Source organism: Pan troglodytes, chromosome 5 (genome assembly GCF_028858775.2).
Source record: "Pan troglodytes isolate AG18354 chromosome 5, NHGRI_mPanTro3-v2.0_pri, whole genome shotgun sequence".
Lineage (NCBI taxonomy): Eukaryota > Metazoa > Chordata > Mammalia > Primates > Hominidae > Pan > Pan troglodytes.
Window position 1 is genome coordinate 50,110,937 of NC_072403.2, and position 125,666 is coordinate 50,236,602.

Sequence of the window (125,666 nt, forward strand, 5' to 3'; positions counted from 1 at the left end):
ACTCCTGACCTCAAATGATCCACTCACCTTAGCCTCCCAAAATGCTGGGATTACAGGTATGAGCCACCATGTCTGGCTAGTGGTGAGAACTGAGCGAGATCCTGAACTCAGAAGCTTGGCATATGTGTGTACCCAATGCACCTGTCACCCACAACCCTACGATAGCACAAGGTCATCATACCTTCTCCGGAAGCAACTGGAAGGAGAGGAAGACTCTGCCTGTGAGTCTATACTCTCTAGCTCCTCTCTTCTGCTTCCTTTAGGTAGAAGTGGGACAGGCCTTTTTGACCTGGTAAGTTTTCTTTCTTTAGGGTCTTACATGCTGATGGAGATGATGATGCTAGTGGCGGCTGGTGGGGATGATGACAAATGCTCATATTCCCAAGGCCTTGAGGTTTACAAAACACTTCATGGACAGTATCTCATCTGATCCAGCAAGGCAGGAATTATACTTATTTTATGAAGTAGAAGAATGAAGTATTTATAAAACCAAATAGGTTGAGTGCAGTGGCTCACGCCTGTAATCCCAACACTTTGGGAGGCAAAGGTGGGAGGATCTTTTGAGCCCAGGAGTTAGAGACCAGCCTGGGCAACACAGTGAGACCCCTGTCTCTACAAAATAAATTTTAAAAAGTAACCGGGTGTGGTGGCGCCTGCCTGTGGTCCCAGCAACTCGGGAGACTAAGGTGGATCACTTGATCCTGTGAGGTTGAGGCTGCAGTGAGACATGATCTTGCCATGGCACTCCAGCCTGAGTGACAGAGTGAGACCTTGCCTCAAAAAAATAATATAAATAAAATAAATAAAAATAAAAAGCAGGCTGGGTGTGGTGGCTCACGCCTGTAATCCCAACACTTTGGGAGCCCAAGACGGGTGGAGCACCTGAGGTCAGGAGTTCGAGACCAGCCTGGCCAACATGGTGAAACCCCACCTCTACTAAAAATACAAAAATTAGCCGGGCATCGTGGCGGGTGCCTGTAATCCCAGCTATTCAGGAGGCTGAGGCAGGAGAATCGCTTGAACCTGGGAGGCAGAGGTTGCAGTGAGCCAAGATCATGCCACTGCACTCCAGCCTGGGTGACAGAGTGAGACTCCGTCTCAAATAATAATAGTAATAAATAAAAATTAAAAACAACATAAAACCCAGGCTATAAACCCAAAGAGATATACCCAGCTATCTCATAGAATTTCATTTAATCTGAGGGAGGAAAGCAGGTGTAGGAGAGGGTCTTGAAGTAAGCATCCAAGGGGGAATGCCACCCAGCTGTGTCCAGCTGTGCCCAGCTAGGAGATAGACTGTGCCTCTACTTTTCTTCCCCCAGGAGAGGGCCCACAGGGGCCTGCTTGGGTCCTAGTCTCCCTGTCTCAGCCACTGAGCATGCCTGGTGCTCAGGTGTGTGTGCAGTCTGCAGACTCACTGCTTCTGAGGTTTAGGCAAGTGGGTCTCATATATTGTCCTGTTCCAGTTACTCCTTCCAGTTACTCCCACTTACTGAGGCTATAGCGGAGAGGACTGGAGCCCAGAAGAGTCAATGTTCTTAAGGAAACACAATTAGAAAGTGCAGTCTGGGCTGGGCACGGTGGCTCAGGCCTATAATCTCAGCACTTTGAGAGGTCGAGGCGGGTGGATCACTTGAGCTCAGGAGTTTGAGACCAGCCTGACCAACATGGTGAAACCCTGTCTCTACTACAAATACAAAAAAATTAGCCTGGCATGATGGCACACTCCTATAATCCCAGCTACTTGGGAGGCTGAGGTAGGAGAATCGCTTGAACCCAGGAGGCAGAGGTTGCAATGAGCCGAGATCCTGCCATTGCACTCTAGCCTGGGCAAAAAGAGCAAAACTCTGTCTCAAAAAAAAAAAAAAAAAGAAGAAGAGAAAGAAAAGAGAAAGTGCAGTCTGGGTTCCAACTCGAGGGAAATCCTGCATATGTTCCCTTCCCTCTCCTCCCCCTAGACTGGGAAGTGGGGGCCAGCCCAGCTGCCCGCTCCCCTCAATATACCAGGTGCCAGAACACAGCTGTTTCTTCATTGTTCCCCAACCCAGGCGGACTGTAATTGGTGGGGCAGAGCAGGGCGGGGCTACCCCTGTGTTGAATCCAGTGGGGCTATCTCCACTCCAGGCAAATCCAGCCAGAGACTGATTCTGAGCAGCAGTTCTGCCCGGTGAGAGCTGCCGCGGATTGGTGGGGGTAGGGGACTGAGAGGTCAGGGAGTGTTAGGTCAGGGTGGATCAGGAGCCCCAAAAGAAAAATTAGAATTGCCTGGAGAAGAACTCCTGCTAGACTGAGGGAGAAGGGTTAGGGAACTCCAGGGGCATGGAGGCTGTGCAAGAGGAGGGGGTGACTAGAGGAAGGGAGGGGCCAGGGAGCAGTAGGAATGCCTGGAGCTGGGAATGGCAAGCTGTAGGTCTTGGTTTACTCTTGCCTTGGTTCAGTCTCCCCATCTATGCTATGGTGAGAACCTTCCTGCCTCAGCTGCCTTGCCAAGAGAAAGGGCTTCATGAAAGCAAAAATGACCTACAAACTGAGGTCAGGAGCAGGAAGGTGTAAACTGAAGGGAGGGGGAACTCCTGCCCACCCCATGTCCTTGCCAGGTGAGGCGGAACCAGGACATGCAAGCCTAAAGTCTGTGTTGTCTTCCCAGGCACTGACTCACTGGCCCTGCCATGCCCACGCCACTGCTCCCGCTGCTGCTTCGATTGCTGCTGTCCCGCCTGCTGCTGCCTGCTGCCCGCCTGGCCCGCCAATACCTCCTGCCCCTGCTGCGCCGATTGGCCCGCCGCCTGGGCTCCCAGGACATGCGAGAGGCTTTGCTGGGCTGTCTGCTGTTCATTCTCAGCCAGCGACACTCGCCAGACGCTGGGGAGGCCTCAAGAATGGACCGCCTGGAGAGGAGGGAGAGGTTAGGCCCCCAAAAGTGAGGCCACAAGTCCTGGCAGCAGCTGTATCCACAAAATGCTTTCTTTTGGAGTAGGATAATCCTGGCACCAGCACTGACCAAAGCCTGCCCAGCGGACAGAAGATATAGTGAGGGTTGTGCATGAGAGGGATCTGCCACAGACATGCCTCTCCACTCCTAACAGAAATGTCTTTCTGGAAGAATGCCTTGCATCTAGCACAAAACTGATTATTGCCCCTCTGTCCTCCAGCAGTTCCTCCCAAAGACCACTCCTAATCACCTCTGGCCTCAGGCGGGAGGGGAACTAACACCCACCCACCCCTGCCCTCCCTGCAAATGGGAACATCAAGGTTCCCAGTGCTTAACTGAGGGACAAGTGACAATTTAGCAGAGAGGCAAGATTTGAATCCAGACCGTCTTCCAGACTCAGGACCTACCTTAAAATAATATCTGCGTTGCCTATGGAGGCAGACCTGCCTGCAAAGCCCAGCACTCAGCAAGTGCTCAATAAATATTTGATTTGAATTCTTTCCATGGCTTTGAAAGTCTAATCACCCAGACTGCTGCTCTGCAAAACAGTTTAACCTGGCCTGGCAGTTGGTGGGGGTGGGGGAGAGGAGAGATGGACAATTGTACAAGGGTTTATTTTGCTACCTATTCCATTGTGGTTTCAGTCCTCACAGCCTGGAAGTTGTTTCCCCCTGCTAAGTTTCGGTCAGTATGTCACACTGTGACCCAGAAATGGCTTGAGTCCATCTAGGAGGAAGTTTGCCTGGCTAGCTCACAGTAGGGAGGAAAATATCCTCCAGCGAGTTTGAGGACTTCTCAGCTAGTGGTGGTGGGAAGAGGGGTGATACGTTTGCTAAGAGACTGGGTGGGAGGCCACCCAGGGAGGCAGTGCAGAAATGCATCCCCTTGAGGGTCATCCCACCCTAGAAGAGACTAGGGTTGGGTGAGTTGCCTTAAGAACTGACTTCATCATTTCCTCCTCCCTAGTGGGAGGCCCCTCAGGGGTCAAATAAGAGCCTCAGAAGAGTCAACATGCTTAAGGAAACACAGTTAGAAAGTGCAGTCTGGGCAGGGCGCGGTGGCTCACGCCTGTAATCTCAGCACTTTGGGAGGCCGAGGCAGGAGGATCACCTGAGGTCGGGAGACCAGCCTGACCAACATGGAGAAACCCCGTCTCTACTAAAAATACAAAATTAGCCGGGCGTGGTGGCGTATGCCTGTAATCCCAGCTCCTACGGAGGCTGAGGCAGGAGAATCGCTTGAATCCGGGAGGCGGAGGTTGCAGTGAGCCGAGATCGCGCCATTGCTCTCCAGCCTGGACAACAAGAGCGAAACTCCGTCTTAAAAAAAAAAAAAAAAAAAGGGTTAGACACATTTGCATCCCAGCCTCCGGATAATTTGCTTATTGTTCCCAGGCAATAATCCTCTCTCTCTGGGTGACTGTTGGGCTCTATCTAGGTTCAGACGAGGACAGTGAGGAGTACAGGATCCAATTGGGATTCCAGTCCCCTCCCCACACCCGTCAGAGGGCTTGGTTGGGAAAGAAGTGAGCCCGAGCTATGCGCCCCACCCCCAGCCCTGCGGGGCTTTCTGCCTGCCACACGCCGTCCCTGCTCACTACCCCATCGGTTTCCTTCGGCAGTCTTCAAAGCCAGTGCACGTGCTCCCAGGTCTCAGGGAGGCGACCTAGGGGGAGGGGCAGAGAGAAGGGGGTCCGAGCCCTTGGGCCCCTAACCCCGTCCCTTTCCGGAGCCTCGGGTGCCCAAAGGCGCCGGCCGCTAGTCCCAGGCCCGAAGGGCCCCTCCCACTGAGTCGGCTCTGGTCTCCCCGCCCCTGAGCCGCGAGGACTGGACGCAGCCGGCTGCGGAGCTCTGGGCGGGCGCTGGGGTCGCCTGTTGCAGCCTCTCTTCCGCCCGGCGGCCCACACCGGTCAGGCCCGGCGCGGGCTGCGCTCTCCAGCTGTGGCTATGGCCCCAGCCCCGAGATGAGGCGGGAGAGAACTAGGGGCCCGCAGGCCTGGGAATTTCCGTCCCCCACCAAGTCCGGATGCTCACTCCAAAGTCTCAGCAGGTGCGCGGGGCGGGGCCGGAGGACCTGGCGGGGCGGGGTGGGGTGGGGGCGAGATCTGCGCCGTTCTCACGCTGCCGGGCGGGACAGGGGGCCAGTAGGGGGACCTGCTGGGCTACAGTGTCTCAGGGGAGTCAGAATCTTTGGTTTCTGGATGCGGGGCCACTTTTCTGGGCCCTCGAAGGCCATTATTAGATGACTGCCTCCCCAAACTCCCCAGCCACTTACAGATGTCCCAGGAACATAGGGTAGGGGGAAGAGGTCTGGAAAATTAGCCTAGAAGACCAGCCCAGACCTAACTGAACAAAGAATTTAGTCTTCTCGAACCCCGAGCCAGTACCCACCCTGTGAACACACCTGTCTTTACTTTAAAAATCTTGATGTTTTATTCATCATGTAGTCTTTAAAAAAAAAACAAAAACCGAGTCTCGCTCTGTTGTTCAGGTTGGAGGGCAGTGGTGCGATCACAGCCTACTGCAGCCTCGACCTCATGGACTCAAGCCATCCTCCCACCTCAGCCTCCCAAAATGCCAGGACCACAGGCATGCGTCAACATGCTCAGCTAATTTTTTTTTTTTTTTTTTTTTTTTAAGAGACAGAGTCTCCCTGTGTTGCCCAGGCTGGTCTTGAACTCCTAAGCTCAAGTGATTCTTCTACCTTGGCCTCCCAAAGTGCTGGGATGACAGATGTGAACCACTGCACTTGGCATCATGGAGTCTTGATTTGTAGACATTGCATTAAAACTTATTTTGGTAAGGGCTGGGCGCGGTGGCTCACGCCTGTCATCCCAGTGCTTTGGGAGGCCAAGGCGGGCGGATCACAAGGTCAGGAGTTCGAGACCAGCCTGACCAACGTGGTGAAACCCCGTCTCTACTAAAAAAAAAAAAAAAATACAAAAATTAGCTGGGCGTGGTGGCACGTGCCCGTAATCCCAGCTACTCAGGAGGCTAAGGCAGGAGACTCGCTTGAACTCAGGAGGTGGAGGTTGCAGTGAGCCAAGATCACGCCACTGCACTCCAGCCTGGGTGACAGAGTGAGACTCCATCTTAAAGAAAAGAAAAAAAAAAACAAACTTATTTTGATTACGTTAAAATGTATCTTTGTTTGTTTGTTTTTTCAGACAAGGTCTTGCTCTGTTGCCCAGGCTGGAGTGCAATGGCAGGATGATGGCTCACTGCAGCCTCGCCCTCCCGGGCTCTAGTGAACCTCCGGCCTCAGCCTCTGGAGTAGCTGGAACCACAGGCTCGAGCCACCATGCCTGGCTAATTTATTTTAAATTTTTTTGTAGAGATGGGGTCTCACTGTGTTGCCCAGGCTAGTCTTGAATTCCTGGGCTCAAGTGATCCTCCCACCTCGGCCTCCAAAAGTGCTGAGATTTCAGGCATGAGCCACCACTCCTGGCCTAAAATTTATCTTGATTCATGAGTTTTTTGGTTCCCCCTTACATTTTACACCCCTGGCAAGTGCCTCACTGGCCTCTCCCTAGTCCCAGCCCTGTCACAAGGCCATGGAGATATAGTCACAAACACAACTGAGAACACAGACAGTCATGAGACATGTGCTGGTTACCAACCCCCAGGCCAAGCAAACACAGTTCCAGCAAACACACATGACTTGTTGGTGACAGCTGAGAGGACACATGCCTGGGGAGAGAGAGGACTGTGTGTGAGGTGGTGAGGCATGCATGGGGCCTGCCAAGTTGGGGAGGGAGTCTGGGCCAAGCCACGGTCCCATATAGGGTGGTGAATAAGGTGTAGAGTAGAGGTGCAGCAGGACCAACCCTTCCCACCCCACCCCTTCGACAGGGACCTGAGGGAGCTCAGGGAGGGAGAGAAGCCAGAAGACCAGGCAGAGACTGAAGAGAGCTGGCAAGGCCTGGCTAGAAAAACTCCAGGCAAGGCCTGTGTAAGTTGGGGCTCCCAGGCTGTCCAGCAGGGGGCCCTGGCACCCAGCAACCTCTGCTTGGGAGGTGGCTACAGAGGGGTGTGGGTGTTGGCTAGGGGCCCAGCAGGATGGATGCCAGATGGACTTCTCTCCAACAATAACAGCCCTGGCTGTTGCCATCCACCAAGCTGGCAGGGCCCCAGTTTGGGTGGGGAGAGGAACCAGCCTTTCCCAGTCTGGCCTGAGACCCTCACCACTTCCCTCCAGTTTTCTTCCACCTCCAGCCCCCTCTGTACACAACTGCAGCCACTGGCCACCAGCCTTGCCATGCCTGGCAGATCTTCTGACCACTAGCCCTGCCACCCCCACAGACCCAGAGACCAGGAAAGGAGGGTGGGGAGCAAGGAAGGGGGCCAAGGCAGAGGGGAGAGGAGGGCTAGGAGAGGAAGAGAGAGAGACTGGAAAAACATGAGGGCAGGAATTAGGGGGTTGTGGACAGACATGAAGCCACTCTCAAGTCATGGGGCTGTGCCTAGAAAAATACCACCTAAACCCATCTTCCTGCCCTCTGGTTAGGGCTGGCGGGGATGTGGGGGATGGGGGTGGGGTGGGGGAGGGTTGGGAAGGAATATGTGTGTCATCTCTGTGGGGCATGGAAACAGAAGGCTGGGGACACCCATTCTGGAGTAGCTTGGGGAGAGCCACTGACAATAATTAGAAAAGCCACCTCTCTCCTTAGGGCCCTGTCTGTTTCTCTGGGGACAGGGTAGGACTACCTTATCCCTATGATGTGAGGTACTGCCAATTGTTAATCAGTGTCTGTGGCTTCTCTAGGGGACAAGCCCTTCGGGTCAGTGGGCATGGGGTGGGCAGCGTGGGTTGGATTTTCTCCTCAGGACCTTTCCAGCCTTAGGATCATCCTCTAGCACTGAGTACTGCTGGAAGGGCAGGGAGTGCCCCCCACCCCACCCCATTTATTGCCCGAACAAAGAGAGGGCCTCCCTCCCCCTCCCTTGGAGGGCCTTGCTGGACCACCCCTCAGCACGCCCACACCTTCCTCCTTAGCTAGTGGAAGACGTACTCAGCAAGGCTTCCGCCTCTCAGGATGGCTGGGACAATAGGATTCACTGAGGATATAAGGCTGTTCCTGGCTTTTTCTCTTCCCATTCCCACCTGTGCCTCAGTTTTCCAAAGTGCTGGATTTAGAAAGGGTGAATTATGAGGGAGCTGGAGGGCTTTGCCCCGTCCCCCTCCGCGCGCACACACAAGCACAGGCAGAGGCTCATACCCCCTCCAAGTCAAAGTTGTGGGTGGGGTGGTGTTTGCGCGTCTGTGGCTGGGACTGGATGTGTCAGGGATGGGAAAACTCATCATGCTGGTCACAGAAAATGGGCGGTGGGGACAGAAGCAGTTTTGAAGGAAAAGAAGAGGAGGGGGACTGAAAGAAAGAAGGGGGCGTTGAAAGGGAGGGCGCTGGGAGGAAAAAGGTGCAGTGTGGAGGAAGCGCGGCGTGGGCAGGGCTTGGGAAGGGATAACGGAATATCTGAGGTGGAGTGGGCCGTGGGGCGTCGGGGCCGGTCTGAGCAGCCCCGGGTTTAGGTGGTATTTTTCTAGGCACAGCCCCATGACTTGAGAGGGGCTTCATGTCTGTCCACAACCCCCTAATTCCTGCCCTCATGTTTGTCCAGTCTCTCTCTCTTCCTCTCCTAGCCCTCCTCTCCCCTCTGCCTTGGCCCCCTTCCTCGCTCCCCACCCTCCTTTCCTGGTCTCTGGGTCTGTGGGGGTGTGTAAATGGAACAGTCCCGAGATGAATTTTATGGGAGTCTGCGCAGGTCCTTAATGTGTGGCTGTACCCTCCAGCCCCATGTACCCCACACGATGGACAGACAGCCTTGGTGTGGCAGGGCCCAAAGAGGTCCTATCTACCGAAATAACACGACCAGGCGGCCCTGGGGGCGCAGGGGCTCGGGGTGGGAGCGGCGGAGCGCGCGGAGTCGCCGCGGGGTGGCAGGGGTGGGCCGGGGGCGGGGCCGCGGGCGTCGGGGAGGTGGCAGTGGGCGCAGGGCGGGGCGGGCTCAGCGGAGGGCGGGTTTGAATGTGCCCCGGCGGGAGAGGGAAGCTGCAGCGAGAGCGCGCGGATCTCAGCGCGGGAGCAGTGCTTCTGCGGCAGGTGCTGCCCGGGGCCGGGGACTGGGGACTGGGGACTGCCGAGGCGGAAGACGCCGCTGCCCGCCTGCCACGGAGGGCAGGGAGGCCCGGCCTGACGGCTCCGCAGCCCGGAGAAGGGACGCCGGGTGGGGCCCCAGTGCGGAGCGTGCGGAGCCGCGCAGCACGTGGCGCGCACGGGCCAGGGAGCCTGAGGACCCTGCGGGGACCGGGACCCAAGCTGGGCTGGGCGGCCTGGCTCCCGGGCCTAAAACAGGCTGCGGTCACGTTGACCTCCGCAAGGGGCAGGCGAGTGGACGGGTGATCCCCATCGATCTGGTCGGTATCAGGGAGGGGCCGTGCCGCTGACTGCGCTGGCGGAGGGGTATGGGGATGGGGATGGAGGCTCGCGAGCGGAGGTGCGGGGCTGTCTCTTTAACCCCGGTCTTTTACTGGCTAAACTCGTATCCCTGGCGTCTCCTTCCTGCGCACGTCCTCATTTACTGATTTACTGTGAGGGTATATGAGAGGGTGAAGACACACAGTCCTCGGCTTCGCTTACCAGGAGAGAGCAGTCGTAGGGCAAGGCTGGCTCCAACCCTGCCCTCACACCTCTAGGGGTCTCTCTGCAGCCCTGTGGTAGTCCCTTTGCCTACTCCTCTCGGTGGCCTCCAGACCCTCCAACTTTCCTCCTGCTTGTGTAAGCTCCCCATGCCAGGATGTGTGTGATGGGGCGGGGCTGAGCTGCCTGACACTCAAGTCAGGCTGGGAATGATCTTGGTCTCCACCTCATTTTTCCCTTTAGTTGAATCAGAGTTCCCCCCACCTCCCAGTCTACAGGGCTGAGAAGCAGCTTTTATACCTCTCTCCATTCCAAAAGGAGCTTGAACATTTAATATGGATTCTAGCTCCTCCACTCACCAGCTCTGTGACTTCAGGCAAGTGACTCAACCCCTCTGAACCTCAGCTGGCCCCATCTATTCAGTGCTAGTACTAGCTTAGGGGTGGTTGTGAAGAAAAGACAAGAGATCTGCAGGTAGTGGCTAGCCCCATATGAAATCCTGGGAGTGGAGAATTGCAGGAGAGGTGTTGGGAGTCTGGAGGCAGGGAGGTACTCAATTTGGTGGCTGCTTTCAGGGGCCCACCTCAGCAGGCCAAGGCATAGTTGGAGGGACACCAGATGCTCTGAGCTGGTATCAGATCCCTGTTTGCCGCTGGGCAAAGGCAGACAAAAGCAAAACACGAAGGCTGGCCAGCTGAATGTTAGGATATGGGCAGGAGGAGAGGGCTGGAGTTGAATTGTGCCCAAGACTGGTATGGGAACTCCTGAGAACAGAGAGAGCAGGGGTGTAGCAGGGGGCCAGGGAAGAAATAAATACTTCTTCTCTAAGCCTAAGCCAGTTTTACCCAGGAGAACAGGAGCTATTCTCCCCACCCTAGGCCCCCATCTGCTTTGAAGCTACACCTGCTCTTAACTGCCAGGAATCTTGCCTGTGGGGTGGAGTACAGGGTATGCGGGTATGAAGTAAGAACCTAGAGGAAGAGTCCCTACTACCTAATAGAAAACCTGAGACCTAGGCAGGGCTCAGTGGCTCATGCCTGTAATCCCAGCACTTTGGGAAGCCAAGGTGGGTGGGTCACCTGAGGTCGGGAGTTCGAAACCAGCCTGGTCAACATGGTGAAACCCCGTCTCTACTAAAAATACAGAAATCAGCCGGGGGTGGTGGCAGGAGCCTGTATTCCCAGCTACTTGGGAGGCTGAGGCAGGAGAATCACTTGAACCTGGGAGGCAGAATTTGCAGTGAGCCGAGATCATGCCATTGCACTCCAGCCTGGGCAACAGGAGCAAAAACTCCGTCTCAAAAAAAAAAAAAAGAAAAACCTGAGACCTGAGGCTTTCCCCCACCCCCACTCCAGTGATGCCCTCTTGCCTTCATCTCTCTAGAAAATGTAAATATGATTATTCACCCCTCGTGCCTAGGACAGTGCCTGGCTAGCATGCACAGGTCCTCAGTAAATATTTGTCGAAGGCCTGATTGGAGGAATCCTTCTGCCTCCATCTGGAGGTGTGGGGCTGAGGGGCTGAGGAGGACCTCTGAGAGCTTGGAGTTTCCCTGGGGAGGGTTGAGAGGAACTACAGGGAGGTGGGAGAGCCCGTGGAAGGTCTCATGGTGCCCAGCTGCTTCTGTTTGTCTGAGTGGGGCCAGAAGCAATGCTGCACCTGCGAGAGCTCCCCTGCTGAGACTCCCTGTTCTCTTATCTCCCGAGCGACAGGGGTGGCTTTTTATCTCCTGGGTGTGCTTCTGCTTCTTTGCTTGCAAGGCTTCTCAGAATGGGGCCCCATGAAGCCTGAGGGACTCTCTCCTGATATGCCCTGTGCCACCTTTTTCATTCTGGATCCGCACCCAGGAGCCCGTGGACAAGGCCCGCTGCCTGAGCCTGAACTAGGAGCCCCTCCTAGGGACTGCCCAGGCTTGCTCTGCTCTGACCCTTCTGCTGGCCAGTCTGGGCACCTGGTGAGTGCCCAGAAAGGGAGGGAAGGGAAGCTGTCCTTTCATCCCAAACAGCAAGGCCTGGGCCCAGCTAGGCCTGAGTGTGGGGAATGTGTCAGTGCACATCTGCCTGGCTTCCCATGCCACCCAATGGGAAAGCTGTTTAATCTGCTGGTGCCAGGGGGTCTCCCCCTACACAAATGGGGAGCAGGAGAGGGACACTGAGGCAGAAGGATAGGTGCTTTGGGATCCACCCCTCCAATCTTCTTTTCAAGGTCACTCTTAGAAAGGGGAAGCGGACAGGAGCCTGTGACAGAGAGGAACTAAGGGAGGACTAGGTGACCCTGGGGTCGGGAGGGGGGAGGGGGAAGGGCTGTGCCCCCACATCCATTATGAAATATTTTCTTGGAAAACCGGCCAGCAACTAGGAAGCCCCTGGGCAGTGGCTGGAAAGAAAGGTTAAGGTGCCAACAGCAGAGAGACTGGAATCTGGGTTGCCTTCAGGAGAGGACAGCCCCACTCTAGCCATGAATCCAGGGGCTCCCCAGGGAGGGTGGAGAGACCAGACTTGCGGAGAGGGGCCTGGGGAGCCTCTGGTTTGACCTCAGTCATCATCGATGTTGTCGCAGCTGCTGCAGATCTGCCTGTTCTGTGTCCTTCCTCCTCCTCCCCCGACCTCTTTGCTGTGTCTCCTCCATTTGTCTCCCTCCTTCCCTTGTCATCACTGTCCCTGACCCCTCTCGTCCTCTTGCCTGCCTTCTTTGACTGTCTTTCCCTCCCTCCCATCATCTTTCCTCCTCCTTCCCTCCTGCTCTCCACCCTCCTGTTTCCCAGCTTATAAACTGCTTCGGCTGCTGGATAAAAATAGCGGTGGCAGCGGCCAGGCCGGGAGCCAGGTAGAGTCTGAGGAGGCAGGGGGCCGCGCAGGACTGGCCTGCTGGGCCAGGGGGCTGGGTGGGGGTCAAGTTGAGTCGTCCTGAGGGGCAGGGTGCAGAGGGGGTCTTACTGGACTCCTCCACTGGCCTGTTCTGTCAGCCCTGCCCCCTCTCCCCCTAAGAGCCTGAGGAGGCCTGTGGCAGGGCCAAGACAGGGCCTTACACTGTTCCTGCCCCTAGCAGGCCCCTGAGGGAGGGAGCTGTCAGCCAGGGAAAACCGAGAACACCATCACCATGACAACCAGTCACCAGCCTCAGGACAGGTAAGGGGTAAGGGGCTGGGCTGTGGATCCAGGGAATGGGTTTTCAGGGAGCTGGGTGTGGTGTCCTTTGGAATTGGGGGTTGCCATTGCTGGCTGGCCTTCCAGCCAGGTAGCTATGAGTCAGGTCTGCATCAGGGGCGGGGACCCCCTGTGCCTTGGCTGGGTGCTGGCTGGGGTGTCTGCGGGAAGGGCAGGGTGCGTGGGCAGCAGTCCTTCCCTGGCCTGTCTGTGTTTCCACTGTTGCTCTCCAGCCAGTTAGCGGCTTCCGGCTCCTCCCGCCACCACTGTGGGGAGATACTTGGCTGCACCCCTCCTTCCAATGCACATCTGGCAGAACTGCCCTGGGGCCTCTGCCTTAGATGACCTGGCCCACCCTGGTTCTTGATCTGATCTTCCTCTCAATTCCCTGCCTCTGGAGCCTGTGAACTCCCAATCAAGTTAGACTTGCAGTTATGACTGTGAATATGTATTTTGGAAGAAGAGGCTGTAGCTTAATTCAATTTCTCAAAGGGATCTGGGACCCAAGAAGGCTGAGGAAGTGATCCCTGAGATCCAAAGCTCCTTCAAAGCGTCAGGCTCTGTCCTGCCCTCCAACTCAGGCCCCAGAAACCCATCACGTCTGCCCTACCCACCCCATCTCCCTCCTGTGCCAAAGGCTATGAAACTAGGCCACTTTTGCCTGTGGGGGCTTTGAGCATGTAGCTTAATCTCTCTGGGACTGTTTTTCCACCTGTAAAATAAGCTAAAAGTATCTACTTCCCAGGAAGTGGATCTAGAAGTAAGGGAATTTAAGGAGGCATGGCAATAAGTCTAGGCCCCAGGTTGCTTCCCTGCCTCCTGTGCTCCATTCCCAGGCTGCCTGCCCATTCTGTCCCCACCTCCGCTCTCCTGTGGGCAGTTCCCTGAAGGCCTCGCCGGCTCCATTTGCCTTATTGCACAGCTCAGTCATTTCCCAGCGTACTCCCCCCCACCCCGATCCTCTGTCCTATGTGACTTTGGGAGTTTTTCCTTCTGCTCTGGGCCTCCGAACCAAGCCTTTAGCTTCTCCAAGGGAAGCATGTATGTGAGGGGGTTGGGGGGGCTGCAGTTGCATTAACTCAGACCTGCTCACGTGGTGTGCTCACCACGCCATCCCTGTATGAGGCCTGCCAGCGGTCCAGGCTCCTGCACTCTGGCCAGGCCTGTCTTCTCACTGCCTTGGGCTTTATCCCTGCCATCTCTGAAGAGAGCTGGTGTTGGCTCTGGGGAGGGTGTGCAAACCCAACTGGAGATCTACATGGGCCGGGCTGGGGTTACTCAGCTTTCAGGCAAGGCCTATCTGGGAGAAGCTGGCGTGACCCGGAAGGGCCTTGAGGTATAGGGCTTGGGGCATTGCCCTGGCCAAAGGTGGACAGTCCTTATTTACACCCTGAGGCCCAGATGACCTCCAGTGGCCCCATACCTCCTGGCCTGCCCTGGGTGGTATGAACTACAAAGTTCTCTTTGGCCAGGAAGAAAACAGCTCTAAGGCCCTCTCTTCACAGAGGCCCTGAGGCACCCTGCCCACCTGCCCTGTAGGTCCAGAATAGTATGGGAGTTTCTTAACTTCAGAATCCTCTCTGGGGAGTAACACAGTCCCTGACCAGACAGCATAATTACTTCCAGCCTGCCTGGTGGGAGTGGAAGACACTTGCTGCTTGCTTTCTCACTCATCCACCCACCCCCTGCCCTTCGGCAGGATTTCCAAAACCATCTCCGGATGTGTGGGTCACACTGGTTCCCAGCCTGCAGAGTCCCCCGAGCCTTCCAGGGCTGGTAACCATGGTCCTGTCAGCCATGCCATTCAGTCCTATGACCCTGACCCCATCCCCACCCCAAATTCCAACGAGCAATGTACCCTTTTCTCCCCCCACACCCATAAGAGGACACATGCAAATGGACACAAACACAGACGCCCTGTGCCCTGGGACCTAGAGAGACTGACGATGGACAGGGGCTTTCCTGGGGCTCATTGTGGAGTGGGGCAGGATGGTGCGTCATTTGGCCCATCTTTCCTCCTCCATTGCAGATACAAAGCTGTCTGGCTTATCTTCTTCATGCTGGGTCTGGGAACGCTGCTCCCGTGGAATTTTTTCATGACGGCCACTCAGGTGAGGCTGGAGGGACTAGGCTCCATGGGGCAGTGCCCACTGTGCTTGCAGGATCTGACTCTGTGCTGGTAGGCACAGGGAAAGAGATTTCAACACTCCTCTCTGCAACCCCTGCAGTATTTCACAAACCGCCTGGACATGTCCCAGAATGTGTCCTTGGTCACTGCTGAACTGAGCAAGGACGCCCAGGCGTCAGCCGCCCCTGCAGCACCCTTGCCTGAGCGGAACTCTCTCAGTGCCATCTTCAACAATGTCATGACCCTATGTGCCATGCTGCCCCTGCTGTTATTCACCTACCTCAACTCCTTCCTGCATCAGAGGTGAGTGCCCACCCCCTCCCCAGCCCCCAGCCTGACCCTCACTGTGTCGTGCACCCCCTTGGCTGAGCCCCAGCTTTGCCCACTTGTCTCTGCCACCCTTGGCCTCTCCCGGCAGGATCCCCCAGTCCGTACGGATCCTGGGCAGCCTGGTGGCCATCCTGCTGGTGTTTCTGATCACTGCCATCCTGGTGAAGGTGCAGCTGGATGCTCTGCCCTTCTTTGTCATCACCATGATCAAGATCGTGCTCATTAATTGTAAGCTGGGCCAGGAGGGGGCCTATGGGAGGAGGCATGCCCAACTACCCCCACTCTTTTTTCAGACCCAGCGTTAGCCAGAGAGAAGCCCAGCCTCTGCCTGGAGAGAGTGGATGCTGTGAGCAGCTGGGATTCAGAGGCCTGAGTGGGCCTGGACCAGGGCTGGGAGGGGGCAGAGAGAAGGGCAGCTCAGCCTCAAGGCTCACCAAGAGTAAAGTAGGAATGACAGGGATCTGTCTTCTTGGGCACCCCCAACCACCAGCCCTAGCTCCCCTGCTCATGCCCACCCTGTTTCCCCAGCATTTGGTGCCATCCTTCAGGGCAGCCTGTTTGGTCTGGCTGGCCTTCTGCCTGCCAGCTACACGGCCCCCATCATGAGTGGCCAGGGCCTAGCAGGCTTCTTTGCCTCCGTGGCCATGATCTGCGCTATTGCCAGTAAGTCCGGCTATCTACCTGCCCAGTGCCCTGGTGTGGTGGGGAGAGGGGATGGGGCCTGTCTCTGATCACTGACACCACCCCAGGTGGCTCGGAGCTATCAGAAAGTGCCTTCGGCTACTTTATCACAGCCTGTGCTGTTATCATTTTGACCATCATCTGTTACCTGGGCCTGCCCCGGCTGGTGAGTAAATGGAGGGAGCTGGGGTTTGGGGTATAGGGGTCTGGGGTTCCAGACCACGGGTGTTCTGAGGACAAAACCTGAAGGAGGCCGGGATTCTGGAGATTCTGCCTCTAAATCCACCTCCCCCGTCTCCCTTACTTGATAGGAATTCTACCGCTACTACCAGCAGCTCAAGCTTGAAGGACCCGGGGAGCAGGAGACCAAGTTGGACCTCATTAGCAAAGGTCCGAAGAGCCTGAGGAAGCTGGGGTGGAGGATGGTATACCAGGCGGGGGATAGCATGAGCAAAGAGAACAAAGATGAGTGCACTGTGTTAGCTAGCAGCCCTGAGCCAGAGGAGGACTGAAGGACTACAGCAGGGAGAGGGGGACAATAGGAAATAAGGGCCAGCAATGATAAAAAGGGGGCAGATCCTGGATGACCTTGAATGCCTGAGGTGTTTGGACTAAAGGCAGTGGGAAGCAATTTCAGATTCTTGAGTGAGGAGTAACATGACCTGAGGCTCCTGGGAGAGGCCAGGCCCCCGGGTCTTGAGCTGTAGGGATTTGGAGGCGAGGTCTGGGTTAGGGTTAGAGTACGGCTGGGACTGGTTAAGGAGGCGTCTACTTTCAAGTAATCCCAGCCGTTTTGGGGAATGTTTATGTTGTCTTCTGTTGCTCTGTCTTCCCCACAACTTGGAGATTTCTTCCATCCCGCAGGAGAGGAGCCAAGAGCAGGCAAAGAGGAGTCTGGAGTTTCAGTCTCCAACTCTCAGCCCACCAGTGAAAGCCACTCTATCAAAGCCATCCTGAAAAATGTACGTAGGGGAGGTTATCCTATCTTCTACCCCTTGTCCTCTTTCTCTCCTCCTTTTGCTCCCTCCCCCTGCCACCCATCTCCTCCCTTTCTGACCTGAGAGTGGTCACTCCTGGATTCTTTTGTGTGTGCGTGCGTGCCCATGCGTGCATGCCGGGGGTGGGGATTCGTGGTTCCTTTTTTTTGAGACAGAGTTTCACACTTGTTGCCCAGGCTGGAGTGCAATGGTGCAATCTCCACTCGCTGCAACCTCCATCTCCTGGGTTCAAGTGATTCTCCTGCCTCAGCCTCCCAAGTAGCTGAGATTACAGGCATATGCCACCATGCCCGGCTAATTTTTTGTATTTAGTAGAGATGGGGTTTCACCAGGTCAAGCTGGTCTCAAACTCCTGACCTCAGGTGATCCACCCACCTCGGCCTCCCAAAGTGCTGAGATTACAGGCGTGAGCCACCACGCCTGGCCTGGATTTGTGGTTCTTTAATACACAGCCACCATGAAGACACAGGCATTTGGGTGACTCTACCCCTTCTATCTAGATCTCAGTCCTGGCTTTCTCTGTCTGCTTCATCTTCACTATCACCATTGGGATGTTTCCAGCCGTAACTGTTGAGGTCAAGTCCAGCATCGCAGGCAGCAGCACCTGGGGTGAGGATGCCACAGGTTTCCAGGATGGGAACAGACAGGATCTTGAGTTGGGCTGGAAGTGGGGAAGGGAGGGAGCCTGGGTCACCTTCTCCCCGTTTCCTGGGTCCATTTGCCCTTCCCTGGGCTGGAAGCATCTTCTCCATTTTACTGTTGGGGAAGCTGAGGCCCAGTGAAGGTTAGGCTTGCTATACCTGCCTCTGTGAGCCTGATAACCACCCGTTCATCTCCTCTTCCAGAACGTTACTTCATTCCTGTGTCCTGTTTCTTGACTTTCAATATCTTTGACTGGTTGGGCCGGAGCCTCACAGCTGTATTCATGTGGGTAAGTGGAGGAAGAGGGCCCCAGGCCCCTGTGGGAAGTAAGAGTCCAGCCTGGACCCAGAGAGGGAACCCAAGAAAGTATGGTAGTAAGGGGACCATTTGTTTTAAAGTCGAGGCATAATTTATGTATAGTTAAGTACAAGTCTTAAGTGTACAACTTAATGAATATATGTATATACACATACCTGCCCAGATCGAGATGTAGAATATTTCCAGCACTCCAGAAGGCTCCACCATGCCCCTTTCAAGAGTAACCCCCTAAGGAGAACCAGGCTTTGAGGTTTCAGTTCAGGTCCTGAGGGGCCCCAGATGGATCCTTGGGGGCCTGGCTGTGCCCTGGGGTGGCGGCCTGGGCTGAGGCCCTGCCTGGTGCCCACAGCCTGGGAAGGACAGCCGCTGGCTGCCAAGCCTGGTGCTGGCCCGGCTGGTGTTTGTGCCACTGCTGCTGCTGTGCAACATTAAGCCCCGCCGCTACCTGACTGTGGTCTTCGAGCACGATGCCTGGTTCATCTTCTTCATGGCTGCCTTTGCCTTCTCCAACGGCTACCTCGCCAGCCTCTGCATGTGCTTCGGGCCCAAGTGAGTAGGGCTGGCAGGGAACTTGGTGGCATCAGACAGGATCTAGAGTTCCAGTGGGGGACATTCAGTAGAGGGAGGGCAAAAGGAGAGTCCCTGCTCCCAGAGCTGAGAGGAGAGATGGCTCAGGAGGGGCTCCCAGCTGAGGGGATAGTGACTGTGGTGGAGGGGGGCGCCAAGGTTACTTGGGTGGAGGTGGAGACAGGTTTGCAGGAAGGAGTGAAAGACAACCCCACCATACACATTCCCTCAAGGAGGAGAAGCCAGGTTGGGGTTAGGCAGCCAGGATGGGTTGATCAACAGAATGAGGTTCGACAGTCAAGTTGCTCCACCCCACCCCTCCTTCCACCCAGAGGCTCTGGGCTGGGGTACAGCCATTCTGAGGTAGCCTTGCCCTTCCTTCCCCGCTTAGGAAAGTGAAGCCGGCTGAGGCAGAGACCGCAGGAGCCATCATGGCCTTCTTCCTGTGTCTGGGTCTGGCACTGGGGGCTGTTTTCTCCTTCCTGTTCCGGGCAATTGTGTGACAAAGGATGGACAGAAGGACTGCCTGCCTCCCTCCCTGTCTGCCTCCTGCCCCTTCCTTCTGCCAGGGGTGATCCTGAGTGGTCTGGTGGTTTTTTCTTCTGACTTCTGCTTTCCACGGCGTGTGCTGGGCCCGGATCTCCAGGCCCTGGGGAGGGAGCCTTTGGACGGACAGTGGGGACATTGTGGGCTTGGGGCTCAGAGTCGAGGGATGGGGTGTAGCCTCGGCATTTGCTTGAGTTTCTCCACTCTTGGCTCTGACTGATCCCTGCTTGTGCAGGCCAGTGGAGGCTCTTGGGCTTGGAGAACACGTGTGTCTCTGTGTATGTGTCTGTGTGTCTGCGTCCGTGTCTGTCAGACTGTCTGCCTGTCCTGGGGTGGCTAGGAGCTGGGTCTGACCGTTGTATGGTTTGACCTGATATACTCCATTCTCCCCTGCGCCTCCTCCTCTGTGTTCTCTCCATGTCCCCCCATGCCCAGTTCTTACCCATCATGCACCCTGTACAGTTGCCACGTTACTGCCTTTTTAAAAAATATATTTGACAGAAACCAGGTGCCTTCAGAGGCTCTCTGATTTAAATAAACCTTTCTTGTTTTTTTCTCCATGGCTCCCTGTGTCCTCCAGCCGTGGCTTCATGCCCTGGAGTGGGTAGAGGGCTGGCAGCCTGAGTCTGGGAGATGAGCATGACCCAGCTGGGCCCTGGCCAGGACTGGACCTGGGTCCAAGGGGGAGGAGAGGGGAGTAGTCCTCTTGGCCTCAGAGGGGCTGCAATGCCCCCTGCTGGGGCCACAGGGGAGGGACAGGCCTGGAACCAGAACACCAAGACTGTCAGCCAAGACTAAGAATGGGTTTTTCTTTGCTGCTTCATTCTTTCTTTCATAGGACAGAGGATGGAGATAGCTCCCCATCTTTCCTTTGTCTTCACTGCCAGCCCCTCCACTCTGTCCCCAGCCCCAGCAATGAACTCTGCAAAACTGGCCAGCTCCTGGCCATACTCCCATACCACCAGGCAGGAAGAGGCCGAGGCCTGAGGGTTCTCCCCTACCTGGCATGCAGCCCTAACACCAAAGCTCAGCCTGCCAGACTTCCTGGGGAACAAGGGCCCTGTGTGTCTGCACAGTGAAACCAACCCTTCCCTTCTCAACACAAACTCTGGCCTAGGGAGGGGTGGGTTGATATGGAGCTATGAGTGTCTCAGTGGAGAAGGCCCTACCACTGGGACCCCCATCTCAAGAATGACCTGACTGGAAGTGAGACCAGAGCTCTGGCCACAGTGCAGCACCCCTGCAATCTGCATTCCTTACCCTCCCACAAGTCTCAGACTCCTCCCAGAAAGCAGAAGACATTCCTGAATTCTCAGCGCAGGCTGCTCACTCAGCCCTGGCCAGCAGATGGCTACAGAGTTGGCACCTTTGTCAGCGCTTCCTTTCTCACTGGAGTTTAATTTAATTGAGAACTTCAGGCCTCATTAAGGGCTGTTAGCGCATTTTTAAGGCTCTTTGATCAGCTCTGAAGCCCTAATGGGGTAGCTAAGTATACCAGGGCACTGGGAACTGAAGTTCATGTGCTATTAATCATTTGTCAGACCAGAGTATTTATCTGCGGTGCTGGAAAACAAGGTATTCCTTTTGGATCAGGCTCAAAAGCTGAGGGGTTCCCTGAGTGTCCTTCCCCCAGTCTGCAGTGCTGTTTGGCAGTGAGTCAAGCTGAACATACAAACCTGAGCTCTTTCTCGTCCTCAGTCCTCTGTTGTACCCAACCCCAAAGAACCCTATTGGTTTCCTTCCTCAGCACCAGCAGTGCCTCAGGATTCTGTATTTCTTCCTGAGGTTGCTTTACCACCTCCTGCCTGGCCCACTGGGGCTTCCAGGTCTCTTCCAGTCCATCCCACACATGGCCACAAGAATAATCTGAAAGTGAATCTAGCAGGTGCTGCTTGCTCTCTGGAGCATGCACCTGTGTCCTGAGCGTTTTCTGATCCTCCACCACCAACAGCCAGTTTGTGCAATTTCTTTGCACCTCAGAGCTTTCATAATTTTGTGACTTTTCTATCATGTTCTTATCTTACTCCAGCTATCACACTGTCATGTTTTTTAGGTTAAGGTTAGGTTAAGGTTACTCCTGTTTTGGCTTTTCAAGCTATGTCATACCTGCCTCCCAGAGGTACTTGGAAAATATTGGCTTGACAGCACATGCTTATCCCAAGGCGGAATTCATCTCTACAGTCTTCACATGCCCCACTCCAGCCGTGTGGTAGCACACCTTGCTTGTGACCCTGGGATAGAGATGGGGATGTTAAGTAGGTTCCTCTCAACCCCAGCACTGATTTGAGAGGAAAAACTATTAAGGATACCGTTCCTTTCTCCCTTCCTGTACTTAAATTGATGTTGAAGGAAATTACTAGAATATTTTCTCCACAAAATTTTAAAACACAAATGCTAAAAAATGTCAGTCTCTTCATTCTCCTGACCTCAGTGTTTTCACAGGTAAACCTGGAAGGGGTGAGGAGGTTAGGAAAAGCAGCTCCTAAGGTCTCCTGCCCACCCAGCTGCAGGGATGGCTCCCGACCCCAAGTGGGCGCTCGCAGGCCCCTGCCCTTTGGGGAGCAGGGGCCTCCTCTGGGTCCTCCACTTTGCTGCTAGCACCTTGCTGCCTGTAAGGTAGAGAGGGCTGAGCATGAAAATCCTCCAGGTATCCCTGGCTGCCCTCACTTGCTGCTGGTCATCACCTTCCATGTCACATTTCTGCTCAAAACAGTCAATATTCAGCTGCTGTCCCTGGAGTGGCTGCCATTGCAACACAGGAATGTCCCTCTTGTTTAATCTTTTATGATGAAATGTTGGGGCTTTAAAGAGTTGAAAAGCTAAGAGCCGTAGTAAATTAGCCATCCTGGAAAATAGAAATGAAGCCTCAGGTATAATCTTTGAGTCAGAATGTATCTGTATATCTATTCTTTGAGATGAATATGGAAAGACCATGGTGGAGGCAATATAAAGCCAGGGCTCAGAGAGCGTGTGATAGGAGAACCCAAAAGTTTGTTTTTTTTTTTTTTTTTTTTGGCGGTTGGGGGTGGGACGGAGTTTCGCTCTTGTTGCCCAGACTGGAGTGCAATGGCACGATCTCAGCTCACTGCAACCTCTGCCTCCTGGGTTCAAGCAATTCTCCTGCCTCAGCCTCCCAAGTAGCTGGGATTACAGGCATGCGTCACCATGCCCGGCTAATTTTGTATTTTTAGTAGAGATGGGGTTTTACCATGTTGGTCAGGCTTGTCTCAAACTGCCGACCTCAGGTGATCCTCCTGCCTTGGCCTCCGAAAGTGCTGGGATTACAGGCGTGAGACATCATGCCTGGCCAAAGTGTTTTTTTTTTTTTTGGCCCCACCAAGATCTACTGCAGCCTCCACCTCCTGAGTAGCTGGGATTACAGACGTGCACCACCACACCTGACTATTTTTTGTATTTTTAATAGAGACGGGGTTTCACCACGTTGGCCAGGCTGGTCTCGAACTCCTGACCTCATGATCCGCCCGCCTCTGCCTCCCAAAGTGCTGAGATTACAGGCATGACCGCGCCTGGCCGCCAATTAAAGTTTAACTAGAGTTAAACTATGACAGTGATTCAAAATGGTTGTAAACAGAAAAACGCAGTCACCTTAAGGAAATAGGCCTGTTTGTCCAGCAAGCCCTGCCTGGAAGCCAAGTCTTCACACACAGGAAGAGTGGCAGTCCCCAGGTCAGCCAGCAGATCTGACTCAGAGGCCAGGTTGGCAGTGTCCCCCCAAACCCTTGGGGACCAACTGTTTCCTGGGGCAGGTTGGCACTGAGGGTGGAAATGGGCAGCGCCCAACTCCCTCTGGCCCCAACCTCATCAATGGCCTTATGTCCGGGCTGGACCCCTCCAGCCCATCTCGGTATGACCTGGCTTCCTGTGTAGATGCTCTCAGGGAGAGGACGTGCCCACTCGGAGCCCTCTGCAGCCTTGGCAGTCCTGGTGCTCACTGGAAGTGAGCAAGTTGGCATTCTGGCAACAGACTGCAGGGTGACCGCTAAATGTGAGTCAGCAGGGCCCCACGAAGGCCTCTGTCCTCTCTCCTGGGCTTGCCCTGTACCAGCTGTGATCCCGGATTAGTCACTCCTCCCCTAGGCCCCGCCTCCTCGTCCTTACCAGGGGATGACATATGTGTTGACTTAAGGAAATTAAGTGCGGGAGAGCATGGATGCAGGAGGTGAGGTCCCCAGAGCTACGTGGCGCTATCAGTTACCAGGATGAGCCTCAGGATGGCCCTCCCCGCACCCCACGTTCCCCCACCTAGCCTATTCCAGGCTCCTTCCCACCTGCGTTCATTCCCCTCCCCCGCATCTCCAGTCCCCGGAAGCTTCGAGACCAAAGCCTCACTTCCCCTACTCCAGATATTTCCAGCGTGAACCACCACGCGGGTCCCTAAGCCTCGCGGACAGCCGAGAACCGTGGGGCTGGGGGCGGCGAGAGGTGCGACGGGGACCAGGCCCCTGCCCCATCCCGCCGCGAGGAGCGGAGGGGGTGATGTCACCCGGCCCGCGCGCCCCCTGGCGGGCGTCCGGCCCCACTGCTCCGCGCTTCTGCGTCCTGGCGGGTGGGTGACCAGACTGCGTGTCAGACAGACCCACGCCACTGCCCCGTGTCCGGGTGACCTTGAGCCAGGCTCGTTCCGTCGCGGCGCCACTCATCTGTAAGGCAGGGATAGTCACACTTGCCCTGACAACCGCGTGGGTCGTGAAACTTGTTATTCACTGAGATAGTGAATAACAACGCTACTTGGTCCAGCCACCCCTGTACTCAGTGTCTTACATGGCCTTATCTGATTTCCCAATAACCCTGTAAAGTGATGACTATTGCTATGCTCATTTTACTCCACAAAATTGAATCTGAAAGGTTAAAGGATGGAAAAACAGTCTGTAAGCTGCAAAGCACTAGGTAAATATAATTATATTTCTCTCTCTTCTCTCTCTCCCTCCGCTCCCTATGAGAGTTCCCAGTCAGTGAAGGGAACGGAAAAATACAAGGCATCATGTGGTGTGGCACCATAATGCAAATGTGGTCCACCTTCCTCCCCTATTTTGGACACAACTTTTGTCTTCTCTTTTCACATCCTCAGGGATCCCAAGCCTCCTGGGACATTGACCTCTCATATAATGTTGCCCAGGTGAAACCAGCAAAGTCCTTCCTGATGTCTAACCTCGGCACCTCCTGGGTGTGATCTCCTCTCCACCCAGCAGCACTATCACAGTCCTACCGTTCCATCATCTGCGTGGGGTGGAAGTGAGGCCAGTGAATGGCCCAGAAATCCAGCCCATTGAAACCTGCATGCTGAAAAGGAATGACTTCATCCTGGGACAGGCCAGGTGGCAGGCAAAACAGTCAAGTAGATCAGGGTTGTTTGTAGTGCCACCTGCCCCCTGCACTTTCCACTGGCTATAATCTGCTCTGGGATGAACTGATTTGGGGTTAAGTTTTACCTTCTTAGTCAAAAGGGGCCTGGAACACTGAACAGTGCCCAAGAGAAAAAGGGATGCCTGGTGGGCATGATGACAGAAGGAGGACAGACGTTTTGGACTAGGCTGACAATGGTAGCGAGGTAGGACTTAGTCATACCCCTTAGGCCACTGATAAATCCTTAGAAAGGTGAGACATAGTCATATGTGTATTAATAGAGCAGGTTACTAAATGTCTGATTTACAATTCAGGAGTGTCTTAGACCACAATTTCTGGCCCTTTTCTCACTGCACTCTAGTGATTTTTGTCCTTGCACATGACTTCAGCCATCAGCATCATGCATAGATCTAAGACTGCAACCCAGGCCTCTCCTACATACCCCTCTGCCTACTAGATATCTTTCCTTGGTGCCCTACAACATGCTTAAAGCTGACCTCCAACCTAGAGTGGTCCTCCATCCCTGCTTTCCCCTTAAGCCCCTACGTTCTAGCATTCTTCCTCAGATAAGGCTTATACTCCTCTTCCCCACCCCTAACTGGTCTCTCTGCCTTCAGCCTCTCTCTTCGCCAAGCTATGTCCTGTGCAGCCTTCAAGTAGGTTATATTTTTCTTGAAAAAAGGGCTGCACTCCAGCCTGGGCGACAGAGTGAGACCCTGTCTCAAAAAAAGAGAGAAAAAAGTCTCAAATACAAAAGCATGCAAGTAGTTTTTTGTGTGTTTGTTTTGAACACCACAATTAACAGGTTTGATTTAATAGATTTAACCTGGCTGGGCACAGTGGCTCACGCCTGTAATCCCAGACCTTTGGGAGGCCGAGGCGGACAGATCACCTGAGGTCGGAAGTTTGAGACCAGCCTGACCAACATGGAGAAACCCCGTCTCTACTAAAAATACAAAATTAGTTGGGTGTGGTGGCACATGCCTGTAATCCCAGCTACTTGGGAGGCTGAAGCAGGAGAATCATTTAAACCCGGGAGGTGGAGGTTGCGGTGAGCCGAGATTGCGCCATTGTACTCCAGCCTGGGCAACAAGAGCAAAACTCTGTCTCAAAAAAAAAAAAAAAAAATTTAACCAAACAACTAGTTTTTTTTTTTTTTTTTTTTTTTTTCCTCAAGCACATGTGGAGCCTTTAGAGATATTAACCACCTTCTAAAGTTTCAAACGAAGTCTCAAATACAGGCCCGGCACAGTGGCTCATGCCTGTCATCACAGCACTTTGGGAGGCCAACGCTGGCAGATCACTTGAGCCCAGGCATTTGAGACCAGTCTGGGTAACATGGCAAAACCCCATCTCTACAAAAAAAATTTAAAAATCAGCCAGGCCTAGTGGCACATGCCTGTAGTTCCAGCTACTTGGGAGGCTGAGGTGGGAGGATCGCTTGAGCCCAGGAGGTTGAGGCTGCAGTGGGCCATCAGCATGCCACTGCACTCCAGCCTGGGTGACAGAGTAAGACTCTGTCTCAAAAAAAAAGAGAAAAAAAGTCTCAAATACAAAAGAGCCAGTAACATACACACCACATTGTATGTCTACAACATAATTAAAGGGTATATAAAAAATAATTGAAAATGTAAAACACTTTTAAATTGGTCAAAGAAGATACCATAAGAAATCAGAAAATCCTTAAAATTGAATTGTAATAAAATATTGAATATTATTTGAAATTTGTAATCTATGGAAATTTATGGAATATCGTAAACATAGTACACAAGGAGAAATTTGTAGCCTTAAATCTTTATGTTGGAAAAACAGAAAGGCTGAAACTAATGTGTTAAGTACTAAAGTTAAGAAAACAGAACAATAACAACAGAACTAGGCAAGGCACGGTGGCTTACACTTATAATCCCAGCACTTTGGGAGGCTGAGGCAGGCGGATCACTTGAGGTCAGGAGTTCCAGACCACCCTGGCCAACATGGTGAAACCCTGTCTCTACTAAAAATACAAAAAAATTAGCAGGGTGTGGTGGCGTGCACACGCACCTGTTGTCCCAGCTACTAGGGAGGCTGAGGCAGGAGAATCACTTGAACCCAGGAGGTGGAGGTTGCAGTGAGCCAAGATCGCATCACTGCACTCCAGCCTGGGTGACAGAGCGAGACTCTGTCAAAAAAAAATAATAATAAAATAAACAGAAATTAAAGAAGTCAAAAACAAATATATAAATATAAGATAAGCAAACCTTTGGTGAAATTGTACAAGAAAAAAGAGATAAGACATGAAAAACAATTTTAGAAATGAAGACATACTTTATTTTTTAATGTTATTTATTTATTTATTTGAGACAGAGTCTCACTCTGTCACCCAGGCTGGAGTGCAGTGGCGTGATCTTGGCTCACTGCAACCTCCGCCTCCTGGGTTCAAGGGTTCTCCTGCCTCAGCCTCTCTAGTAGCTGGGATTACAGGTGCCTGCCACCACGCCTGGCTAATTTTTGTATTTTTAGTAGAGAAGGGGTTTCACCATTTTGGCCAGGCTGGTCTCAAACTCCTGGCCTCCGCCCACCTTGGCCTCTCAAAGTTCTGGGATTACAGGTGTGAGCCACCTTGCCTGGCAGAAGACGTACTTTAGATAGAAGAGAAATTGAAAAGATCGTAAGAGTCTGGGCATGGTGCCTCACGCCTATAATTCCAGCACTTTGGGAACCCAAGGCAGAAGGACTGCTTGAGCCCAGGAGTTTGAGACCAGCCTGGGCAACAGCACAAGACTCTGTCTCTACAGATAATTTTAAAAATTAGCTGGACATGGTGGTGTTTGTTTTTTTTTTTTTAATTTATAGCAAGTTAGGAATAAAAAGAGTAAATATGTTCAGCTGGGTGCGGGTGGCTCATGCCTGTATTCCCAGCACTTTGGGAGGCCAAGGTGGGAGGATCACTTGAGCCCAGGAGTTTGAGACCAGCCTGGGCAACATAGGGAGACCCTGTCTCTACAAAATAAAAAAATTAGCCAGGCATGGTGGTCCCAGTTACTTCGGGGGTTGAACTGGGAGGATCGCCTGAGTCTGGGAGGTTGAGGCTGTAGTGAGCTATGTACCACTGTACTTCAGCCCCCGCAACAGAACAAGACCCTGGACCCTGTCTCAAAAAACAAACAAACAAACAAACAAAAAGTTCAATGGTGAAATGTTAGAAGCTTTCATTTTCTGATTAGGAATCAGACAGGGATGCCCAGAATCATTATTTCCACTCATCACTGTTCTGCAGGTCCTAGCTGGTGCATTAAAACAAGAAATAAGAGATACAAGAATCAGAAGAGGAGAAACCAAACTGTCATTGTTTTCAGATGATATGGTTGTACCTATAAAACACCAAAACTTTTATAGACAAATTAAGAATTAATAAGCTAGCTTACCAACTTGCTGAATCAATAAACAAAAATTCAATTGCTCAATTGCTTTTTGAACTCTGGGAAACCGAAAATGAACAAAAATTTCCATTTTCTATGGCATCAAAAAAATAACAATACTAACAGTACAGTGAGCAAAAATTATGCAAGAGACTTCCCTTGTGTTCTAGTGGAATGTGAAAATGGAGGCAAAGAGATGGAGTCCATGCTGGCTGTGCAGACCTGCCCAATTGTCCAATGCATCTGAATGTCAGGCTCACTAGTATTGGAGGGTGTCAGTTCAGGGTATTCCCTCAGGAATTCAGAGAGCTAAGGCTCGTGGAACTGGGAAGGCCCAGAAAGTAACGGGACACACCTGGCAGGCACTGAGCTTAAGAGGCTGCTTGTTCTAGGGGTTCAGGGTCCACAGCTACTCTCCATGCTCATATCTCTGATGTCCTGTTACCCTCAGTTGTTTTATTCGTTCACTGAGCTTTATTTAACTCCCCTCCGTGGCCTCTGTGAACCCCAGAGACTCTGTCCAGGCTGAGTCTCTGTGCTCCCTGAAAGACTTTGCTGAGCTTTATGTAGCTTAGGGGTCTGCAAACGTTTTCTGTAAAAGGCAAGAGAGTAAATGTCTTAGGGTTTGCAAGCATTATGGTCTCTGTCACACCTATCGATTTTGACTTTATGTCACAGAAGCAGTCAAAGACAAGGGCTACGTTTCAACAAAACTTCATTAAAATTGGCCAGGCGCAGTGGCTCACGACTGTAATCTCAGCACTTTGGGAGTCTGAGGCGGGCAGATCACCTGAGGTCAGGAGTTCGAAACCAGCCTGGCCGACATGGTGAAACCCGGTCTCTACCAAAAATACAAAAATTAGCCGGGCGTGGTGGCGGGCGCCTGTAATCCCAGCTACTTGGGATGCTCAGGCAGGAAAATCGCTTGAACCCGGGAAGTGGAGGTCGCAGTATGCTGAGATTCTGCCATTGCACCCCAGCCTGGGCGACGAGTGAGACTCCGTCTAAAAAAAAAAAAAAATTCATGAAAACAGAAATTCCAATTTCATATAATTTTCCCATGTCAAAATAATATCTTTCTTTTGATTTTTTTTTCAACCATTATGAAGTGCAAAAACCCTTCTTAGCCCACAGGCCATTCAAAAAACAAGCAGCAGGCCCACCAGCTGCAGACCTTGGGTTGTTAATCCCTGCTTTAGCTGGCCACCCTCCAACAGCAGAAGGTTGGGCTGGGCCTAGGAGGTTTCATGGAGGAATAAAAGGGATCTGGGGAACATCAGTGGTTCCAAGGCTGGGAATAAGGCTTCGGACGGTGTAGTTTTTTTTTGTTTTGTTTTTGTTTTCTGAGACGGAGTCTTGCTCTTATTGCCCAGGCTGGAGTGCAATAGCGCGATCAGGGCTCACCGCAACCTCCACCTCCTGGGTTCAAGCGATTCTCCTGCCTCAGCCTCCTGAGTAGCTGGAATTACAGGCATGTGCCACCACACCCAGCTAATTTTGTATTTTTAGTAGAGACGGGGTTTCTCCATGTTGGTCAGGCTGGTCTCAAAACTCCTGACCTCAGGTGATCTGCCCGCCTTGGCCTCCCAAAGGTCTGGGATTACAGGCGTGAGCCACCCGTGCCCAGTCTGGAAGACATAGTTTTAAGCCTGTCTTTTATAACCTTCACTTCTCTCACTCTTAAGGTCAGGACTTCTTAACCAGTGGCATTTGCAGCCCTCTGCGACCTAACCCCCATCTGCAGGGCTACTTTCAACTCCTTGTGCTTCCCTTTGGGGTTCCTGAGCTATGGTTCCTCTAATGGGGCTCTCTTCCTTTCCATGCTTTCCATGTCATGGCCTGGCTAGGCATGGTCCTAAGACTGCTCCCTTTCCCAAGCTGAGCTGAGGGCCTCTGCGGCTTCTCCCATCCTCCTATGGTTCACACTTGGCTGCTGCAGCCTCCAGTGGGTTGAGGGCTCCCAGTCCTGTGTATGCATCTCTGCATCCCCAGGATCTCCACACAGTGGAGGCTTAGTGAGTGTCAATGAGTGGAAAAGGATGGAGCTTGTGGACACAGGTAGGCGGTCTCCTGAAAGGCTTCCTGGAAGAGAAAGTGGAATTTCTTTTTTTTTTTTTCTTTTTTGAGACAGAGTCTCACTGTGTCGCTCAGGCTGGAGTGCAGTGGCGTGATCTCGGCTCACGGCAACCTCTGCCGCCCGGGTTCAAGTGATTCTCCTGCCTCAGCCTCCCAAGTAGCGGGGACTACAGGTGCGCTACCACGCCCGGCTAATTTTTGTATTTTTAGTAGAGACAAGGTTTCACCAGAGTGGCCAGGCTGGTCTTGAACTCCTGACATGGTGATCCGCTGGACTCGGCCTCCCAAAGTGCTGGAATTACAGGCATGAGCCACCGCGCCCAGCCCTTTTTTTTTTTTTTTTTTTTTTTGAGACGGAGTTTCTCTTTTGTTGCCCAGGCTGGAGTGCAATGGCATGGTCTCAGCTCACTGCAGCCTCTGCCTCCAGAGTTCAAGCAATCTTCCTGCCTCAGCCTCCCAAGTAGCTGGGATTACAGGCATGTGCCACCACGCCCAGCTAATTTTTAGTAGAGACGAGGTTTTTCACCATGTTGGCCAGGCTGGTTGCGAACTACTGACCTCGGGTGATCCACCCACCTCGGCCTTCCAAAGTGCTGGGATTACAGGTATGAGCCACTGTGCCCAGCAGAGAAAGTGGAATTTCTATGCTGGTGTAACATTTGAGATTTTCCCATTTAGAAAGTCTTCAGGAAGCCGTTGAGTCTTGACACTGAAAGGATCCAGCTCAGGGGAAGCCCATCCACAGGAGTGATTCCTGCTTTGGATTTAGGTCCTAGGGGTGAGATCACATCCCTGCTCCATTTCTGGAGCAGAAAGGGAGCTAGTGCAGCAAGGACTCTGAGTAGACGGGCCTTGGGAGTCACTGAAGCCACTTCCCTGTCGACAGAATGTGCACACTGACTTTCATCCGCTCACAGGAGAGTGAGAGTTTGTGAATGCTCTCTGTGAACTGGGGAGCAGATTTTTAATGAGCTCTGCTTAGAAGGAGAGGGCATGTTAAGGGATCACGCTCCCACTGGTTTGCGGTTTTGGTCAGGAATAGAGCACCCAACGCCCCTTCTTATAGACTTCTCCCAGCCATAGGCTTTTTGCAGACCATAATGAAAGGGAGAAAGGATATCAAATCGGGATGGTGATGGCAGGCATGGCGAAGTGGACAGGGACAAAGAAGAGGAAAGCAAGGGACACCCTTTGTTCTTTGGTATTCAACACATGAACAAAACTTGTTAACGAATCGTAGACTGGGTAACAACAGGGCTGGTGAGGGAGGACGATGTGGGTGGCTGTGGGGAAACTCTTCCCAAGCATCTCAGGGGTGGGCCAGGAAGGGGAGCAGATGGACATCTACAGGGCACAGAGCAGGGAGTGGCTATTCTCTCCTGGAGGGGTTGTGGGTCCAGCAGGCTTTCGGATGAGGCCTTGGAAAGGCAAGGACAGCTTGCCAACTGGAGGGCAGGCAAAACGGCTGAGCCAGGCCAGACACGGCGGCCGCAGCTCACTGGCCAGGGGCATGGCCTAGGGGCTCTGGTGCCAAGGCTGAAGGGGAACAACTTGGCCAGCCGCTCTGTGGCCGGCGTCGTCACGCGGCCTCCAAGAGCTCCGGCTGCCCTGCACTGGTTCCCAGAGACTCCCTCCTTCCCAGGTCCAAAAGGCTGCAGGAGCGAAGTGGGCGGAAAAAAAGCGAACCAGCTTGAGAAAGGGCTCGACGTGCCTGCGTAGGGAGGGCGCATGTCCCCGTGCTCCGTGTACGTGGCGGCCGCAGGGGCTAGAGGGGGGTCCCTCCCGCAGGTACTCCAGTCTCAGTCTGCAAAAGCGTACGCCCGCAGAGCCGCCCCAGGTGCCTGGGTGTTGTGTGATTGACGCGGGGAAGGAGGGGTCAGCCGATCCCTCCCCAACCCTCCATCCCATCCCTGAGGATTGGGCTGGTACCCGCGTCTCTCGGACAGGTCAGAGCGGGTCGCGGGGTGGGGTCGCTGCAAAAACCCTGCCCCGGCCGCAGCCGGAGAGGCGGAGCCTCGCGGGGAGGGGGCGGGACCGCCGAGACAGGCCTGGAAACTGCTGGAAATGCCGCAGTGCCGCCGCCGCGCCTTCCGCCGCATGCCGGCAAAGAGTCCCCGCCAGCCCCGGCCGGCGCCCTCCCCCTACGCTGAGCTGCCCCTCAGCGCGAACCCTCCGCCCTTCCTTTACTCCTGCGAGAGTCGGGATCTGGGGCTACCCAAGGTTGGGTCCCGAATGCCAGTCCTTCTGTCGGGACGCGAGATGTGCAGGGCAGATGCTAGGAAAAAGATTGGGTCTGGGAGCGGTGGTCGGCGTGGTTAGCTGCCTCCGCTCTTTTTCGGTGTCCCCCCCCCAGCCCCGCCCTTGGGTGTGGGGACGCCTGCCCCACAAGTGTTTAGGGAGGTCAATGGGTTCCTCGCCCGTAGAGACACCGTTTATGCCAAATGAGCACTCCTCATTCCCCGCTCTTGGAGTCACGTCCTAGACGTGAAACTATGGGGCTGTGATCACAAGCAAATGTGTGGGCGGATCCGTTGCTTGGGTTCTTCCCCGCCCCCTCCTTTTTTCGGACCATGACGTCAAGGTGGGCTGGTGGCGGCAGGTGCGGGGTTGACAATCATACTCCTTTAAGGCGGAGGGATCCACAGGAGGGCGGCTGTACTGTGCTTCGCCTTATATAGGGCGACTTGGGGGCACGCAGCAGCTCTCTCGAGTCACTCCGGCGCAGTGTTGGGACTGTCTGGGTATCAGAAAGCAAGCCCACGTTGCTCACTATTACGTATAATCCTTTTCTTTTCAAGGTAAGGCTGAGATCTCCGCTAGGCTTCTTTCCCTTTAGTGCTGTATTCGTGTTGCTTTTGTTTTTTTCTGTCCTTTAGGGAGCCTTAGTCTAGATGTCGGGGTGGCTTGTGGATAACGCCCTGGATTTTTATGGGGTGAGGGTAGTGGTGGGTGAGGTCTTTTGAGTTTTCCTTGGTTTTCTCTAGTGTGTTTTGGGGGTGGGGGCTTTCTCTCGGCGCCTGCTGGCCGTAGCGAGGTGGGCTGTGGGGTTGGGGCAGTGGGCGGCTGGCAGCTGCACGTGGTGGCCGCGCGGCCCGGGACGCTGCCATTTTTGCCCCTCCACTTCCGGACGCGGCTACGGGGCTTCGGAGGGGGACCGCAGGGTGGCGGGGGTGCCCGCTCGGGTGACTCAGCACGGCCTTGTGGGACTGGCTTTGTCACCTCTCTTATCGGACGCGTTGTTAAAGCCTTCTTGGGTGCTTTGTTTCTGTGAGGGAGGGTTGACGGTGTGGGAAGAGCGCTTTCGGTCTCCAGCACCCGATACTCCCTCCTTCCAGATCTTTCTTGCAGTCCCGGTGGAGGAGGGGCGGGGAGGGGAGCAGGTTCTGGAAGATTCATGGGCTCCTTCCTCCGCCCTTCCTCGAGAGCTGAGATCGTTCTGGAAGCTTCTGGATTCTGGCGCCCCGCCCCAGTGCCCGGATGCTGGGGCGAGGGAGGGTGCACTGCGGCGCCCCCTCCTCGCGTGGTCCTGGCCGACGCATGTCCGGCAGTGACGAGTGTCGGCCTGGTGGCTACGGCCACCATCTTTCTTGGGTTTGGTCCTGTTCTGTAATTTTGTGCTGTGAAAGGGTCGTGGTGGAGCTTTTGGTTTATCGATTCTTTGTCTGGATTTAATTGCTCCTCCGGTGGGTATCGTGTGGATCCCAGGTTATTCCTCCCTGCCCTATGGGGCAGGAGTGTCCCGCCCTTGGACTGGTCTTAGGAAGACACCTCAGGGGGAGCAGTTTAAAGTTAGTGCCATTTTTATCTTAAACTAGTCACTTTGACCTCCCCCAAATAAAGAACTGTAGGTAGTGATTTTCACATTTAAATTTGGGTAAGGATTACTTGGGATCTCTAGATAGCTGGGTTGGACCAACATTATGACTTTTAAGCCATACTACCAGATGATGCTGAGGCTGCTGGTCACCATTCTTTAAGTAGGTGGGTTCTGTGACATTTGGTTGAAGAATATTTAGCTTATTTTCTTTTTCCTTCTGAATTTTCAGGCCTCCCACTTAGTGTGTAGTCTGAGATCTTTAAGAGAATGCATTTTTAGTCTTGGGAAGGGATAGTACTCCGGTTAAACCAGTCTGAACTCACTGTCTAAGGTCCTAACAAATGATATGCCCTTTAGGATTTTTAAACATGGGGCCTTAGTGTTCTTTTGTAATTAATGAGATTTTTATTTTAGATGCCTGAGGAAGTGCACCATGGAGAGGAGGAGGTGGAGACTTTTGCCTTTCAGGCAGAAATTGCCCAACTCATGTCCCTCATCATCAATACCTTCTATTCCAACAAGGAGATTTTCCTTCGGGAGTTGATCTCTAATGCTTCTGATGTAGGTGCTCTGGTTTCCACATTTGGCATGGTTTTGTTTTTTTTTTTGATACTCTAGAAGGAGGGGAAAGGAGTGGTTTGGCCTTTGTTGGGGACTACTATTGAAGGGGGTAAACTTGCAGCTATTCCAAAAAGATGGGTCTTACTCTGGCCATCTTGAACTTGAAAGGGAAGGGACTATGTCCAGAATAAGTGGGCTCATGTAACTAACTGGTTCTAAAGCCTCAAGATAGGGGGCAATCAGATTTGAGGCTGAGAGAAGTAAACCAAGATTTTCTTTGAAGATACGGGCTTTAAGAAAGCAAAAGTGGCTGAGCGTGTTGGCTCACACCTGTAATGCCAAGGCAGGAGGATCACTTGAGCCTAGGATTTCGAGGGCAGCCTGGGCAACCGCGAGACCTTGTCTCTGCAAAAAATTAAATATTAGTTGGGCACGGTGGCATGTGCCTGTAGTCCCAGCTACTTGGGAAGCTGGGGTTGGGAGGATGGCTCGAACCTGGGAAGTCAGGGCTGCACTGAGCTGTCATCCTTGCCACTGCACTGTAGCTTGGGCAACAGAGCAAGAGTCTGTCTTGGAAAGAGCAAAAGTAAGTTGCTGTTTGTATTTCCAGGCCTTGGACAAGATTCGCTATGAGAGCCTGACAGACCCTTCGAAGTTGGACAGTGGTAAAGAGCTGAAAATTGACATCATCCCCAATCCTCAGGAACGTACCCTGACTTTGGTAGACACAGGCATTGGCATGACCAAAGCTGATCTCATAAATAATTTGGGAACCATTGCCAAGTCTGGTACTAAAGCATTCATGGAGGCTCTTCAGGTATTGCAGTTCTGTAGGCACACACCATTCATACTTAACTGTGTTCTTTGGTTTTTTGCTTCTTTAAAACTCGTGATTGACTTTAAACTTGTTGGCAGGCTGGTGCAGACATCTCCATGATTGGGCAGTTTGGTGTTGGCTTTTATTCTGCCTACTTGGTGGCAGAGAAAGTGGTTGTGATCACAAAGCACAACGATGATGAACAGTATGCTTGGGAGTCTTCTGCTGGAGGTTCCTTCACTGTGCGTGCTGACCATGGTAAGTTAGCTTTTCTGTTACAAGGTAGTTGGGTTAGGATTTTCTGGGCTCACACCAGTAGCAGAAATTTTGAGCATCCTGTCTGTAAAGCAGTTCTTCACAGCAGTTCTGCTGATACTTTATTAATTGCTGGTCTCAAGTGCATATACTTTTTACCCTGTTTACACGCTTGTAATTGACTCTTCTAGGTGAGCCAATTGGCAGGGGTACCAAAGTGATCCTCCATCTTAAAGAAGATCAGACAGAGTACTTAGAAGAGAGGCGGGTCAAAGAAGTAGTGAAGAAGCATTCTCAGTTCATAGGCTATCCCATCACCCTTTATGTGAGTATGGACTTTTAAATCTTTTACACTTAACGTGCAGGATGTTTCCTGTTCTGAAGAATCTCATTGTCCCTGGCTTTTGCTTTCCCTGGTAGTGTTTTGTACTCCAAGGCTAACTTCTGTTTTTGTTACTTAGTTGGAGAAGGAACGAGAGAAGGAAATTAGTGATGATGAGGCAGAGGAAGAGAAAGGTGAGAAAGAAGAGGAAGATAAAGATGATGAAGAAAAGCCCAAGATCGAAGATGTGGGTTCAGATGAGGAGGATGACAGCGGTAAGGATAAGAAGAAGAAAACTAAGAAGATCAAAGAGAAATACATTGATCAGGAAGAGCTAAACAAGACCAAGCCTATTTGGACCAGAAACCCTGATGACATCACCCAAGAGGAGTATGGAGAATTCTACAAGAGCCTCACTAATGACTGGGAAGACCACTTGGCAGTCAAGGTGAGAAGCCTTTGCATGTTGGCTCAACATGCACATATGGAGAGGAATGAGTAGGTGGAAGAGTGTTGGGTAATAGACACATGGAACTTGTCCAACTGATAACAGAAATGTGAGAGCCATGTGATTTCACTTACTGATTACCCTGTCATAGTGAAGTGCCATCATTTCTAATGACCTCACTTTCTCTTCTTACGGAAATCTGGGTAATGTCTATTGGCAGCCTTACACATCCAGGGTTCTGATCAGAGGGGACTGTTTTCTACATACAGCTAGTACCCATCTAGATCGTGGAGGGCATTAAGGCTCAGTTTTCTCAGGAGCTGCTTGTTGTGTGTGCTCTATCCCTTAGGCTTAGGGAGGATCATTGTTCCACTTTTAGATAATTTGGTGTTGGGGCTAAAAGGTCCTCTTTTGAAATGTACCACTTATTTTTGGTTTTTTTTCCAGCACTTTTCTGTAGAAGGTCAGTTGGAATTCAGGGCATTGCTATTTATTCCTCGTCGGGCTCCCTTTGACCTTTTTGAGAACAAGAAGAAAAAGAACAACATCAAACTCTATGTCCGCCGTGTGTTCATCATGGACAGCTGTGATGAGTTGATACCAGAGTATCTCAGTGAGTATCTCCTTGGCCTAATTTAGTTGGGTGAAGTCTTGGGAGGTTTTAGGCATTCTGCTAGGATATTCTAAGGTAACAGTTTTCTGCAATACATAGTAGGTGTAAGGGTTCAGGAGGCTATTAGAGCCTTCTGTTTGAATCTGGGTACCAGGTCTGGTCTAGCTGTTTTTTACTGAGCTTTCTCACCCTGGTTGATGGCAGATTTTATCCGTGGTGTGGTTGACTCTGAGGATCTGCCCCTGAACATCTCCCGAGAAATGCTCCAGCAGAGCAAAATCTTGAAAGTCATTCGCAAAAACATTGTTAAGAAGTGCCTTGAGCTCTTCTCTGAGCTGGCAGAAGACAAGGAGAATTACAAGAAATTCTATGAGGCATTCTCTAAAAATCTCAAGGTAAAAAGGCAAATGCTTATTCCCTTTACCACTTTCTTAGTAATAACAATAAATTATTCCATTCACATTGAAAGTGAAGTTATTGTAGTTAAGTTGGATTGTTTTTCCTCTTCCCACCCTTCAAGCTTGGAATCCACGAAGACTCCACTAACCGCCGCCGCCTGTCTGAGCTGCTGCGCTATCATACCTCCCAGTCTGGAGATGAGATGACATCTCTGTCAGAGTATGTTTCTCGCATGAAGGAGACACAGAAGTCCATCTATTACATCACTGGTGCGTTGGTTCTGATTGAAGGCTTTTTGGAGGAGTGGGGAGCACAATCAGGGCTTCCTGGGAACTGGCAGTATGAGGCATTTTAGTCACTGAGTTCATTTAATTACCCTACAGGTGAGAGCAAAGAGCAGGTGGCCAACTCAGCTTTTGTGGAGCGAGTGCGGAAACGGGGCTTCGAGGTGGTATATATGACCGAGCCCATTGACGAGTACTGTGTGCAGCAGCTCAAGGAATTTGACGGGAAGAGCCTGGTCTCAGTTACCAAGGAGGGTCTGGAGCTGCCTGAGGATGAGGAGGAGAAGAAGAAGATGGAAGAGAGCAAGGCAAAGTTTGAGAACCTCTGCAAGCTCATGAAAGAAATCTTAGATAAGAAGGTCGAGAAGGTAAGCCATTCTGGGGCTAGGATATATTTTGTAACACCTTCGAGGTGGGCTCCCTCACAAGCATGTTTCTACACAATTAGTGGTTTGAGGCAGCTTATTTACTGTTTCGTGCCTTCTTGCCTCGTTCTCTTCTCTAGTCAGGTTTAAGGCTATTTTAATAAAATTTGGCACAGATTAGGCATTGCTTCAGTTAACTTCTGAGAGTAGATGAAATACCATCATTTTCTTTTTTTTTTTTTCTTTGAGATGGGGTCTCGCTCTGTTACCCAGGCTGGAGTGCAGTGGCACGATCTCTGCTCATTGCAAGCTCCGCCTCCTGGGTTCACGCCATTCTCCTGCCTTAGCCTCCCGAGTAGCTGCCACTACAGGCGCCCGCCACCACACCTGGCTAATTTTTTGTATTTTTAGTAGAGATGGGGTTTCATCGTGTTAGCCAGGATGGTCTCCATCTCCTGACCTTGTGATTCGCCCACCTCGGCCTCCCAAAGTGCTGGGATTTAACAGGCGCGAGCCACCATGCCTGGCCGATTTTTTTTTTTTGGACTGGATCTCGCTCACTGCAAACTCAAATCTCCTGAGTGGCTGGGATTACAGATGTGTGCTACCACACCCGGTTAATTTTTTGTAGACAGGGTTTTGCCATGTTGGCCAGCATGGTCTCAAACTCAAGTGGTCTGTCCACCTCCTCCTCCTGCTGGAATTAGGCTTGACAGTGCCTGTTTTCTCTTTCAAAGTGGTAATGTCAATCTAAGGCTTTTGTGATCGTCCACAGGTGACAATCTCCAATAGACTTGTGTCTTCACCTTGCTGCATTGTGACCAGCACCTACGGCTGGACAGCCAATATGGAGCGGATCATGAAAGCCCAGGCACTTCGGGACAACTCCACCATGGGCTATATGATGGCCAAAAAGCACCTGGAGATCAACCCTGACCACCCCATTGTGGAGACGCTGCGGCAGAAGGCTGAGGCCGACAAGAATGATAAGGCAGTTAAGGACCTGGTGGTGCTGCTGTTTGAAACCGCCCTGCTATCTTCTGGCTTTTCCCTTGAGGATCCCCAGACCCACTCCAACCGCATCTACCGCATGATCAAGCTAGGTCTAGGTAAGTAGCTTTGGTACTTGGTGTGGCAAGGAGTTTGTGCAACTAGTCTCTATGGATTTGACTTAATGCTATTTGGTCAAGTCTCACATGGCTTAATTTTACTTCAGGTATTGATGAAGATGAAGTGGCAGCAGAGGAACCCAGTGCTGCAGTTCCTGATGAGATCCCCCCTCTCGAGGGCGATGAGGATGCATCTCGCATGGAAGAAGTCGATTAGGAGTTCATAGTTGGAAAACTTGTGCTCTTGTATAGTGTCCCCATGGCTCCCACTGCAGCCTCGAGTGCCCCTGTCCCACCTGGCTCCCCCTGCTGGTGTCTAGTGTTTTTTTCCCTCTCCTGTCCTTGTGTTGAAGGCAGGAAACCAAGGGTGTCAAGCCCCATTCGCTCTCTACTCTTGACAGCAGGATTGGATGTTGTGTATTGTGGTTTATTTTATTTTCTTCATTTTGTTCTGAAATTAAAGTATGCAAAATAAAGAATATGCCGTTTTTATACAGTTCTGCTTTCCCTTGTGAAGTGGATGTTATCCTTCCCTAGCTGCTTCATCCCTCCAGCTCTTGCTGTTTTCATGAGCACAGCAAGTTGAGCTGGTATTGTAGTGAAAATACAGAATACCAGTGAGTCTTAAGAGTTCACACACTGAAGCTACAGGCAGTTTGGAAAAACTACCATATAATAATGCCCTTTCAGCCAACCAAAACACAGGACCAAGTCCACTGCAGTAATTTAATAAAATAAAATTATAAGAGCAAAAAGTACATTTCTAAAGTACCAAAACCTGCAACAGGCTCATGGAACAGAGCCTAGGGATCCAGGAGCATAGGAGGTGGTGGTGCTGGGCAGGGCTCTGCATCCCCTTTCCTCAGCACAGCACCATCTTCACCATCCTGGGAAAGCAGCATTGGAGCCTACACCGCTTGTGCTTTTCTCACCAGGGTAAGAAATGCAGGTATATTTGCAGAGGGGAGTGAGTCTGGAAGGTGGCAGAGCACAGCTAGGGCAAGACTTAAGGGAACTTGTGGGAGGAGTAACTGTGGAACCTACCTATGCTCTCTTGACCCCAAACTCCCCAAAACCCCTCACTGAGGACTGTCTACCCCGGGGCTCAGAATAAACTGCTTACTGGAAGATGGGTGACTTAAGGCAAAAGGGAAGGCTGCCTCCTGGGCTCCCCAATCCCCTGCTGCAGAGCTGGTCTGTGATACTGAGAAAACACCTGCATTTTGCCCTTTCAGCCAGCTCCCTCAGAGGTTACCGCAGATGGGGATGGTGGGAGGGTCCTATTTCACTTCACCCCTCAGGCCCTTTCCACCCTCAAACCTTCTGCACAGGAGACTCAACAGGCACAGCCTTCTTTCCCCGTTGCTTTAGACGGCCCCGCGCGTAGACTCTGAGCAGGAGGGCAGCAAAGACCACAGCCACCCCCAGCCCTCCCACCACAGTGACAGTGTGGCCATAGAGAAGGCAGGAAAGAAGGATGGCAAAGGCCTGGCGGAGGGTCATGATGATGGTGAAGACGGCAGCCCCAAACTGCCCAATGGTGTAAAAGATGAAGAGCTGGCCACATGCGGAGCAGATGGAGAGTAGCAGGGCATGGGCAGCAAACTCACTGTGTCGCCCCATGAAGCGGGTTCCCTCCAGGAGGGCCCCCTGTTCTAGCAGTGAGCCCACTGTGAAGAGGCAGGAGAAGAAATTGACCCCAAACATCATCTGCACCGATGACATCTTATAGGCAAACAGGGCATCCTGCCAGTTTGAGGTGAAGCTGTCAAAAGCAATATAACCTGCCAGTAAGATGAGGCCTGAGAGTGTGGTGGCTGGGGAGCTGCGGGGCTCTGGTCCACTGGATAGCAGAAACATGCTGACCCCAATGGAGATGAGGGTGGCTGTCAGGTACTCCCAGTGTTCGTAGCTGCGCCGAGACACAAGCTTTCCCATCAGCATGACAGGGATCACCTTAGAGGCCTTGGCCAGCACCTGGGTGGGGAAGCTGACGAACTTAAGAGCTTCGTATTGGCACCAGCTGCTAAGCACATTGGACAGGCTCGCAAAGGAGTACCGGTACATGGGTGCCCCATGCCGGGGCTGCTTGCAGAGAACACAGGAGAGGCCAGCCACAATCAGTGCCAGCACTCGGTTCATTAGCACCAGGAACTGCGAGTCCGTAAAGCGCTCACCCGGTGATGTGGCTGTGGCCCCATAGCTGCGGGTCATCACTCTTTCCTGCAGCACACCCCAAGTCAGATAAGACACCTGTTGGGGAAGGTAGAGACAAAGGAGACAATAAGCAAGATAATGAAAAGGTAGACAAAAATTGACCTCTCCCTCTTCAGGATTATGCCTAAGTGATTCAAAGGAAAATATACACTTTTTGGTTCCTCTGTAGAAGTTTCTTCTCCCCTCCTAAGTCTGGATTCACCTTGTAGGGAATCAACTGTGTGTGAAAAACCAATTCAGAGAGGCAAGAACTCTCAGAATTGGATATCTGTAGTTCAACATGATATTCAAGGTGGAACTAGTACCCACTGCAAAATGCCATGGGGTCAGCATGTTAGCACTCTCTCACATGCAGTACTGGGGGAAGGCTGAATGGCTCCCCCACAATTTTATCAGTGGGTTTACAGTATGTGAGACACCAGTGCAGGAAGGAAGTATAATAACGGCACAGTAGAAATCACAGAGAATAGGGCAAGAGGAGTCCTCTCTTCTGCACTAGACATCTTGAAATAACAGCATGAACTTTCAGTACCAGTGCTGGAGAGGAGAAAAGGAAGAAAGAAAAGGGCATTTCCCCCAAACACCTCAAAGATGGAGGTGCAGTGTGCCCCTGGGAGGAGGACAGGAAACACACCAGCCAGCAAAGCTCTGGGACTGGTAAAATGGAAACCTTCACAGAATCCCTGCCCACCGGCATCCAACCCAGGAAGAGGGGCTGAGCCCACCTACCCACCTGGAGCCCTGTGGCACAGAAGAGCAGCTTCAGGGCCTGCCACATCGGGGTGGTCTCTGCCGCCTCTGTTCGGGGCGCCAGGGGAACCTCATCAGAGGCCTTGGGCTCATTGCCAAACACACAAGCTTTCACCAGGGGAAAGCAGAGGCCCCTACCTGAAGAAAGCACACAAAGTCAAGCCCCAAATCTTCTCCATAGCACTTCATCTTCCCCAGAGCAGCCAGCCTGCCCTGCTGTCCGGCCTACCGACCTCCCGCCCTCTCCAAGTCATAACCCGTTTGGACTGCTGGCCAAATATCCTCCTTCCCGACCTAGCTCACTTCCCCGCCCTTTCTTCACACACCGGTCTCCAGGTAGTTCTTCCGCCTGAAGTACTGCACCAGGAGGTAGCCAGGTACCATAAAGCTGGCATAGCCAGCAGCATTCACCACAAATCGGAAGAACCATAGCTGGGTCCATGACTCCGGAGGGGCTTCGGGAGTCTCCCCACCTGCCCCTAGGGAGGGGAACGCAGCCAGCACCACCACTGCCCACCATCTGTAAGGAAAGCGGACATAAGGATTAGGGCGCAGCTCCTCATCCCCTCCGCCCTCCAGAGGGGACCACACTGGAGTAGTGCCCGGAGTCTCCTCCCCGCCCCCTCCGCTGCAGCTCCGGCCCGGACAAAGAGCCTCTCTCTCTCTCTCTCTCTCTCGGGGAGGGGGTGCGCCGGCGCCGGCCAGGCAGAGCTTCCTCCCTCCCCGGGGGCGGATCCGCCCCTCTGGCCACACAGGTCTCCTCTGTTTCCTCCAACGCTAGCCGGCTGCTCAGGTCAGAGGAAGCGCCCCTTCCCCCACACTCCCCTCCACGATCCGGGGCGTCAGGGTCCCCAGCCCCTCCGCCCGAAGCTCCCCAAGGAGCACAAAACCAAGCCGCAGCCCCCATCCCCGCTGGCTCCGGGCAGCGATATGCTGGCCGACGGCCGAGCAGCCGGGACCCCACCCGGCCCCCGTGCTGAGGCGCGGCGGTCACGTGGCCCGGGGGCTCGGTCACGTGAGCTCGCTGCTGCCCTAGCCCCCACCTGGCGTCCATGGTCCAGGCCGCGTGGGGTGGAGGGGGACCGGGGAATGCGAGTCCCCGGGCCGCGCGCCCCCTGCGCTCCCGCCGCCGCCTCCAGGAGCGGCCAGCGAGCCAGCGGCCAGCGGAAGTGCCGCGCTCTGCCCGCCTCCCTCCCCGCGGCCCCCTCCGCCCCTGCCGCGACCACGCAGCGCCCCGGGCCGCCGCCGGGCCACAGCGCCCCCGCGCGGCCCGGAGGCAGACGTGGCTTGGGTTCCGGGGACCTGGGCTGCCCCTGGGCGCGGGGAGCCCCAGCCCTGAAGAGGCGCCCGCCCGGCGCGTCCCCTGTGCTTCGTCATCGCCCTTCATAAGCGTCCCAGAGGTCATGGTGACCATTGCCATCTTGTGAACAGGACATTGAGGCTCTGCATCCCAAGCCCCTCCTCTGTTAGTTTCCCCGTTTTCTGACAGGATGAAGGTGTCTCCTTCCTTTGTTGGCTGGGTAGTAATTCTGTCCCACTTCCCATGATCTTCGAGGCTCTACATGGCCTCGCCCGCGTTCCTCGCCCACTCACTCGCCCGCTGTGAAGCCCCACTGGCTTGCTCTCAGTTCCTCTAATTCACAGGCTTTCCCCCTAATGCTCTGCCCCCATCCCTTTACTCATCCTTACATCCCAGTTGAGTTGATACTCCTCAGGCGAGGGTTCCCGGACCACCCAAAGTATGACCCTCTACCGACTCCATCCTTTTCCTTCCCACTATTCTTTTCCCTTCATAGCACCCACTGCAACTTGTAAAGACATCTTTATTTGGATGTTTATGCTTTTAACGGCTGTCTCTCTCACTGGATGAGACGCTCCAAGTGGTCAGAGACTGTGCTGGTTTATTGCCCCATGCTCTTCATGCCAGCATAGGGGTGACCTAGCAGGGCCCTCGAAGGTGAGGAATGGGGGGAAAAACGTGGAGTCAGCTCCCTTGTGCCCAGCCTCCCTGGGTTACCCTTATCCCCAGGCTCCTCCAGATGGCAACCCCCAGGGCAGTGGTGAGGGCTCCAGGGCGTGTGTCCTCTCATTCTTCCTCCTGTCCCTCCATCCCTCATCATTTCCACAGCAAGGACAAGGGTCTGTGCTGGACACAGAGAAAGGCCTGGAACTACTGGCCTCTGACCCCACCCAGCAAGGCCCTACCGTGCTCAGGGGACAATTTCCTTCTCTCTGCCTCTACCACAAAGTCACAGGGCAGGCCTGTCTAAAAAGCCCCAATGCACACAGACATGCATGCGCGCAAAACAGCTCTAGAAGGGAAAAAGTTTTTTTAACGTCTCTGCCATTTTAGTGTCATGTTACTGAAACTTCCCTTCCCCAGTGGCTCAGTTCAGAGCCTTCTGTGTGAAGTCTTTAAACAACGGTGTTTCAGGGTCCTCAACAGCAATAAGATGGGACACCTCTCAGGGTTCTTCTGCTTGCTCCTATTTCAGTCTCTTCTCACTCAGGAGAGTCCATGCTTCCTACTGGTTGGCAGTTTCAGGCTGACCCAACATGGGTAAAACAAGAGCACCTGCCATTTTCAAGAGAGGCAAACAGGCTTCACCCAGGATACCTGGGGCTTTGGGGGTCTTCCAAGAATCCCTGTCCACCTGGAAAGCTCTTCCTTCCAGACTGGCTCTCTTCCACTTGCAGTCCCTCCTCCTCAGCTCAGGACTGTACTGGCTGGCCCCAGGCTCTGGCCACAGCAGTCCCTAGGGCACCAGAAGAGCACATAGCCTGGGCCCAAACTGCAGCAGTTATGGCTCCGGCTTCCAGATGGGGAGGTGGAGCCCCGAGGATCCCAGACCCTGCCTGGCTTCAGTCGGTACACAGCAGCAGTTTCCCTGAGATCTTCAGGTCATCAAAGGGCAAAAGGACAAGGGACTGAGAAGGAGAATGGAGAGAAGCAAGATCAGAGGACATGGGAAAAGGTGACTTGGGAAAGGGGACCCAGGGAAACCTGTTGGGCCACTCCCTCCCCACCAAATGACAGTTGAAGACCATCAGGGAACAAATCTTCACACGAATCCTCAAAATAGTGGCCTCTCTGGGCTTGGCAGAGCCCTGAGGACTTAGACAAGCCTTCCTTTTCTAAGATAATGCCAGAATATCCAAGTTAGGAGGGACCCTTAGAGGTGATCCAGCCCATGGACCTGGAGTTGTTTGTTGTTGTTGGGGGGGAGGTGGGGGGGTGCTGGGTACTCGCAGAACATTTAGGTTTCTTTTTTACACTGAACATTTAAAAATAGGAAAGACTGTACAGAAAATCTGAGTTTCACCTCTCAAAAAAGTCCAAGACCAGGAAAAACTGGGCCTACACTCCTGCTTTGTAAGCCTTTGCTGAAGCTGAGTACAGAGACCCTCAGGGATGGCTCTCTGGGTTCTTACAGGCCTCACCACACCATGGTCTCATATCTGGCCAACTTCACTGATTCACTTTAACTGCAGGGTCCCTGTAAGAGTCCAAATTTGGCTCCTTGGACCAACTAAGGAAACAGGCTCAAGTTCCCACAGTTGGTCAGTGGCAGAGTCCTGGTTATACCCCAGGACTCCTGGCTCCCTGGCCCTTTCAGCTAATGACAGAACCTCTCTCTGCTATGGGTGTGCGAGGCCCTGGAGAGCAAAGCATATGCCACTTACTTCCTCAGTCAGGTCCTGGGGCGTCTCATCCTCCACATTCCGCAGCAGGGAGTCAGCACCCGCCTTGCACAGAGTGGATGAGATGCCCATGAGACCCCGGCCAGCTGCCAGGTGCAGGGGTGTGCACCCGTTCAGCATGCGGGCATCTACCTGGGCACCAGCCTGGAGCAGGAACTGTACCAGGCCCCGCTCTTGGGTTTCCACAGCCAGGTGCAGCGCTGTCTTACCACTGGTGCCCTCCTGGGGAGGAATAAGGATGTCAGCCAAGGCCCTCAGAGGCAGTGTGCTGGGCCTGGGCTCTGGATAAGGAAGTGAATGCCACCACTTCTGACTGCTGGGCAGGGGACTTGGGGATGTGTCAGGTGGGGGCAGGCCCTGGGCCGGGCAGTGCTTTGCTGGCTGTCTCACCTGCACATCAATGTCAGCTCCATTCCGAAGCAGCAGTTCCATGAGTGGTTGGTTCTTCTGAAGGGTGGCAATGTGGAGACAAGCCAGACCTGGGATGGGGTGAGAGTGAGGGTGAGGGCTGCTGATCTGCATCCACCAACTCCCTCTCTTCTGGGACCTCCCTACCACTCAGCCCCAAGGGACTCACAGCCCACTCAATGTCTCTAATCACAAGACTGTTAAAATGCAAACCCCAAAACCCCCTCAAAAGTCTAAGGGGAAAGGAACTCAAAGTTTCCACCTTTTCAGAGTCATGTTATTGAAACTTTCATGCTTCAGGGGTCAGGCTGCTGAGTGACACCCCCAAAGAACACCCTCCTCCTATACACAAACTACAACACACACACACACACATACACACACACACACAACCTGCCTTCAAGCCCAGTCTGAAAGCCACCTTTTCTGAAAAGCCACCTAAGATCCTCATGCCCCCAGCCCTTTCTCAGGGGCCGCTTCCTTCTGTGCTCCCCTGGCCTTTTTGCTCTCCTTTCTAGTCTGGACACTCCCGACCCTTGCTTAGTAATAGAGATTTCGATTCAAATTTACATTCTTCACCTCCCTCAGGGCCCTATTCAGATGTCACTGGCTCCATGAGGCCTTCCCGGACCACCCTATTTAACAATCATATCAACTCTCCTACTCCCCACATTCCTTCCTCTCACTCTGCTCTGCTTTTTACTACAGCACTTACTTCCTTTTAACATATTACATAGTTCACTTCTTACATTTATTGCTCATCTCAATCTTTCTCTATTTTGCACACAGATGCAAGTGTAGCTCCTAGGATAACGTCTGGCACATAGAAAACCCTCAGTACATTTCTGTTGAATGAATGAATCAGGTCATCTAATCTCTATTAAACTAAGTATCTTAAGGGCAAGATTTAGTTTTCTTCTCAGCAGCCAGTAGGTACTGGTTAAATTCGAAATCAAATCATCCATTCATTCATTTGGCAAAGATGTACTGAATATCTATGTGCTTACAGTGGGAGGGGCACCAATGGACAAGCTGGGACCCTCCCTTCCCCAAGAGTGAGGTCCCTATCTCCTATGCCCTCCTCATCCCACAGGCCCTTAAGACTGTCCACACCTTGCCAGTTTTGCAGCTGGAGGTCCAGAGAGTGAGATGTTCCTCTGCCTGGCTCTGGCCGCCCCTCCAGCAGGCAGCGGGCACAGGCCAAGTGCTGCCGCTGGCAGGCCACATGAAGGGCTGTGTCACCATGCCGGTCCTGTAGTGCCCGGCTGGCCCCCTTCAGCACCAGTGCCCGAACTGCGCCCGGTTGGTCCAGATGTACAGCCAGATGGAGTGCTGTCTGGAGGCACAAATAGAGGGTCATGGGGCCACTGCAGCATGCTCCCACCTCTGGGAACATGCTTGGGCTCAAGAATCACCAGCTGCCAGCATCTTCTTTGAAAGCAGCTTATAAAGGCCATAACCTGTTCTTCCAAGGAAATACTACAGAGCCCTTCCCCTGTCACACCCCTCCCCCACCAAGCTCTTGGGATCCCAATTCTGGAAGCAAGGTGAAGAAAGTAGCTCTCTGCTTTTCTTGTAAGTCACCTTAGGCCCTGGAGAAAGGACATGTAGGAGGAGAGTCTAGCCCCTCACCCTGTGAGGAGACCTCTGTTACCCCCAGGGGTTAACAGAGGAAAGATACAGCTGCAGGAGGAAAGATAGAGGCACCGGGCAGTCTCTCCCTGGCAAAACTCTCTGTTAGGCTCCATTCAGATGGCATCTCCTCTGTAAGCCTTCCCTGGCTGCTGCACACAGACACTGGACCCTATAGCAGCTGGTATGTGTCTCTATCACAACTCTTGTCACCAGGCTGTGTATTTAGCTGTTGATACAAGTCCCCCAGCCCAGGATGCAAGCATCTCAGGACAGAGGCCATGTCTTACTTGGGTCTGTCTCCTCAGTTTCTAGCTCAGTGTCTGGCATATGGTTTCCTAAGTGAGCAGCCTTTGGACTGGTATGGCTGCTGGGAATGGTTGCCAGGGCACAAACAGGTATCTGGGCATAACATTCTCTCGCCACCAACCTGGTAAAGGTTATTTTGAATGTCCAGGACCTCCTGGGGCAGCAAAGCCAGGCAACAGAGCAGCACCGCTGGGGCCTCATGAATCACTGCCAGGTGGACCAGCCTAGGGGAGCAGAGGCGGGGCTTAGAGTTAGGGCCCAGGCCAGAGGGAGTGGGTTGGGGTCTTGGAGTTAGAAGGAACACATCAAACTTTAACTAGCTACCCATAGGGTAGGTCCAGGAAGTGAGAGTGTGGGCCAGGAAGTGAGGGTTGGTGTGGGAAGCCAGGATCCTAGGGTTGGAGCTCCAAGTTCCCACTGCTGGCCTTCAGGAGGGCCTTGGCTGGGTGGGCATGTGGGCAGGGTGCTGACAGGACAACAGCCTTCCTGTCCAGCCTGCCCACACCCACTCCTCTTTGCCCTCAGGGCTCTGCCGAGCCAGCTGCAGCTCAAAGCCAAATTGAAAGCTGCCGAAGTAGTCCAGAGGGGGTTTCCAGGGCTAAGCACCCCACCACCCCAGCACACAGGAAAGAAGGAGACAGTTGCAGGGTCACCCCGTACCCCCAAGCAACTCAGTGTTACACATTCCAAGGGAGAGACACAGAAACTCTTGGAAGAGGAGCAAGGAGACAGTGCAGCATCCTGTCCTGCTGCCCTTCCCTGGGAGTCAAGAGGCACCTCTCAGATAGCACAGACCAGGTCGGGCCTAACAGAGGCCCTCCATTCCTGTGTGCACCTCCAAGAGGAGGTCTTTGTAGTGCAGAAAATGTATTTGTTGAGGGGGCCAAGAACCTTAATCTAGGGGTAATGGGGGCAGTTGGGAGGGGAAGTTCCAGTCTTGGGGTTTCCCCACGTCAGGTGGGGAAAACGAAAGCCAGTGATGGAGGGTCTAGGCCGGGACAGCTGCCTTGGGGCATTAGTGAGGGGGGTAGATTGGCTAAAAGGCCCGTCTGGGCTGGGGAGGGGGCTGCTTGGGCAGGAGGGTGGCAGGCTTTAGCAGCAGGCAGCAGGAGAGGCCCAGGAGAGTGACGGAGGGAGGGAGGAACTGCTCTGGAAATCCCCTAGGCCAGGGCCTGCTCTCTGGGTCACATTCTTGCAGCCACCTCCCTCTCTCCCCCAGTATCCCCTCCTCCCACTTCCTCTTCCCACTTCCATACCTCCCACAGCCCAGACACCTCCAACAGAGGGAGGAAAGTGCCCCCTCCTCTCTGGGGACTCGCTGGGGAGCCCGGACACTTCTCCCCTCCACACACACACCCAATCTGGACACAACACCTGCTTCTAACTAGAGATGGAAAAGGCTGGGGCTGAGAGGCTAACAAAAGACGGCAATGTCAAAAGTCCCCTCTCCTTGGATCAAAGGTCATCAGAGGTATCTTGCGTGCAGCCCCCAAAACCTTGGGGTTCTGGGCCTGAGGGCTGGTGATCCAGGCAGAGTACAGAAAGGACTGGGTCACTCCTCTCCCACCCACTGGGTCCACCAGCTGTCTTTATCAATGGCCACCCAGGATTAGGACCCTGCATCTCCAAAAAGCAGGTTAGAACAGCCACCTCCTGCCTCCCCTACTCCTATTTATATGAGCACCCTTGACCAGGGATTCCAGCCCTCCCCAACTCTATTTCTCATCCCCAGTTCCCAACCTTTCCCTCCTCTGTCAATGTTTTCTTCTTCCTGGGGGGCTAAATCCTCAACTGGCCAACCCATCCCACACAACTGCCTTTTACTTCAACTGCCCTCTGGCCCACTCCCACCAAACTCCATCTGGGTCTGGAGGAGGAAGGGTTAAGTGAGGGAGTGAGACACGACAGTTAGTGGGACTGGGGGCTCTGGAGGTAGAGGATGTCAGGGACGCTGACTCTAGCCCTCACTTCCCCTTTTTTAGCAGAGGAGGAAGTAAGCTGGGGCAGCCAGCCGCCTGTCTGTCTGCTGGGGCAAGAGTGCCCCAGCCTGGCTCACCCCGTCCTCCTGAGGACCAGTCCCAAACCTACACCCTGGTGGCACTCCCCATGCCTAGCTTCCTGGCCCCGACTGGCAACCTGTAACTGGCACCTGTTGTTCCTTGAGACAGAGCATTCTGAGGTCAGGAACTGGGAATCCCAGATATTGAGCAAATAAGGATGTCCCCTTCCCCAGCAAGAAGAAACAAAAAAACTGGACTTGGTCAGGGGAATTTTCTCTTCCTAAGGGTGGATTATTGGTAGATTTCCAAGATGCTGGCTGGGTTAAGGGTCCTGCCAGCTCTGCCCACCCCGAAATGGGAGGACAGAGATGATTCCATGGCCTAGCTGGACCTCAAAAGTGGGCTGAGAGTTAAGTCTGGAGTTTGGAAGAGCGAATGGGGACTTGATCTTCACGGGGGAGTGGGGGTGCCCGACCTGTTGCGGCTCTTGGGCAGGCCCAGAGTTAGCATCCCGATTCAGCCTAGCCCCCATACTCACGTGTCTCCGTCCTCGGAGATGTAAGTGAGTGCTTCCAGCTGCTGAGGGCTCAGCGCCCCCACGTGGGGGAGTGGCAGGCGTGGGGCCGGGTCCTCAGCCTCGGGGCCCCCCAGCAAGGACAGGGTCTCGGTGAGCGAGGAGGAGCCATAGGTGGAATCAGCCCGCTCCCCATCCGCGTCTTCCTTCTCCTGTGGTTCCTTGGCGGGCCCCGGAGGATGGGTGCAGGGCTGGGGGCTGCCGTCCGAGGGCCCGGAGGCTGGAGCCGAGGTGGACTCGGGTAGGGAGCGCAGAGAGCGCAGAGACTCAATGCCAGAGTCGTACTGGCTCTCCTCCGCCTCGTCCGGCCCCTTCCGCGCCTCCGACATGCCCGCGGCTCTGGCCGGCCGGGGCCCGGTCTGAGCAGGATCCGGCTCCAGGCTCCGCCGCGCCGCCTTTCCGGGTTGCGGGTCCGCTTGGCAGAGCGGGCGCCCGGCCCGCGGCGGCCTCCTTCCCGGGCTGTGGGGCTCCGAGGGGCCGGCGCGCAGCGAGGACAAGGTTCGGAGCGCTGGCCAGGTCCACCCAGCGGTTACTGTGGGCAGCCGAACCGCCCAAGCGGGTCCTCCTCCTCGCCCCGCCCCTCCGGGCCAACAGGGTCGCCTCACGCGGGTGGCCCCGCCCCCTCCCCGCCCCCGGCGGGCGCTTCCGGAAAGAGGCCCCGCCCCTCCGGAATCCCCCTTCCCGGGCTCTGCGTAGGCTTGGAGTCTGTGGTTCCCGGGCCTTGACTCACTCCTTCGTTGATTCATTCACTCATTCATTCATTCATTCACTCTTTCCCCCTTCCTCCTTCACTCCATTCATTAGTTCCACGCATGTACTGTTTCCTTCTTTCACTTCTATTTCTTAATTCATTTGTTTTATTTTTATTTTTTATTTTTTTGAGACGAAGTCTTGCTCTGTTGCCCAGGCTGTAGTGCAGTGGTTGATCTCGGCTCACTGCAACCTCCGCCTCCTGGGTTCAAGCGATTCTCCTGCCTCAGCCTTTGGAGTAGCTGGGACTACAAGTAGAGACGGGGGTCTCGCCACGTTGCCCAGGCTGGTCTCGAACTCCTGGGTTCAAGCGATCTGCCTGCCTCGGACTACCAAAGTGCTGGGATTACAGGCTGTGAGCCACCGGGCCCGGATCATTCATTTGTTTTAAAAGAAATATCTATTAATTGTCTGTACAAGCTGGCATCTTTGGGGGGAGGGCATGTAGGCGATGGGATGGGGAAGCACTGCTTCCTATCCCCTGCCCATTTATCTCAATTTCTCTTGCTTTCTCATCTTTCCCTATCAGTGCCCAGGGGTACGGGTAGGGAAAGGGGACTCCCATTATCTTACAGGAGCAGTTCTCCTGGGTCCTGGAAGACAGTCTCCTGTGTCAACGTCCCACATCACATGGAATTGGGCATGAAAATGTTTTTTTGGAAAGAGCCTCTTCTCAGGGAAACTGTTGTCTAAAAAGCAAAGTTGTTGTGGAGTTTCTTCTTCCTCAAAGGGTGAAACCCTGGCCTTGGGTAGTTACAGTTTCTGGTCAACCCCAGCAGTCAAGGAAGTGGGGTCAGGTTGGGGAGGCCCCAGACATGCTGGGTTGCACTCTGCTCAGGTCCCCAACACAGCCCCAATCTTAGTCCCAAAACATCTTTCCTCTTTCACTGTCCCTGGGCCTAGGAAGGCCGTGGGAGCACCCTACTACAAGTGAGCCCTAAGCCCATGCTCCATGATTTATTCCCTCATTCCTCCCCACTATTCCAAGTGCTATCAGTCTAACGCCAGCAATGCCCTTAGAGGGTTATCCCCAAGGGAACATGTAGCTTTTCCATCTCCAGCATTGGGGAAAGGAAGGTGGATGAGTGTAGACAGCAACGTTTTGCAGGGGGGAGGCCAGCTTTCCCACGGCCCTTCCCCTGCAACCTCATTTTATTCATCCATCATTCACCTACTTGACAAACATGTATGGAAGGTCTCCTGTAATGTCTGACGTTGTTCTTTCTACTGGAAGCAAAACTGACTATCACAGTAATAACCAATAACCACCCCCCATGACCAACAAAAAAATCCCATGGTCCTAAAAAAGCTCCTTGGCAATTACAGCTCAGAGTGGTTGGGATAAGACAGAAGTGAGAACAGGGTGTTGTGGGGGCACACAGTGGGGCCAGCTACTCAGTGGGGTGAGAGGCAAGGAAGCTTCCATTTGAACTGAGAATGGGAAGGGAAGAGAGATAGTGAGAGGAGAAGGACCTAGTCTGTGGGGGGTGATTGGAGGCAGAAGAGTTGGGGGAGGGCCGAGGGGAGAAGATGGCCCACTGTTCTTCAACCCCATGTAGGACCAGAGTGGGAAAGACGTAATGAGCATGAAGCCCAGTGAGGAGCCACGAGGGGAAAGGCCTGGGAAATTGAAGCATCTCCTTCCCTTGAGTCAGCATGATTTCAGATGTTCTCAGTCTCCTCCCCTGACATGTTCCTCTCCAGTCCTCAAAGCCTGCAGCAAAAGTATAGTAATAAACTCCAGACCCAGACCAACTGGGTTCAAAATTTGGCCGAGCGCGGTGGCTCACACCTGTAATCACGCCTATAAACTTTGAGAGGCTGAGGTGGGTGGATCATTTGAGGTCAGGAGTTCAAGACTGGCCTGGCCAACATGGCGAAACCTCATCTCTACTAAAAATACAAAAAGTAGCTGGGCCTGGTGGCACATGCCTGTAATTAATCCCAGCTACTTGGGAGGCTAAGGCAGGAGAATCACTTGAGGGTGGAGGTTGCAGTGAGCTGAGATCACACCACTGCACTCCAGCCTGGGCAACAGAGTGAGACTCAGTCTAAAAACAAAAACAAAAACAAAAAAATCCACACGAAATCTGACACTATCATCCCCATTTTAATGTTGGGAAACTGAGGCCCAGAGAGGTGAGTTGACTTGCTCAAGTTAAAATAGAAAGTGCAGAGATGGCTTCTCATCTAATCCAAAACTTTTACATATTTTTTAGTGGAACCTTCTTTTCTTTATCAAGAGGTAAACCACATAGGGTGGCAGTGTCTGAGCCCTCTGCAAGGATGTAAGAACTCAGGAGTGTGCAAGGACCTCCTTTTTATTCATACAGAGGCTGAATTTAAGGAAAAACCCACTTAACCCAGCCAGGTGTTTGGCTCTGAGCCAGAACAGGTGTGTGGCAGTCCCTTTTATGGCCACATGAGGTCAGCATTGAGTCACCCACTGGCCCCACTACCAGAGCTTGCACTCTTGACAGGAATCCTTTCCAACACTCCAGGAATGGGGAGGGGGACCATTGCAGTGTTATCTGAAAGGGTGACCTGGGGACTTTGACTTAGGCCACAGCATGGTTAGGGACCTGACCTCGCCTCCTCAGCTCCAGTCTTCTCTGAGGCTGGGCCCCTCGTCTTTCTCTCTGTTGTTTTCTGGTTCCCTTTGTGCCCCCACTCCCCACGTGCCCCCACTCCCCACCTCCACCCACCCCAGCTAGGCTCATCTTCAGGAAACAGGACTGGTTTCCATGGTGACCAGCCGGTCAGCTGGCTCCTTCCACCGCCCCCTCCTTCACCCCCCTTTCTTGTAGCTTCCAGGGAAGGGTACTGTGTGTGAATGGAGAAGGCAGGGGTAGCCTTTTGTCTCTTGGGAGCTCTAGGGTTGGCCAAAAAGAGCTAAACTGTCCCTCCTCCAAAGCCCTTTGAAGTGGAGACAGGAAGGCAGTGGGGGTGGGTGTCAAGAGGAAGATTATGGCGCCTAAATGGGGAGCACGAGAGGATCCTCTGTGGGTTTGGAAAGGCCAAGGTTAGGGGCTCTGCTCTCTGTGGGGGAAGGGGTTGAAACTGGAACAAGAGGGGCTGGAGTTAGCTGTGAGGCCAGCTTCCCAAAAAGCATGGGCAGGAGATGCTGGAATGAACCACCAAGTGAGATTCTGCCTCTGCCAAGGGAGTGAACCAGACCCCCGCCTCTTCTGGACAGCCGCCTTCCTCTGGGCAGGGAGAATGGACCCATCAACCTGGAGAGGACCATGCAGGCTGGATAGCTCTAAGCAATAGGTGGACAGAGAGCCACCTTCACCTCACCTGGAAAGGGAAGAGTAGTAAAATGAAGGCCGGACCAGGAGTGGGACTAGAGGGGTGGGAGCAGTGGCTCTCCTGTCCCCAACAAGGGGAAGGAACATACTGGGCAGATCAGTGTGTTTGTACCCTATCCCCCAAAATCAGACATCGAGGCTTTGCCCCAAACTAACTTCCTACCCACAAATATTCCCCATAGATTTTGAGTGGGAAAGATCTGAATTCTAGGACTAGCTCTGTGAGTGCTAGCAGGTGACCTTGAGTAAGCCATTCACTCTCCCTCTGCCTTGGTTCCCTGTGAGTAATTGGGGAGAACAGTTACTGTATGTCAAAGACTCTAATGACACATAGTAGGATTCCACAGTGACTGTGTATGCACAAGATTGATCATGCATGGCTTTTATTATATTCTTCATAATGGTTGTTTTTCATGTTCTTTTCTCCCCATTAGAATTTGTGCTCATGTTCTTTTCTCCCCATTAGACTTTGTGCTCCTTGCAGGAAGGAAACTGTGTTTCATTTCTGTACTGGGCACACAATAGGTACCCAACACCTGTTTACTGAATGGAGACATCCAGAAATGAATGAATGAATAAATGTCAGGGTCCTTCCTGCTGTGCCAGGGGATACAGGGAAAAGCAGTGTGGGGTGGATGGCCTGAAAGGATAGGCTGCCTGCAGTGGCTCAGCCTGGCCTGCTTCCTATACCTACAAGTCAGAGCCTTAGAAATTGTCCAGTCAACTTCCTCACTGCACAGATGAAGAAATTAAGGCTCAGAGAGAGGAAGGCACTTGCCCAAGGTCACATAACTCCTTAATGACAGATACAGAATTCAGAATTAGAACTCAGGTTTCCTGCCCTCCAGCCTAGGGTATTGCACACACTTCACTGCTTCTCTGGAGCTGTTCTTTTAGGGAAGAAAGATGGTTCAGTGAAGGCCAGTTCCAATGCCCTCCCCTCTGCCCTCTGTTAGTCCTTTCCCACATCTAGCTTCAATCTCTTCCCTTTCCCCCTATTCCATTCCTCTGGAAGTCTAGCTTCTGCCTTAACCCTTCACCACGCAACTGGGAGTAAGGATCTTCCCTAGGGTTCCAAGAATCAATTTCCTCTCCCCACTCCTCTGCCCTGGGAACTTGGGGGAACCAGAGATGTGTGTGTGTGTGTGTGGGGGGGGTGCTGTTGGTTGAACCTCGGGCACCCAGTCCACGGAGAACAGATGGAGAGGGGTTGCGGCACAGATTCTCCCAGGATAGGAGCGCGGGAGGGAGGTGCAGTGAGCAGGGCTGGGAGCGGGGAAGAGGTGTGGGGAGTCCCTGTTGCTTTACCCCTTCGGGGGGTGGTTATTAGGTAGGCTTGGGAAGGCGGAGTTTGGGGGGCTGGGGGCGGGGCTCGGCTGCGCCGGCAGGAAAGGGGGGGCGCGCTGGCTCCAGCTCGGCTCAGACAAAAGGCGGCGGCGGGAGCGGGCGGGAGGCGGAGCGGCGCCGCGAGGGCCTCAAGGTGACACCCGCCCCTGGCCCCGGCCCCCCCCGGCCCGGCCCCCCAGCCTGCCTCCCACCCTCAGCCCCCAGCCCCTTACTCCCGGTGCCCTTTCCGGGCCCCCTCCCCCGGCGGGGGGTGGGGAGCAGCGAGGGCCCCGCCCCCTCCCGTCCTCTCCCCAGGGCCCGCGCAGGATGCCCCCGGCCCCTGGCAGCCCCCCGGGAGGTCCTGAGCTCGACGCGCCCCCTCTACGCCATGTCCCCCCCTGGCTCGGCCGCGGGAGAGAGCGCCGCCGCCGGCGGCGGCGGCGGTGGCGGCCCCGGGGTCTCGGAGGAGCTCACGGCGGCGGCGGCAGCGGCGGCGGCGGACGAGGGCCCCGCCCGAGAGGAGGTGAGAGTCTAGGGCGCCCCTTCCCCAGGCGCGGCCGCAGCCTGGCCCCCCATCCCCCATCGCACGCGTCCCCCGCTGGTTCCGCCGCAGCGCGGCCGGCGCCCCGCACCCCGAGCCGGCCGCTGCAGCCGCAGTCGGCGCCGCCGCCCCCACCCGGCGGCCGGAGCTGTCCGCGGTGCCGGGGAAGGGGCCGCGCCGGGGGCGGGGCTCAGGGGTCCCGGGCAGGGGGAGGGGCCTAGGGGCGGAGCCTCGCGGACCCTGGGCTTATGAGAGTGGGGGCTATGCTCTCCCGGGGTGGGGACGGTGGCGGGGATCCTGTCTCACAGAGGGGGATGCTACCTTGAAGGCCAGGAAGGGCGACTTGTACGGGCTACAGAACGAGGAGGGTACCATGGGGAAGTGGTGGTGGTACCTGATCTGGGACCCTAAGGAGGTCAGATGTGTACAGGGGGGTCCCGCCTGTGGTCATTGGGAGTGTGTGTGTGTGTGTGTGTGGGTGGGGGGGTGTGCACCTCTCTCTCACGAGGCTCCTGCTGCTTCCTCATATCCCTAGTTGGGGTCCCTAGTACTCAGTCCTCTGAACCTGAAGACAAAGAGACGGAGGAAAGTACCAGGAGCACCCCCACTCCAGCCTCCCATACACACTTGTGCACACGCATGCACCCTGTACTAGGGCAGAGGCACACAAGCGGGGATGGGCCTGCAGGTAAAGCCCCTTTCAGAGGTACCCACATGGGGACAAGCACATAACCAGGTAGGCACATGTACCCTAATCTCCTTGTCCACATGTACTGTGTGCTATTTCCTAGCTCGCCTAACTATCCATACTTCTAGATCCAGGGACCGATGCCTATTACTGTACCCTTCTTTTCCACTCTTTTCCTCTCTTTCCTGGCTGGCCTCTAGGTCAGGCCTGAGGAATTGAGGGGGTAAGTCAGGATCCCAGCAGGAGGTTGTGTGTGTGTGTGTGTGTGTGTGTGTGTGTGTGTGTGTGTGTGGTGGGGGATGGGTTCCTAAAGCTAGACAGTAGAGAGGAGGGGTGGGAAAACAGAGGCCACTACAAGAAATTAAACTCAACACTCAATTAGGATGTGGCTGCTGGGGGCCAGCACCATGGTAGGCACCTAGGATGCAAAGAGAATGAAGCATGGGCCCTCAGGAGTACCCAGTGTAGTGGGGAGCCAGACATGTAAACAACTCCTGGGCCAACCCTGGGACAGAATGTGCCAGGAGCTTTAACAGACAGGCTCCAGGAGAGTACCAAAAATAATTTTCTCTTGATAAATTGCTGGGCTTCAAACGTCGTCCTCGCTACCCCGGTCCCACATCCCCTATGCCTGTCCTCTCCTCAGCCACATGCCTCTGCCCTTCTGGATACCTCCTCCTGGACTGCCTGCCGCTCAGGGACCCCAGCCCCCTCCCTCCCATCCTAGGACAAAGGGAAGGATGTCAGGGTGCAGGAGGGAGACTCACAGGGGAACCAGGGTCCAGAACATGGGGAATGAGACAGGGCCTGGGGTTCTCTGGAGGCCCTTATCCAAAGGAGGTGTTAGGCTAATTGTGAGGGTTAGGGAGGTGGATGGGTCAGAGGGGAGTAGCTCCTCTAGAACCTAGGACTGAAAAAAATCTGGAAGTGAGGGCCCCACTTGTTAAGTGGGGAGGTGATGTCAGTGGGTCCCTCCCCCTTTTCTAGAGGACCTGGAAGGGGTCTGGGCTGGGGACCTGCCTTCGCTGATGCCTGTCTGTCTGTCCTCCCCTGTCTTCCCTGTCCACATCTTCTGTTTCATTGCCATTTTTGTGTTTGTCTTCGGATGCTCTCTGGGTACCATCCTATCCATCTGTGTTTGCTGCCTGGGCCTCTATCTCTGGCTCTGATCCTTCTCTGCCTCTTGGGGTGTCTCTCTCTGCACTTTCCTGTACTGGCATTCCGGTCCCCTTTCCTGTCCTCATGGCTTGCTCTGTGTCACTTCTGTTTCTACCTCTGGCCCCTGGCTCCCATCTTGGTCTCACCTTTTCTCTCCATATCCCTGTTTCTCTCTGCCTGTTATCTCTGGTGCTGGCCTCTGCCCCTCCATCCCCGTATCCATCTCTGTGCTGGGTCCTGCCTGCTCTCACTTCCCACTCATCTTGGCCCCTCTCCCTGCCCACCTGAGCAGCAGCGTCCCATCCAGCCCTCTTTCACCAAGTCCCTCTGCCGTGAGTCCCACTGGAAGTGCCTCCTGCTCTCGCTGCTCATGTACGGCTGCCTGGGGGCAGTGGCCTGGTGCCACGTCACCACAGTGACGCGCCTCACCTTCAGCAGCGCCTACCAGGGCAACAGCCTCATGTACCATGACAGCCCCTGCTCCAACGGCTATGTCTACATCCCCCTGGCCTTCCTGCTCATGTTGTACGCCGTCTACCTGGTGGAGTGTTGGCACTGCCAAGCCCGCCATGAGCTGCAGCACCGTGTTGATGTGAGCAGTGTGCGGGAGCGTGTGGGCCGCATGCAGCAAGCCACGCCCTGCATCTGGTGGAAGGCCATCAGCTACCACTATGTCCGCCGCACCCGCCAGGTCACCAGATACCGCAATGGAGACGCCTATACCACCACCCAGGTGAGGAGCTGGTGGGGAGTGCAGGACATTCAACATGGGAGGTGGCACTTACGTGCTGCCTCACTCCCTCCCCACCTCCCTGGGGGGGAGGTGGGAGGAGCAAAAGGCAGCAGTGAGCTCCCATGAGCATTGCAACAGCAGGGCAATAGCCAACAACCATAATCATAACAGCAAAAACCGACCAGGAGCCAGGCTCTACTCTAAGTATTTTACACACATCAAATCATTTATTTAACCCTCATAACAACCCTATGATGTAGGCAGGTATTCCCATTTTGCAGATGAGGAAACTGAGGCCTGGAGAGTTTAAGTAATGTGTCTAAGGTCAAATAGGCAGTATGTGGTGGAGATGAGACTTGAACTCAAGCAATCTGGCTCCAGGATCTATATACTGTTTAGTGCTTAATGGATCTACTTAGTGATTAATGGCAGAGTGTGGTGGCTCAGGCCTGTAACCTCAGCACTTTGGTGAGGCAGAAGGATCTCTTGAGCCAGGAGTTTGAGACCAGCCCACCTGGCAGCAACACAGTAAGACCCCATCTCTATAAATAATAAAAAGAAGTAGCTGGTGTGGTGGTATGCACCTGTAGTCCCGGCTACTCAGGAAACTGAGGTGGGAGAATCGCTTGAGCCTGGGCAGTTGAGGCTGTAGTGAGCTGTGATTGCCACAGTGCAAGACCCCATCTCAAAAAAAAAATAAATAAAAATAGTGCTTAATGGCTGGAGATGGCTTCACATGCCCAGTATCATAGCATGCTCTTACCTGTTCAGTGAGGTGACTGCTACTGAGTTCTTTCACAGGTATGGACACCTAAACTCAGTGACTTGTCCAAAGTCTGCTGCTCTTAAGTGGTAGTGCTAGGCTCAATCCCAGCTTCCTGGATCTCAAGTTCAAGGGTCTAAGAGGAGGTGGGCGTAGGAAGTCTCACTGAGGGTGGGCAGGTCAATCAGCACTTTGTGGACTCGCCAGGATGAGACATATTGGGGTCCTGGAGGAGACGTTCCCAGATGCAGGCCATCTGTCACAGTATAAGGATCAATAGACAGAAGCCTGGGGCGGGTGAGAAGCAGGAAGGAGGCTGATGATAGCTACAGCGTGAACAGGCAGACTAGAGATAGAGGGGTTCTTTAGGGAGTGCTTCTGGGGAACCCATTGGGAAACACAATTGTAAAAGGGAAGAAAGAAGAAGAGGAGGCTGTTTGTGGTGATGTGGGGGCACTTTGGAAAACAGAGGCAGTGGCAAATGGATCAGGCAGGCCAGAGGGGCAGTTCATGGCCAGGGCCTGACCCCTAGAGGAAGCAGGGCTTAGTTAAAATTTAAATGCGCGGCCGGGCGCGGTGGCTCATGCCTGTAGTCCCAGCACTTTGGGAGGCTGAGGCGGGTGGATCACGAGGTCAAGAGATCGAGACCATTCTGGCCAACATAGTGAAACTCCGTCTCTACTAAAAATACAAAAAATTAGCCTGGCGTGGTAGTGGGCGCCTGTAGTCCCAGCTACTCGGGAGGCTGAGGCGGGAGAATGGCATGAACCCGGGAGGCGGAGCTTGCAGTGAGCCGAGATGGCGCCACTGCACTCCAGCCTGGGCGACAGAGCCAGACTCCATCTCAACAAAAAAAAAAAAAAAAAAAAAAAAAAAAGGAAAAAGAAAGAAAAAAAAATTTAAATGCGCACAGGTAGGGCTGGTTCTAGTCCGGTCATCACGTCTGATTACACAGAGGGCGTCAGTTGCCCTGTAAGTCAGACGGAAAGATCCTAACCAGCTCCAGCCGGCACCTAAACCAAGACAGACTTAGGGTCCGACCAGGCAACCAGAGCATAGATGGGGCGGGAAAGGGTGAGTGGGCAGAAGCGGGCACCGCTGACGGGCTCCCCGCGACCCCGCCGCCTGCCCCCCGCGCCGCAGGTCTACCACGAACGCGTCAACACGCACGTGGCGGAGGCCGAGTTCGACTACGCGCGCTGCGGCGTTCGCGACGTGTCCAAGACGCTGGTGGGGCTGGAGGGCGCGCCGGCCACGCGGCTGCGCTTCACCAAGTGCTTCAGTTTCGCCAGCGTGGAGGCCGAGAACGCGTACCTGTGCCAGCGCGCGCGCTTCTTCGCAGAGAATGAGGGCCTGGACGACTACATGGAGGCACGCGAGGGCATGCACCTCAAGAACGTGGACTTCCGTGAGTTCATGGTGGCCTTCCCGGACCCGGCTCGGCCGCCCTGGTACGCCTGCTCGTCGGCCTTCTGGGCCGCGGCGCTGCTCACGCTGTCGTGGCCGCTGCGAGTGCTGGCCGAGTACCGCACGGCCTACGCGCACTACCACGTGGAGAAGCTGTTTGGCCTGGAGGGCCCGGGCTCGGCCAGCAGCGCAGGCGGTGGCCTCAGCCCCAGCGACGAGCTGCTGCCCCCGCTCACCCACCGCCTGCCGCGGGTCAACACGGTGGACAGCACGGAGCTCGAGTGGCACATCCGCTCCAACCAGCAGCTGGTGCCCAGCTACTCTGAGGCGGTGCTTATGGACCTGGCGGGGCTCGGGACGCGCTGCGGCGGGGCGGGCGGCGGCTACGCGCCCTCGTGCCGCTACGGCGGGGTAGGCGGCCCGGGCGCGGCGGGCGTGGCTCCCTACCGGCGCAGCTGCGAGCACTGCCAGCGCGCCGTCAGCAGCTCGTCTATCTTCTCGCGCAGCGCCCTAAGCATCTGCGCCAGCCCGCGGGCCGGCCCGGGGCCCGGTGGGGGCGCGGGCTGCGGGGGCAGCCGCTTCTCGCTGGGCCGTCTCTACGGCTCCCGGCGCAGCTGCCTGTGGCGCAGCCGCAGCGGGAGCGTCAACGAGGCCAGCTGCCCCACGGAGCAGACGCGGCTGTCCAGCCAGGCCAGCATGGGGGACGACGAGGACGACGACGAGGAGGAGGCCGGGCCGCCGCCGCCCTACCACGACGCCCTCTACTTTCCGGTCCTCATCGTCCACCGGCAGGAGGGGTGTCTGGGCCACAGCCACCGGCCGCTGCACCGCCACGGCTCCTGCGTAGAGACCTCACTGTGACCTCCGGCCCCGGAGTGGCCCGCGCCGTCCTCCCGCCTGCCCCTCGCCGGACTGTGCTCCCTCTGCGACGCAGGGCGAGTCACCACGGTGACTGAGGCCGCGCGGGGGGCAGGGAAAGGGAGGTGAGGGCCGCAAGACAGGCCCGGATGGGGCCGAGACCCCCGCTGTCCCTGTACATAAAGAGACCGATGGGTGGGAGGGGGTCAGCTGCTCCCCGAGATCCCCCTGGCAGAGTCATTCTTCCAGCCCCACCCCTGAGTTCCTAAAGGGACACCTCCCTCCTGTCCAGCCCTTCAACAGATCTTCTGTTAGATGACAACCGTGCCGTGGGCCCCGCGTTGGGCCTTGTCTGAAGGGAGAGGCCCTGGCATGCGGATGGGAGATTTAGAGGCTGTGGAGAAGGGAACTTGGGGCTTTCCTTCCTTCGTGGCCTCCCTCCCCTGGGGCCTCTCTCTATGGAGGGAGCAATGGTTTGGTGACCAGCAGGCTGGATTCCAACTAGCTAATGCATTCAGCAGGTCTGAGGCTGGGGCCAGGTGTCAGCCCTAGGCCTCCATCCAACACCGTGGAAATGTTGCTGCCCTCTTCTTGGCGCTGACCCCAAGATTGGGGTTTCCTTTCTGCCGCTCCCTCCACTGTTGTTTATCTAACTGGGCCCCCACTCTAGGTCCAGAGGGACTGTGCTCACTGCACAGACATCACTCACCTTCCGCTCCCCAGTCCTGCAGAGCTGTTGCCAGGGTGCAGTGGGGAGGGGAGTGAAATGTGGAGGACTGTGTACCTCAGTCCTCTCTCTAAACTCCTCAGCCTCCCAACAGGGGCCTCCTCACCTGGGTTCTGAGTGTGTACCCCTTTTAGAGAGTGAGATGCCACCCGGGCAGCACTCGTTAAAGCTGGCCAGCACGAGTGACTAAGGGGAGAGAGCATGACATAGACCTGGGTGGCAACGGGGACCTCTGGAAGCAGGTGGGAGTAAGAGAGGAGAGGGCAGTGGAGGGTAGAGGAAAAGGACCTCCAGAGGTGGGGTGTCTGTGGGGGCGGCCTTTGCCTCCCTAAACCTGTGCGGAGGAGTGGAGTGTGCTTGTCGCTCAAACACATCTCTGGGGGACTGAGGACGTTGTCACAAGCCCCAACTGGAGAAATAATTCCAATGGCAGGGTCAGAGGCAAGCATTCTCTAAATCTTGCCCAACCCTTCCATCCTTCCCTATCCTATGAGCTGAAGCCCTGCTGTGTGTCGCAGGGTCTTCAAAGGGGCATCCTGCCACCACCCCAGGGCGCTGGCCCCACGTCCTGTTCCCCTAAAGCTCTGACACCGCCTTCTCTCCGTGTGCTCCCCCCACCACCTCCACCCTGATGTGCTTCAGTGTGCATGTCTGTGAACAGCCCTCCTGCCCTGCCAACTCCCCTGGCTAAAGTCTCCCCAGCAGATTTAGCACCCAGGGATTGAGCTCACATTTCAGGCTAGAGAGGATAACCCTTGGGCCACCCACATCTCTCACCCCTGATGCTTACTTCGCCTGAGCCATCAGAACTCCTCCTTACCCTCCTTCAGCCCCTCTCATCTTCCTTCAGCCCAGCCAGGCCTGCACCACCAACTGTGTGGCCTCCACCTATGCAACATCGCCTCTGGCTCCCCTTCCCTTCTTCCTAGGGGGGAGTGCGAGGGGCCCAAATTGTGGGGATACCATGGCCCATGGCTTCTAAAGGGTTTAGCTTTACTTTCAGGTAGAGATGGCTGAGTGAGGAGGAAGAAGAGGCTAGAGAGAGGGAGGCTTGGGTGGGGGAAACAGCTGCCCACCAGGTTTTCCTGGACAGCAGTGCCCACCTGCCTACTAGCACTGAACCTGCCTGGACCCTGAGTCTGTGCTCCTTGGGGGCCTGGCGTTTGGAGCACCCTTCTTTCCTCTGAATGGACATCTGTGAGGTACAGGTGGTGAGCTGCAGCCTCAGGCTCCATTTCTTAGCCAGCTGGCACCTGGATGTCATGCTTTGTATGGGGACAGCCTGGCCACCTCAGGGCTCCAAGGAAGGAGGAACATGGCTCCTCCTCCCTCAGGCCTGTTCCTGAGACAGAGCCTGGTCTCACAAGAGGGGAAGGGGGACCTCTATTATTATTTTTGCCTGTATTGACCATTTCTGCCTAGGTCGTCTCAGACAGCCTCATCTCCCACACATGCACAGACTTAGAGAGAAACCAATTCTTTGGTCTATTTTCTTGGTAGCTTTACTGATTGCCAGGGAAAATGAAAACCAGAAAATTAATTAATCTCTAAAATTAAACTTTACACTGAATGTTCTTGTTTCTCTAATTAGAACTTCTGCTAGCAGCTGTGGCTATACACACACACACACACACACCCTCACACCTACACGTTTGCACTCCGGAACTGTCAGAGGGTGTCAGGCACAGACAGACTCTAGGTTGCCTAGACAGGCACACACATGCAGTCACTCCCAAGCCCCCTTTGGTGCTCTGCTCAGCGCCTGCTTAGCGGAAGGAGTCCCTGGAGAGCAGGCACTCCTGGACTGGGGTTGTAGCCCATGACCTGCCCTTTGGGGACACGGTTCTGGAGGCTCTGGGCCAATGAATCAGCCCAAGGAGGACGGGCAATGGCGCTCAGCCTGAATCAGTCAGCTAGGTCTCTTGTGGCCCTGTGGGCTGATGTGATTCCTGTAGGTGTGGCCACAGGGTGGACAGCTACAGAGTGATGGGGACTCATGTAGGGCACGTGGAAGGCTCCATGTGTCCTGGGGACAAGGGCTTGTGGGGTGGGCTGGGCCTGGCTGGGGAGAAGACAGGTCTCTGTCAATTGGGTGCATCACACTGTGGCCTTTTTGTCGTGGATTTAAGCGCAAAGATTGTACAAATCAAACTGGTGGATAATAAAGTCGTGGATGACTCACTGACTTCCTGTCCCAGTGTGGCACTTCTTTCCCTCCCTCCCAGGGAAGCTCTCTGGGGTGGGTGGCAGGGATTGTGTCATCCTTCCCTGGAAGTCGTCATCTACAGTTGCCTCCCCAGAGGAGTCCACTGGGTCTGAGCCCCTGGTGTCAGCTCGTTGTCCCCTTCCCAGGTTGGGAGTTGGGGAACTAGGGGATGGCGTGGCCTGTAGAACTGGATCACTTAAAGCAGAGTCAAGCAACAGGGAAATGCATCTACAGGGATGGGGGTGGCAGAGAGAGCCAGGCATAGCCCTGCTGTAGCCAGAGGGTGTGTGTGTGTGTGTGTGTGTGTGTTTGAAGATCAAGGATCTGTTTGGTAGAGAAGAAAATGGTGGGGAGTCAGGGAGGCAGGCAGCCCCCACGGGAGAATCTGGTAGGCACAGTCCCTCAGACACCTCTCTGACTTCCCTATTCCTGAAAGAAGTTGGTCATTTGTGGGTGTCCAGTAATATCCTTTCCTTGGGCACAAAGGCTGGGTCCCTACTGCATACCCTTTCTTCCCCCATGCCAGGCTCCCTTCCCTGCCTCATGTCTCCATCCATACAACCCTTGATCACTCCAAGGTTATTCACAGTCCCTCTCCCCGCTCCCTCTGAACCAGTGTGATACTCTGCAGCAGGCATGGCAGGGGTATGAAATGAGGGATGGGGCTGGGGCCATGATCCAAGTCAGGTCATTTTATCCCACAGAGTTCTCAGGGCCATTGGCAGTGATGGTTGACATGAAGTGGCTGGGATTCAAGGCCCGCTGGCGGGCTGCTTCTTGGTTTGCGTAGAGGGCCTGGCCAATGAGGTACTCGCTTTCCTGGGCCACATCTGACAGGCGCAAGTCAAATTCCAGGAGGGTCTTGTTGTCTGACATGCCTTCCAGGAGCTGCTTCCCACCGTCCTGGGAGAAGGGTGCAAAGGAAGGGGTCATTTACATCACTACCCAGGATCTGACACACATACTACACATTTTCAGGTAGATGTGACTAAAACAAAAGTTTCACAAAACAATACTTAACCTATTTGTGACGCATGTTGACATATTCTGTTCTTTTCCATTTGAAAAATGGTAGCCAATACCCACTAAATTGACATCTCAACCCTACTAGTTTGAAAAACATGAATCTCTGGCAATGATGATAATTCCATTCCTTTGGTTCAGCCATGGGCATGTGGGACAAATCTAATGAGATGTGAGGGGGAAGCTGAGAGAGGGTGGCTTCTGGGAAGCTTCTCCTCATTCCAAAAAGAGAAGAAAAGGGAGCAGGTGTTCTCCCGGTTTCTGCCTCTGGGCATGTCCCTGTATGAGATGTCAGAACTGTGGCAGCCATCTTGGGACTGAGAGAAGCACTAGCGAGGCATTGGCCATGAGACTGGGGTGGGCAGAGCAGAGGGTGGCACTGAACCCAGGGGTTTACCAACCCTACAACCCTCTAATTCTGGTTGTGGGAGACACTGAATATTCCTCCTGCTTAAGCCATTTCTGATTAAGCTTTTTATTACTTGCAGTCAACAGCACCCCCTCTAGAAACTGTGTGTGTGTGTGTGTGTGTGCACGTGCACGTGTGTGTGCATGTATGTGCCTGTGTAGGTGAGCAAGGCTGTTCTCATGGGGAGGTTTAGTAGAGGGTTCAGTGACCTAATGGAGGGCCCTGCCCAATGGTCATCACAGCTCCAACCCCTGCTGGGCTGGGTGGGCTAGCCCCAATGTGAAAGAATTTCACGTTGGGAGGCAGAATGCTACCATTCTGTGGTTGTGACCCAGTAGTGTGTTGCAAAGTCAATTTAATGGGTCACAGAAGCATTTTAAAAAATACAATAGAGTGGAATGTAAAGGAAAATATCAGCATATATCACAAGTCATAAATTTCAATATTATGATTATGTCAGTGTTCATGTAAATTGCATTTTTTTTTTTTTTTGAGACGGAGTCTCGCACTGTCACCCAGGCTGGAGTGCAGGGGCACGATCTCGGCTCACTGCAATCTCCGCCTCCTGGGTTCAAGCAATTCTCCTGCCTCAGGCTCCCAAGTAGCTGGGGTTACAGGCGCATGCCACCACACTGGGCTGATTTTTGTATTTTTAGTAGAGATGGGGTTTCACCATGTTGGCCAGACTGGTCTCGAACTCCTGGCCTCAGGTGATCCACCCACCTCAGCCTCCCAAAGTGCTGGGATTACAGGAGTGAGCCACTGTGCCTGGTCGTAAATTGCATTTCTTACTCTCAGACTTGGTTAAGAAAGTTTTAGAAACACAGTCTATCAGAAAGGACTCAGGCTTTCAATCAATCTTGGGTTTGAATCATAGCCTTGCCACTTGCTACTGACTTGATGCCCTTGGGCAACTCACTATCCTCCCTGAAACTTAGTTTTCCATCTAGAAAGTAGGGTTAAATATACTTAGTTATATACTTAAATATATTTAGGGTTAAATACGCTTAGGGTTAATATACAGTTACTTCGGTAACTATAAGGATTAAAGGAAAAATAATAATCATTGGGATACACAGTATGTGTGCATACTTGATGCAGTATGTAGTATGTAAACTCTGTGATCTTCACAATTATCCCACAAGTACCCCTGGCAGTTGGATTCCACACCCACCCTCACAAGCCCAGAATAGGTGGCTCACCAGCCCGATGTGGTTGCAGGACAGGTTGATGCTGGTGAGTGTGGTGTTGATGGCAAGCACCTGTGACAGGAGTGTGGCAGTGGGCTCAGACAGCTCATTGCCACCGAGGTGCAGTGTGGTGAGGCACTTGTTGGTCTGCAAGGCATGGGCAAGAGCCTGGCCACCCTCATCCTCGATGCAGTTGAGACGTAGGTTGAGGGAAATGAGGTTGGTGTTGTGTGCCAGAGCGTGAGCCAGGGACTGGGCACCGGGTGCACGCACCTGGTTGTTAGCCAGGTTGAGCACACGCAGGCGGCTATGGCTCAGCAGCTTGGCAGCACCTCGTGCACCACGGTCCCCAATGAGGTTTTGTGACAAGTCCAGCTCCTCGAGGACTGGGTGGTCCAGAAGGCTTCGAATTATGATGCGTGCCTTGTCATCATCCACCTTGCTTCGGGTCAGCTTGAAGATCTGTGGGCAGGCAGAGGGTCTATAGCAACTGCCAGCCAGGGATAATCAGCCTGCCCACCTAGATCTTTGGCAAACTTGGCTCACCTAGTGTTGGCCACCTGGCTGGGTCTTGGAGGGGGCCAAGCCTACCAGCATGGCAGAGTAGTGTAGAATTGGTGGCAGGTAGCAGGGAGGAAAGATCACTGTTTATTGAGCAATTACTACATGCTGGGTATGCTGCTTGGGTCTTCCTTTTTTATCTTTTTTTTTTTTTTTGAGACGGAGTCTCGCTCTGTCACCCAGGCTGGAGTGCAGTGGCGTGATCTCGGCTCACTGCAAGGTCCACCTTCCAGATTCACGCCATTCTCCTGCCTCAGCCTCCTGAGTAGCTGGGACTACAAGTGCCCACCACCACGCCCTGCTAATTTTTTGTATTTTTAGTAGAGACAGGGTTTTACCGTGTTAGCCAGGATGGTCTTGATCTCCTGATCTCGTGATCCACCCGCCTCGGCCTCCCAAAGTGCTGGGAATACAGGCGTGAGCCACCGCGCCCGGCCGCTTGGGTCTTTCATAACCATTATCTCTAACCTTCAGCATCTCGATGAAGAAGAGAAAGTTCTCTCCATTTTACAGACAGAAAATGGAGGCTTACATTATTTCCCCAGAGTAATGCAGTGATTGAAGCAGTTGAGACAAGTTTGGAATCCAAGCCTGCCTGAGGCCTCAGCCCTCACTGCATCCTCCTCTCCCAGCCAAGATCCACCAGGGCAAGGAGAGGACCTCTTTGAAGGAGGTTGCCAGGGCAAGAACTAGGGAGACAGTGGGGAGGTGGAGAAGCAGGAAAAGGATGAGATAAAGGAATGAAGGAAAGGGGATGGGGCTGGCAGTATGAATATTGTCCATGGGAGCCTCTCCCCCTCACCTTCCCACTGGCTTGTCCCACTCCTCTCTCTCCCTTGAGACCTCTGAGTTTCTGGCCTCTCTCTCCCTACCCTTCGCTTCACTCCTTTTTATACCCCTCTTACCCAGCTGAGTCTTTTGTGTCTCTTCTCTTTTCATTGCGTCTCTCTGGCAAAGCCCTAACCCTGGATCAGCCCCACTCTCTATTTTCTGCATGCCTGTGCGCAAGCAACTGACAAAATAGAAAACATCAGCTGATGGGACTGGTTGCTATCACTGGAACCACCAATAGGCTTGTAATGCTGCATGCCAATCTAACTATATTTCTCTGGCCAAAATACCCTCTTATAATCTACAACAACTATTTCAGCTTTTTGCAGCCTCCTCAGAATTCAGGGGCCTCCTTGCTGAGCCCCCTCTTTCAGCAGGTGAACTCTCCTCTTGCCTTCTCAGTCATTGAATGGGAACCTGTCATTTTCCTGATACCAAGCACTGACTTATTGGTCTATGAACCCGTGCCTCTCTTCTACATTCATCCCCTTTCTTGCAACTGGATGGAGCCTTACACTGGTTTTAAATATATGTGAGTTATTCTGAAGGAACCCAAAGCTCTCATCGGTTATGGCTGTACCTTTTCCCCTTCGCAGCCAAGTTCTTGAAAAAGCTGATCACAGCCACCCATTCCTCACTTCCCACTCTCCCCAGAAACCACTGCTATCTGGCCTCTGCTCCTGCCACTCCACTGAAATAGCTCCCCCTCAGTGACCTCCACGTTCACTAAATCCAGTCCTCAGCTCTATTCCACCCCGTTGCTCACTCCCTCTACTTGAAACATACCCCTCCCTTGCTCTGTGACACAATGCCATGTTCCCCATTTCCTCCTCCCTCTGGCTTCCTGGCAAGCTCTTCTTCTTCCACTGAGACCACATGCCAGGCCTCTTCTTGTCTTGCTTTTGGCTCTCTCCTGTGAGACTCCATCCAAATCCAGGGCTGCAACTGCCACCTTCATGAAGACGGCACACATTCCCACATTCAATTCAGACCTCTCATCTGAGCTTCGGACCTTCTACCCAACTAACGAAATGACCCCTTCTTTGAGATGCCTCAAACTGAAACTTACACTCTTCCCCCTCAAAACTGATCCTCTTCCCACATTCCCTGTCTCTGCAAATGGTCCCTCCAGCCATCCAGCCTCACAAGCCAGAGGTCTTGCACCTCACCTCCTTCTCCTTCCTTCTCCTTCAGATCCTCCCTGTGACAGTGTGGCCAGGTGCATGCCAGACACATGTCTGCCTAAATATGTGTTGACTCTCTCCACTCCTTTGAGTCTCCACAGACACTACCCTCGCTGAAATGACCCTCACCCTCACCTGGATTTGGCAGTGATCTCCTAGGTAATCTGCATGTTCACTGCTGCCCTGCCCAGGCCATCCTCCCTCACAGACAGAGTGACCTTTTCACATGTGAAATCCAATAATGGTATCTACTTTTTTGCCTAAAACCCTTGGATGGTGTCCCAGAGCTCCTAAGGATAAAGATAGCCTCCTGGACAAAGCCTCCTTCACCCAGCAAGGCTGACCACCTCACACTCTGCGCCAGCCACACAGTCTTCTCTTTCTCTTTGAGCTGGCCATGTTCACTCTGCCCATAGAGCCTGTATGCACTGCTCCCTCTGTCTGGAACGCTCCTCCCTCTGAGACTGTAACTCGTCCTCCTCCTTCTAATCTCTATGTAAGTGACATTTGTTCAGGGAAGCCTTCCCTTGCAAGGTCAAACGCTCCTTTATAATCTCTCATAAGAGTATCTCTTCTTTATAGCATTCATCCCAATTCAGGGGTACCAGAAAAAAGTACAGGATGCCCAGTTAAAAATAAATTTCAGATAAATAAGAATGCCCCATGGAATATTCGGGACATACTTATAAAAATTCTTTGCTGTTTATCTGAAATTCAAAATTTTGAATTTCAGACAGGGTCTCATTTTGTAACCCAGGCTGGAGTGCAGTGGTTTGATTGCAGCTCACTGCAGGCTTGAACTCCGAGGCTCAAGGGATTCTCCTACCTCAGCCTCCTCAGTCTCTGGAAGACTACAAGCGTGCCTGGACCTGAAATTCACATTTAACTGGATGTCCTGTATTTCTATTTGCTAAATCTGGCAACCCTATTCTAGTGTCAATTTTATGTTTATATGATTGCTGATTAGTGCCTTTATCCCATCAGACTGTTAGCTACAGAGGGCACAAATGACAATCTTGCTCATCCTTGAATCTTCAGCACCTAGGACAGGGCCTGGAGTGCAGCTGTTTGTTCAATGAAACAAACTGGTGAACTGGGAGAGCAGCGCCTTGTTCATCTCTACACCCCCAGAACCGTGTATCTTGGTGCAGGGTGCATTAAAAAACACTTGGCCAATGAAAGAGAAGGAAATAGGAAGAAGGTAATAATAGAGGAGGAAGAGGAGGGGAGAGGGAATCTGAGAGATGCTGAGAAGGGTCGGGGGGAAGGCTGGGAGCAGACAGTACCTTGAGGGTGTGGCATGCCTTGATGGCGGCTGCCAAGGAGAGGCAGTCGCGGTAGGTGAAGAGGAAGAGATTCCACTCGAAATTCATGCCGCAGTCCTTGACATCGTACACCAGGTCCAGCTCCTCCAGGTGGCTCAGGCCAGCTACCAGATCGCCCAGTTGGTAGTGGTCAACGGTGGGCTCCTCCATCTCTCCCTCGCTGCCTGAGTCGGACTGGTCGCCCGGCCGGAGCTGGGCCGGGAGCTGCACCGGCGGAAGGAACTGATCGACGTGGACCCTGCGCACGTAATTCCGGCAGAGCGGCAGCAGGTCGAGGATCACCGCAGGGTCTGTGGTGCCTGGGATAAAGTGCTTTAGCAGGTTCTCCAGGTGCCGCTCGAAGAACATGCGTTTCCAGCTGCCGCCATGGTGGGCCACGTGGCACACGGGCCAGCGATGCATGCAGCAGCGGAGCCAGTAGTTCTCATTGTCTATCAGGTTGGCGGTCACAGCCAGTGGTAGGTCAGGGGACAGGTGGTTCAGGACCTTCTGCTGGTGTTCCGGGAGCATCTGCTTCAGGATAGGGTTTTCTTTGGGAACAGAGGAAGGAGCGCAGGGGGTCACAGTGTTGGGGGACACCTCAACATGATGCCTCAGGCTGGGCCTGCCTGGGAGCACCAGGCAGAGACCCTTCCCTGCTTAGGGGATAGACAGCCTCTGCTCTCAGGGGGGCTCAAGCGGAGGGTGGGACACAGCCTTTAGCTTTGGGATGTTCCCTGCCTGAAGGTGGACATCTCAGCATCTGTTCTCAGGGAGTTCCCAGACTGAGGAAGACTCTCAGGTCCAAATCTCAATTATCACCTGGTCTGATGGGGGATACAATCCCTGAGGTCAGAGGCTTCCAATCTTATTTGATTCATCCATTTCAAAACAAGAAATTTTTTGAGCACCTACTATGTGCCAGACACTGGAGGTAGCACTATGAGAGACTACTATGTCCCACGTGCTGGAGATAGAAGAGTAAGCAAACAGGGCTCTCCCTTTTGGAGTTTACATTCCAGTGAGGGGAGGCTGACAATAAACAAGTAAAATGAGTGAGACTGGGTGACGATAGTTGCTGTAGATGAAATAATGGCCCTGTCCTCAGACAGCACCCCATCTGGTAGGAGAGGCTGGCAGTCCATCTTTGGAAAGGATCAATATTACAGAGCACAAAATACGGAACAAACCAAGAGCCCTTACATGGCATGGAAGACTCCATCAGAGTGGAGGGCGGTTCACTTGGGAAGGCTTTCTGGAGGAGGAAGTAGATATGGCTCAGGCTGGGTTTTGCTGGAGAGAGTAGAAAAGGCAAGGAGAGGGCAGAGGCATGGAGGGTGCAGTGTGGGTGGGAGTCTGGTGGGACCTGCCAGTGGGAACAGAAGGAGAAACTGTCTTGGCCCTGGGTGGAAGGGAAGTGTTGAGTGGGTATGAGGATGCCATACGGGAGAGCAGGGGCTGCCCCAGGACCCAGCTTCTGCAGTCTTGGCTCCGGACAGTCCCCACCCACCTAGCCCCACTCTTGGCCTTCTCCTGCCCACCTAAAGCAGGGACAGACTCACTCTGGAAGTTCCTGATAATGTGCTGAATGCAGAGCTCTGTGAGGAGGGGCACGATGGCCAGTGACCACTCAGGATCCTCAGCAATGATCCGGCGCATCCGACGGATATTGGCCCTGGGATGTGGGTTCCTGGACTTTGCAGGGACTGGTGTGATTGAAGGCTTTGAGAGCTGTGGGCTTGTGCTTGAAGTGTGTCCTCCAGTGGAGGACTTGTCCTGGGTGGAGACTGAGGAGTGGCTGGGGTCCAACAATGCTGATGTCGTTACGGTATCCTGCATGCTGGAGGCTGGCAATGTAGGGGTGCGTGGCCCCTGGATGGCCTTATGACAAGAAGCTTCTCAGACTGGCAGGTCCTTGAAACAGGTAGGGATCTGGAGCAAAAGGAAGAGGGTAGAGGTTACTTTGGTGGGTCTTGGCGGGCATTTACTAAGAGAGGTGGTACAGAATAGTGCTTAACGATCAGTCCCTGGAGTGAAGCAGATCCAGGTTACCTGTGTGGCCTTGGGCAAGTTACTGAACCTCTCTGAATTTCAGATGCTGCCTCTGAGAAATGAAGGTCGCAGTTCCAGTAGGATTATTTGGAGGAGTGGATAAAATAATGCATCCAAACGGCATAATATAGTATCTGACACATGAAACTAGCAAGGAGCAGCCCCAAATTTTAGATAATAGCTCTACACCAATTACAGTAATTGCTCTGTGCCAGACAATCTTTTTAGTTTTTTATGCCTATTAATTCATGTGTCCTCAGAAAAGCCTTTTTCAGAAAAGCCTTTTTCAGATAGGCACTTGTATTATTCCCATTTTTCTGCTGGGAAACTGAAGCAGAGAGGCTAATTGACTTGCCCAATGTCATGCAGCTTAGAAGTATCACGGGTGGGTTTAAATTCAGTCTGTCAAATTCATGCTCTGAACCCTACATTGAACCGGCCCTCTGAGGGTGAGGGGTGTATGTTGCCAAAAGACACAGGTATAATAAAGAGCCATTCAGCTCATAACAGGACCCTGCACTAAGTATTTTATAGAACAGCAACTGCCTGATCCGTAGGATGGGGTTGAGAACAGCTCTGGCCAACAGAAATATAATGCAAGCCAAAATGCAAGCCACATATGCTATTTTAACTTCTTTAGTGCCCACATTTTAAAAAGTAAAGAGAAACAAGGCTGGGCATGGTGGCTCATGCCTGTAATCCCAGCACTTTGGGAGGCCAACATGGGTGGGTCCCTTGAGGTCAGGAGTTTGAGACCAGCCTGGCCAACATGGTGAAATCCTGTCTCTACTAAAAATACACAGATTAGCTGGGCAGGGTGGCAGGCACCTGTAGTCCCAGCTACTCAGAAGGCTGAGGCATGACAATCACTTAAGCCTGGGAAGCAGAGGTTGCAGTGAGCCAAGACTGTGCTACTGCCCTCCAGCCTGGGTGATAGAGCAAGACTCTGTCTCAAAAAAAAAAAAAAAAAAAAAAAAAAAGTAAAGAAAAACAGGTGAAATTAGCTTTTTTTTTTTTTTGTCTTGCTCTTGTTGCCCAGGCTGGAGTGCAATGGTGCGATTTTGGCTCACTGCAACCTCCGCCTCCAGGGTTCAAGTGATTCTCCTGTCTCAGCCTCCCGATTACAGGGATTACAGGCGCCTGCCACCACCCCCAGCTAATTTTTGTATTTTTAGTAGAGACGGGGTTTCACCATGTTGGCCAGGCTGGTCTTGAACTCCTGACCTCAGGTGATCCACCCACCTCAGCCTCCCAAAGTGCTGGGATTACAGGCGTGAACCACTGTGCCTGACCATGAAATTAATTTTATATTTAGCCCAGTATGTCTAAAATGTTATTTAAACATATAATCAATATAAAATTATTAATGTGACATTTTATATACTATGTTTTCATATGAGGTCTTCAAAATTTGATGGCTCAATGGGCACATTGAGCCTACCATTTCAATGTGGCTACTGTTTCAGAGAGTGCAGGTTGAGAGAGAAAGGAGAGGGGAACGAGACCCATGCCCTGCCCAAGGTGCCAGCACCCTTCTCTCCTCCTTCCCACTGAGAGCTCAAACTCCAGGTCCCTTCCCTTCCATCTCCCCATCCAGTCTTCCTCTAGCTCTCCCAGCCTCCCAGCATTCCAGACAGCAGTGGGCAAGTGTGGGAGGCGAGAAGGCAGCTAAATCTGGGGCTGAAGACAGAAGATAGAGGATGTGTCTTGGTCCGGGGACCCTCCCCCATTTGCCCATTCCTGCACCCTTGCACTCCTGCCCTGAGATCTGCTGGAGGAAAGCCCAAATGAGGCTGCTGGCACCTAGTTCCTCCTCCAGGCAGTTTCCCATCAGATGTGCACCCTGACGACTCAGTGCACTGGGTAGTGGCCAGTGGGAGGGAACACTCTGAACCAGCAAAGGCGTCCTTGGCAGAGGGAGGGACCAGATGGTGCTTCCCAGCCTGCCAGGCATCTCAAGGAGGAAAAGCCTGGTTGAGAGGCGGGTGGCAGGGAGAGGGATAGTGCGGGAAAGATATCTAGGTATTGTGACATCCCCTATGCAAATCAAATGCAAATTCACACACAGATTATGTCCAGAATTGTGGAATAACCAGATAGTGCTTTTTGACTAATGGCCTCTCAGAGTGTAAGGCTGGAGGGGGTTGCTGCTTAGCGATACTGGCTGACTTTGCATTTCTGGCTTTGTCAGTTATGTGCTTTGTGACCTTGGCCAAGTTACTTAACCTATCTGAGCTTCAGTTTCCTTATCTGTGAAACTGGATAATAATATCTTCCTACATGGGCTGTAGTGGAGATCCCCCTGAGATAATGGTCGGTTAATATTGATCATTGTAAAGAATACAGGGTGTGTGGAGAATGAAGGTACTATGAGGGGCAGGGGTCTGAGGTTGCAGAGACCACATCCAGGAGACCTGCTTCTTGAGTGCTGACCTGAGATGGTATCTTTGGGTGAGTGCAAAGTTTCTGAGGCCCTTCCCTATTTCCAGGAGCGATGTGAAGGGCAAGGAGGCAGGGTGGTGTTGGGGGCTCATAGACAGTACGACAGAGGCAAAGGAGGAAGGTCAGAGGCAACAGGCCAGCCCAACTCCTGCTTGGTTTTGGCCTAAAACATTCTATAATTTCCCTTGGTCCCAGATATGTCCCTGGACACCCATGGGCCACACCCAGGGAGCAGGACCAGGCTTGGCAGGGGGAGCCCCAGGTTGCTGGTGTGCATTGCCCTGGAGTTGACTCTTTAGTCATTCCTCACAGCACCATCCAGCTTCACCATACTGGCAGGCAGTCCCTTCTCCTTCTCCTGGGGAGCCACACCTGGGAAACCCCACCTGGGGCCAGGTGGGATGCCTCTGCAATCAGGTGACTCTAGTCCCACCGTCTAGCACCTCACTTTCAGGACCTGGAGTTCTTCCTACGATCTGGTCCTAATTGGTCTTGCTGCTGTTTTGTGCCTGCAGCCTGCCTCTGGGCATGACACAGCAGGACCCATCGGGGCATGTTCCAGGGCCCTGAACCAACTTCTCAGAAGGAAGTGGCAGGGCCTCGCTCCATATCACATGGCTGCCGTGTGCATGGCTGGTATAAAAATGAGCCCCTACTACCTTCAGCCTTTATAGGAACATCCATACCATAAGGCCTGATGTCATTTTAAGGCAAATGTTGAAAAAATTAATTGCATAAGATCAGAGTTGATAATTTTCAGTTAATCATCTCTTGATTTTTTAAAAATGGATATCACAAAAATATTTTGGCAGGCAAATTATTACCAGACACACAAGATTCTTCTAAGGAGGATTTTAGTTCTAAGTGTTTAAAAAAATCTACTTTTTAAACTAACAACATAGAAAACAAAGTATATTTAAAAGGATAACGAGCAAAACTAACTCCTTGCTGCCCCGCTGTCACTGTTATGAGGATATGGAGTATGGCTCCTCCCTTGGCAGGTCGCCTTCTGACCCCTGCCCTTGGGGGACACCCTTTGGCGTGCCACTCTCTTGGCTCTCCTCCTACTTTCCGACCATTTTTTTCCAAAAGTCTTCACCACAGACTTCTCTCCCTCTGCCCATCTCTCACGTGCCAAGGTCCCTCAGAATTCCACCATGGTCGTCCACTCATTCCTGCTGATGGGTTCTAGCTTTCACCTCTTCCAGGTGGGGTTTCCCAGCTGTGACGTCCCAGGAGAAGCAGAGGGTACTGTTACCAGGATGGTGAGGCTAGGGGGTGGTGGTGTAATGCCAGACTCTCCTACATCTGCATTCCAGACTCAAGTCCACTGGGATGCTGCCTAGGTCCCTCAAACTCAATCCATCCAGATGCCGGCACCAGAAACCAGGGAGTCACCTCTCTCTTTCAGCCCTCCCGCCCCACCCCACCATCTAGTTACTGATTCAGTTTTGTTTCCCACCCAGGCAGCCTCTCCTTTCCTGCTGCTGCCTTAGCTCAGGGCCCCAGTGTCTGTCTGGATCACAGCTTCAGCTGTTAGGCATGTGGTCTCTGGCATCCAGTCTGGTTCTCTCACATCTAGCCTTCACACAGCCGCTGTGGCAGGCTCCATGTAAGCCCTCTAGCAGCTCACCACTGCTCACTGGGTAAAATCCAGCCTCCCCACCTTGGTGTGTAAGGCCCTCCGTGGCTGGACACCTTGTTGGAAATAAGCTCCTCTTTGCATCTGGGACATTGCAGCCCAGTTCATGCTGCCCAGCCCTTGCTCAAGTTGTTCCCTCTGAAATGCCTTTCCCACCACCTCAGCCAGGGAAAGGGACAATCACTGGTCTTCTGAGTCTGAGCTCAAGCACCACTTCCTCTCTGAAGGCGAGGTGCTTCTTTGTCCCTGATACCCCAAAACAACCCCTCCCGTTGTCAGACCCCATCTTTCCAGTACCTGCATCACTCCAGTAACCTGACTGCCCACCCTCTCCCCACACCCACACTAGACTGTGAGCTTCTTGAGGTGTAGGGGCCGTCTCCTCCTCATTTTTGTCTCCAATTTCTAGCCCAGTGGTAGGTCTGCTTTAGGCGAGGTAGCTGGTGTTTGGGGCGGCTCCACTGGCTTCTGATAATAGATTCTGGCCAAAAGGAGTGTCTATTGGTCAGGGCAACTTGTTCGGGGGTGGCTATCTGATATAAGCCAATCGGAGTCCTTCTTGAGATTTGTCCAAGTGGAGGGAGACAGAAGGACATATGTCCTTGAAGGATCTGGATCTCCTGCTGCTGGAAGTCATTTCTCTCCACACGTACAAGGTCTGTTTGCGGCGGGAGGGAATCAAGCCTGGGGGAGACCAGCAGAAACGATAGATAGACAGAGACAGCATCCTGGTATCTTCAATCCCCATGCCTAGTTCTGGAGGCTCCCAGAGCTGTCTGGCTCTTTGGCAGTGCCTTCAGCTCTGAGAGCTAACTTGGCAGCCTTCTAATAAGTCCCTTTGCCAAAGCTAAGAGTTGGGTTTCTACTCCTTTTGACCAAAAGGTCCTGCCCCATTTTGACCAAAAGGCTCACAGTTTGGTGAGTGAAAATATGGGAAAAATCCTCAATCAGTAGATGAAAGAGTTCAATGGGATAGCTGAGAATGGCCAAAGGCCCCCAGGTTATTACTCACAGGACCTGATTCACTCCTGTGGCCTCTTCCTCTCTTGACTACATTGAGCCTCTAGTCTCACATCCCATCTCTCCAGGGCTGGGACAGTATCAGCACCTTACAACTGTCCAGCACTTAACAGTTACAAGGTCCTTTTCAAGGTCCTTTCAGAACTATCCTCTCAAAAAAAAAAAAAAAGGCTGGGTGTGGTGGCTCACACCTGTAATCCTAGAACTTTGGGAGGCCAAGGCGGGAGGATTGCTTGAGGCTAAGAATTCAAGACCAACCTGGCCAACATAGTGAGATGCCGTCTCTAAAAAATAAAAAAAATCTTCTCATGTGACTCTTCAACCACCCTATACTGGAGCTAGGATGGGCTTTCTTATCCCCATTTTACAGATGAAGAAACAAGGAAACAGGAAATGACTGGCCCTAAAACACCTATGAGAGCTGGGGCCAGCATCTGAGGGCAGGTCTCCTACCTCTAGCCACAATACACTACCCCTCCACAGTCACTCAGTATGTCCCCCTCCCCTCACTGTTCCTGCCCTCCACTAGGAAAGAAGAAAGCATATTCTTGCTCCTTGGGAAGTGGGGAGGGCCTCCCCGGGCTGAGCGCACTCCCAGGCCTTTGGCACTCCACTAGGGGAATTTCACGGCCCTAATGTACAGTCTTCATCCCTGTTAGGGTAAATGCATTTTCCCCCTAAATGAAACAAAATTTAATATCAATACTTGTATGCCTATATCCATATGTTAACCTTGAACTGCTTTTTAAAAACATATCTCATCATTTTAGGTCAAACAAAAGCATAGTAAATCATAAAATGTATACTGACACTAATGTAGCAAACTTTTTTTTTTTTTGAGACAGAGTTTCGCTCTTGTTGCCCAGGCTGGAGTGCTATGGCGCAATCTCGGCTCACCGCAACCTCTGTATCCTGGGTTCAAGTGATTCTCCTGTCTCAGCCTCCCGAGTAGCTGGGATTACAGGCATGCACCACCACGGCTGGCTAATTTTGTATTTTTAGTAGAGACGGGGTTTCTCCATATTGGTCAGGCTGGTCTTGAACTCTCGACCTCAGGTGATCTGCCCGCCTTGGCCTCCCAAAGCGCTGAGATTACAGGCGTGAGCCACTGCACCCAGCCTAATGTAGCAAACTTTTTAAAAAGTAGAAGTTGTAATATATGGTTTCTGACAGTTTAAGTGTGCAGAAATTACATATATAATACACATGACTATATATAAGATATCAGGATATATGTATTCCACACCTTAGTGTGAATGAGTTTCAGATACAAAAAGCAAAGTTAGAAAAGGGGCAAGGGAGGCGGGATATGGTGGCTCATGCCTGTAGTCTTAGCACTTTGGGAGGTCGAGGAGGGTGGATTACCTGAGGTCAAGAGTTCAAGACCAGCCTGATCAACAAGGTGAAACCCCGTCTCTACTAAAAATACAAAAATTAGCCAGGCATGGTGGCACATGCCTGTATCCCAGCTACTTGAGAGGCTGAAAGAGGTGGTTTATAAGATAATTAGGGGGAAAAAATGAAGGTTGAACCCAGGAGGCAGAGGTTGCAGTGAGCTGAGATTGTGCCACTACACTCCAGCCTGGGCAATGAGAGCAAAACTCTGTCTCAAAAAAAAAAAAAAAAAAAAAGAAAGAAAGAAAAAGAAAGGAGGCAAGGAGAATAACCACAGAAAGGAGAGGAGGTGGGGAGTGGGTAAAGGAGAAGACAGGAGTCTGAGAGAGCTCTGCCTGTTTCACAGGTTGGTCTTAGTCTGGCCTGGCAGTCATCAGCCTGCAGCTGAGGGTGCGAGTAGGTGGCACTATCTTCCCTGGGAGCCTGCAGGGATGGGTGGATACCCAATAGCTGGGGGCCCCGGGCACATGGACAGTCCCCAAGGACCCACAGAGGGCAGTCCTGGAGGTGGCTGAAGGGTCACCTTCCTCTCCAGAGCTTTCTTTCCCTGGGGAACCTGTTGGGCCAGTCAGAGAATCCCAGAGTTTGAAGACTAGGAGCACGTTCAAGACTCCAGTCTTGAACATGGGCAGGGCAGGAATCCTGACATTCCAGAGAGGTCAGGGCCACCAGGAGTGGGTACGTCTTGTGCCACCACCTGGTGTCTCCATCCAAGGATGTGCTGCGCTCTCAGAGGGGGAAAGTGGGAGAGTGGGGACACCTGCAGTGGACTTTCACTTCTCTGGGGCCTACCTCACCAGCTTGTTTGGCTTCACATGGTTGTGTCTCTAACCCGGGACCACAGTCCCCAGGGAAAGGCCAATCCTCCTCCCCTGGGCCCCTACTCTGCATCCTCAGGACCAGGGTCCAGGGTCCTGAAATCACACACAGGGAACAACGTCTATACCAGGACATTAACTCAAAGGATTGGGTGTGGACTGCTCTTTCCATGCCCAAGCACAGGTAATAGAAAGTGACAAGATGTTCCAGTTTGGCCAGGGTTGTCCTCATTTCTGATGGCTTGAATCTGGTGGACAGGTGTTCTGGGAACCATACCCTTGGCTATATATAGCTATGATTTATTGAGAGCTCTAGGCCTTCAATAACACGTACATAGCAGGAGGCAGGACAGCAGCTGGCTAAGTACTCAGGAGTTGTGCTGCTGCCTCAAGTCAAATCTCCACGGTGCCCCCCACTATCTGTGCAACCTTGGGCAGGTCCCCACTTGCCTCAGTTTCTTCATCTATAACGTGGGGACAGTACTTAATAGTATCTATTTCATAGGATTACCCAGAAGATTAAGGAGCTAATGTGTGTGAGACATTTCATATAGTGCTGGGCCCAGAGCCAGCACTCAAGATGTGTGTTAGATATTGTAGTGAAGATGCTAGATACCTTACTACATAATTTTATTAAAATCTCAAATTAATTATTGAGGATTATTATTTAACACTATTGTCCCCATTTCACAAATGAGGAAACTGAAACTTAGAAAGCTTAAGTAACTTACTAAATGTCACTAGCTAGTAAGTGGAGAAGCTGAGGTTTTAGTTTGTGTCTGTCTAATGCTCTTACTTCCATGAGATGCTGGGGTTGCTTATAAATTGCTCCCAACTCAGTCATTCATAGCACTTTTCCAGTGGGTCTCCCACTTTCTCCAGCTCATGAGCTCTCTTGTTCACCAATATGGAGCCCAGGGTTATCCCCTTGGTGCTGACCTAAATAGTCCAGGCTCCCTCTTCCAGTTCACTGCTGGGTATAGGAGACTTCCGCAAGGCTGGACCACTGCCTGCATCCTTTGGAGGGTGCAAGGAGCCCAACAGAGTGCTGCAGAGTGGTGCTCTCCTGCCCCTGGCACATTCCCTCCACAGGAAGTCTCGGGTCTTCTCCATCCTTCCTCAGGTCCCCAGCTAAATCTAACCATTCTGGGTAGGAGCTCCTTCCACCTGCCCTAATGGGAACACGAGGAAGATGCTGTAGGGTTGCATTCTCACCTTCTTGTGCATCACAGTTCTGGTCCTCAACTGTCCCCTCCTCCCTTCCTCTTAGTGGAGAAGTGGAGACACCCGGCCCTCTTTGGGCAGACAGCGCCTCTGTGCCTGGGACACTTCCCCAGGAGCTGGCTTTGCACCCACTGCTCTGACTCCCTTTCTCTGCCTTCTCAGCCGCTCCCACCCCAGATCCCCTCAGGAGAGCCCTCCTCTGTTCTCAGGGCTCTGGGCTTTTGTCTACACCCACCTCCATATCCTTCATGCCCACCATGTCTTACTTTGGGGTAAGTCACTCCCAAGTTGGGAATTCCACTTGTGGAAGGGCAAAAAACTTTCTCCAACTGAGCCTCGGCCCGCGTGCTTGGACTTGGGCTGGGTGAAACCGCCAGTTCACTTACCACAGCCCCTGGGCTGGCCTCCTCCCAACTCCTGACCACTCAGGTCTGTTGTCTCAAAAGTGACTCCAGCGGCTCTGGAGTCTCCCACCTCTCCTCCCTACCTTCAGCTCAGACACCCCAGCAGGGAAGCTCAGCTCCAAAGGCCAGGAGTCCCTCCCCCATCCTACCTGGGGTGTAGAGGCGCTGGCTTCTCCTTGGTAACCCAGGGAAACCGGCAGTGCAGTGGGAGGTAGGGAGATGAGGAAGCTTCCGCACCCGCGGGAGGGATTACAGCCCTCGGGTGATGGGAACGGACGGCCTTTCGGAGAAGCCTAGGGCCCCAGGGCTTGGGACCGCTCTCCTCCACGCCCTACGGATGCCCCACTTTCCCCCTCTTCTTCCCATAGTCCCTCCCCTCGCCTCACTCGGATCCCCAGCCCCGGGCCAGACGGTTTGCAGACAGTGACTGTGGTGGGGAGGAGGCGCGGGGCGTCCTCGCGTGGAGGGCGTGGGGTCTCCCGTGAGTACCGACCGGCGCTTCCCCGCCAAGGAAAACGCAACCCAGGCAATGGCCGCCCGTGGGCTTCGGGCCGGTGTGGGCAGAGGACGCTAGAGGGGCTCCCGGGCCCAGCCGGCCAGAGGGGGCCCCGATAAGGGAGACCGGGGCTGGGTGTCCCCACTCCCGGAGGTCGCCTCACCCGCTCCGGGAGCCCCGGCGCTCGCCTCACGCAGAGTCCCGCGCGCCGGCGCAGGTCTTTGTCGTTGGGGACGCCCCGCGTTGCTAGGAGCGGGCCGGGCGGGGAGGACGAGCGCGCCGCTGCTTCCTCCGCTGCCGCTGCCGCTGCGCGCCAGGCACGCGGCTTACTCGCGCGCAGGGTGGCCAGGCCCGGCCTCGGGACGGTTCCGTGGAAGCGGCCGCTTTGCGGGTAGTGGGACTGTGGCCTTGCGCTATGCCCTGTGCTTCCGTGGGACGTGTCTAGGAACGGGTGGGCTTTCTGCGGGAGGCGGGGGTCGGGCAGGGCTGCTGGTCTGGAGTGCTTGTGCTCTCTTGGTAGCTTTTGTGTGGCAACGGATAGGGAGCTGGTCCAGGAAAAGCGTCTGTGGAAGATGAAGAGGGTGGACGCACCTTCTCCAAGGCACCTGTAGAAGTCACTGGAACTCCCGTGAGGCCTCCTGTTGACCTTAGGCCCTGCGGGAGGGCACCTTCCACCTTTCCCCCAGCTGAAGGTCTGGTACCAGACGCAGGAAGGTTCCAGGCCAACACAGCGCTCCTTCACACAGTCCATGCCCTGTGCCAAACTCTCTTCCAGCCCTGGCGCGACAAGATGTGGTTGGGGCCCCAGATCTCCTGGAGGGCGAGAGGGACAGACCAGAGGGACGGCTAGTAAAAAAAAAAAAATTGGCCTTCAGGAAGGGAGAGGCAGCCAGGGTGGCGGGGGTTTCAAAGGGTAGCTTTGACTTCAGCTCTGCCGAGGACTACTAGTTGGTTACCCTGGATGAACATCTCGAAGCTCTGTTAACTCATCAATAAATCAGGGGTGCCAAAACTCATCTTGGCGCTCGCGGAGGAGCTTGAACCTGGGCCTGTGGTGAGCACTGCTAAACAGGCTACTGCCCCAGTGGCCAGGATGCTGCTTTGCAAGCAGTGAGGGGCCAGGCACCGGGGATTGGGTCCCTTCAAGCCCTCACCAGTGCCTTACCAGCAAATCATCAGTGCCTTAATTAGAATGAGAAACTGCAGAAAATGTTGCCAGGCGGGCCCACGCTGCTCGAATAATTTTTACTAGACAGAATTTGGTAGCCAGGGAGCCCTTGATTTGAAGATGGATCCCCTGAGGCCCTTTCCTTCATCTAGCAACAGAGATCTAGGAACAAAGGCAGAGGTCCAAAGTCTGGCTGTCTGAGGTGGACTCATTCTGGTAGGGAAGGAGGGCTTTCCTCCATCTCTTTGCTTTCTCCTGCTTTGAAGTGCCAATTTTCAGCTTCAGCTCAGGCTTGAGGCAGGTGCTGTACAACTTGTTTTAATAAGCATATTGTTTGTCTGACCCCGCTCTCCAGCCTCATCACCTGCCCCTATCCCAGCTCACTGCTCAGTGGCACTGGCCACCTCACGGCCTCTGCATTGGCTGTTCCCTCAGGCTGGAATGCTTTTCCCTGATTTCCACACGGGTCACACCCTCACCTCCCAGCTCCCTGCTCACATGTCACCTCTTGGTGAGGGAATACCACCATCCACACTCCTGATCCCCATTCTCTATTTTCCCCCCAGACCTCATCACCATCTGACACTTTCTCCCTTCTTTTTTTAAGACAGGGTCTCACTCTGTTACCTGGAGTGCAGTGGTGCAATCATAGCTCACTGCGGCCTTGAATTCCTGGGCAAAGTGATTTTCCCACCTCAGCCTCCCAAGTAGCTGGGACCAAGGTGTGGGTAGTCTCAGCTACCTGGGAGGCTGAGGCATGAAGATTACTTTTTTTTTTTTTTTTTGTAGACAGGGTCTTGCTTTGTTTGCGCAGGCTGGTCTTGCACTTCTGGCCTCAAGCGATTCTCCAACCTCAGCCTCCTAAAATGCCAGGATTATAGGCATGAGCCACCAAGCCTGACCCTCTTCTTTTGCTTTATTTCCTGTTTCCTCCACATGAAGCAGGCTCCATGAAGGAAAGAACTGTCAGTTTAGTGCCTGCCACGTTCTCAGTTGCTCAATTCATCAACAAACCAGCAGGGCCCAATTTAAATTAGAGGTCATTGTTAATGAAAGAAGTAATAGCAAAGAAGGTCTCCAGTGCTGAAATGATTTTCACAGGATGGTTCTGTATCTTCCCAGTAGCCAGGGAGCCCTTTGTCAGTGCCCACTGTTGCCTGGCACGCAGAGCCTGTCCGAACACTCATGGCAATGAAGATGGCCCGATTTGGATCCTGGGTGGCCTTTCAGACAGTGTGAGTTCAGACTGGTCTTAGGGCACCCATATGAGGTTGCTAGGAGGGGCAAAACTACTCTTTTTTAAAGGTAATAGAACCTTCTGGAGCTTGCTATCCTCTGTGAAATAATTTATTTATTTGAGACAGAGTCTCGCTCTGTCACCCAGGCTGGAGTGCAGTGGTGCGATTTTGGCCCACTGCAACCTCCGCCTCCCAGGTTCAAGCGATTCTTCTGCCTCAGCCTCCCGAGTAGCTGGGACTACAGGCGTGTGCCACCACACCCGGCTAATTTTTTGTATTTTTAGTAGAGATGGGGTTTCACCGTGTTAGCCAGGATGGTTTTGATCTCCTGACCTCATGATCTACCTGCCTCGGCCTCCCAAAGTGCTTGGATTACAGGTGTGAACCACCACACCCAGCCAGTGAAATAATTTCTAATGTGCAGTCACAGCCATAATTGTCCATGTCTTCTCTTTCACCAAGGGGGTGTGTGTCTTTGGGCCCAGTTCTGCCTTCCCTAGCCCATGTCTCCTTGTGTCATGTAGGCCCTGGCCCAGGTGATCTTCTTTGGCTCAGCTGCTTGGCCTCCAGCCTCTAGTCCTCGCTTCAGCATGTGGGAAGGTTCTGCTGGCTCCTTCAGGGCTCCTGGCATTGCCTTTAGTCCATGTGGGTCCCTGGGCGGACCTGGGTCAGAGCTGGCTGAGGGCATAGGTTTGGGCTATACTGAGGGCAGCTTCCAGGTCAGTAGTGCTTCCGGTGCCTTGGGCCACCACTCGCGAGCCCCACGCCTTGCCCCCCATGTGGCTGCACACTGCCAGTGCCCAGGCCTCTGCTGTGAAGGTGGGCATGGCACCCTAGGAACAGAATCAGAAGAGGAAGCGATGCAGAGTGGCCCTCCCTGCCAGCATCCACTCAAGGTACCCTCAAGAGTGGAGCTGAAGGTCATCAGTGCCCCCTTCCCAGCTGGGCACATGGTGGGGCAGTCAGGTGATGAGCCGGAGAAGGTTTGGGCTGGAAATGTGTGTGGGGAGGTGTATGAACGTGAACATCTGCTACTTGTTTACAAGGGATGTGAGGCCTGGGAGGGGTTAGGAATTAAGGAATCTCTTGGTGCCTTCTGGGGTGGGGAGGGGCTGTTTTCAGGAACAAGGAGATTCCCCATCCCTGTCCTGGAGTATCCTCTTAGATACTTCCACCCAGCCTTGGCCCCTTTGTCTGGGAGGAATTAAATGTGTAAAATCAGAGAGCTGGACCAGGATGGGTATTAATGGGGGCGGTGGGCTGCTCTCCCACTTCCCTCACCTGGGCCACCTGACAGGCACACAGCACCTTCCCCATGGGCTGGGGGCTGAGTAGGAGCACAGACGTGCTGGGGGCCTGCTCACACAGCTGCCGTACCACCTTCACCAGCACCTGGACCACGAAAGACAGATGGTGAGCCCATAGCTTCCCAGACCCCTAGCTGTCTCCTGGTCAGGACTTTGCCCTCCCCAGACCCTGGAGCAGCCCGGCTTGGCTAGCACTCACTGAGAGAGACTCAGCAGAGACTGTGTCCACAATCAGAGGCCCCTTCGAGTGCCGCTCCAGCAGCTCCTGGGTTTTCTTTGCAGCCTATGGGGCAGGAAGGACAAGCAGAGGGGTCAGGCTGAGAGGCAGGTTTCCAATTAGCCCCAACTTCTGAACTAAGCCCCAGCTGAGCAATCCCCTGCTTCCCCTACCCACCCCAAAAGTCATCAGCTCTAGGCAGAGGTGGCAGGGACTCTGCCTAGGGTGGCCTCCTTTTTGGGTCCCACATGTGTCCTTCCTCACTTCCCTCACCACTTCCCTTTCATCATAGCTTCAGGCCCCTACAAATAGGTCGCTGAAGGTGAAAGGAGGAAGGTCAGAGCACAGATGGACCAGGAGTGGGCGGGAGAAAGGGGGATCCACAGTGGAGGTGCAATCAGGGCTGAATGGCACTAATCAAGTCAGTAGGCTTCCGGGGGTTCTGAGCCAGACTTGGGAGCTGGGGGAGAAACACGGTTTGAAAGAGACGGAAGTGGGGGAATGGCCTGGGTGATGGTTCTCAGCTGGCAGGAGAAGGAAGCTGCCACCACCCCGTCCTTGCACAGCCTCTGACTCACCCCCATGCCCCAGCCCTTGAGACTTCTCAGTGTATGTGCTGGAGTGTCTCTGGGCACATGGGTGCAGCCAAACCTCCTCTCACCTGTCCCATTTGCAGCTTACGGATGGCAGTGTTGGCACGCCGCTGCAGCATCTTCACTGTGGCCAGCAGCTCCCGCCGCTGCCACTGGGGCATCACAGCAGTTTCCACAGCCTATGGCCAGAAGCAGTACATCACCCCTGCCCTTCCCTGAGCCATAGTCTCTGAGGTAGGGACCAGCAGGGCCAGGGAAGACACCCACCCTGCAGACAAACATCTGGGCCAGCTGGAGCCCAACCCAATTGGAGTGCTAGGGAGAGTCTGAAGGAGTCCAGGGAGGAATAGGGGAGGGAATAGGGCTAGGAGAGGGTGGGGAACAGCTCCACGGTAGGCGTGGCCCTCACTTCAATGAGTCGTCCTATGTCCTTGGACAGCCTCAGTGCCTCCGCCACATCCCGGCTCCCCTGACTCAGCCGCTCAGTGGCCGCTTTCACTTCCTGGGCCAGGCTCTGGCCTAGCTCTCGGGCCTGCAGGGAGGGGACAGGAGGGTCAGGATTACATTCATCTCCCCAGGACAAGGCCTCTCAACTCATTACTGGTCAGGGACAAATAAGATTTAACAATCAGGACCAATCAAGGCACCAGCACCAAATAATCAAAACACATGCCAGCTGCCAATAGCTGATATGGCCACATTGGTGTCCAAGTATGAACACTGGCTCTGCTGCTGGGCACCCCTGAGCCTGAGCATGTCACCTGCGTGTGTCCCATGCACCCACTCAACCCAGAAGTCCCAGGCCTACTGGCATGCTGACCTGCTGGGCCTGCTCCCCAGTGATGGCCAGCAGGCGGGTAGTGCCCTTGGAAAGCTGGCGGTCCCCGATGATAACCAGGTCCCCTACAGCCCCAGTACGTAACAGGTGCCTGTGGGAGGAAGGAGTGAACAGAAAGTCAGGGGGCATGACAGTAGAGAAGGGAGAAGCCAGCGTGCATCTCCCATTAAGGGCTGATGGCTCCAAAGACCAAGGGAAGGGCAAGGATCCGGGGCCCCTGGGCCAGCCAGCACAAAGGAGTGACTCACGTCCCACAGCATAGCTCCACAGAGGTCTGCAGTGCGGCTTGGGAGGCTGGGTCCAATGCATGGGCCACGGGCACCCCCACTGATACCACCCGCACAGGGTCTGGGTAAACCTGAGGTCAAGAGGGGACAGGCCCGTTAACTGCCAAAGGAGAAGGATAAAGCCTCCAGGTATGCCTGAAGGAGGCCCCCGATCTCCAGCAAAAGGGCTTCCCCAACTCACCTCATCCAGAGAGCGCAGGCCAGGGACCTGGGCAGTGAGCGCCAGGGGCACCTCCTCCATGTACACAGCCTCATCCTGCCCCACGGCCTCCTGCACAGTGTTCTCCACTGCCCGGAGCTGCTCTGGGGTCAATGGGGTCTGGAGGGGTGGGGAGGAAATGGAAAGACCAACATGCAGTCAGCCCCACACCTGTAACTGATGCATTGAAACACGGTCAATGTTCACTGAGCTATCCCCAGGTTCTAGAATAGTGGCTAGCACATAATAGGTGCTCAATAAACACTACCTGAGCAGACAATTATTTTCCTTAGAAAGCTATCTGGGAGTTGGGCCTATTGGAAGCTCCAGGCCTTTCACCAGGCACCAAAAGTTAAAGAAACAGAAAAAGGAGGCTGTATCCACATGGAGCTTACAAGGGGTAGCCCAATGGAAGAGAGAACTACAGGATGGGGGGATGCAGGGGCAGGGAATAAGCAGGTGGGATGGGGATTAGCCAGCAAGTACTTCCTGGAGAAAGGATTTAAGCCAGATGTGTAAGAAGCACAGGGAGACAGGGTGGCAGCAGAGGGAGAGGGCAGCCCAGTTTAAGCAAGAATGGCTTGGATGACAGTAGAAACAAGGAAGGGGAGCGGCTGGAGGTGAAGGGAAGGCCCCTGCTGGAGGGCCTTCAGGATCCCACATCAGAGCTGGGCGAGGCCCCAGACACTCTGTAGCCTGACTCCTCACTGCTGCACAAGGAGCCCAAGGGGAAAGGACTTGCCCAGGGTCCCATAGTGATTGGGTGGCCGTGCTGGGCCTAGAGCCCAGGACTCTAAGGGCAACCCGCTCACAGCAGGCTGTCTCTCTTTTAAGCCTGTCACCTCACATGAAGCCTGTCTTTCTATGCCGGGCTCACCTGGGTGGTCACATCCAAGCGCAGCTGCTCAGGATTGAGATGCGAGCCCTGCTGCTCTGTGCCAGGGCCCAGGGTCTGCCTCAGTGCCCAGTTCAGCAGGTGGGTGGCCGTATGCTTCGCCATGCAGCCTAGACGCCAGGCCTGAAATACTTTTGTCACCCAGCGTCCTGGGTGAGGGCAGGGGGTTGGGAGAGTGAAGGGGCTGCAGGGTATTGGGAACAGTTAGGGAGGATCCTTACCTCATCCACATGCAGCTGCACCTGGTCCCCTAACCGCAGGCACTCAGGGGCTACTGCCTCATGCAGGATGAAACCTCCACAGACCTGGGCCCGGGCTACTGGGAACAGCACGTCCTGAGGGAGGGTAGTGGTCAAGGTGCCTGTAGCCTTTCCCTCCCCTTGGCTCCCACTCAGGCTTGGGTCTGCCGCCCACAGAAATCAGCCTGGGTTGTGATGGAGACTCACCTCTTGCCCTGCCCGCACCAGGTAGCCACGGTCTGAAGCCTGGCCCCCCTGTTCTGCGTAGAAGTTGGTCCTGTCCAAGAGGAGGCCACAGCGCTGGCCTTTCCCCACGGAGGCCACTGCTGTCCCGTCCTCTGTATACAGTTGCAACACCTGGGCCTCACAGGTGCCGAACTCTGCCAGGGCACAGAATGGTTATTAGTGGTGGGCAGGGGCTGGGGACGTGAAGGTGGGTCTGTGCCTGGAGGCCAACAGGCACCCCCGCTGGCAGGGGCACTTCCAGCTGGGGGCCACAGAGACCCCTGGTGGCCATCCTGGGGAATACATAGGGGCTAGCAGCAACCATCTTGGACATTCTTCTTAGTCATGGTCAGGCAAGCTTGTGGCGGCAGGCCTTGGTCCAGGCTCTCACCATAACTTCCGCTGGGTCGCAGGGAGTAGTTGTACTTGGGGCTGTCGTCAGTTGGGGGCACTCCTTGGCGCTGCAGCTCCCCAAGCGCATGGACATCAAGCCACAATCCCTGCTTCTGAACTGGCTCAGCCTGCCGTGCCCGGTGCTGCAGGGTGGGCATGGGCATGGAAGAAGTGCATGGAGAATGAAAGAATGAAAGTGGGACTTCAGCCTCGCAGGGCCCTGTCCCTGCCACACATCTGTGGACTCTGCAGCCCTTCTGGAATAAGAACTCAGGGCTTGGCTGGCTGAACCATCCATCATGTCGGCTCCTCGGGATTAGGCCTTCCTGGCCACTGCTGCCCCTGGAGGGCCCCTCTCCAGGAAGCTGTGCTGGCTTCTGCTCCTGTGTTTAGCCCATTGGCTAGTGTTGCTTTCTACGGGTTGTGGCCTGAGGTTTTAGAAACCTCCCAGGTGAGGGGACAGATCCTATCTCAGCCTCTTGATTCCTCTCAATATTCACAGCTCCTCCCCCAGGAGCTCAGGGCTGGGGAAGAGGTGTCCTAACAGAACCCAGCATGGGGTGCCACAGCTTGTACCTGGGCCTCCTCTTGGGCCAACCGCTCCAGTCCAGCGGAGTCCAGCTGGACCCCTTTCTCCTCCAGCATCAGCTCTACCATGTCCAAGGGGAGCCCCAGGTCTCCACACAGTGACAAGGACCAGGCCACTTCAGCTTTGAGAAAGAAAGACAAAGAATGTTGAGGAGGGGAGGGATTAGACAAAGAAGGGGAGAAAAATAAGGTCCAGGGCCCTTCTAACCACGCAGAAGTCACCAGATGCCAAACACAAATACCCGCTCCATACTGGGTAGCCTCAGGAGAGGGGTCACATTCAGGCTTCATGCCTCAAGGCCAGAGCTGGGGGTAGTCCAGGGTACTCCCTGGGCACACATCATTTCAAGGGAGGAGGGAAGCTCAGTCTATGCACGAAGCCAACCTAGGAAAGCAGGAGGCAGGGCTAGCTGGGCAGTGTGGACATGGGGAGAGGCAGGGTGGTATTCCTGCTGCAGAGGGGTCTGGGTATGGAAGGAGAGTCCAGGGAGAAAGGAACACTGGGAAGAGGTCAGGGGTGGATATAAGGCATGGGGCTGGCCCAGAGCTCCCTCCTCTGCCCACCTTGGTGAGTCTCAGCGAGCCCCTTGTGCATGGGCTAGGTATCCCGCTTACCAGGGAACATATCTGAAGGCCCCAGGGTCCTCAGAGTCCGATCAATGATCCGCCTACCCCGCTCCAGGGAGGCCAGGAAGGCTGCCTCGTCCTCTGACACCAGGTTGGCGATCTGAACCAGGCAGAGAAGAAGTGGAGCTGGGTCTCCTTGGAAGGAGGGTCTCTCTCCACAACTCTCCCATCAACCCCTTTCTCTCCCACTGGAATCCAGTACCTGGGCTGAGTTCCTTTGCAGTTCTGGATAAGCATCTCCCTGGGGGAGGTGGAGAGGGCTGAGGAGGTGTGAAAGGCAACCAACCCACCCCCACCTCCCCACCCTGGGCCTCCCTGAGGACACCTGCCCTGGAGGCTCAGACATATTGAGGGGCTGGGAGAAGGACTCAAATGGGGAACTGGTTTCCCTGTAGGGTGGCAGAAGGGGGTCCTGAGGTCAAAGGCTGAGCAGTTTGGAAAAGGAGCCTCCTCAAGTTCTCCTGCTTCTTGTAAGCAAGGACAGCTTTCTTAGCTTGCTGATAGGATGCTGGGCTCGATATTTAGGGTGGGGACCTCTGGGCACCCAGGCTGGGGGCACTGTCTAGGCTCAGTGGTAGGCTCCCCAAAGTGCCCAGGGAGGCCCACAGTGAAAAAGAAGCTCTGTCCTTACCAGTGTCTCCACCACTACAGGTACCAGGCTGCCTAGGAAGCCAGGTGGTGCCTTTAAGATCTCCATGGAGAAACGCACAGCTCGACGCAGGATCCGACGAAGAACCAGCCTAAAGGGGTTCAGAGCCCAGACATGAACCCCCAGCAGCTTATGGTCAGCAATATGGGGAGTGGGAAGGACGAGGTCCAGTGTGTGCTCCCACCTCAAAGCTCTCCCTCCCCCATTCCTCCTACTGGCTCAACCAGACCCACCTCTCCTGTTCCCTCCCTCCTCCACCTGAGACCCCCAGCAGCCCCTGTCCTCTCTGTAGCCCTTCCAGACTCACGGGGGACCTGACATCCCAGGGAAGATGCCATCAGAGATGCAGACACTGAGTGTGCGGATGTGGTCAGCCACCACGCGGTACGCTGTGTCTGTGCGCCCCTCGTCTGCCACCCCTACTCGGCCCAAGTAAGGGGGTGCCCTGCAGCCCTGGGAAGCAGAAGAGTCAGCCAGTGGCCCTGCCTGACCTGGCCCAGGTGGGTGCTCTTTATCGCCTCTAGAGCATCTGCCCTCAGCCCTAAAGCCAACCACATCCAGAATGGCCTTGCCAGTCCAGTCCTGGGCTGAGAAGCCTCACAGATGAGCACAAGCCAGGCCCTGCCCTCACGGGGCTCATATTTGGTGCTACAAGTGAACATATCTGTGACCATTTACTGAATTTCTACTATCAGAACTGGGTGAGTACTTGAACAACATGGCCTCGAATCCCCAAAACAGCCCATTCCAGGAGGTATTAGCATGCTTGCTTTAAAGAAGAAGAAGCTGAGGCTCAGAGGAACTCAGTGACACAAGGCTACCCGGCTCTCAAGGAGCAGATCTGAGATCTCAGCCGGGCCTGTTGGACTCCAGGTGCTCTCCACTACCTGTTCTTGCCTCTCCCATCTTTTGTGGGGGTGGGCAGGGAGGGAGAGTGTAAGCTACATACACGGAAATGCTCCAAAGCAGGGAGCTTGATTCACTTACCACCAAACCTCTCTCTTCCCCAAGCTTCTTCGTCTAACAGTCATGCCATTCACTGTGTTGCTCAAGTCAATAGCCTGGGAGCCATCTTTGAATTCTTTTTCCCCTACCCGTCATAATCCATCAGTGGTTCCTTTTGCTCCTACCTCCATGAGATCTCTCAAATCAATCTACTTGTCTCTACTTCCACTGCTATTATCCGAAGCATGCCCTGTGGTCCTTGCCTGGACCGATAATAGCCTCCCAACTGATTCCTAAGTTTCTGCTCTCATCTCCCTCCAGCTCATCCTCCACACAGCAACAGGAGTAGCCTTTTAAAAGTGTACATCAGGCTGGGCGCGGTAGCTCACACCTGTAATCTCAACACTTTGGGAGGCTGAGGCGGGTGGATCACCTGAGGTCAGGAGTTTGAGACCAGCCTGGCCAATCCTGGTGAAACCCCATCTGTACTAAAAATACAAAAATTAGTCAGGTGTGGTGGCGGGTGCCTGTAATCCCAGCTACTCTGGAGGCTGAGGCACGAGAATCACTTGAGCCCCGGAGGCAGAGGTTGCAGTGAGCCGAGATCATGCCACTGCACTCCAGCCTGGACAACACAGCAAGCAAGACTCTGTCTCAAAAAAAAAAAAAAAAAAAAAAAAAAGAGGGGTTCTCAGTGGGGAGTGTGGCATGATCTGATGTACACTTTTATTTATTTATTTTTTTTGAGACGAACTCTCACTCTGTTGCCCAGGTTGGAGTGCAGTAGCACGATCTCAGCTTACTGCAACCTCCACCTCCTGGGTTCAAGAGATTCTCCTGCCTCAGCCTCCCAAGTGGCTGGGACTACAGGTGTGTGCCACCATGCCTGGCTGATTTTTCTATTTTTTTAGTAGAGACAGGATTTTGCCATGTTGGCCAGGCTGGTCTCCAACTCCTGACCTCAAGCGATCCGCCTCCCTCTGCCTCCCCAAGTGCTGGGATTACAGGAGTGAGCCACCGTGCCCAGCCCTGAGAACTCTTCTCACCACTCTGAGAATCACGGCCCCACTTTGGACTTCGAGGCCCACAAGACTGGATTCTGCCTTCTTCTCTGTGAGACTGTTCACAAAAATGGCCCTTTCCTAGGCATATGCCACTTTAAAATGGGACTTTACAGCTGTTTCCCATCAAGGGACAGAATCCATTTCTCCATCCCCTGAATCTCTGCTGGCTTTGTGACTTGCTTCGGCCCATAGAATACAGTGGAAACAACACTGTTCTGAGCCTATGTGTCTGCTCTCTGTCTTGGAACCTTGCTGAGCTGTGATGTGGACAAGCCCAGACTAGCCAGCTAGGTGATGACAGACACATGGCCCAGTCACCCCTACTGCCCCCAAACTGACAGCCAGCCAAGCCCCAGAGGAGCTGCGGCCTCTCAGCTCACCACAGATGGATGAATGAGCTCACACAAGACCAAAGAATGAGCCAGCTAAGCCCAGCCTAAACACTAGCTCACAGACTCAGGGGGCAGATACATGGTTGTTGGTTAAGCCACAGAGCATTAGGGTGGTTATACAGCAAAAGCCAACTGACACATGTTCCTACTATATCCCATGGGATTCTCCTTTAGCTGGCTGGCCACCTTGTAGTTTTTGGCACATGTCAAGCCCTTTCTTGCGGGGCAAGGAGGGAGGGTATAAGCTACACGCATGTGGAAATGCTCCAAAGCAGGGAGCTTGATTCACCTAGCTCCAAACCTCTCTCTTCCCCAAGCTTCTTCATCTCAGTAAACAGTCATGCCATTCACTGTGTTGCTCAAGCCAATAGCCTGGGAGCCATCTTTGATTTCTCTTTCCCCTCCCCATCTAATCCATCAGTACCAAGGCCCTTGGTACCTGCTGTCCCCTCTGCCTGGAAAGAGCTTCCTGTAGCTGACTCCTCCTTTGGGGCTCAGCTCAAAGGTCATCTTCTTGGTGAGCCTTCCCCAAGCACCTTATCTAAGATTCCTCTGTACCCCTCCTTCTTCCTAGTTACTTTCACCCATGTTTACTGCCTGTTCACAATCTGTAAGCTATTACCTTGTTCTTTAACACATTTATTGATTTTCTATCTCTCATGCTAGCATATAATCTCCATGATCTCTTTCCTGCTTACTGCTGTGTCTTCTGTACCAAACACAAAGGATTTAACATAAAGTAAGCACTCAACACGTATTTTCTAAATAAATGAAAGAGGCAAGGAGTTAGGAGGAACATCAGGTAATAAGTAATGAATCCTAGTGTCTTGCTTGACGTCTTGGAATTCTTGGTTGGTTATTGTCCTCAGATGCTGAGAACACTCTGAGTTCTCAACAAAGATGGAATGCAATGGGGCTGAGGGCTGTGAAGAGCAGGTTAGAGGGCTTCTGGAAGGGAAGAGGCACTCACCTGCTGTATGGCGTTGAGCAGCGGGGAAAAGAGGTCAGTGTCATAGGTGGAGTGTTTGCCTTGCAGCACAGCCACCAGCCTTTCCAGGCCCATTCCTGTGTCCACATGCCGCTGGGGCAGGGGCTGCAGGCTTCCATCTGCCTCTCTGGCCAGGGAAGGTGTGCAAGGTGAGGCCCCACCCAGGATTACAGGTGTGAGACAGATGCCCAAGTGGAGTAGAGAAATGGAGGGGGGGGGGGGGCCCAAGGGAGCTGACAGTGGGAGGAACCAGACAATCAGTATCTTCCCCTGCCACCCTGCAATAGCAGATGATGATGGCCTTGGGGTCCTGTCCTTCCTCATATAGGGCTATCTCCACTCTCACCCCTGCTTGGGCCCTTGCCTGGGCACCAGACATCCCATCTTGGGACAGAATTCTTTGCCCCTAGAAAGATATGTCAAGGCTAGAAGAAAATCTGAGATCATCAAGTTCAACTCGTTGATCATCAAGTTCAACAGAGAATAGCAGTGACTTGTTTAAGCTGTCACAGGCAAAGACTACAATTAAATCAGTTATTATCTATAAGGTGTTGAGAATTGTGCCTGACACATGGTAAGCACCGTTTACATGTCTGTTTTCATATGAAACAGATCAAAGTCTTCTAATTGCCACCTTTCCCACTTCTAGTCAGGGATTCTTATCCTGCTTCAGCACCCTATTACCTGTTGTGTTGCATGAAGACCAGGTTCCAAAGCTCTACCAGCTGGGGGGCTCCCACCCCACCAGCAAGGTCGTAGTGGATCTCAGTACAGGGCCCACAAGGGCCAGTATCCCCCATCTCCCAGAAGTTCTCTTGTGGTCCAAAGGAAAGCACACGGCTAGCAGGCACCCTGGGGAGAAAAGCAGGTGAGTGGTGGGAGACAAGAGAGACCCAGAAGCTGGGACTCTCTCTGCCATGAGAGCCCCTCCCTCAAGTCACAGCCCAGCAAGAGGAGGAACAGGGCTGACCCCACAGTATCCTGGAATGAAATGCTAAGACTCTGAGGATTGGTGCTGGTAGTCTCCACTTTCCAGTCCTCCTGACCTCCAGGAATGAACATAAGGAGGGGGCTGACTTACCCTAAGCTCAGCCAGATGTCCCTGGTCTCCAGGTCTGGGTCCAGCCCTGCCTTGGGGTCACCATCAAAGTAGGAGATCCAGAGCCTTTCCTCAGGGATCCCATAGACCTGAGTCAGCAGTTCCCAGGCCATGTTACAAGCCTCCTCCTGCAGCAGAAACCAGCATGGGGTGGGGGGAGGAAGATGGGTGAGAGGGAGACCCCACTGAAGTAATCAAGCCACATGAGTTTAGCTCCCGACTTAAGACAAAAGCATTTCTGCTGCCATCTTGTTCCCAGAATAAGCCATGAACCATTACTGCCTCTGAGTGTTTTCCTGCCCAGAAAGCTTCCCCCTTCTTCTAAATCCTATCTTCTTTCAAGTCCCAGAACAAGTCCCACTTTCACATGAAATTCTCTGCCTACTCTAGCCTGGAGTGATCTTTAACTCCAGTAAGCACCTTAGCATTGCTATTTGACCATTTATTCAAACAACAATTTTTGAGTAATCATTAGGCAGAAAGTACAGTCTCAGCCCTTCAGGGACTTACAATCCAATCAGGGAAGTGAGGTAATTCCTGTTACACCTGCTCAACTAGCACTTTGCCTCCACATCTGGTATGAGGCCCTGCCTAAGCAGACAGTACAATGGAAACAAGACAAACTGACTCCCTTCTTGGCTGATCACTGATCCCCAGAGACTCACCTTAAAATATTCACCCCCAAAGGCCCAATTGCCAAGCATTTCAAAGAAGGTATGATGGGAAAGGTCTCGACCCACATCTTCCAGGTCGTTATGGTGTCCTCCAGCTCTCACACATTTCTGGCTGTTGGCCACACGTCGGAAGCCTGCCATCTCGCTTCGTGGATCCACGGTGCCCAGAAAGATTGGCTTGAACTGGAAGCACATAGAGTGGGGAGGGGGAGAGGGATATCCAATTTCTCAGTAGAAGGGAAATGTGGGGAGTGGGGATAGGGATGGCTGTTCAGACCGAAGGCTGACTGTGCCCCTGAGAGTGCAGTGTAATCTTGGTCTATGAGGACAACCTGGGAGCCTGGGGACAGCCATCTCTGGTGTGTGGGGAGCAGAGAAGAGGTAAACAAATCATGAACCGGAGACCCTCTGCTAGTAAAATAGGCAAGGTAAAAGAAGGAGGAATGTGTTGGGAGCTGGAAACGGGACGCTGAAAGGTGGCATCCTCCGTCTCAACTTCTTCAACCACACCCAATAACTTCAGCGTACAAAACTGAGACTCATTTAGTAGGGAGCCCAGACGGCCTCTAAGGTTAACTTATGCCGCCCCTATTTTACAGATGAGGACAATGAAGTCTAGAAAAGGTGAGTGGTTGATAAAAATCAAAAGCTTAGAGAATAGTACTCAGCAAACAATAGGTGATCAATAAATATTTAATGAAAGCGTTATCTTTATTTAAATAACGAATAAATGAAATCAGACTTCTCCCTCGGGATTCCACTCCAGCCATTTCTGGACCTAATACTCAATCCCAATCCAGAAGTTCCCAGCTCAAGCCCTCCCCAAGCCCTCCCTATACTCTGAGCGCCGTACCCCCATCACTTTACCCAACCAAGCACCGCCCTCTTTCCCCAAAAGCTACGAACTCCGCCTCTCGCTTCTTTTGCCCAATCCTGCAGCGTCTTTCTCACCGGAAAACTCACAAACTCCGCTCCCTATCAGCATGGTTCGGCCCTCACCTGGTTCATGCCCGCATTGACAAAAAGCAAACTGGGGTCGCCGCGGGGCCGCACGGAAGCGGAGGGCACCAGCCGGTGGCCATGGCGGTCCCGAAAGAAGTTCAGAAAGGCGGCCCTCACGGCCGAGGCCTTGGCTGCAGGGGGCTCCGATGAGAGCGGCCGATGGCTGAGGCCCCGCCATGAGGGCGACCTTCGAATGGCCCGCCGCAGCCTCCGGGCTGCAGCTGCCACTGACGCTGCCATCGTAGCTCCGGGCAGTGACTTTACCGGGTCAAAGAGTGACGAGGGAAGGAAGCCAGGCGTTTCCTACAGCGGCCCCTGGCGGTAGGAGGACTCAGGGGGCGGCCTCTGCCGCCGGGGTGGAAGCGATCGATTGGGTCGCTGGCAGAGTCTAGCACAGCGCCTGGCACATAGTAGGCTCTTAATTCATTCGGCATTAAGCAAATATTCATTGAGAGCCTACCATGTGCTAGGCATTGTTTTGGGCTTTTAGGGTACAAAATTGACAAAATGCCCTGCCCACTGAAATCCGTATTCTAGCAGTAATTGCTGTTGTGCTTATTAGTTTTGCAAAGTTACAGATGGGGTTGCAATAAACAGGTGTGGATTCAACTTCGTGTGTGTGTGTGTGTGTGTTTTGTGTGTGTTTTTCCAGGCTGAGGGAAGAAGGCAGAGAGTGACAGGGGAGTATCAGCATTCATTCAAGAGGTATTCAACAAATATTTATTGAACACCTAGTATGTGCTAGGCACTGTTCTAGGCATTTGCCAGTTCCCTTGGACCTTGGCATCAGACACGGCCATTTTTGCCCGTGAAGCAGGAGTCTATAGGAGAACACAGAAGCCAAACAGCATCTGCTATATTATTAATTGCTTAACATTTGGTCTTCTCATTTGCCTGGGGATCAGAGAGAATCCAGGTCGTCAAGGCATGAGGAAGCTATTGGCTAATAGCTGCAGAGATTTCACTCTCTAAGCCTTCTAATGCCCTAAGGTTTTGTGTGTTTTCGTTTAGGGTAAGAGATATACCTGTTCTAACTCTCCTTTCTGTCTTTCCATAGTAACAGCTGTGACCCTGAAGCCAACAGGCCCTTGTGGATGCAATCAGGGTGCTCATGGGGCTTCTCATGATGCCCTTGGCTTGGGAAATTAAACAGATTGGGAAGACAGAAGAGAATCTGCCAAAGCTAAAACTCAATAGAGGTTCCAGAGCTGAGGTCAGTGTGATAACTGAGAAGGCCTTAGCCATCAGGGTGGTCTCTTTTAGCCACGATTCTGTGTGTGTTAAGTTATTTGGGGTCTTTGGATTAAGTTATTTGGGGTCTTTGTATACATAGTTTCTCTGCGGAATCTACATTGGACTTGAATTTCTATAGTGGTAGTAAATTCTTAACTTTGTATTCTGACAGCACCTATAACTCCTATTCCATGATCCCCTTTTTCTCCCTTTGCCCACATAGATTAAAGGTGTTGTTTTGAAAGTGTGTTTGGCCTGTTTTGGTTTTTCCAGTGTTTCTGGAACAGAAAGCTAAAGCCAGCTGGGGATTTCTGTGCGATTGATGACTTTTTTTTTTTTTTTTTTTTTTTGAGATGGGGTTTCACTCTTGTTGCCCAGGCTGGCATGCAATAGCACAATCTCGGCTCTCTGCAACCTCTGTCTCCCGGGTTCAAGCAATTATCCTGCCTTAGCCTCCGAGTAGCTGGGATTACAGGCATGCATCACCACGCCCGGCTAATTTTGTATTTTTAGTAGAGATGGGGTTTCTCCATGTTGGTCAGGCTGGTCTTGAACTCCCGACCTCAGCTGATCTGCCTACCTCAGCCTTCCGAAGTGCTGGGATTACAGGCATGCACCACTGCGCCCAGCTGAGATTGATGATCTTTAGACAAGACTGTGAAATTATTTCCCAAACTGAGATGGGAGTGCTTTGCCATACAAACCTGGCAGGGCCTCTACTCAGTACTGACATCAACTTTTTTTTTTCAGATTTTGCCCAGAAAGTCATTGTGTTATATTAGAAACTCCAAACATGGATCTAGTGTGGAGCCATATAATTTTTTTAAAACAGCTTTATTGAAATATAATTTACATACTATACAATTCACGCATTTAAATAAAGTATACAGTTCAATGCCTTTTAGTATATTTACATAGAGTTGCCCATCCATCACCACAATCACTTTTAGAACATTTTCATTACTTCCAAATAAAACCCCAAATCCTTTAGCCATTAACCCCCAATCGTCTCATCCTTCCTAGCCCTTGGCAACCACTAATCTACCTTCTGTCTCTACAGACTTGTATATTCTGGACATTTCATGTAAATGGAATCATGTAATATGTGGTTCTTTGTAACTGGCTTCTTTCACATAAAATAATATTTTCAAGGTTCATCCATGTTGTAGCATGTACCATGGATTTTTAGAAAAATGTTTTTAGTTGCTTTCTGTTTGAAGTAGGTTTTTCTCTCATCTAATTTTGTCTTTGCCACTAAAAATGATAATTTTCTTTTCTTTAAATGTGGTGCTCTTTGGTGAATCATTAGGTTCTTTTTAATATTTCCCAGTGAAGCAAAGTGGTTCATCTAGGATTGGGACGTGTCTGTTCTGGTTTGCAGCTGTCATCTGATAAGGAAGTTAAATTGAAGGACTGCAGTTTCCCAAGATAGATGGAGGTGGAGAAAACTCATCAGACAGGGAAGTTACCAATCCTGGGAACTTCTCTGAAGGGTACTGATCCACTGTCTTAGTATTTATGGGAATTTCATTTTGAGGTTTAACATGCAAATGGGGTCTGCTTTTTGCGAGTTACTCAGCTGGGTTTTGTGAGCAACATTTGGGGTGCTCCTTTCATTGTTTAAGACAGTGGTGCTTTATCTTCCCTAGAGTTGGGATTTACCCTTATGTTGCCATTCGACCTACTTATCTTGGTAGGTTCAAGGCATCCAGCCATTCTTTGTGCTCTCCCTTTCACCTTGTTTAAAAGATGTAACACTCTTATTCTAGGAGTAGAAAGTGTCCTTTCTGATTTCCCGATTGGCTTTGAGAGCAGGACCCCAAGATCAGTGAGACATTCTGTCCTGGATTGATGGTCAGAGAAGACAAAAGGGAATTTTCACTCTTACTGAGCATGGGGAACTCAACTTTGGGAATTTCCTCTTATAAATCATAAAAACAGTCTTTTAGCGTCTAGGTTAGGAAGTCAACCTATGAGAGGTGTTTCTGATTTGATGTGTTTATTTATGGCATTGGCTTATCTGGATTGTGGAAGCAACCAACACTTGCCAAACATTAATATGCATATGGATCTCCTGCGATCTTGTTACATATGCAGACTATGATCCTGTAGGTCTGGAGTAGGTGAAATTCTGCATTTCTAGCAGGCTCCCGGTGATGCTGCTGCTGCTGCTAGTCTACTAGACCATACCTTGAGTGACAAGGGTGTAGTAAAGGACTTGTGAGGGGAGTCTGGACACCGGCTTTAGGAAACATTCTTTTGCCTGGTCCTGGGGCCTAAGACTCAGGTGCCCTTAGGTTCTCCCTTTCTCCTGGGAGGGGTGCTCACCCAGAGTAGGTGGGTGTAGCTGGGAGCTCATCGTGCTCAAGAGCGCTCGCCCCCTTCCTTCCCCCAGCTTCTTAGGGAAGTGAGGGTGGTGATTGCGTCCGCCTGTGGCTTAGAGCCGTGGAGGTTAATGTGGACCAGGGTGGAAGGGGAGCGGTTACCATGGGAATCTGGCAAAGTCATCAGGGCACGCCGATGGCTGGTGGAGCCCCCGGATCAGGAATTCAAGTATTGGTGGACCCTTGAGGGCCTCAATTCTAGAGGTTTATCCTTATGCATTAAAAAAATACTGTAGTTGCATTTTATTTATTTTTATTTTATTTTTATTATTTTTGAAAGAGATAGGGTTTTGCTATGTTGCCCAGGCTAGTTTTGAACTCCTGGTGTCAAGCATTCCTCATGCCTCCGTCTCCAAGATAAACATTTTAACTGGTTATAGAAATACCTACATAAGAAAGAAGTAGACATAGGAGACTCCATTTTGTTCTGTACTAAGAAAAATTCTTCTGCCTTGGGATGCTGTTAATCTAGAACCTTGCCCCCAACCCCGTGCTCTCTGAAACAGGGTTAAATGGATTAAGGGCGGTGCAAGATGTGCTTTGTTAAACAGATGCTTGAAGGCAGCATGCTGGTTAAGAGTCATCACCACACCCTAATCTCAAGTACCCAGGGACACAAACACTGCGGAAGGCCGCAGGGACCCCTGCCTAGGAAAACCAGAGACCTTTGTTCATGTGTTTATCTGCTGACCTTCTCTCCACTATTATCCTATGACCCTGCCACATCCCCCTCTCCGAGAAACACCCAAGAATGATCAATAAATACTAAAAAAGAAATACCTACATAACAACTTCGATTTTGCCTCTTGGCCTGGAAAGCCTAAAATATTTAATATGTGGCCCTTTTCAAAAAAAGTTTGCCAAACACTGCAATAGAGATTTTTAAAAAATCACACCATAAAACGTAGATGCAGAAAATCAACCAAAACAAATGTTGACTTGTTTCAATGTTGTTGATTCAAAGGCAGACATCTTTGTATCCACTACCCAGGTCTTGAAATAGAACTTTGCAGCCACCCCAGGGCCCCTCCATGGATTCTGCCCTGCCCCCAACCACTTTCCTTCTCCCAAAGGTGACCATTACCCTGACTTTCATAGTAATCACTGCATTTTTTTTTTTTTGAAACAGAGTTTCAGTCCTGTTGCCCAGGCTGGAGTGCAATGGTGCAATCTCGGCTCACTGCAACCTCCGCCTCCCAGGTTCAAGCAATTCTCCTGCATCAGCCTCCTGAGTAGCTGAGATTACAGGCACCCACCACCACACTTGGCTAATTTTTGTATTTTTAGTAGAGATGGGGTTTCACCATGTTGGCGAGGCTGGTCTTGAACTCCTGACCTCAGGTGATCCACCCACCTCAGCCTCCCAAAGTGCTGGGATTACAGGTGTGAGCCACCGAGTTCAGCCTGCATTGCATTTCTTTACAGTTTATCACCCAAATGTACATCCTTAGATGTTATAGTCTTGCACGTTTTTTAAAAAAGCGTATCGACTTGATATTTTAAGTCTTTTTATCAGTAGGTTCCATCTCCATCCTTTTCCTTACAGTGTATCTACTGCTTAGCTACGGAGATTTGATCTGTGGTTTCCCACAGTCTAAGTTTTTGCTGACTCCATATTCGACATTCAACTCACATTCAACATGTTCCTCTGTCTTCTCTATTTCATGCAAATTAGCACCTGGATGTGGAGATTTGATTAGACACAATTTTGAATCTCTTTGGCAAGACCATAGATGCTCCTTCACCAGAGGGTACATCAATGTATGGTTGTCTGTATTTCTGTGATCTTAGCAGCCCCTGATAACATAATGCCTATATCTGTTAACGCACTGGAAGGTGCAACATGGTGATATGTTAATTCTATCATCTCTTTTTCGTTTATTAATCGGAGTCTTTTTATGAAGAGATGCTTCCCCTAATCAATTATTTGTTAATCAGTGGTATAGTTAATGTAGAAAAGGCTACATGCTTGATTTTGCCCCCTTCAGTTATCAGTGTTCAAGATAATGAATTTGTTCCTATCACTCTCCAAAAGTGAGCTATTATTATATTTTCAGCATCATTGTGAAGTCATGGATTTCAGCCTATTTGATGGTTCCAGTCCATTGCAATTACAGTGCTGTGTCCATTAAAGCTCAAAGTGTCCCATCTTTGGTTAGTGGGAATCTTTTTGATTTGCCTTCTGAGTCCCTTTGACATGACTCTAGTAATCTTTGATAGATTCCTTGCTTTCTGTTATGGCAAGATATTTCTGGCTCGTTTTGTCCATTTTTTTGCCCCAGTCCTGGAATCAGCCATGTACAAAAGTCCCAGCTCCTTTTAATATTAGGGAGAAGGTAATTCAACACTACAATCTAGGTGCTAGCAATACTTATTGCTACTGGGTCAGTCATTGTTTCCAGATTTTTATAGAGGACAGAGACAGGAGGAATATATATTTACAGATAAAATGGTTCGTTAGAGGATTTTAAGCAGGGGAACGACATGATCTGATTTATGCTTTTGAAAGATCTTTCCACCAAGGGACAGTTGATTATGGGGGTCTTTGTGGAAGCAACAATGCCTATTAGGCATTGTTGCTGATGTTGTCTAGGAGAGAGATGATGGACAGGATTGCAGCTGTGAAGATGAGAAATGGTTAGATTCAGGCTGCATGTGAGGGTAGGGCTATATTTGCCAATGGATGGGATGCAGAGAAAGGGAGAGAAGACTCATTTCTAAGTTTATGACCTGAATAACAGTGTGGGTGGTGGTGCCATTCACTGAGACGGGAAAGCCTGGAGAAGGAGCAGGTCTGTGGAAGGGAAATAAAAAATCTGCTTTCATCATGTTAAGTTTGAAATTAGACATCTACATGGAGAGGTCATTCAGTGTTCGATATGAAAGTCCAGAGTGCAGAGGCAAGATCTAGCTGCAGCTATAGATTTGGGGGGGTACTAGCACATTGGTGGTCCTGGATGAGATAAGATCATCTAGTGGAAGATCAGGATGGAGGAAAAGAGAGGAAGGTCAGATCTTGGGTGCTTCCTGGGGACCTGGAATAGGAGATGACTGTTAGAGAGGCTGAGAGGGCAGTCAGGGTCAGGAGGAAAACTGGAAAGAGTGTGGTTGCACCAAAGCCTCCAGATGACCGTATTCAAGGAGAACGGAGTGGCCAGTGTGCCAGGTGCTGCGGGGGGTTAAGCAGAAAAAGAGTGGAGACCTAACCAATGGATCAGGCAAGATGGGAGCAGTTTCAGTAGAATGATGGGAAGGAAAGCCCAACTGGAGTGGGCAAGGAGGGGAGACAAGAAGGTGGAGATAGGAAGTATAGGCAATTCTGGAGGAATGTTTCAGGAAAGAGAAGTAGAAAAAAAACAAAACAGTAGAGGCTGGACTGGACTGTGGGCTCTAGGAAGTATGTTTATTTATTTGTATAAGTCTGCTTTGGTCATGTTAAGTTTGAAATTAGACATCTACATGGAGAGGTCATTCAGTGTTCGATATGAAAGTCCAGGCTGGAGTGCAGTGGCATGATCTCGGCTCACTGCAACGTCCGCCTCCCAGGTTCAAGTCATTACAGGCATGAGCCACTGTGCATGGCTTGTTTATTTATTTTTAAGAACAGCGACATTTGGCTTGTTTGTATGCAGATAGAAGTGATTTGGTACAGAGAAGAAGCTGATAAAGCAAGAAAATGAAAGGATTATTGCAGGAACAAAGTTTTAAAGTATTTGAAAAGATAAAATTAAGTACAAAATAGAGGGATAGGCCATTGCCATGTGCAGGAACTCTTGTTCCATTATAATAAGAGAAGGATGTAATTCCAGCACTTTGGGAGGCCGAGGCGGGCGGATCACCTGAGGTCAGGAGTTCGAAACCAGCCTGACCAATATGGCAAAGCCCCGTCTTTACTAAAAATACAAAAATTAGCCAGGCGCGGTGGTGGGCGCTTGTAATCCCAGCTACTTGGGAGGCTGAGGCAGGAGAATTGCTTGAACCCAGGAGGCGGAGGTTGCAGTGAGCTGAGATCGCGCCATTGCACTCTAGCGTGGGCAACAGAGTGAGACTCTGTCTGGAAAATAAAAAAAAAGAGAGAAGGAGATGGAGGATACTAATTCTAGTAGGTCAGTGGCTGTAGGGCTGAGGAGCAAGCAAGGGAGTACTCATTCTCTTGCACCTATTTCCTTGGTGAATATGCAGTGAGGTGTAGAGATGAAACTGCTGTCTTGAAAGAGAGAAGGTGATTTGCTAGGGATTAGCTGACACTGTTGGCTGCTCATTTAAGATTTGAGGTCCTTGATTTAAACTGAGGCTGATTAGCACAGCGGGATTTTCTCCATCCATGCCCAGCTACTGTTTGCACATTCAGAGCAGGCAGATAGTTGGGCATAATCAGGCTTTGGTCCTGCCATCCGAGTGTGATGGGGGTCAGGTAGGCATGAAGAAGGGTGCTTGCAGGGAAATGGTTAAAGTTCTGAAGCTTGTTCAGTATTTGAGTTGTAAATGCTACCCATCTTGGGGCTCATTTCATCTAATAGCCTTAGTATCCTGTTTCAAACCTTAAAACACAACTTTAAAGACATAATGATGTATATGATATGTGACTTCTCCCTCCTGCCTTTGGAAGCTTTTTTTTTTTTTTGGATGGAGAAAAGAGACAAGAGACTGTTAGTGTGTAACATCTAAATATTACGTTAAAGAAGTAGTCACTAGTTTAGCCAGAGAAAATTTTATCTTTAAGCTGACTTTACATCAGAAACAGGAGTCCAAAAGACAGGCTTTTTTAAAGGCACTGAAAGAAAAACCCGTAAACACAAAATTCTATATCCAGCAAAAATATCATTAAAGAAGACAGAATAAAATTTTCAGATAAAAACTAAGAGAGTTTATCACCAGCAGATTGCACCATAAGAGAGTTCTCCAGGCTAAAGGGAAACACTACCAGATAGGAAGTTGAACCTTTAGGAAGGAATGAAGAGTGCTCGAAATGTTAAGTTGTATGTAGATAAATATAAAAGGCTATTTTTTTCCTCGATTAAACAATATGTATTTAACCGTTTAAAGCAAAAGAATTTGACTGGGTTTGGTTGTTCATGCCTGTAATCCCAGCACCTTGGGAAGCTGAGGTGGGTGGATCTCCTGAGCCTAGGAGTTTGAGACCAGGCTGGCAACATGGCAAAACCCCATCTCTACAAAAAACACAAAAATAAGCTGGGCATGGTGGCATGTGCCTGTAGCCCCAGCTACTCAGGAGGCTGAGGCGGGGAGGATCGCTTGTGCCTGGGAGGTCAAGGCTGCAGTGAGCTGAGATCGCATCACTGCACTCCAGCCTGGGCAAAAGAGGAAGACTTCTGTCTTAAAAAAAAAAAAAATGCAATTGTTAGTTCTATTTATTGCTCCTGTCCTTCAGGATGTGTAATATGACTACAACATACAAAATGGGAATGGGAAGTTGAACCATACAGTTGCAAAGTAATTACATTTTACATGAAGTGGTGTAATATTAACTCTAGGTAGACTCTGAAAAGTGAAAGATATATTTTGTAATCCTCTGAGCGGTGGTTTTCAGAGTGTGGTACAAGAACCCTGGGGGTCCCCAAAGCCCATTTAGGAAGTCTTCGAGGTCTTCCCATTTTCAGCTATGTGTCTGTGTGAGGCTGGATTTTCTTCATATAAGTCAACCAAAACAACATATCTACAACAGATTACAGAAGCAGATATTAGAATTCATCTTTCATGGCCGGGCGTGGTGGCTCCTGCCTGTAATCCCAGCACTTTGGGAGGCTGAGGCAGGTGGATCACTTGAGGTCAGGAGTTGGAGACCAGCCTGGCCAACATGGTGAAACCCCGTCTCTACTAAAAATACAAAAATTAGCTGGGCGTGGTGGATCATGCCTGTAATCCCAGCTACTCGGGAGGCTGAGGAAGGAGAATCACTTGATCCCGGGAGGTGGAGGTTGCAGTGAGCCAAGAGCGCCACTGCACTCCAGCCTCCATGACGGGAGCGAGACTCCATCTCAAAAAAAAAAAAAAAAAGAATTCATCTTTCATGAAGCCAGAAATTGAAGACATTTACAAAAATGTAAAACAGTGCCACTCTCCTCACTATTTTGGGGAGAAAGTATATTATTTTTAATAAAACATGTTATTTATGTTAACATGTAATGGGTTTATTATTTTAATTAAATATGAATATTTTTTAAATTCCCAGTTTAATTTTAAAATTTTTTCTTTTCTTTCCTTTTTTTTTTTTTTTTTTTTTTTTTCGAGACAGAGTCTCGCTCTGTCACCCAGGCTGGAATGCAGTGGTGCAATCTTGGCTCACTGCAACCTCTGCCTCCCGGATTCAATTGATTTTTGTGCCTCAGCCTCCTGAATATCTGGGATTACAGGCGCACACCACCACACCTGGCTAATTTTTGTATTTTTAGTAGAGACGAAGTTTCGCCATTGGTTAGGCTGGTCTCAAACTCCTGACCTCAAGTGATCCGCCTGCCTCGGCCTCCGAAGTGCTGGGATTACAGGCATGAGCCACTGCGCCTGGCCTCCCTGTTTAATTTCTAATAGATATTACCCACATAGAAGCTCTTTGGGGGTTTTCAATGCTTTTTAGGAGCGCAACCTGAAACTAAACATCTGAAAATTTCTGCTTTACAGCAACCACTAAAAAAATCATGCAATGAGCAGCGCTATTCATTGTGGGGGAAACAACCCAAATGCCCCATCAGTGGATGAATGGATAAATGAAAAGTGGTATGCGCATACAATGGAATACTAGTCAATCATAGAAAGAAATGAAATCCTGATACGTGCTACAATGGGGATGGACCTCGAAAACATTACTCTAAATGAAAGAAGCCAGACATAAAAGGGCATATGTTGTATGATTTCACTTATATGAAATGTCCAGGATAGGTAAATTCACAGAGACAGCAGATTGGTGGTTTCCAGGTGCTGAGGAAGAAGAGAATGGGAAGTGTGGCTTAATGGATACAGAGTCTTATTTCGGGATGATGAAAATGTTTTAGCTCTAGATAGAGGTGGTGGTTGCAGAACATTGTGAATGTACTAGATGCCTCTGAATTGTACACTTTAAAATGCTTATTTTAGTGTTATGTAAATTTTACCTCAATTTTAAAAAGTGCAACAAAATATCATTACAAATTTAACTTTTAATTTTATTTATTTATTTTTGAGACAAGGTCTTGTTCTGTTACCCATCTGGAGTACAGTGGTACACTCACAGCTCACTGCAGCCTTGACCTCCCAGGCTCAAGCAATCCTCGTACTTCAGCCTCCCTAGTAGCTGGGACTACAGGTGCGTGCCACCATGCCCAGGTAATTTTTGTGTTTTTGGTAAAGGCAGGATTTCACCATGTTGCCTAGGCTGGTCTTGAACTCCTGGGCTCAAGCAATCTGTCCGCCTCAGCTTCCCAAAGTGCTGGGATTACAAGTGTGAGCCACTGTCCCTGGCCAAAATATCATTAAAAATTAATAGAGAAGGTGGCTCAATAGAACGGTGGCTCAAACCTGTAATCCTAACACTTTGTGAGGCAGAGACGGGTGGATCACTTGAGGTCAGGAGTTCAAAACCAGCTTGGCTATCATGGTGAAATCCCATTTCTACTAAAAATACAAAAAATTAGCTGGGCATGGTGGTGTGCACCTGTAATCCCTGCTACTCGGGAGGCTGAGGCAGGAGAATTGCTTGAACCCGGGAGGCAGAGGTTGCTGTGAGCCGAGATTGTGCCACCACACTCCAACCTGGGTGACAGAGTGAGACTCCATCTCAAAAAAAAAAAAAAATTAATAGAGAAGTTAAAATTGAATTACAAAAATTATTTAGTTAACTCAAAAAAAAGTTACAAATGGAGGAACAGAGTAACTAAAAACATATAGAACAAACAGAAAATGAATAGCAAAATGGTGGCAGTAAACCTAACCATGTCAAGAATAATATTACCCATGACCTAGCAATTCCTCTTCTAAGTATTTCACCAAAAGAAATGAGAAGAGCTATCTTCAAAAAGACTAGTATGTGGATGTTCATAGCAACTTTACTTGTAATAACCAAGAACTTGAAGCGGTCCAGGTGTCCATCAACAAAGGAATGGATAAACAAACTGTGATATATTCATACAATGAACTACAACTCAGCAATATAAGAACAAACCAGTGGTATACACACAATATACATGAATCTAAAAAGATGCTCAGTGAAAGAAGCCTTACACAAAAGAGTACATACTTAATGATTTCATTTTTGTGAAGTTGTAGAAGTTATAGAACAGGCAAACATCTTTTTTTTTTTTTTTTTTTTTTTTTCTGAGACAGGGTCTTGCTCTGTTGCCCAGGCTGGAGTGCAGTGGTGTGATCTCAGCTCACTGCAACTTCTACCTCCTGGGTCCATGCGATCATCCCACCTCCGTCTCCCAAGTAGCTGGGACTACAGGTGCACACCACCAATGCCCGGCTAATTTTTGTATTTTTTGTAGAGATGGGGTTTTGTCATGTTGTCCAGGCTGGTCTCAAACTCCTGGGCTAAAGCAATCCACTCACCTTGGCCTCTCAAAGTGCTGGGATTACAGGTGTGAGCCACTGAGACTGGCCCAAACATCTCTTTTTAAAAATCTAATTATTATTATTACTATTATTATTTTAGAGATGGGCTCTCGCTTGGTCTCCCAGGCAAAAGGGCAGTGGCACTATTGTGGCTCACTGCAGCCTCGAACTCTGGGCTCAAGAAATCCTCCCCCCCAGCCTCTGGAGTAGCTGAGATTACAGGTGAGCACCACCACACCAGGCTAATTTTTAAATTTTCTGTGGAGGCAGAGTCTTGCTATGTTCCCTAGGTAGGTCTCCAACTCCTGGACTCAAGCAATCTTGCTGCCTTGGCCTACCAAAGTACTGGGACTATAGGCATAAGCCACCTTGTCTGGTCAAGAGTGTGTACTTAATGATTCAATTTTTATGAAATTATAGGACAGGTAAACATCTATTTTTTATTTTTTTATTTTATTAATTTTATTTCATTTTACTTTGAGATGGAGTCTTGCTCTGTTGCCCAGATTGGAGTGCAGTGGCTCGATCTCGGCTCACTGCAGCCTCTGCCTCCTGGGTTCCAGCAATTCTCCTGCCTCGGCCTCCTGAATAGCTGGGATTGCAGGTACGCACCACCATGCCCAGCTAATTTTTGTATTTTTAGTACAGATGGGGTTTCGCCCTGTTGGCCAGGCTGGTTTCGAACTCCTGACCTCAGGTGATCCACCCAACTGGGCCTCTCAAAGTGCTAGGATTACAGGCGTGAGTCACCGCATCCAGCCTTAATTTTATTTTATTTTTGAAACAGAGTTTCACTCCCATCACCCAGGCTGGAGAGCAGTAGGGCGATCTAGGCTCACTGCAACCTCTGCCACCTGGACTCAAGTGATCCTCCTGCCTCAGCCTCCCGAGTAGCTGGGACTACTGGTGCGAGCCACCATGCCCAGCTAATTTTTGTATTTTTTTTAGAGACGGGTTTTGTCATGTTGCCCAGGCTCGTCTTGAATTCCTGACCTCATGTGATCTGCCCGTCTCAGCCTTCCACAGAGTTGAGATTACAGGCATCAGCCACCATGCCTGGCTAAGCAGCTTTTTTTAACTGTAGTTGTGAATGCTGGGTTTGTGTTGTTTAGGAGACCACCTTCCAGTCATGGACCTGAGATGCTTTGGTACTATGAAGGGGAAGGAAGAAGGAAAGAGGGGTTGAGATGCACAAAGAACACATCTATAATCCCAGCCCTATTCACTAAGCCGTGCGTTTGACTAGCTAATAAAGCTCATGTGGCCAAGTGTCTGGGTAGCTTTCCTGGAGGCCTCACAATTAAGAATCAGTTTTTTCATCAGAATTGACCAAGGCCGGGGGTCTTGTGTAGTGTTTTTTCCTTCCTTGAGAAAATCTGGAATAAAGAAGGTCTGTATGTAATGCTATGAAAAGATCTCCAAGCCTGAAAAGAAAAACATGCAGAATGGTGTGATTGTATGCTACTACTGCAAATAAAGGAATGAAAAACAAAAACAAAAACAAAACGTGTACTCATATTTGCTTATGTAGCTCTGGAAGGGACACATAAGAAATAATGGTGGTTGCTGGGCCCAGTGGCTCACGCCTGTAATCCCAGCACTTTGGGAGGCCGAGGCAGGGGGATCACCTGAGGTCCGGAGTTCAAAACCAGCTTGGCCAACATGGCAAACCCATCTCTACTAAAAACACAAAAATTAGCCAGGTGTGGTGGTGCATAACTGTAATCTCAGCTACTCAGGAAACTGAGGCAGGAGAATCGCTGGAACCCGGGAGGTGGAGGTTGCCGTGAGCCGAGATTGCGCCACTGCACTCCAGCCTGGGTGACAAGGGTGAAACTCCATCTCAAAAAAAAAAAAAGAAAAGAGATAACAGTGGTTTCAACTGAGATGGGGGTGGAGGCGGGGCCTGGCCAGGGGTGTGGGGTGGCAGAGAGGCTTTCCCTGTATGCCTTTTTTTGGTTTTTGATTTTGCAAGCTATATAAATGAATTTCCCATTCAAAATTAAATAAATGAAATATAAAAAGAGAGACATAGAATCACATGAAACAATGTTCTCCATGTCCTTGGAAGAAATAAGAGAGGGAAATTTTAGGCTGTGGCTTTGCCTGATTAAACATAATTTCAGTTACAAAGACGAGCACCACACTGTGAGACAGAGACTCCGCATCTTAATAAATGTGCATGAGGCTCTGCTGTCAAGGTACATTATTTTGATATTATTTTCATTTCTCTTTGCTTTGTTTTTATTTTGCTTGTTTGTTTATTCTACAGGTAAGTTTATCACTAAATCCTTTCCTTTCATAAAGATATTAAAGATATTTAGACCCCTTGCTAAATGCGGGATTTTTGTTTGCAGAATAACGTTATCTTTCAGAAGACATGCTACAAAGTCAGGTGTTATATGATGTCTGTGGCTCCTGGGAGTCAAATTGGCTCACTTACCAGAATATCTGACTTCCATCTTTCATTTGAGCTGTTAGGGAAGGAGATAGTTGTTCTGTCTTTGGTCTAGAAACCTGTGATAGGAAGCCCTTTCATGAAAAGTGTTTAATAAATTAGAACACAGAATTCCATTATCCCTTCTTGAAATGGGCCCTCTGTCTGTTTGTAAGGATGTCTGGAGAATGGAAATGTAAACACAGAATTAAGAACCCTAACTTTAATGCAATTTTCATTTGCTATCAATGTACTCCATTGTCTTTGAGATGCTATTAAAAATGCATGCAGGATGTGAGTGAGATGAAACATCAAATTCAAGTTGAATCCAATTTACAATAGCACTCCATTTCTTTGGCCCACCAGCTTCCAGGGGCTTTAAGCCATCTGGGACACAGCCCAGAGCATGGGAGTGAGCGAAAAGGGCCTCTGAGCAGCAAGAAGTGCTGCCGTAAAGTCTGAGAAGCTCAATTCAAAGGAGGGTCTTTCCCACACTCACTCAGGGCCCTTGGAATCAGTAACTTCCTTTATATTATTAATAGTAGCTACCCTTTATTGGGCACTTACTATGTACCAGGTAACGTGCTTTATATGTAATACTTATTTAATCCTCACAACAATCCAATGAGGTAAGTTATAATTCCCATTTTACATATGAAGAAAGTGAGAGAAGTGAAGTGACTTGCTGGACATCATATAGACAGTAAATAGTAGAGCAGGAATCTGAACTCAGGCAGCCTGGGGCCAGAGCCTATGCTATTAACCATCATGCTCAATGTTCCCTTCTCTCTTTTAGTTATAGAACAGCTTTTGCACAGACCACAGATGCTGAGTCTGTCTTGCTGCTGGATGTGGCCATGTGGATACATTTTTGGCCCCTGGACTAGGAGCAGAAGTGAGATGTGCCAGGTCATACAAGCTCTGCCCTTCTGCCTCTTCTTCTTTATGAGTTGGGATGTGGTCTTAGGGGTCAGAGTGAAGGGGTGGGTTGCCCCTCCACACCTGTGGGTGTTTCTCGTTAGGTGGAACGAGAGACTTGGAAAAGAAAAAGACACAGAGACAAAGTATAGAGAAAGCAATAAGGGGACCCAGGGAACCAGCGTTCAGCATATGGAGGATCCCGCCAGCCTCTGAGTTCCCTTAGTATTTATTGATCATTCGTGCGTGTTTCTCCCAGAGGGGGATGTGTCAGGGTCACAAGACAATAGTGGGGAGAGGATCAGCAGACAAACACGTGAACAAAGGTCTTTGCATCATAGACAGGGTAAAGAATCAAGTGCTGTGCTTTAGATATGCGTACACATAAACATCTCAATGCTTTACAAAGCAGTATTGCTGCCCGCATGTCCCACCTCCAGCCCTACGGTGGTTTTTCCCATCTCAGTAGCTGGAACGTACAATCGGGTTTTATACCGAGACATTCCATTGCCCGGGGACGGGCAGGAGACAGATGCCTTCCTCTTGTCTCAACTGCAAGAGGCATGCCTTCCTCTTATACTAATCCTCCTCAGCACAGACCCTTTACGGGTGTCGGGCTGGGGGACGGTCAGGTCTTTCCCTTCCCATGAGGCCATATTTCAGACTATCACATGGGGAGAAACCTTGGACAATACCTGGCTTTCCTAGGCAGAGGTCCCTGCGGCCCTCCGCAGTGTTTGTGTCCCTGGGTACTTGAGATTAGGGAGTGGTGATGACTCTTAACCAGCATGCTGCCTTCAAGCATCTGTTTAACAAAGCACATCTTGCACCGCCCTTAATCCATTTAACCCTTAGTGGACACAGCACATGTTTCAGGGAGCACGGGGTTGGGGGTAAGGTCATAGATTAACAGCATCTCAAGGCAGAAGAATTTTTCTTAGTACAGAACAAAATGGAGTCTCCTATGTCTACTTCTTTCTACACAGACACAGTAACAATCTGATCTCTCTTGCTTTTCCCCACATCAGAGTGCTAAGAAAGGTAACACCCAGGGGTGGCAGAGCAAGAGGTTGGAAAGAGCTTGGGTTCCGACCCCGTGGAGTTATCACGGATGCCTTGGACTATCTATTCCTGCATTATTACATGTGAACGAAATAAACTCTTCTGTTTAAGATGCTTTAAATCTCTGTGATAGCAGCCAAACTCACAAGCCAATGAATTTATCCCAGGGCATGAAAGAAAGGCTACTTTATATTAACAAGTCAAGGAATTATTCAAAGCATTTAGAAATTCAATAACAAACAAGCTTTGAGTCCTAATAGGGGCAACTTTAATTCTTTGGAAATATCTCTGGAAAATTCCTTAATGATGACAATAAAAGGAGGTATACTTTATTTGATGGATACAATAAAGGGAGCATGTAAATTCAATTCAGTTCCACAAATGTTTATGGAATGGCTATTATGCGCCAGGCAAGGCTGATAGAGCCCTTGCCCTCAGAAAGCTCTCAGTCACTGGGGTGTGGGGGACACCGACAGATGAGCATGCAGATGATAAGGGATGGTGGAGCACAGAATCCAGCCCCAGCTTAGGGCATCAGGGAAGTCTCTTTGGAGAGATGGCCAAACAGAGTCCTAAGGCCGAAGACAAGTTGAGTTTTCCTTAAAGAAAGGAGTACGTGTGTTTTATGGAAGTTGGAATTGAAAAGCCCATCCAGATCCAGAGGCTTCTCTCTTCCTTGAGAAACGTGATCCATGAAACTAACTAACATCGTGAGTTACCCCGTTTCCTTCTTGTTCCAAGCTCCTTGCACCCATGGGACAGGTTCTGGGGAACTTTTGGGTGGCCAATGTGCTCTCTTGCACTGTAGGTGCAATGTCTGTAGGTAAGCAGACATTACCTAGGATATATCATCCAGGATTATGAAGGGTCCTTAGCTGATAGCGTCTCTTCCTTCATCTTTAAGCAGCGATAAAAGCTGAAGGAGCAGCCAGGGGCCTTGGGGAGTTAAAACAGTGCTCACGGAAGCAGGAGCTCACTCACTCTCATCCTCAATAACAGGCAGATAGAGGACAGACAAATTATTTAACTCTGGTTGTCAGGTCTGAAGACGATGATGTTACCCTTGCCCAAGCAGGGGACTGTGGGGAATGATCAATCGAAGGTATTAGATGGCACTTGCCAGACGGTGAAAGAAAGTCAGTAATTAATTACCTTGGAGCAGTCTCACAGAAATATTGATGTCTGAAAGATATATGACATTCTCTTTTCCTTAGAGCGTATTCACTCAGAAAGAGAGTCTGGATTCTGGTAGTTGGGGTAAAAGATGGTAGAATGCAGAGGAGAAGCAAGGAAAGGTAAAGGTAGAGTAGGGTCAGTCATGAGAATTTTCTTTCCCTGAAATGTGGTTTGAGGCTGGCATCCTTGGTGTCTCACCCCAAACTTTTTCCTCACCTCTCTAGTCTCCAGAGTTAAGACCTGGGTCTGATTCTGACTCAGCCATAAGTCAAAGCCAAAATCCAGCAGTATATGGTCATGGACTTTTAGGAATATTGCCTAAAATTATATTTTAAGGAAAATTGCATTCTTTTACATAAAGAGTGTGTGTGTGTATACACACATATGTATGTATATTATGTATATACCCATATATGTGATATGGTTTGGCTATGTCTCCACCCAAATCTCACCTTGAATTGTAGTTCCCATAATTCCCACATGTTGTGGGAGGGACCTGGTGGAAGATAATTAAATCATGGGGGTGGTTTCCCCCATACTGTTCTCATAGTAGTGAATAAGTCTCATGAGATCTGATGGTTTTATAAGGGGAGATCCATTTTGCTTGGCTCTCATTCTCTCTTCTCTGCCACCATGTAAGATGTGCCTTCTGCCTTCTGCCATGATTGTGAGGTCTCCCAGCCATATGGAACTATGAGTCCATTTTTTTGAGAAGGAGTCTCGTTCTGTCACTCAGGCTGGAGTGCAGTGGCATGATCTCGGCTCACTGCAACCTCTGCCTCCCAGGTTCAAGTGATTCTCCTGCCTTAGCCTCCCAAGTAGCTGGGACTACAGGCGCGTGTCACCATGCCCAGCTATTTATTTTTTATTTTTTTGTATTTTTAGTAGAGACGGGGTTTGACCATGTTAGCCAGGATGGTCTCAATCTCCTGACCTTGTGATCTGCCCACCTCGGCCTCCCAAAGTGCTGGGATTATAGGTGTGAGCCACCGTGCCTGGCTTTCGGGTATGTCTTTATCAGCAGTGTGAAAACGGACTAATACATATGTACATGCATATATACATATATGCAGATGCTTTTCACTTGGCTTTCAACAAAGATGTATTTATCACATTTGCTTTTCATGCAAAATGTTGCGACCAAGTGAAAAAAGATAATAAAATAGAACAAATAAAATACTGAAAGAAAAAGCTCTTGAATTTTGCTGAAATGAAAATTTAATGATAAATGAGAAGGCCTCTATTTAACATAAATGTAACCCTGAATGTGTTAACATTGTCCTCTTTGACATAATAGATAAATATATTGAGCTGTAATTACTGTACATACCATACTAAGTGCTTGAATTTTAATCTAATCTCTGCCTACAAAAAAAAAAAAGAGTATAAAATTGTTTCCTGGTGTTCTTAAAAGAGAGAATTAAATTCATAACACAACCTTCTGAGCACTGTGCCCTGAGTCCTGCTTCTCCTTCCTTTATTCTCCATGCCCTTACACTATTTCATTTTCTTCATAGCACTTCTTTCTTTTCTTTCTTTCTTTTTTTTTTTTTTTTGAGACAGGTTCTCACTCTGTCACCCAGGCTGGAGTGCAGTGGCGTGATCTTGGCTCACTGTAGCCTGCGCCTCCTGGGTTCAAGTGATTCTTGTACCTCAGCCTCCCAAGCAGCTGGGATTACAGGCGCCTGCCACCACGCCTGGCTAATTTTTGTATTTTTAGTAGAGATGGGATTTTGCCATGTTGGCCAGCCTGGTCTTGAACTCCAGGACTCAAGTGATCCGCCTGCCTCGGCCTCGCAAAGTGTTGGGATTACAGGCATGAGCCACTGCGCCCGGCCTCATAGCACTTATTTCTAGCTCTCATTTTTATATTTATTTCTCTACCATATTAAAACTTGTCATTGAAGTACAACATATGTGCAGAAAAATGCACAGGTGAATTGCTGGATGCATTTTCTGGAGGTCATGGACTTTCAAAAATGTTATTTATGTAGTTGTAAAATATACATAACACAGTATTTGCCATTTTAACGATTTTTTGTTGTCGTTGTTTTTGTCTTTGAGACAGTCTTGCTCTGTCGCCCAGGCTGGAGTGCAGTGGCGCGATCTCGGCTCACTGCAACCTCCGCCTCCTGGGTTCAAGCACTTCTCCCTGCCGAAGCCTCTTGAGTAGCTGGGATTACAGGCATGAGCCACCACTCCTGGCCCCATTTTAACAATTTTAAGTGTACAATTCAGTGGCACTGAGTACACTCACACTGTTGTGTAGTCATCACTGCTATCCATCTCCAGAACTTTTTCATCACCTCGACTGAAGCTCTGTACTCATTAAACATGAAGTCCCCATTCCCCTCCCCACGGCCCCTGGCACCCACCATTCTACTTTCTGCCTCCATCAATCTGACTATTCCAGATACGTTATATGTGGTCATGAGTCACTAGCTGTGACCCTGAGCACCTGACATCATGTGCCTCCTGTTTCTCTTTATTTGGCGTAAGTGTATTAGTGTTAAGCCATGTGATGACGGTCCCCAGCCAGCTACGCTGCCTTGAAGACTGTGCACAGGGATTTTTCTCTCATTTCCTGTCATTACTGTGAGAAACTGCGATGCAGCTAATGTTTCCATGTTAGACCGCGGTCTCCAGTGTGAGCAGGAGGAGCTGCCAGCTTCACAGTTAACTCCTCTTGCCCGTCACAGTAATAAGTGGATTCCTTCCACTTAAGTGGATTCGGTTAAGAGCCCAGTGGTGCTGTGAACACCATCTCTCAGAACAAATGGAAGCTATGTTTGAAGGATGCTGCTTCTACCAGTGATGATTTCTGAATTTTTCCTCTTCATCTCCTCTGAAAGATATCTTCCTAAATAGGTAGGTTTTGTATTCAAAACAGCCTCTGTTTGGAAAAAAAAAAAAAGTGTTAATTATGCAGTTCTGCTTCTTTCCTGCCATTACCCCTTCTCCTAAATCCGTTTTAGCTGAATAATCTCCTGAATCCTGTTTAGCTGAATAAGGAACATCTGGGGCTTTTAAAGGCCTTTTTCATGTGAGAGAAAGGCACATCTGTTTTAGAGTATTTCTGGAAAATGAAAGAGCAGAATGGAAATTTGACAAGATTGAAGTGTGCTGGGAGAACATGTCCACTTCTCACTCCAGAGCCTGGAAATCACGATGACATTTGGTTTGGAGGAAATGGCCAGTCCTGCAGCTGGGCCTGTCTCCCTCCAAAGCCCACAACGAACCAGCGAGCAGTCCAGTCGTCATAAATGTGGACCACAAGTTCCTCTCTGGAGCTGCAGAAGACTGAAGAGGAAGGCGTTTTCCCTCCATTTGCAAAGTAACAAGAACCAAGGGCTTCCTGACCTCATGGGTGTCTTGGAGGAACGTTGAGGATGGATGAAATTCACAGGACTCAATAATCGTTCTCCACTCATCACAGCCTCCCTGTGTTAGAACAATACAGCCACTCCCTGTGCCATGTGACTTTGCATTATCTCCCACATGTGCAGATGGAGTCTATGTGTTCACCTCACTGATTTTGAGTTTTCCCATGTGACCTGCTTTGGCCAACAGAATATGAGCGAAAGTGGCACTGCAGCAATTCAGACACAGGCCTCAAGAGACATGATGTGTTTTCACCCACCCCTCGTGTGCTATGCCATTTGACATGAGAAGAACAGGCCTTAGGGAGCTGCTGCTGATCCCTAGGGAATGACATAAATCCCAGGGATTGAACCTGGATCGGAGCTGCAGTCTGAAGCCAGGCTCAGCTGACCAGGTCTAGCCTGAAGCAGATTGATGCTAGCTGACCTCCAGACTCGTGAGTGAGCAAAATAGGTGTTCGTTGTTGTAGGACACTGAGTTTGAGGTAGTTTGTTACACAACATTATTTTTGCAATAGCTGAGTAATACAAAGGCCAAAATACAGAAGCCAAGAGTAAAAGGGCAAGTGAAGTAGGTGGCTGATGTGTGAGTCGATACGGAAGTGATGGTGGGATCTGAGCAGACAGCATGTGGGGAAGAGCCTGCAGGAACAAGGTGGAGAGGATGGAGGAAAGGAATACTGCACTGCAGCCCAACAGAGGCTGGATGGAGTGGCAGCCCCCGACCCCACACACCCCTCCTCTGTGCCTCTGCAGAGTACTGGGCCTTTCTGGTGTCTTTGTTCAGTGTTGCCAATATCCAGGAGGCTTCCAGAGAGTAGAAGTTTGACTCCTAACAGGGTCAAGATTTCCAGTTATGGGGTCAACCTGGGCTCATAGTCATGCTATGTCAATGGAACAATAATGGAAAGGTGGGGCATGTGAGATCTAAGGAGAACGCTGCTGAATGGTTATTGGCATCACTCGCTGGGAGCTCCCTAACTCTACACAGTCATTAGTACAGGGAACCAGCCCTCCGAAGCAGAACTTCCAGGCCATGTTGGTGTGAGCAGGGCTCTGAAAGGTCCTGTGACCTTGAGGAAGCTACTTAATCTCTCCAAACTCAGGCTAGGGGGTAATGGGGATAATAACAGTACCTATCCCCACAGGACTGTTACAAAGAGTCAATGCGGGGAGCCTCTGACACAATGCCTGGCACAGAGTGAAGCCCACCACTAATTAGCATCAATAGCCATGTCACCATTTCTTTTCTTTTTTCTTTTTTTGAGTTGGGGTCTTGCTATGTTGCCCAAGCTGGCCTTGAACTCTTGGGCTCAAGTGATCTTCCTGCCTCAGCCTCCTGAGTAGCTGGGCCTACAGGTATGTGCTACCATGCACAACTTATGCTGCCATTTTGTAATGAGACTGATATCTGGCGTTCAGTAAGAAATGGATATGTCTTGTTTTTCTGAGCCTAGATATTTCTTAAAAGTAGAAGGCCGAGCGCAGTGGCTCACGCCTGTAATCCCAGTACTTTGGGAGGCTGAGGCGAGCAGATCACCTGAGGTCAGGAGATCAAGACCATCCTGGCCAACATGGTGAAACCCCATCTCTACTAAAAATACAAAAAATTAGCTGGATGTGGTGGTGCGTGCCTGTAATCCCAGCTACTCGGGAGGCTGAGGCACGAGAATCGCTTGAACCTAGGTAGCAGAGGTTGCAGTGAGCCGAGATCGTACCACTGCACTTCAGCCTGGCGACAGAGTGAGGCTCTGTCTAAAAAAAAAGTCGAAGTCCCAGCAAATAGACTGTTGCACTCAGCCTCCTGAGTAGCTGGGATTACAGGCACGCACCACCACATCCAGCTAATTTTTTGTATTTTTAGTAGAGACGGGGTTTCATGATGTTGGCCAGGATGGTCTCGATCTCCTGACCTCAGGTGACCCGCCCGCCTTGGCCTCCCAAAGTGCTGGGATTACAGGCGTGAGCCACTGCACTCGGCCTTCTACTTTTAAGAAATATCTAGGCTCAGAAAAACAAGACATATCCATTTCTTACAGATCTCTCCTTGGCAATACCCTGAGCAGAAATCTGACTTCCACCATTTGTTCCTCAGCCCACGTCAGCCAACCTGCTGGCTTTTGTTTTCTTTCCCCTTTCTCTGTTTCTCGGGAAATCTGTCTATTCTTATGCTTGTAGGGGGAAAGAAAAGTGGAGGTGGACCTGAAAGAGCAGATGGCAGAGCTCAGCAGGATGCTACCTCTTGCCACCAGCTTGGGCTGTGGAAATGCTATTTTATAGTTGGCAATTCCACCATGAGCTAGGTGACCCCTCTGCTGCACCTGTGGTTTGTGAAATGGATCATATGACCTTCATCAAAACAACAGCTGGGGCTTTTTAAACCAGGAAGATCCTGTCATGCTAACTTGCATTTCTTTTCCTAACCTACCATAGAATCTTGCCCTAGTTCTGCCTTGCACTCTTTTTTTTCCAGGGGAAAATTTCCAAGGCCAATGAGCTCCCTACCTAGCCATTTTTGCATTTTTCTTAGAGTTTGTGTGGAGAAGCCCGTCTCTCTTAGGAGGCAGTCTTCCCCATTGTCTTCTAAAAGCTGGCCCTTCTGGAGGGTTTCAGTCTGTCCCTGGTCCTGGTTCAAACCTGAGTGAAGATGCAGGAGGATGTAGCCACCCTCCTCTCAGAGTTCATGATGAGCAGGGTAAGGAGATGATCTCACTTCTTCCCCAAGAACCTTTAGCTCTTTAACAACTTGCAAGAATGAAATTTCTTCTATTGGTTTCTCTCCTCCACCCTTCCCCAAGAGAACAAGCCAAATACTGTACAGTTCCTCTTGCATCAGATTTGAGTGTTTGTACTTCTTTATTATATAAATCAGTCATAGAAGGAATTGCTCTTCATAACAAAAGCACACAGTTATTGACTTCCTACCATGTGCCTGTCATTCTAAGTGACATGTATTTATTCATGAATCCTCTCAACCTTATGAGGGAAGTACTATTATGATCTCCGTTTACAGGTGAGGAAACTGAGGCTCACAGGAGCTGAATAACTTACCTAGAGTGGACAGCTGGTAAGCAGGAGTGGAAAGATTTGCGCTCGGGAAGTTTGATTCTGAAGACTGCGCTTGTTCTTATAACGTCATAATGCTTATTTTCACAGTATTGGCTGGGTTGAAGACCACAATAACATTTATTTGCTTATTTTTTCTGCAAAAGTAACAAATATTCAGCAATGTTCAGAGATTTGGCAGCCTCTTAATAGGCTCCAGTAATAGTCTGGCCTTCTGTGGGTGAATGTTCTCTTTAGAATATGGATTATTTAATGCCTCTTTGTCTCCAACTTGGAGCCCCAGGTACCAATTTCAGGCACCAGAAAAAGTTCATTCAACTTCCTGTTGGTATGCCAACATCTCCCACTCTCAGCCTAGCTGAAAGCAGCTTAACCATTTCTTTTGCTACCCCTCTTTCCTCTCCAGTTCACACAGAGACCCATGTAAAATTAGATCTATTTTTCCAAGACTTGGTGTCCTCAGGCCATAAGTCTTGGGGTGGGGTTGTCTTTGCCTCCTCTGTTTGGTTGGCTTCTCATATCCATTAAGTGCCTTCTGCCTGGCCCTCTTCCTCAGACAGCAGCCTTCCCACCTCATCAGACTAATCTCCCTAGAGCTCTAGGGTTCTAATAAGAAAGAAATGGCACCCTCCAGCTGAGTAACTGCAGGGTATAATAAAGGCACTATTTACAGAGGTGAAGGTGGGGTTTAGGAAAAGCAGCAGGGAATGGGGCAATGCCTCAGGGCTGTAACAGCTGGGAGTCACTTCTATTCCTAGGCCTGCAAGGTCCAGGAAAGGAAGCAGTCAGTAGTCCCCAAAGAGAGCTGTGTGGAGCCCACCCCTGACAGGGGCCGTGGCCCTAAGGGGAGGGGCATAGACAACTGAGGCCAACAGGACAGGAGCTAGGGGTTGAGGGGTAAATACCCTGACTTCACTTCCCTCCCTGCCTTCCTCCAGTGCCTCTATGGGATTTGGGGGGTGCAGTCCACATAGGCCAACCTCCCAGGCAGGCACAAAACAAGGTGGAGACAGTGGGAGTGGACCTGGGAGGGATACAAGGATGGGCAGCATATGCCATTTTTGCCTCATCATTCCTCTGATGAGAGATCTGCAGTGACTTCCTAGTCCATATTGGGTTAAACCTCATATTGAGGGAATTCCACTTCAACCTCACGTAATTCAGCCTTTTCCTTTCCTGTTCTGTAGAGTATAGGCATTCCACTCACAGAAGCTGGTGTCCTTACTCTGCATGTCTGTTTTATATATTACATAGGTTACACACATTTTAAAATCTTAGTCATTGATTTATGTTACTCAGAAATCCAAGTCCAAAGGGACTTTTGTGTTTCTGGGACAAGCGTCCTCCCAGGCCTCTCCCGGGCAGTCTGGCAGCCTAGGATGTAGCCCTGACAGCCTGGCCAGTACTGAGATGACAAACGGACCTGCTCATTGCTGAGGGCACATATAAGAAGGCTCTGGCACAGTGGTGAAAGCTTAGGCTCTGAATCTAAAGAGACTGGATTTAAACTCCAGCTTTGCCAGTTACGGTGGTGGGATGAGTTACTTCTGCCTTCTGAGTCTGTCTTTCCTCATTTGTAAACAGAGGATGATTCTACTAGCACTTCACTGTGGTCGGGATTAAATGAGATAACAAATGTAAAGAGATGGGCAAAGCTATCAGGGGAACTCAGTCAGGGAAAGGATTGTGTTTTACTCACCTTTAAATTCCTGTACCTAGCACAGTGCCTGGAACATAGCAGGTGTCTGGTCATTGTTTCCTGGCCTGAACTGATGGGGAGGCCCTCTGGCTATTTGGGAGCTGGCCATGTTAGTCAGTTCTGAGGTAGCAAATGCTCTCTCTCCCCCATCTGTGCCAGGCTTCTTCTGCCTACCATTGAAGGTTTCTGACGGTGGCCGTGCGTCAGTAATCCACTCAACACCTATTTCCCCAGCGCTGTCTTTATACAAGGCTCTGTGATGCCTCTTACTTGAAGTCAACAGTAGACAATCTACGAGCGCATCCTGTTTTCCATACCTGGGTTTATACTGCCCTCTGGTGCACACTTATGGGACACGCGCGTTAAATGAGGGCTTCTGGGTGACCTTTCCTTGACATTGGGGAAGAGAGGCTCCCCTATAGGGACAGCCTGCAGTGCCCTTTCGAGGAGAAGTGGTGTTTAAGACGCCCTCCTCACCCAGTTTAGCTTGTAGCTCTTGAGGCTTACCAAACTCGAGGCTTTTTTTTTTTTTTACCAATGTCTCTGACCCTAGGCAATTAAATAATACCATCCTTCTAGGCTCAAGTTTCTTTCTCCAGCAGGCACTTTTTGTCCTGCCAAGACTCAAGAGGAATGGCGTAGAGTTTATTTGAGTTTATCTTTCTCCCTCTGCTGTCTGGTTTCCTCTAATCTCTGGGCTCTTGATTCTTATGGCTGCCCCAGCTGCTCTCAAGGGTCTGGGGTTGCGGGAGCCAGGGGAGAACCAGAACCAACGGTTCCTATCCAGTGCCTGGCCCCCTGCTTCCACCCCCGCCTCACTGTCTATCATTCCTTCCCAGAGCCAAGCTCCCAGCTACTGAAAGCGAAGTGGGGTCCTTCAGGGAGAAGGAGCAAAGGGGAAGGGAGGGGGTTAAAGTTCAGCCCACCCTCCTCTGGCTTCACCATGAAACCTGCTAGAAGTATTTGTCCTTCATGATTAAGTTGAATAACATAAATTTGCTGATATGCAACTATGTTTCACCTACATAACCAGAAATTTTATATAGTTCAGTGGAAAACTTCACACGTAAACCCTGTGCGTGTTTGTGGTGGCCTGGAGCCCCAGGTTTCCTGAGCTCATTCAGACCCAGGAGAGCCAGGCTTGTGGAACATCAGGATCCCGGACTGTAAAGCTGAAAGGAGGGCCCTAAAGCTGGAGAAACAGTTGAGTTGACCTTAAGGACCTGGGACCACCGCCCCTCCCTGCATCAGGCCTCTATGTTCCTGCACAGGTGCTGCGGTAACCTCCAGGCTGGGCTTGGTTTGGGGTGCTCAGACAGGGGACAGCAAGGG

At 51.6% G+C, this 125,666-nt stretch overlaps 8 protein-coding genes and 2 long non-coding RNA genes across 58 annotated transcripts; 6 read left to right on the forward strand and 4 right to left on the reverse strand.

Moving 5' to 3' along the window:
• Nucleotides 1-2,113: 2,113 nt before the first annotated feature.
• Nucleotides 2,114-3,749, forward strand: MYMX (myomixer, myoblast fusion factor). The gene is made up of 2 exons (XM_024356996.3): nt 2,114-2,167; nt 2,648-3,749. Exon 2 carries the CDS (start codon nt 2,670-2,672, stop codon nt 2,922-2,924), a length of 255 nt encoding a protein of 84 aa, XP_024212764.1. The 5' UTR covers nt 2,114-2,167; nt 2,648-2,669; the 3' UTR covers nt 2,925-3,749.
• A 582-nt stretch (nt 3,750-4,331) lies between these two features.
• Nucleotides 4,332-19,481, forward strand: SLC29A1 (solute carrier family 29 member 1). Of its 25 annotated transcripts, none has more exons than XM_063813061.1 (15): nt 9,615-9,707; nt 9,813-9,945; nt 11,417-11,523; nt 12,615-12,697; nt 14,745-14,826; nt 14,944-15,146; nt 15,262-15,401; nt 15,702-15,836; nt 15,923-16,020; nt 16,166-16,244; nt 16,719-16,816; nt 17,353-17,461; nt 17,698-17,783; nt 18,162-18,361; nt 18,771-19,481. In XM_063813061.1, exons 4-15 carry the CDS (start codon nt 12,669-12,671, stop codon nt 18,880-18,882), a joined length of 1,371 nt encoding a protein of 456 aa, XP_063669131.1. In that variant the 5' UTR covers nt 9,615-9,707; nt 9,813-9,945; nt 11,417-11,523; nt 12,615-12,668; the 3' UTR covers nt 18,883-19,481. The 25 variants fall into 25 exon arrangements, 23 of the variants coding, with proteins under 23 accessions (XP_009449633.1, XP_003311378.1, XP_518505.5 ...); XM_063813057.1 differs by having other exon boundaries at nt 12,618-12,697; XM_518505.7 differs by lacking the exons at nt 9,615-9,707; nt 9,813-9,945; nt 11,417-11,523 and adding exons at nt 4,721-4,981; nt 6,784-6,883 and having other exon boundaries at nt 12,618-12,697.
• A 12,969-nt stretch (nt 19,482-32,450) lies between these two features.
• On the forward strand, nt 32,451-39,249 carry HSP90AB1 (heat shock protein 90 alpha family class B member 1). Of its 3 annotated transcripts, none has more exon segments than NM_001280457.1 (12): nt 32,466-32,561; nt 33,995-34,141; nt 34,752-34,958; nt 35,057-35,216; nt 35,405-35,538; nt 35,675-35,983; nt 36,431-36,596; nt 36,801-36,991; nt 37,117-37,264; nt 37,379-37,647; nt 38,420-38,753; nt 38,861-39,249. In NM_001280457.1, coding segments are annotated over 11 exon segments (2,175 nt in total). In that variant the 5' UTR covers nt 32,466-32,561; the 3' UTR covers nt 38,971-39,249.
• A 216-nt stretch (nt 39,250-39,465) lies between these two features.
• Nucleotides 39,466-42,919, reverse strand: SLC35B2 (solute carrier family 35 member B2). Of its 3 annotated transcripts, none has more exons than XM_016955614.4 (4): nt 42,764-42,919; nt 42,047-42,240; nt 41,704-41,858; nt 39,466-41,006 (listed from the first exon to the last, which is right to left on the reverse strand). In XM_016955614.4, the coding sequence occupies exons 1-4, from the start codon at nt 42,772-42,774 to the stop codon at nt 40,068-40,070; spliced, it is 1,299 nt and encodes a 432-aa protein (XP_016811103.1). In that variant the 5' UTR covers nt 42,775-42,919; the 3' UTR covers nt 39,466-40,067. The 3 variants fall into 3 exon arrangements, with proteins under 3 accessions (XP_016811103.1, XP_063669134.1, XP_016811104.1); XM_063813064.1 differs by having other exon boundaries at nt 41,704-41,854; nt 42,764-42,895; XM_016955615.4 differs by lacking the exon at nt 41,704-41,858 and having other exon boundaries at nt 42,764-42,916.
• Nucleotides 42,920-43,526: 607 nt separating this feature from the next.
• Nucleotides 43,527-52,007, reverse strand: NFKBIE (NFKB inhibitor epsilon). The gene is made up of 6 exons (XM_518507.8): nt 50,310-52,007; nt 47,893-47,995; nt 46,944-47,166; nt 45,813-45,901; nt 45,405-45,644; nt 43,527-44,648 (listed from the first exon to the last, which is right to left on the reverse strand). Exons 1-6 carry the CDS (start codon nt 51,089-51,091, stop codon nt 44,583-44,585), a joined length of 1,503 nt encoding a protein of 500 aa, XP_518507.2. The 5' UTR covers nt 51,092-52,007; the 3' UTR covers nt 43,527-44,582.
• A 3,820-nt stretch (nt 52,008-55,827) lies between these two features.
• On the forward strand, nt 55,828-64,792 carry TMEM151B (transmembrane protein 151B). Of its 2 annotated transcripts, XM_016955619.3 has the most exons (3): nt 55,828-56,255; nt 58,412-58,852; nt 60,759-64,792. In XM_016955619.3, exons 1-3 carry the CDS (start codon nt 56,121-56,123, stop codon nt 61,881-61,883), a joined length of 1,701 nt encoding a protein of 566 aa, XP_016811108.1. In that variant the 5' UTR covers nt 55,828-56,120; the 3' UTR covers nt 61,884-64,792. The 2 variants fall into 2 exon arrangements, with proteins under 2 accessions (XP_016811108.1, XP_518508.5); XM_518508.8 differs by lacking the exon at nt 55,828-56,255 and having other exon boundaries at nt 57,819-58,852; nt 60,759-61,977.
• Nucleotides 64,793-65,485: 693 nt separating this feature from the next.
• Nucleotides 65,486-83,230, reverse strand: TCTE1 (t-complex-associated-testis-expressed 1). Of its 19 annotated transcripts, none has more exons than XM_063813069.1 (7): nt 82,972-83,011; nt 81,624-81,856; nt 72,878-73,247; nt 72,519-72,570; nt 71,298-71,866; nt 67,448-67,897; nt 65,486-65,716 (listed from the first exon to the last, which is right to left on the reverse strand). In XM_063813069.1, the coding sequence occupies exons 5-7, from the start codon at nt 71,844-71,846 to the stop codon at nt 65,507-65,509; spliced, it is 1,209 nt and encodes a 402-aa protein (XP_063669139.1). In that variant the 5' UTR covers nt 71,847-71,866; nt 72,519-72,570; nt 72,878-73,247; nt 81,624-81,856; nt 82,972-83,011; the 3' UTR covers nt 65,486-65,506. The 19 variants fall into 19 exon arrangements, with proteins under 19 accessions (XP_063669139.1, XP_063669138.1, XP_054541834.1 ...); XM_063813068.1 differs by having other exon boundaries at nt 82,462-83,009; XM_054685859.2 differs by lacking the exon at nt 72,519-72,570 and having other exon boundaries at nt 67,448-67,507; nt 67,709-67,897; nt 82,462-83,003.
• Nucleotides 83,231-84,871: 1,641 nt separating this feature from the next.
• On the reverse strand, nt 84,872-98,745 carry AARS2 (alanyl-tRNA synthetase 2, mitochondrial). Of its 2 annotated transcripts, XM_518510.9 has the most exons (22): nt 98,433-98,745; nt 97,425-97,616; nt 96,742-96,887; nt 96,345-96,512; nt 95,643-95,787; nt 92,579-92,724; nt 92,254-92,362; nt 91,825-91,863; nt 91,611-91,722; nt 90,984-91,117; nt 90,406-90,550; nt 89,997-90,169; nt 89,772-89,885; nt 89,533-89,673; nt 88,638-88,775; nt 88,418-88,527; nt 88,152-88,260; nt 87,741-87,863; nt 87,400-87,510; nt 86,721-86,804; nt 86,496-86,606; nt 84,872-86,047 (listed from the first exon to the last, which is right to left on the reverse strand). In XM_518510.9, exons 1-22 carry the CDS (start codon nt 98,673-98,675, stop codon nt 85,883-85,885), a joined length of 2,958 nt encoding a protein of 985 aa, XP_518510.2. In that variant the 5' UTR covers nt 98,676-98,745; the 3' UTR covers nt 84,872-85,882. The 2 variants fall into 2 exon arrangements, with proteins under 2 accessions (XP_518510.2, XP_009449648.1); XM_009451373.5 differs by lacking the exons at nt 92,579-92,724; nt 95,643-95,787 and having other exon boundaries at nt 98,433-98,703.
• LOC107975148 (uncharacterized) lies at nt 88,919-90,159 on the forward strand. The gene is made up of 3 exons (XR_001718431.4): nt 88,919-89,055; nt 89,490-89,631; nt 90,018-90,159. It is a non-coding gene; the product is annotated as an uncharacterized LOC107975148 (long non-coding RNA).
• Nucleotides 92,967-94,437, forward strand: LOC134810302 (uncharacterized). Its single transcript, XR_010158025.1, has 2 exons — nt 92,967-93,144; nt 94,128-94,437. It is a non-coding gene; the product is annotated as an uncharacterized LOC134810302 (long non-coding RNA).
• Nucleotides 98,746-125,666: the final 26,921 nt, after the last annotated feature.

Bases quoted from the DNA above. Each gene is read 5' to 3' on its own strand.
- MYMX (XM_024356996.3), top strand. From the start codon at position 2,670: ATGCCCACGCCACTGCTCCCGCTGCTGCTTCGATTGCTGCTGTCCCGC.
- SLC29A1 (XM_016955608.3), top strand. From the start codon at position 11,176: ATGGTGCCCAGCTGCTTCTGTTTGTCTGAGTGGGGCCAGAAGCAATGC. The intron at 12,698-14,744 runs GTAAGGGGTAAG...CCTCCATTGCAG, and splicing joins AGTCACCAGCCTCAGGACAG to ATACAAAGCTGTCTGGCTTA. The intron at 18,362-18,770 runs GTGAGTAGGGCT...TTCCCCGCTTAG, and splicing joins TGCATGTGCTTCGGGCCCAA to GAAAGTGAAGCCGGCTGAGG.
- HSP90AB1 (XM_016954740.4), top strand. From the start codon at position 33,995: ATGCCTGAGGAAGTGCACCATGGAGAGGAGGAGGTGGAGACTTTTGCC. The intron at 34,959-35,056 runs GTATTGCAGTTC...ACTTGTTGGCAG, and splicing joins CATTCATGGAGGCTCTTCAG to GCTGGTGCAGACATCTCCAT. The intron at 35,984-36,430 runs GTGAGAAGCCTT...TTTTTTTTCCAG, and splicing joins AAGACCACTTGGCAGTCAAG to CACTTTTCTGTAGAAGGTCA.
- SLC35B2 (XM_016955614.4), bottom strand. The intron at 41,859-42,046 runs GTGTGTGAAGAA...TGCTTTCTTCAG, and splicing joins GAAGAACTACCTGGAGACCG to GTAGGGGCCTCTGCTTTCCC. The intron at 41,007-41,703 runs GTGGGTAGGTGG...CTTCCCCAACAG, and splicing joins TCTGTGCCACAGGGCTCCAG to GTGTCTTATCTGACTTGGGG.
- NFKBIE (XM_518507.8), bottom strand. From the start codon at position 51,091: ATGAATCAACGAAGGAGTGAGTCAAGGCCCGGGAACCACAGACTCCAA. The intron at 45,902-46,943 runs GTGTGGACAGTC...ACCCCATCCCAG, and splicing joins CCAGCTGCAAAACTGGCAAG to GTCTGGCTTGTCTCCACATT. The intron at 44,649-45,404 runs GTAAGTGGCATA...TCTCCTTCTCAG, and splicing joins CCCAGGACCTGACTGAGGAA to TCCCTTGTCCTTTTGCCCTT.
- TMEM151B (XM_518508.8), top strand. From the start codon at position 57,920: ATGTCAGTGGGTCCCTCCCCCTTTTCTAGAGGACCTGGAAGGGGTCTG. The intron at 58,853-60,758 runs GTGAGGAGCTGG...CCCGCGCCGCAG, and splicing joins ACGCCTATACCACCACCCAG to GTCTACCACGAACGCGTCAA.
- TCTE1 (XM_016955620.3), bottom strand. From the start codon at position 73,154: ATGCAGGATACCGTAACGACATCAGCATTGTTGGACCCCAGCCACTCC. The intron at 71,867-72,877 runs GTGAGTCTGTCC...CTGTTCCCAAAG, and splicing joins CATTATCAGGAACTTCCAGA to AAAACCCTATCCTGAAGCAG. The intron at 65,717-67,447 runs GTGAGCCACCTA...CCCTTCTCCCAG, and splicing joins CCTGCAACCACATCGGGCTG to GACGGTGGGAAGCAGCTCCT.
- AARS2 (XM_518510.9), bottom strand. From the start codon at position 98,675: ATGGCAGCGTCAGTGGCAGCTGCAGCCCGGAGGCTGCGGCGGGCCATT. The intron at 92,363-92,578 runs GTGAGTCTGGAA...GAACCCCTTTAG, and splicing joins CCTGGGATGTCAGGTCCCCC to GCTGGTTCTTCGTCGGATCC. The intron at 87,511-87,740 runs GTGAGGGCCACG...TTCTGGCCATAG, and splicing joins ACATAGGACGACTCATTGAA to GCTGTGGAAACTGCTGTGAT.